The 143205-nt window shown below is 41.4% G+C and overlaps 9 protein-coding genes across 12 annotated transcripts; 3 read left to right on the top strand and 6 right to left on the bottom strand.

Moving 5' to 3' along the window:
• Window positions 1-1329: 1329 nt before the first annotated feature.
• lats2 (large tumor suppressor kinase 2) lies at window positions 1330-26963 on the bottom strand. The gene is made up of 8 exons (XM_033617241.2): window positions 26462-26963; window positions 7730-7862; window positions 6015-7597; window positions 4061-4288; window positions 3602-3956; window positions 3064-3246; window positions 2314-2420; window positions 1330-2020 (listed from the first exon to the last, which is right to left on the bottom strand). The coding sequence occupies exons 1-8, from the start codon at window positions 26825-26827 to the stop codon at window positions 1481-1483; spliced, it is 3495 nt and encodes a 1164-aa protein (XP_033473132.1). The 5' UTR covers window positions 26828-26963; the 3' UTR covers window positions 1330-1480.
• Window positions 26964-48507: 21544 nt separating this feature from the next.
• Window positions 48508-54352, bottom strand: LOC117251163 (uncharacterized). The gene is made up of 2 exons (XM_033617180.2): window positions 54076-54352; window positions 48508-51597 (listed from the first exon to the last, which is right to left on the bottom strand). Exons 1-2 carry the CDS (start codon window positions 54251-54253, stop codon window positions 50246-50248), a joined length of 1530 nt encoding a protein of 509 aa, XP_033473071.1. The 5' UTR covers window positions 54254-54352; the 3' UTR covers window positions 48508-50245.
• Window positions 54353-55137: 785 nt separating this feature from the next.
• ska3 (spindle and kinetochore associated complex subunit 3) lies at window positions 55138-62706 on the bottom strand. Its single transcript, XM_033617126.2, has 11 exons — window positions 62480-62706; window positions 62302-62363; window positions 61130-61301; window positions 60529-60979; window positions 60325-60386; window positions 59022-59221; window positions 58713-58916; window positions 58131-58322; window positions 57828-57907; window positions 57475-57602; window positions 55138-56633 (listed from the first exon to the last, which is right to left on the bottom strand). The coding sequence occupies exons 1-11, from the start codon at window positions 62592-62594 to the stop codon at window positions 56476-56478; spliced, it is 1824 nt and encodes a 607-aa protein (XP_033473017.1). The 5' UTR covers window positions 62595-62706; the 3' UTR covers window positions 55138-56475.
• Window positions 62707-64513: 1807 nt separating this feature from the next.
• LOC144466809 (uncharacterized) lies at window positions 64514-73371 on the top strand. Its single transcript, XM_078174217.1, has 4 exons — window positions 64514-64566; window positions 64658-64847; window positions 68050-68253; window positions 72610-73371. The coding sequence occupies exons 1-4, from the start codon at window positions 64514-64516 to the stop codon at window positions 73369-73371; spliced, it is 1209 nt and encodes a 402-aa protein (XP_078030343.1).
• A 2404-nt stretch (window positions 73372-75775) lies between these two features.
• hcn5 (hyperpolarization activated cyclic nucleotide-gated potassium channel 5) lies at window positions 75776-92995 on the bottom strand. 2 transcript variants are annotated; one of them, XM_033618056.2, is made up of 11 exons: window positions 92775-92995; window positions 91303-91402; window positions 87544-87730; window positions 86801-86905; window positions 84626-84763; window positions 81267-81428; window positions 81008-81101; window positions 80753-80880; window positions 78711-78857; window positions 78353-78590; window positions 75776-76155 (listed from the first exon to the last, which is right to left on the bottom strand). In XM_033618056.2, exons 1-11 carry the CDS (start codon window positions 92878-92880, stop codon window positions 75983-75985), a joined length of 1578 nt encoding a protein of 525 aa, XP_033473947.1. In that variant the 5' UTR covers window positions 92881-92995; the 3' UTR covers window positions 75776-75982. The 2 variants fall into 2 exon arrangements, with proteins under 2 accessions (XP_033473947.1, XP_033473948.1); XM_033618057.2 differs by lacking the exons at window positions 91303-91402; window positions 92775-92995 and adding an exon at window positions 88790-89092.
• Window positions 92996-94770: 1775 nt separating this feature from the next.
• Window positions 94771-96864, top strand: cox17 (cytochrome c oxidase copper chaperone COX17). Its single transcript, XM_033616577.2, has 4 exons — window positions 94771-94881; window positions 95624-95745; window positions 95832-95939; window positions 96678-96864. The coding sequence occupies exons 2-3, from the start codon at window positions 95636-95638 to the stop codon at window positions 95914-95916; spliced, it is 195 nt and encodes a 64-aa protein (XP_033472468.1). The 5' UTR covers window positions 94771-94881; window positions 95624-95635; the 3' UTR covers window positions 95917-95939; window positions 96678-96864.
• Window positions 96865-100363: 3499 nt separating this feature from the next.
• popdc2 (popeye domain cAMP effector 2) lies at window positions 100364-115243 on the top strand. Of its 2 annotated transcripts, none has more exons than XM_033617513.2 (4): window positions 100364-101226; window positions 107862-107970; window positions 109754-110186; window positions 113650-115243. In XM_033617513.2, the coding sequence occupies exons 1-4, from the start codon at window positions 100733-100735 to the stop codon at window positions 113730-113732; spliced, it is 1119 nt and encodes a 372-aa protein (XP_033473404.1). In that variant the 5' UTR covers window positions 100364-100732; the 3' UTR covers window positions 113733-115243. The 2 variants fall into 2 exon arrangements, with proteins under 2 accessions (XP_033473404.1, XP_033473403.1); XM_033617512.2 differs by having other exon boundaries at window positions 109754-110327.
• A 597-nt stretch (window positions 115244-115840) lies between these two features.
• On the bottom strand, window positions 115841-132606 carry pla1a (phospholipase A1 member A). Of its 2 annotated transcripts, none has more exons than XM_033617510.2 (11): window positions 132107-132606; window positions 130741-130966; window positions 129986-130163; window positions 123526-123634; window positions 122244-122345; window positions 122032-122124; window positions 121659-121841; window positions 119692-119781; window positions 119382-119487; window positions 116842-116997; window positions 115841-116321 (listed from the first exon to the last, which is right to left on the bottom strand). In XM_033617510.2, exons 1-11 carry the CDS (start codon window positions 132171-132173, stop codon window positions 116231-116233), a joined length of 1401 nt encoding a protein of 466 aa, XP_033473401.2. In that variant the 5' UTR covers window positions 132174-132606; the 3' UTR covers window positions 115841-116230. The 2 variants fall into 2 exon arrangements, with proteins under 2 accessions (XP_033473401.2, XP_033473402.2); XM_033617511.2 differs by having other exon boundaries at window positions 121659-121823.
• A 1891-nt stretch (window positions 132607-134497) lies between these two features.
• hsd3b1 (hydroxy-delta-5-steroid dehydrogenase, 3 beta- and steroid delta-isomerase 1) lies at window positions 134498-138193 on the bottom strand. The gene is made up of 3 exons (XM_033618051.2): window positions 137709-138193; window positions 136492-136656; window positions 134498-135826 (listed from the first exon to the last, which is right to left on the bottom strand). The coding sequence occupies exons 1-3, from the start codon at window positions 137857-137859 to the stop codon at window positions 135018-135020; spliced, it is 1125 nt and encodes a 374-aa protein (XP_033473942.1). The 5' UTR covers window positions 137860-138193; the 3' UTR covers window positions 134498-135017.
• Between the last annotated feature and the right edge of the window lie 5012 nt (window positions 138194-143205).

The following is a 143205-nucleotide window of genomic DNA, read 5'->3' as shown; positions in this document are numbered from 1 at the left end:
CGTGGCTGTGCTCAGAGTAGAAAGGTGTTGGCTATCGGAGCAGAGAAGAAACCAGCAAAGTTGTCAAATGGTAGTCAATGTGCAGGTTTCAGTCTGTCCATGAGCATAACAAAATTAGCCGTGGTGGCTTATGGGAGAGGAGGAGGCGACTTTATGAAGAGTAAGTTGGAAAAACCTCACAAAAACTCAAGAGTATGAGCAGACAAGAGTCCTTCTTCAAACCAGTCAACGTCAAGTTTCTCGAGACGCAGCTAACGTAGGTCATAATGACAGGACTTACGAGAGGAAACCAAAGATAGCCAGATCAAAAAACAAAAATCTGAACCTTGGTTTGGACTTTCAGGTGTGAAAAGGCCCTCAAACACAATCAGACTGGATCTTTAGAGCCTCATCTTAACTCTGCAGATGTGAGGATGCTTTTGGGAGGTGAGCTTTGAAATGGTCAGTTAGAACAGAGGATCAGTATCATGAACACAAGAATATTTGTAACAGCAACCTCAGAGGGAAGAAGGGTCAGGTCTCCATCTTAGGGACAAAATATCACACTGAATTACAAAATGAGGCAGCTGTGGGTACAAAAAGAAAGATGGAGCAAAAAAGTTTGATCTGCGACAAGTGCAGAAATGTAAAAACTGACGCCCAGAACACGCCTGCTCGACTATTTCTCTGTGTCAGAGGAATCTGGGAGAATTTGTCAATTCTGAGCCAACGTCTTGAAATCTGGACACTGAAATCTACCTGCTTTTCCATCCTTTACGACTGAGCTGTACTGAAAAACTGTGCGTGAGTGTGTGTGTGTGCACGTGCATGCAATGTGTCTTTGTAGCTTATTTTGCAGCAGCTGTGAAAGAGGCGTGTTGCTTGTTCAGTCCCCCCCCCCCCCCACTTCCCCACCTCCCCTGCAATCAAAGAGTAAACTGGTTCCACTCTTCACATTGCCGTGTCTGATATTCGAGTGTAAAGCAGCTCGGGTAGAACAGGAAGCAGCTCCTGCGTCAGAAGATCACCGCGGAGAGGTTTCAGTCGTCCGTAAGACACAAGGGTGGAAGGAATGGGACAAGAAACCGCTGGAAGAACCAGGAGCAGTCCTCGAAATCTTGCATGTGATCCAGACATCCTTACATTCCCAAGAATATTCTTCTTTCAGTCTGCACAGTTTCTGAGTCTCACTCTTCTGACCGCTTCACCCTCCACACATTCAGTCACACACACAATGTTGTCTCTTGGTCCCGGATCAGGGGAGTTTTGTATTTGAAGTCACTGTGGATGGGCTATAGATTCCACAAGGTGGCGATGTTCATCAGTCCTACTCCTGCAACTTTACAATCACACATGTCAGATCTGCATCAACACACAGACACACCCGTGTGGCGTGCACATCTCTACACACATACACAGGAGGAGGGCAGCAGGAGGCAGGAAGGTCATGAGCTGAATGATGAGCGTTAAATCGGCAGTAATAGACACACAGTCTGCAGCTCTACACGTACACCGGCTCACATCCCTCCCCCTGCTCTCCCTCCTCCTCTTCATCTTCCTCTTCCTCCTCCTCCTCTTCCTGCTCGTCCTCCTCCTCTGGGCCCATGCTCAGGGACACATCGCTGGCCTCCAGCGGTTTAGGGTAGCGGAAGGGGCAGCCGTTGTCGTCAAAGAATCTGCGGAAGGTGAACTCATAGAAGGCGTGCTCCGGGTGCTTCCCGTGTGGGGAGCAGAGCGTGTCCAAGGCTCGGGTGCTGTCCCCACTGTCGCTCCATGCCCCGGGGCCGCCCTCCTCCTCCACAGGGTCAAAGTTGGATGTGTCCATCGGGTGGGCGATCTTGGGCCGGTAGGGGGCCAGCTGCTGCCGCAGATTGCTGGAGAAGTCCATCTGGGTGAAGAAGGGGTGAGCCTTGATCTCGCCGGCACCGTTAGCACCCAGACGGTCCTCAGCGGAGCAGCAGAGTCGACCGATGATGTCGACGGCCTCGGGGCTCAGTTTGACCTGGGCGGGCACCTGCAGTGTGCTCTCCCAGTTAATGACCTACAGAGGGAAGAGACACAACACAAGGTCACCACAGCTATAGGAACGTCAGTGGCAGACGGTACACACTCACAGTTTTGATCTCAAAGTTCTTTCTTGAACTCGGAAACAGTGGTTGACTCATACTGTATGATCTTGGCGTTTGGTTCACTCCAAACATGGTACCTAGGAGCTGCCAAGACAGAGGCCTGACCTGCTGCGACTGAACTCACCCAGGGACACCAGGCTGACATTTATTCATTCATTTATTATTCCATACTTTAATTTCTAAATCACAGCTTTTCTTCACTGACCTTAATCTGAGTCTCAGTAGGTGTCGGGGCCAAGAAGGGCGGCTGTCCCACCAGCATCTCAAACAGGATCACTCCCACACTCCACCAGTCACACAGCTGGGTGTAACCTGCACAACAAGATCAGATTCATCTGTAAGTGATACACACAGCACAAATCCAGAGGTATAAGTACTTATACAGACATATTCTCTGTTGTGTTGCCAAAATAAATCCAAACCTATATGACTGGACCATGTGTGAATTTATTTTGAAAGGACAGACACAGGAAGTGTCCACGCTCAGCAGTCAGACAGGAATCAGGTTAATTTCCAGGGCTGGTACCTGCGGTTATTCCACAGGCTAGTTAATAACATGTCGGGCAGGAAATCCAAAGTGTGGGATCATTTTGAGAAGGTGAAGGATGAACCCAAGGTGATATGTAAACTCATCTTCATTGGTCGACTACAAACATGACGTATCATCTGAAACATGGAAGTAGCTACATGCCCATTAGCCCACAGCGTCATTAACAGGCGGCTCGCTCAGTGTGTGACGTGCACTTGTAGATAAAATATAGGCCTATATTAATGAAGGTTCATTAGTACGGTTTTGTATTTCTCTGTAATGTAGCACAGTGTTAACAATGTTATTGATACTATTACCACTAAATCTTTTTCTGACATATAACAGTGTCATAGTATGTGTATTGGAACACACACTTTATTTCTGACACTGTGATCTACAGCACTTCTCCATCATGTTCTCACCCACCTTTGCGCAGCAGCACCTCAGGCGCGATGTAGTTGGGTGTTCCCACCAGGGAGTGAGCCAGGCAGCGCTGGTGCTGCCGGTTGGCGCGCTGCTCCAATGTCATCAGCCGGTCGCCACAGCGACAGTTAGACACGTCGTCCCAGAAGTCACTGGGCTCCATGCTGTCCTGTCTGACGTGGCTCCCTGCAGGCAGAGGAAGGGGAACAGTGCTGTTAGACACACAGTGAGCAGCGATGGAGGAAGATTTCAGATCCTTTACTTCAGTACAAGTGCTAATACCACACTGAAAATACTCCACAACAAGTTTAAGTCTTGCATTCAAAAATGTAGTTAAAGTATGTTGGTGTTATCAGATAACTAGACTTGCATTATGCAACCTGCAAAACAAGTGATTCGGGGTCATTATAGAGTATTTTGTTATATGTAACATATAAGTTGCATGTTTACAAACTCCTCATAGAACCTCTTAAACACTGTGTTAAATTATGTGCATGTTAAGATATTTAGAGCACTAAACCATCCTCACAAACAGCCTCACCTTTCTGGTAGTACTTGGAGTTGTGCGTCCAGCGGAAGCCTGTGCACAGACCGAAGTCCGTCAGCTTGATGTGTCCGTCCAGGTCAATGAGGATGTTGTCGGGCTTGATGTCGCGGTGGATGAAGCCCATCTTGTGGACGCTCTCAATGGCCAGCGTCAGCTCCGCCACGTAGAAGCGTGCCAGAGGTTCGGGGAAGACGCCCATTCGGATGAGCAGGCTCATCATGTCTCCTCCGGGGATGTAGTCCATGACGAAGTAGAGGCTGTCGCGGTCCTGGAAGGAGTAGTAGAGACGCACCACCCACTCATTGTCTGCCTCCGCTAGGATGTCACGCTCTGCTTTCACATGGGCCACCTGAAACAAAGACGGTACAAAGACGTGAATGTCTCTATATTCAACTGGTGCAAATGCACAGACCTCTCAAGATGTCACAGGTGAGTAAGAATGTATGAACTCACCTGGTTGCGGTTGAGGACGTCTTTCTTGCGCAGTGTTTTCATGGCATAAAGTGCACCCGTGTCCACTTTACGTGTGAGACACACTTCTCCAAAAGCACCGATGCCCAGTGTCTTGATTTTAACAAACATGGACTTGTCCATTTTGGCACGGCGTAGCCTGTTGTAGTTGGACTCTTTCTGGTTCAGCATTTTCCTCATCTGCTCCTGCTCCGCTTCCGACAGGCCGGCCTGGAGAAGGACAACAGTGTAAGAAAGATGGCGACAGGAACCCTTGAGGGTAACTAGTGTTTTTCAACCTGGACCCTTGTTAACCCCTGTTTTTGTGTCAAGTATATAGTCCAGTATTAAGGGAGACCACTGCAGCCGGCAGCTGCGAAACAGGCTGCAATGTAACCACTCGGAGAAGTTTAAGTCCACTACAAGCACTTGTTTTGTCACTGACATTATGGCAAGAATCCCAACAGAGAGATGTTTTTATTAGAGTAAGATCGTTTTTGTTTGACCAGAAACAGCCCCCAAATTGCTATCACCAATTCCACCAGACTCCATTTAAATAAACAGTAATTTTAGGGTGAATAGAGCCAGTATATTTTCACATCTAACTGGGTGAACTCAGGGATTATTTCAACCAAACCAGAGTTGGTGATTGTTGGAACATTGGAGACTCAAACCAAGATAGACTGCATTAGTTTTATTTTCTGGTGGCTTTGGAGATCCAATATTTCAGGGCTGTTTCTGGTCAAACAAAAAGGATCTTACTCTTGAAAAAATCCCCGATCTGTAGGGTCCTTTCATTAATGTCAGACATTTAGAATAATAACCTGAGCCTGTCAGTGGCAAAAAACAAACACTTGTAGTGGACGTGCTTTAATGGGTTGAACATGTCCTGAGTGGTTACATTGCAGCCTGTTTCATCACTGTCAGCTGCAACACTCTCGCTCAATACTGGACCAGCTTCAGACATCGTTGAAGACACAGAAGACACACTGAGACACAGAAACATGGGAAAATAGCGTCCAGGCTGAAAAACACTTATGGTTAAAAACAAGTTTTCGTTTAATGATTTAGGAATGTGACATGAGCTGAACCCTGTGCCCTGACCTTTGTCGTCAAATTTAACTAATTCTCTTACCTAACCGTCTGGGTCTGGCTGTGGTATTTTCTCCAAAAATGCCTTTCAATCACTTTAAGAGGAGATCAAAGGGGCAGAGGCCAAAGTCATGACTCAGGACAAGCTCATGCAAACACAAGTGTGAACTCACTGACTTCTCATTCCGAGACAAAGGTCTTGTTGTCTCAAACAAAAGTCCTGAGGGAGAATTCTCTGGATGACAACCTCTTGGACATCATGGCTCCATACAAACGATTATCATTCTCATACGCAGACAGTCAGTGGTTTAATTTGCCTTCAACCCACTATGACAATCAACTTTCAGGGACTCAAAGCTTGTTTGAGACCTGATCATTTTCACAGCGAAGAATTTTGTGGTATTATTTATTCATGTACATTTTCCTCAGATGCCTAACAACCGATGGATGACTTTTTTGCCTTTATTGGAAAGGACAGGTTGAGTATGAAAGGGGGCGACATGCAGCAAGGGCCGCGGGTCGGAATCAAATCCAAAGCCGCTGCGGCAAGGACATAGCCTTTGTACATGGGGCACCTGCTCTACCAGGAGAACTACAGGACGCCTCAGTGCCAAAAGTGCTGTTTGCAGTGGAAACACTAGGGTCTAGGTACCATGTCTGAAGGGTTACTTTTGGTTCCAAAGGTACCATACCGAAAGTGTTTGGTGGAAACGGGGCTCAAGTGGCCTCTGTGCAACGTAATCTGTTATGTATGGGCTGAGGATAAATGAATGAGGCAAAGTGGAACTACTGATTAAAAGCAGCGTTAAACTTCACCGTCAGTTTTACCATGAGGTCGTCTTTCTTGCTGTCTGGCCGGTCTTACCTTGGACATCTCTTGTTCCAGCTGAAGCCTGCGGTTCAGTTTCTGCTGGTGGGTCTTCATCACATTCTCTATGTGCTGCTCCATGTAGAACTTGAAAGCAAAAGGTGAGTAGGTCTTGATGCGCGACTCTCTCTTCTCCTCATCACGTCCGTTCTTCCTCACTGGCACAGGGGACGTCTGGATCTGCTTCTTGTCTTTCACCGTCTTCTCTCCCTTGCCCACCTTCGTCTTCTCCTTGACCTGCTGGCTCTCCTCGCCCTTTCCGCTCCCTCCGCTGCCGCCGTGTTGGCTTCTGGTGGCAGTGCTGCTGAGGTCCTGAGCTCCACACATGACTCCGGCTCCTTCCTCTGCCCCGGACATGAGCAGGTTTTTGGGGTACGGTGGTGGTGGGCAGCGTGGCTCCTGAGCAGGCTCCAGAGAGTAGGTCTCCTCTGGCATGTAGGCCAGCGGCTCTGCTGCATCCTGCCCCTGAGCGGTCATCCAGCTCGGGTGACACGGCCCCACAGCCGTCTTGGGCTCTGGCCTCATCACACGGATACTCTTGACCGGCTGTTGGATGGGTGGTGATGTCACAGCCGTGATGGTGTTTGGAGGGCCGAGGGAGGGGTCCTGTTTGCCAGCTGGAGGGGGTGCAGCCATCGCAGGCCGGACCCCACCGGGCCCCGCAGAGCGGCTGTTGAAGGAGTTGGTTCTGCTGGGGACACGCACCTCCCCCCTGAATGGGCCCTGGGGTTGAGGCTGCCTGGCTTGAGGGGCCCCTTCAGGCCCTGGAGGCCCCGCCCAGTGGTGCTCATACAGGTCCAGATTGAGGCTGGCCCTGGATGGAGTCATCAAGCCCTGGGGCATGTCGGAGAAGTCAGGACCAATGGCTGCCACCGCACCTGGGGAGCGTGACATCATGTGGACCTGATGGGAGGTGGGGCTGGCCTGGCGCGGGTGGGAATGCGCTGGCAGGTACAGGTTTGCAGGATACCCTCCCCCTGCTCCTCCTGGACCGTTCTGGCCCATGGCCCCTTTCCCCTGCATGTTGACATAATTGTCTGGGGGCGCCATTGGGGGCGGTGCCATCTTGTTCTGGAAGGAGGCAGTCCTCTTGACTCCATAGCCTGAGGGCTCCATCATGTGCGGCCTGGTGTGGCCGTAGTCATAGTGTGGGCCTGGGACAGGGCCCCCTGGTGGCTGAGGCTGGAGCTGCAGAGGCTGGCCAGGGACGTTGTAGCTCATCATGGGCCCGTGCTGCTCCATGCTGCCAGGGTAGCCCTTCTGCTGGGCCCCTGGAGGGTACATGGGGTTGGCTGGGTTGCTCTGGGTGGCCATCACTGGTGGATAGGTGCCCATACTGGGAGGTCGTCCCATTGGGTTTCCCATAGCAGGGCCCTGTGCTGCACCAGACGGGGGCATCATGTAGTTCATTACAGGGGGAGCACTCATGTAGGGTCTGGGCATCTCACCCTCAGGACCGTATCCACCTGCCCCCTCATACATGGGAGCCCCCATCTGGTGGTACGGAGGCATGGCACCTGCCTCACCTGGAGCCTCTAGTGCAGGTCGGTGGTCCATTGAGTTTGGCATGCCGGCTTTTCCTGAAAAGACAAGGAACAAAATCACTCGATACATTCAGCATGGTCTTAAATTTTTCTTGCCAGAAGTAATTACAACAATAAGAGCATAAAAATCTACCAACCAAAACCAACTTATTGAGTTTGCATTTGTACCTGGTGAAGTCTGCTTGATGACACGGACGATGAGCTCATTGCGAGGGTCGAGGTAACCCATTTTGCTGATGTACTCTAAGGCCGCTTCAATGTTCCTACTTCCTGTCTGCTTCAGCGCCCGCACTGCCATCTCCTGTGAAGCACAAACACAAACAAAAAGAGATGGTTAGAAACTTTTTAAGACCTTTTTCGAGACTCTTTTCAATAACACCCCTTCTTTCACTTGACAAAAAAGGCTTTATGTTCTCTAAACACAAGTCGCTGTACAAAAACTTGGTCTGAAACTGGTAAAATCCGAAATTACATCAAGAATTGATTGACCAAAGAATAAGTTAACAAAACTACAAATCTGGCCAGACTTCCAGTGCCTGTTTTTCACAGTTACAAACACACAAGAACCGTAAACATGAGCTTTAAATGACAGTTATTGCAGCTGGTATCTGCAATTAATCACACAGGATTACGCGAACAAACACAGGCACGTACATGCCTGCTACACACATGAACTCAAAATGAGGATACTCTGCCTTGAAGGTGTCCCAACACCCAACAAAAATAAAGCAACCCACACATTTAAAAAACATTAGCCCAGTAGGTTCAGGAGCACAGAAGCACCTGCATCCTGGGGTCACATACCAGGGCTTTCCTGCGCCTGTCACAACATCACACAAAAAACATACCATTGAAACGAGGCTGCAGGAAACTGGAAAAATAATTCCTAGAAATGGAAAAGTTCATGACAGGTTTTTTCTTTCTTTTTCTTTTGTGGTGAAACAGACAATTTAACTGTGAAAAATATGGGAAATTAAAAATGATGCGTGAACAGATCCTCAGTCAGCAGTCAAATAAAACTCTGAGCCAAGGCAATGATCATAGCACCTCATGATAATTGGCCCAAATTTCATGTGAATGACTCAGTAGTTGCAGCACGGTGTTTACCTCAGTGGCCCTAACGGACAAGCTTCACTGGAAATGAACAAAGACTTTCCTATAACGGATGATAATGGTGTTTCTGCAGCTTGTATCCCACTTAGAGGAATAGTTCGGATCTTTAGAAGTGGGGTTATATGAGGTAGTGAGTATATTAAATCCAGTAAATGTCAGCTGGCACATCCCCAGTTTGGAGAAGCAGGCAGGAGTACCGACACGGAAGCTAAGCTGAAATGTACAACAGTTTACACTATATTTAGAATATTTTCACTGCTTCACCTTACCATCAGACAGCTATCTCTGACAGGTAACTAAAGCCATTAAATTGCTCTCATCCAAGCCAGACTCCATTGAAAAAAAACAGTAATTTAACATAGCTGAACACAGCAGCTGCTGATCTACCGCTGCCTCCATCAGTTAGTGTGTTTGTTATTGTGTGACTCTGGAGTTTGAAAGTGTTAGTTCAGATTCACCAAAGTCGCACAATAACACAAACTACCTAAGTGATCAGGGCAGCAGTAGATCAGTAACTCACGTGTTCAGCAAGCCAAAGTTTCTGTTTTTGTCAATGGAGTCTGGTGGCTTTGACGATAGTACAGATGGGGAACTTAAGTTAACTGCTTTTACGTAGGAACAGGCTGTCTGACGCTAAGATAAAGTGGTGAAAATACTAGAAATATAGCATACACTTAAACTAATATTTTTTTAGGTGGCCAAAATACCTGCCTGCTTCTCCAAACTGGGGGCGAGCCAACTGACAACTACTGTAGGTAATATATTGATTATGGATAGGTCAATCCATTTCACACTAAACATGCATAAACTCCACATCACTACCAACCATTTCTAAAAGCATATTGTAGGATTAAACATTTTCAAATACAGTGCCCTCCAAAAGTATTGGAACAGTGAGGCCAATTCCTTTATTTTTGTTGTAGACTGAAAATATTTGGGTTTGACATCAAAAGATGAATATGGGACAAGAGATCAACATTTCAGCTTTTATTTCCAGGTATTTACATCTGGATCTGATACACAACTTAGAAGATAGCACCTTTTGTTTGAACCCACCCATTTTTCATGAGAGCAAAAGTATTGGAACATGTGACTGACAGGTGTGTTTTGTTGCCCAGGTGTCTCCCAGTTACATTGATTATTCAAACAATAAATAGCACTGAATGTCTGAGCTCAGTTACAGATTGGGTACGATAGGTTTTGCCTGTGCAGACTGCATTTAGAGGTGGAACCAACATGAAAACCAGAGAGCTGTCTATGGGTGAAAAAGAAGCAATTGTGAATCTGAGAGAAGATGGACAATCAATCAGAGTCATTGCACAAACATTGGCCATAGCCAGTACAACCATTTGGAATGTCCTGAAGAAGAAAGAAACCACTGGTGTACTAAGCAACAGACGTCGAACAGGTAGACCAAGGAAAACATCAGCAGTTGATGACAGAAACATTGTGAGAGCTGTAAAGAAAGACCCTAAAACAACTGTTAGTGACATCAGCAACAACCTCCAGAGGGCAGGAGTGAAGGTATCACAATCTACTGTTCGCAGAAGACTTCATGAACAAAAGTACAGAGGCTACACCAGAAGATGCAAACCACTCATTAGCAAGAAGAATAAGAAGGCCAGGCTGGAATTTGCCAAAAGGTACAGAGATGAGCCTCAAAAATTCCAGGAAAAAGTTTTATGGACTGATGAGACAAAGATTAACTTTTTCCAAAGTGATGGAAAGGCGAAAGTTTGGAGAAAGAAAGGATCTGCTCATGATCCCAAACATACAAGCTCATCTGTGAAGCACAGTGGAGGTAATGTCATGGCTTGGGCTTGCATGGCTTCTTCTGGGACGGGCTCTTTCATCTTCATTGACGATGTAACACATGATGGCAGCAGCAAAATGAACTCAGAAGTCTACAGAAACATTTTGTCTGCTAATTTAAAGAAAGATGCAACCAAACTGATTGGGAGATCCTTCATCATGCAGCAAGATAACGACCCAAAACACACTGCCAAAACAACAAAGGAGTTCATCAGGGGCAAGAAGTGGAAGGTTTTAGACTGGCCAAGTCAGTCTCCAGACTTAAACCCAATAGAGCATGCATTTTACCTGCTGAAGAGGAGACTGAAGGGAGTAACCCCCCAAAACAAACAACAGCTGAAAGAGGCTGCGGTGAAAGCCTGGAAAAGCATCACAAAAGAAGAATGCAAAAGTTTGGTGATGTCAATGGGTCACAGGCTTGATGCAGTTATTGAAAGCAAAGGATTTGCAACTAAATATTAAGTCTCATTCACTTTAATCTATTTTAAGTTTATATGTTCCAATACTTTTGCTCACCTAAAAATTTTGTGTTCCATTACAAATAATGCTATCTTCTACGTTGTGTATCAGATCCAGATGTAAATACCTGGAAATGAAAGCTGAAATGTTGATCTCTTGTCTCATATTCATCTTTTGATGTCAAACCCAAATGTTTTCAGTCTACAACAAAAGTAAATGAATTGGACTCACTGTTCCAATACTTTTGGAGGGCACTGTATACTCTTCATTTCAGGATGGTTTAAGGGTGCTTTCAGACCTAGAGTCGTCTTCTTTGGTCCAAATCAGGGACTAATTTTGTCACAAAGAGTTGGTTCATGTTCTCACAGCAGCATTTACAAGTGGACCAGATCAAACGCCTTGTGTGAGAAAGCTGCTCTTGATTCGTCAGAATTTCCATGTGGGAAAAATCCAGGAAGTAAAGCAAACGTTGAAGAAGAGTACACTTGCAAGATTCATGTGACACTTTCTAATGTCACAATGGAGGGACAACTACGCAGGTTGATTTTAGCGCTGCTCATCGTGGACTATATTGCTGTCATTGTTCATTTTAGTCAAACCATACAGTTTGAAAACGAGGCGCGGCTCCAACTAGAAAACAATGTTTTGATGCATTGGATGTGCTGAATGTGCATATTAAGGCAGTACAGGAGGAGGTGCACATTAATAATCCTCCAGGACTGTAACATGCTCATGTTTAACCCAAACAATGTGTCATGTGACTGCAGTTGCTTCACATCCAGGTCGGAACACCTTCTCACCACAAACCAACCGCACCAGAGTTCCTTTGTAGCCGGACTGAGACCACCTCTTCAAGAAGGTCTCAGTCTGGTTGTTTTGGTGCGCACCTGAGTGTGACTGCTGTGTTCACACCTGCCCAAACGAACCACACTGAGGGGGCAAACAAACTTGAGTTTGATTGAACCGAACCAAACAGGGCAGGTGTGAAAGCACCCTGAGACTCAAGAGACTCAAAATTCTTTTGAGATTGATTGTAGATGGCAGAGAATATCACCTTTATTTCAGTCAGTCATGAGATTCAAAGCACTGACAGATCTATGCCGAAGGGAGAATACCAGTAACAACACACGGATACTGTAAAAAGGATCACTGGAAGCAGCATGCATTAATAAGATTCCTGTTTGGCAGCCAACTCTCATATCTCAGCTATGGGACTTTCCCACCATCAGTAATGCACCACCCAAATTATTAATGCCTAGCGGATTTAGTTTGCATAAGATATTAAATGCATGAGATTGTGTTTTATTCTTCAGTTAACTGTGCAGCCTGGCAGCGTTTACTGAAGATCCACATCTGAAACTGAGTGCATTCTTCCTGTAAAATGGCCTTTTATTTAATTATTTGCCCTCTGGCTCCCTCCTCAATCATACTCAGGGAGCTCATCCCCAGCTCCAACAGGTGGGTCACTGTAAAAGCCCCGAGCTATGTAGGTCACCTATGTGAAAAATGCTGGTTAACCACTCTGGCATTTTCTCTCCATCAGCTGCCGTGTAATTTATGCTTTAGACACAGCAGCAAAAATGTGAAGGAGGAAACACGCAGAGCATTCCTCTTGCGTTTACGGCCTTTTATTAAACAATGCCAATCATTCCTTTGGTCCTCTCCTGTTAATTCAGAGCAGGAGATCTCAGAAAGCTTTTCAGCGAGCGAGAGATTCAAATGAGAAATCCACTCAGCCCCCTCAGACCAAAGATGACTTCACGTGTACTTTAGCTGCGGCGAGACAGAACCAATTGTGGTTCTGGTTTATAGTTTGAAATGTTGAGATTTAGATCAAGATAATAAAAAAGGGACACAAAAGCCAAACTGACAGTTTCATGGACTCGATTCATAACAAAGAGTCTGTTAGCAGCAAGAAAATATTACAGAAAATAGGCCATTGTGGTGAAACAGCAGAGACAATAATCTCCTGAGTATGATGCACACAGATGAGCTGGCTGTATTATTTCTCAGGCTGTCTCTATATGCACCATTTACTGTACATGAAAAGTGAGTTTCTCTTATTACAGTCTACTACGTTTAGTCTTTCGGCATATGGGACGACTGTTGAAGAAAACACTCTGGTATAAGCAATAAAAATGTTGAGATTTTTATTAATTTCAGTTCACATATACAACAGGGCTTCTATATTGTTATCTTTTATTCTATACAAATAAAAGTTGAACAGAACTAGTGTCATACATGAGTCATACAGCAGGTAAAAACATCCGCTTGAGGAGTCGTTCTTCATTAGTTTTAATGGGTTTAAATGCGTTTTGAGGAAACTTCAGATCTTTCTTTTAGATATCATGACTTCAACACATTTGTGAAAAAACCTTGATTTTGATCATGGATAAAAGTGTGATCATTCATGCAATCTAAAAACTTCAAAGTTGTACTGTTAGATAGTTGCCCAAAGTATGTCCATACCAGATTTCAAGACTTTAGCTCGATCAGAGAAAAAATTATAAGGCATTAACACACTTATTCTGTTTCTGGGGTGAAACTTTTTAGCTTCAAACCAGGAACCTCTTGCTATGAGGCTACAGTGCTAACCACCATTTTGTTAACTTCTAAATTTGCCCTGTGCCAGAAAAACATCTCTGTCCCGAACAAGAATTCACAACTTCAATCAATTAAAAAATGTGTTAAAAGCCTTCAACTCTAAAACTCACAGTACATAATGATAACATCAGTGTAAAACTGTACCGCTATAATTATCTTTGTTTAAATATATTTTTCATCAAAATGCTGGCCTTTTAAAGATGAGTCCCAGATTTTTGTTAACTTTTGTTTTCTACAAAAACAGAATTTTATCAGATATAAAAGGGGTTAGCTATATTCCACGGACTCCTGTCTCATTTCCTAGTTTCCAAAAAGTCGGGAATGCTGTTCGAGTACTGGTCCGCTTTTTATTTTTTGATGAATTTTTTGAATAATACTGCTATCAGGTGTGTCTCAACCATACCAGATCAACTTTGCAGCCCTTATAAATCACACCTTAATAAGAATTATAGTTTAAAAATTAGTATTTTGATTAATATTAAGAGAACTTCTAGCAACTTTGAAAAATAAAATGGTTACTCAATACGACTGCTGTGAAATTAATGAATACATAACTTTTTGACATCTGTAAGACGTTATCTCTGTCAGATCTTACCTCTGACATCCATCATATATGCTATTCAAGAAAAAATTCAATCAGTGGGAGGTTGGCCCATTACAAGGAAAAAAATATATTTTCCAGCCTAGTTGAAAAGCAAAAATCAAAACCCCCCAAAATAAGGTTTTGTCCCAAATCTCAAGTATAAGCGACTTAAATTCACCTTATTATTGTCGGACATGAAAACACTGTCCTGTGTATGTTGTGCAGTCGTGTACACATCAACCACACCTGCAAATCAAAATTCCTCCAGGTGGTGTGGTGGGCGAACAAGACGACCATCAACTTCCTGTCTCTTTTTCACAATAGTAAACATGTAAACAAACAGACTGTGAGATAAACACAACAGAAAATCGTCTTCCCCTCTCCGACGCAGCGACCCACACCTACATGAGGAAATCCCCTCAAATGGCATATGACCTCACTGCAAAGACATTTCAGACCTCGGCTCTCACAGAGCCGGCATTCAGCCCCGACACTCAGGCACCCCTGCTGGTCGCACGCAGCAACTGCAGCGACACATTAAACTCTTCAGCAGATGACGGTATCAGGAGGGTTTCATTACTCACAGTCACTTATACGGCCATGAGAGGAGGTCACAGCGACCCTGAGAGTGTTAAATCATTGCTGTACTCACTGAATTACATCACAACAACAATAAACTGGAGCTAACTGAGGGTGCTTTGGATGTAAAACCAACATATGTGCTTATTTATTACTATGATGTCATTAAATGTGTCATTATGAAGCATTAAGTAGCTTCACATTAAGGAAACAGTATGATAATTGTCAAATCCTCAGCATATTACAGTTTTAGTTTCACACCATAAATATAAAAAGGTGCTCTGCAGCTATTATAACATATGCATTATTATTTATGGACGACTGCGACGGTCTCTCCATTGCTCTTCCCAAAAAGACCGTTAAACCACAGCAGCACATTCAGACTGCTGCTGCTGCTGCTGTTGCTGCTGCTGCTGCCAGATTTCTAACAAGAACCAGGAGAACTGAGCACATTGTTCCTACTCTTAAATCTTTACAATGGCTTCAGGATCATTTTAGAAGATTTTAAAGTGCTGCTGCTAGTTTATAAATCACTCAGCAGCCGGGCAGTCGGAGAGAAGTCCCTCGAGTCTGGGAAAAATAATAAAAATGCATTTAGTAACTTGCTGAAGATCTTCAGTGAAAAAAAACTTTTGTCTTCTGCTTTCAATTGGTTTTCACTGATGCACTTCTTTCCTTCAGTACATTTGGGGCAGTTTATTACTGAACTGTCACTGAAACTATTTACACTCACTGACTACATTTACATGCACAAAATATTCTGTTTTTTGTCCTCATTCTGAAAATGTTTCTAGATTTCCTGATGTAAGATTACAGAGGGTTTTTTTTACATCACTGACATTTTACTGTCTCACACTCTTGGTACCGTTTCATCTCATATCTTATGAAGCAGGCTCCTATATTCATGGTTCTGATGATGTCACTCGTCATTAACACCCCCGCCTCTTTCACATGAACCTGCTCATGGCTGGATAGGAAAACCCAGAGTTGACTGACCTAGTTGATAACCAGCTTTGTAGTAGCGGTTATCCAGACGACCAATGTGATGAGTTAGTCAAACCAGATAACGAAAATATATCCTGGGTAAGATGCTGGCTTCGTAGTACAGGTCTCTGTTCAACTGTGCAAACTCAGCCTCCCTCTTTCATTCCTTCCACCGTCTTCTTGAAAATGTGTGTTAGGATATTTGCGCACATCCAAATACCTGCTGATATCCAAGTCTTTCATAATGTTTTAAGGTGGGTGTGTTTCTCCTTTTGACCAGAAGCATGGGCTTTTCTTTTGGCCATGGATCTCTATCCCTGCCTTTCAAACTGTTGGTGAGTTGGTTTGTGTACAACACACAGAGCTGACTGTGAACAGACAAGAGGCCATGTGCCGCAAACTGCAGTAAATCCCCCCCCTGAGATGCGCATCCTGAATGTGCTGTGCTTAAAGAATGCTACTAAAACCCAATTAACACCGGCATATCCCTCATCTTAATCGGAAAACGCGTTATTTTACTATGTTGTTTACATGACCCGTATCAAATTCAGAATACTTTCATATTTAGAATAATAGTGGAATATTGGTGTGCATGTAACTGTAGTCATTGTTGCTTTATTTGGTATGCCAAACAAAAACTAATGTGGTCTAATACAACAGTCCTGCAATAAATCCTGCTACAGTTTGTGATGCTGTTGAACAGTCCTGGTGTTTCTGTTATTTTGTCCACCCCATTCACGTCAATGCAGGACGGCTTTATAACTGAAACACCTCTCTGATATCATCCAACAATAGAAACAACAAAAAAGAAAAGCAAGAGCAGCTGAGGAGAGGAGTTTCATCGCCGTGTGGCCGTTTTGTGTCTCAGTTTCTCAGACACACTGACCAGCTTAATTTGTCGGGAGGAAACTAAATCAAAACCGTTTAACAGAGGGACCACGCAGCAACTGTGGGCACAGTCTGCTCTCAAAGCCAGGAAATGCCAAGGCCACACACTTTCTACGCCTTCTGTAACATCTGTGTGTGTGTGTGTGTGTGTGTGTGTGTGTGTGTGTGTGTGTGTGTGTGTGTCCATCACAGTGCGTCTGTATAGGTGGAAATACACAAGTGCATGCAGCGTGCACACGCCTGCGTTCAGCCCCTCCCATTGCATCCGCATGTTCATACACACATACACTTCTGTGTCCCTGAGCCCGAGACTGACTGACCATCCACACACACACACACCACTGTTTATACTCTGTTTCCTGTGTGTGAGTGTGTGTGTGTTTGTGTCTGTTGCATTCCTGTGTAGCCAGTAGAGAGTGCTGGCTGCCAGAGCCGCCCAGTAATGTCACATTATGTCCTTCTCTCACTCGCTCAGTCCGTCTACCTCGTTTGTTTCACTGCTTTACTCAAATTCTTACTCGCTTTAATGGTGCGATGATAATCAAGTACAGCATAACTGAGTTATTAAGGGTCTACATTGTGTAAGTGAGGCAGATTTAAAGGGGCAGTTAACCACAAAATCAAAGATACATATTTTTCCTCTTACCTGCAGTGCTATTTATTGTCTAGATTGTTTTGGTGCGAGTTGCCGAGTGTTGGAGATATCAGCCGTAGAGATGTCTGCCTTCTCTCTAGTGTAATGAAACTAGATGTCACTTGGCTTGTGGTGCCCAAAGTGCTCACAGCTAGTCCAATGAGATCTCTAAACAAATTTCCCGGGTCAATACTGGTTTGGGTCAATCTTTTCAGACCTGTGACATCCTCTAGTTAGAACTTGTAAAATGTATTTTTAATTTCACTGTCTTTAAATATTTTTTGTTTCAGGTGTCTTCTTTAATGTGAAATCAGGGTTTCCCAAACATTTATTTATTTATTTGTGGCATCGCATCACCATTAAACCATCTGACCCAGGCCTGTTGTTGGCTCAAAGAGTTATTATTCTCTCATGGAAGAAAGTTGGCAGGCTGAGTATGGGTAAATGGATTTCTGAATTATCAACAACTCTGCCCTTGGAAAAGATTACACATGCTGTCAGGGGTAATTAATCAGTCTTTCACAACATCTGGGGTCCCTTCTTGTGTTTTATAGAGAGGACAGACTGAACCCACATGATGGGAGCAGCGGGGGACTGGCTATAAGTGAAGCTCTGCAATATCCAAATCTGTCAGGTTTTTTTCTTTGTTGTTGTCAAAATGTATATGTTGATATAATCTGTACTTGAACTGAAGTGAAGTGTTTTGTATTGCACTAACATGGTCCTTAATCGTAGTTTATGATTTTTTTCCCCCTTTTATTATTATTTCTTTCTTTCATTTATTAATTTTTGTTTTATTCATTTTTTATTCATGTATTTGTTTAGTTTATTCACTTATTTTTGTTTAATTATTTATTTTTTATCTATCTATTTACTTTACTTTTCATTTATACTTTTGGGGTGGATTACGTGTGTTAAATCTTTGGTGGTTGTACTGAGATTTTTTTCGGGTATCTTTTTTTTTTTTTACGTGTTTCTGGATGTATTTATATGCACGTAATGTTATGTGTATGTCTTTGTTTATTGCTGTTAAAATCAATAAAGATACTGTTGTGAAGGAAAAAAAAAAAAGATACCCGAAAAAAATCTCAGTACAACCCCCAAAGATTTAACACACGTAATCCTCTGAATTTAGAGTGGGGACACAGAATGATTCAAAGTGACACACGGGCATTAAAAAATGAAATAAAATAAAGTTGGCTGTCATTGTATGTCTGTGTCCCCGACCTCTTCGCCAGCTAACGTCACACATACACTGTAATTCTTTGTAGTTTAAGCACAACAGAAGATCTCTTTTTCCACTTGAGGGTCAATAAATTTGATCTTGTCTTCTACAGAATAATAAACCAGTATCTGTGATAGGTATAAAATATTTGGTTTAAATATCAAACAGCTCTGAGACAGAGAGTCACATATAAACTGAAAGATATAGTGAACAATCAAAACACAGTCAGAGTCTGCTTTTTATTGTTCGTCGCTTCCTCTCTTGGATCGTGTGTGTCTGTGTGCGCCTGTGTGTGTGTGTGTTGGGTGGAGGCGGGCCTGGTGACCCCGGCTGTCATGGCGACAGATGTTCCTCGCTCACATTCCTCAGCCCAGGAAGCAGGAATTCAAGCTATTTGCATTCTGGATAGTCTTTCTCCCATCTCTCCTCCTCCCTCGTTCTCTTTGTCGAAAATATCCAGGCCACATTTGTACCCTTGTCATAATGGTCACGGGGCCGCAAGCCGCCGAGTTATCCCAAACGCATAATCACCAGCCTACAAACTCTACACACACAAACTGCTCTGACAGACTGACATGACAAGCACACACGCACACACACACTCTTTTTGTTTTGCACGGCGGTGACAGTCTGTTTTATTTTATATATTAGTCGTCTGTTTGACCCAGTTCTGAAACACACTCCAGCATGGGGGGAAATCAAAGCCATATGGAAGACGCTCAGATGGATAGACGTCCATGCATCATTTCCAAACAGAGCGCCATAAAAACCTGCACCATCCTCCCCCCTCCTCTTCCTCATCCATGGCAGCAGCATGTAAGAATCTCAAATGAGGTTACGCCTAAAATTATTACAGCAAGCCGAGAAAAGCCACGTCCTCCACGGCAACATACAAACCATGAACACTAACACATACATTGCTTCCCAGTCACATCCTGTTGGCCTCGTCGTTACATAAACACCGCAGTGTTTGCTCGCTCACACGTCGAAGGCTTTAATACGCTTAGCGTGCGCCGGATTCCTGCCTGGCCGCAGTTTGTCCTGTACGTACAGTAGGAGGCCTGTGAGGACGGCCGTGAAGCTCAGGGAAGGAACACACACCCCTCCTTCCCTTCGTTTCCTTTCTTTCCCCTGTCATCTCGATGCGTGGCATGCTGCCCCCCCTCGCCCTCACTCCCCCTCCAAAACATTTCCTCCTTTAAAAAAAAAGAAAAGTGATTATGTAACGAGCCACATCGCTCTGTAATTTGCAGCTGGAGAAGACGGGAGAGACAAAGAAGGAGGAGGAAGACGAGGCCAGCTGATAAGAGTCGGCCTGAACAAACAGGGTTGCAGAGAAGAAATTAGGTGAGGGGTGTTCAAGGACGCAGCGGCTGACCTGCGACGGCCATAATGGCTCTGGAAGAAGTTTTAAAAAGAAAAACTACGGTTAGGTGGCCTAAAAATGGAGGCTGTCGTCTCTCAAAGAAATCTAGAGCAGCAATATGAATGTGGAATTAATGACACCTGAATATTAACACAATCAAGTGTGTGTGCAGGTGAGAGGAGGAAAGTCAAAATGAGTATGAAGACGAACTGTAGTCTCTATTAAACATGTTGAACTGGCATCAGAGGCAGGTTCTTTTTATTATTTATTACTTACTTCACCTCGATCTTTTGTTTGTTTTTGGTATATATTGTGTACTTTTTGGATTTGCAAGTTATTTGCACTGTATTATTACCTTATACTTTTAATATTTGCATTCTTTCCACTTTGTATTGCAACTGCTGCTCAGCAATTTACCTCAGAAACCTTAGTATATACTTGAATATGTCAAAGTCAGATGCTGGGTGCAATAGGAAACATTTTATACAGATTCACAGCGGTGTGAAAATGCTTGCCTAGTTTGTTTTGCTTGTCTTTAAATTATGTTTTATTTGGATTATGAACTCAGACTTGTGATTTCCTCCTGTGCATCCGTACACCATCTGTGCATGAGGGCTGTCAGCTGGCCATTAGTAGACATTAGCTTTTGATCATTCAACCTCTGCCTGCACTTATTGTTTGAAGTCTGTTTAGAGGGTTGACATCCCATCAAGGGAAAGACATCAAAGCACGTCATGAAGCAACAGAGCCAAGTTTCAAAAACCACTTTAAAAGCTGTCTCAATTGAACCCATTAAGACTAGGACTGCCCCCCTGACTAAGAATTTTCCTAGTCGACCAACAGTCGTCATTTAGGGCCATTAGTCGACTAGTCTCCTCCATGTTTACTATATTATTGTAATGATTAAATGATATATTTTGGTGGTTTGAGTTGAAGGTGTGAGAAAGAATAGTATCAGTAACATTGTTAACACTGTGCTACATTACAGAGAAATACAAAACCGTACTAATGAACCTTCATTAATATAGGCCTATATTTTATCTACAAGTGCACGTCACACACTGAGCGAGCCGCCTGTTAATGACGCTGTGGGCTAATGGGCATGTAGCTACTTCCATGTTTCAGATGATACGTCATGTTTGTAGTCGACCAATGAAGATGAGTTTACATATCACCTTGGGTTCATCCTTCACCTTCTCAAAATGATCCCACACTTTGGATTTCCTGCCCGACATGTTATTAACTAGCCTGTGGAATAACCGCAGGTACCAGCCCTGGAAATTAAGCTGACTCCTGTCTGACTGCTGAGCGTGGACACTTCCTGTGTCTGTCCTTTCAAATTAAATTCACACATGGTCCAGTCATATAGGACTACACGTTCAGTTCTCTGATACATATTGATCACTTCACACATGTGCTTTGAAGGCAAAACAATCTGAATTAAACTAAATACTGGATTACTGATTACCCACATTGCTGTTGTTACATTATTGACTTGACCTCAATTCTGATGACTCATTCATTTCTGTACTTAACATCCATCAACATGTACTTTCCTCGTAAGAATGGAACAGACGCATGTCTACAGAGACACAGAGGGACAAAGACAGAAGACAGAAGAGGAGGAGGAGGAGTGGCGACATGTTGGGTGGCGACTCGATGGCAGCGGGAGGAATTGCTCCACCCTGCTGCCATTGAATGTTCACTTCCTGTTTGTATTGACTCTGCTCTGGTCCATTCACAATGGTGGAAGGCGGCAATGAAGGTCAACCAGTCGCCATCGCAAGCGAGGAAATGGCTCCATTCAGCCGACAAGTTCTTCACAGGTTCTTCTACTATCTCTGAGAGACGTTTGAAATGAACCTTCATTTTTTGTAGTTTTTAAAATCACTTATATTTCTGTATTTTCAGTGTTCAATATTGATGGTTGTGACACACTGCACATACAGACCATGCCAACAATGGCCCTTTGAAAGCTTGCTCCCTATAAAACTCTAAACTTCAGTGTCTCCAGGGTCAGTAAAAGGTAAGAAGACAGGAAAAAACACCCCTTCATGACAGCTGATCTAGTACCAATGAAACCATTTCAGCCCCCTGACCCTCTCATTAATGTAAAGCGAGGTAACAAGACACAAAGCAAAGGCCCCACCATCAGCACACAGCCTCGTATAACTCCGCTGTGTGGCGGACGGGGGAGGATTTCTTCCTTAGTGCTGTGCATGGGCTTGAGCTGAGCATTCTTCACATGCCGAGCTCCATCACAGGGCCCGTCCTCGAGTCCTTTAACCACTGGTGTACCAAATCTGAACTGGATCAGCTGCATTTTATGATGCAAGCCTGCCTCATTCTCTTAAATATATTTTAAAGCAGTTCCCAAAGAGAGGACACTATGGAATCCCTGAAATGAAAAAAGAAATCCTGGGATCCATTTTCTAATTCTGATCTAATGTGTTTTCTCACCTGTTTGCAAAATGTTTTGCCAGGGTAATCTCTTTAATTTACTATCTACTTTTTCATCTGTGAAAAAGAAATGGTAACCTGCACTACAATACAAGGTGCCACCTGCTACTCAGTTTTAAACGCGCTCTCACGCCGATGGACAAACCATCAGGAGCAATTTGGGATTCATTATCTTGCTCAAGGACACTTTGACATGCAGCCAGGGATTGAACTGCTGATCTTCTGATTAGTGGACAACCTGCTCTACCTCTGAGCCACAACCACGAGAGACATGACAGTAAAATTGTGGACCTTGCTAACACACAATATAGGTACTAGGTTCAGGGGAAAAAATCAATACAGCATAATATTGTGATATTCTTGTGTGGCAATATCGTATCGTCACACAGTGCCAAGTATAGATTTTCAGTAACCACTTATCCTGTTAGGGGTCAAAGGGGGGCTGGAGCCTATCCCAGCTGACACTGGGCGAGAGGCAGGGTTCACCCTGGAAAGGTCACCAGACTATCACAGGGCTGACACATAGAGACAGACAACCATTCACGCTCACATTCACACCTATGGACAATTTAGAGTCACCAGTTAACCTGCATGTCTTTGGACTGTGGGAGGAAGCTGGAGCACCTGGAGGAAACCCACACTGACACTGGGAGAACATGCAGACTCAATGCTAACCACTGTGCCACCTTTAAAATTTCAAATTAATTAAATCTAAATGATTAATATGACGGGCAGCACGGTGGTGTGGTGGTTAGCACTGTCGCCTCACAGCAAGAGGGTTGCCGGTTCGATCCCGGGTGGAGGAGCCCTTCTGTGCGGAGTTTGCATGTTCTCCCCGTGTCAGCGTGGGTTTTCTCTGGGTACTCCGGTTTCCTCCCACAGTCCAAAGACATGCAGATTGGGGACTAGGTTAATTGATAACTCTAAATTGTCCGTGTAGATTGACCTGTGATAGTCTGGTGACCCTCAAGAGGATGAAGCGGTTAGAAGATGAATGAATGAATGATTAATATGACATAGACAAATTAAACTTTAGGTAGCACACTAGAATAATATAATCAGTTGCTTTTTCAGTCCACTAGATAATTTTTCTGCAGCAAAAAAATGGCTGAAATGTGATGAACAGACGAACAACTTAATCTTATTGGATAGTTTTCCTTTGGGGACATAATTTACAGTTAAGAAAATGTAATAAATCCTAATATATTAATGCAATAATTAGCATATCGCAACATGTTTAAAATCGCAGTAATATTGTATTGTGGCTTAAGTATTGTGATAATATTGTATCGTGGATCCTCTGGTGATTCCCAACCCTAATAGGTACCTTGCGTTAAAGAGTGCAGGGAGAAATTAAACCTCACCTGGAGGACAACATAAATGCTTCTAGTCCTATTTAGAACAAAGGGTCGTGGTGCATTCATGGTTGAAATGAGTATTACAACAACATGTAGAAAATTATACTGACGGAAATATGTCACCTGACAAATTAAGAAATTAAGAAAGACTATCCTGGCAAAACCTTTTTTTCAGCTGTTCTTACGTCAAAAACGCAGGAGATAGGATTCTACATAAATTGACTGAAGAGCAGAGAAAGGAGTAAAATGCAACATTTAGTGCACGTGAAATGTTAAATGTGACAGTGGAAGACTTCCTCATTCATCTGCTGTGATTCCTACACCAGGATAAATATGTAACTGGAGTCATGACATATAATAACCTCTCAAACTGGACTCCCTGGGTCATATTTTATCTTCCAATAGTACAATATAGCAACAGACCCACGTCAACACGACCCTCCCTGTATTGTTATTGCTATTGTTGGAATGAACATGCGCTTTGTTTCAGCTCCATGTAACATCAGGGTGCAGCATGATGAATGTCTGTCCCCTCACCAGAACTATTGGCCCGTTTCCACTGAAGAAGTTCCTGGTACTATTTGGGGGGCAGGAACTACTACAGGAACGTCCTCTCGCTCGGCCCTCTCAACCGCCGGGTCTCCACTGAGAGAGCGGAGTACGAGGAAGGTTCCTGTAAAGTTACGGGCTCCGGATGTGACGTAATCGTTGCGCGACCATCTTGACTGGGGCGACGTAGGGACGCTGTTAGCTGATAGCGGTGTCTGTAATAACTCACTTAATGGCCCGTGAAAAAAATATTATTTCCAGCGGATGTCTTAGTTACAACATGATTGAGCCAACTGGAGTAGTTTCATGTCGTATCCGACAACGGGAGGCTTTTAACAGATGACGTCCTGATGTTAGCTTTGCTGCTGCTGTTAGCTGTCCCTGTCAGCTGCAGCCACTGATGCTTTCTAGACATCGTCATTTCGCAAAACTGAATAAATATCACACATAGCAACACAAAACTGCTTTGCTAGCTCAATCATGTTGTAACTAAGATATCCGCTGGAAAGAATATTTTTTTCACGGGCCATTTAGTGAGGTTTTTTTTACATGGCGGCGGAAGCTATATGAACGAGCTAACCCTCGTCTGCTGAGTTTTAAAAATGCCGGCTATTTTGTTGCTTTCTGTTGACGTCACATCCCTCCTTGAGTATATCCAATCAGCACCAATTGGATATTTCGGGGCCGTTCTGAGTACCTACCCCGAGGCAGGGACTTGTTTAGCCCCTGTAAAAGTTCCAGAACTCTGTCCTTCAGGGGTGGTTCCTGCGGTGGAGACACGCACCAACGGCCCCGGCCTCGTAAAATTACCCCGAAGTTCCTGCGGTGGAAACGGGCCTTATGTGGGTGCAATGACACTTTAAGAAGTTTTAGATACATTTTAGAAACTGAAAAAAGTTCTAAAAATTTAACTGTAAATATATTAAAATACATAAAATGGCTCTAAAAGTTTGGAAAGTATAATGTCGTGGTTTGATGCTGAGGTCAACTCTCCTCCATCTCAAGGTGAAGTGCAGTGACCCCTGACTGACAGCATCCACATGACGCCTACACTCAGTGACTCAGTGGCTGAAGGCTGCGCGTACAGGAGGCCCTCACTTCCCACAGAGACACTCTCCCTCCTCTTTCTTCTTCTCCAGAGACGTTTGATGGCGCTCTCGCATTCCTCACGCGGGACAGAGGGAGTAAACTCCAAACAGCCCAGTTGGGAAATCCACCTGATATTTCAGCGCTCAGGCCGGCGTTACGTAACAGTGCTGCACACTTGGCAGTAAAGAGTGTATTGTGTTGCATCTATGGCACTCTTGACTGCTTTCATTAAACATTCCTGACTGAAGGAGGCAGAGCGGCTTTGAACGTCTGAGTGGAGAGGCTTTTACAACAGCAGAGCAACACTTGCTGAGATGCACACAACAGTAACATACTCACACTCTGTGTTAATACATGCTACAATTCGTCCTCTGTCTCTCCGCTGTCTCACACATTCACACAGTAGAGGTGCAAAAGCAGTTTTATATTTTATTTCAGGAACTGTCACTGTCAGTTTTCCAAACAAAAAACTTTTATACGATATTAGTGGTAACTGCTGCTTTTTATGATGTCTATTTAAAATATTTTAGCATCTATTTTAGCATCTGGTGCCCACTTAAGACATGCGTTAATTGTTAATATCTTTGCACTTTCATCCCAACAATTTGGTCCACTTTGTCCAAGTGGTGTTGCCGTACCTCAGCAGAAATCGTTGCTCCACTACTGTAGGTACAACAATGTCAAACAGTGTATTGTCTCTATTTCATTACTTACACGTGTCTTAAAATTGTAAAACTAGAATGTAATCAATGTGTTATGTTGGATTTATGACTGATGACTGCTATAGCTTTTGTAAAGTGTTAGCATGTCATAAAAACGTCATAAAAATGTCTTAAGATAAATCAAAAGCTGACTCCCTGAAATGGCCCTCAGTCATCAACACTTTGAGAACTTCTGATGCTGGAGATTGTGGAGAAAGATTTTGACTTTTAAAGCTAACGTAGTTAAACCATTAGTTAATCTAATATTACCATGAAGCAGTCACACTCACTGATTTACAACACCGCCCTGCGAGGCACTGATACAGCTACAGATATCAAAGAGATGGTTAGATCGATATGAACATCAGCATCCAAAGCACATTCTCGTGCCCAGGACAGGACCACACACTCCTACGAGAAACTGTTGAGACATTAACCCATATACACACACACACATGCACGCTCAAACACATCTCCTCCTCTGTCTCTGGCTCACCTGGTCGCAGCCGGCGTTGACCAGCTCCTGCAGCATCTGCCGGTTGACCTCCCCGGCGCCTGCAGGGTGTCCTGACCCAGAAGATGGGCCCGACTCGTTGGCGAAGGGCATGAGGGACTTGCGGATTTCCCGCAAGGCATTCTGGTAGTTGTTGAACTTCTGCGGGGGTCGGAGCTGCTGCTGTCGACTGGCTGTGTCTTTCCCGCTCTTGCAGTCGGCCCCTCTGCCGCCCTCTGTCCGGGAGCTGCCCCCGTGCAGGGCCTGGCTCACCAGCTTGGCCGGCTGCTTCAGACCCTCCTTGATCTCCTGGAGCCGCTGGCGTGTGTTGCCCACATACGGGGCAGCAGGGAAAGTCTTGGGCCTCATGGCCTCAGTGCCCAGGGCAGGCACCTACTCTAAAAGGGAAACACACACACACACACACACACACACACACACACACACGAGCTGGCACACACTCCCCGACACCCTCCAAAAGATCCCTTTCAAGCTGGCTGACCTAAATAGTGCAGAGTCTCCAGGAGCACAGATTGGAGGCACAGATTGTAGAGTCCTCCTCTGTGTCCCTTGTTTTGTTGTGTCTCTCTTTGTGTCTGATTCCTGCAGATGCTGGTGGGCTGGATGACGCTGAGGTGTGGTACTACAGACATTCCATGGTGTGGCTTTCAAGGCTCAGGTTCCAGCTTATTCCAGGAAATGCAGCCGGTCACGAGGGCACCGCGGAGCCAAACCATGATGCTGCCAATCTCCGCCTGTGGAGAAGGGATGGAGTTAGAGCACAGTGGACTGCGGTCATGCATGGTGTTTATGTTTTTCTTATTTTCTAAATTTAAAGCAAACACTGGGCAGTTTACATCTTACGCACAGGAGAGGTTGTGCTTTTAATTAAATAGACCAAATAGACCAACAGCTCATCAAAGAGGACTCATCATACAAACGTCATGAACTTAAAATCCGGACTATCAGGGTATTTTTCAACCTAGACCCTAATTTTCTGTGTTTTTTACGTGAATAATGGAAACAACAATTTTTGAAGTCGGTCCAGTATTAAGCGAGCAGTGTCCAGACTGCAATGGAAACATTCAAGGTTCGTTCACACCATCAATTTACGTCCACCTAAGTGCTTGTTTTTGCCACTGACAGGCTCAAATTGTTAAGAAAGAAAGTGTCAGCTAAGATTATTGAAAGGATCCCAACAGAGCTAGACCTTTTTGTTGGTCTAGAAATGGTCCCAAAGTTACTATCATCAACCCACCAGACCTCATATAAAAAAACAGCAATTTTATCATCATCAAACACTCGTCATTCAAAGCTGACAGAAGCAAAATAAAACTCACAGAAGCCATCTTGGTTCCACTTTGCATTGTTTAACAATCACCAACTCCGGTTTGATTAAAATAAACCCTTAATTCACCCAGTTAGATGTTAAAATATTCTGGCTCTATTCACGCTAAAATCACTGTTTATTTAAATGGAGTCTGGTGGGTTTGGTGATGGTGATTTCAGGGCTGTTTCTGGTTAAACAAAAAGGATCTAACGCTTCATCCAAAAAGTGTTAGATTGTTTAGCTTCTTGGGAAAAAGTCGCGAGCCTCTAAGGACCTGTAGCTCATGATGTTGCCAGTCCCTTTGCAGTAACATTATAAGACATCATCACAGCATAGGCTAATGCCGTTGAGTAGCGTTAGCGCTGCTGTTCCGTCTCGAAACATGCGTAGAATTCACTAAAACATGCTAGTCTTAACAGCTGTAGGGGAAGAGGACTGTTGGCCCTCTTGCCAACTCCACCCTCACCGCACCCCCCAACTATGACCAAACTTTCAGTGTTTCTCAAGGTCAAGGATCCTTCCTTGGTAGAACGGGTCCTTCCTTACTTAACACTTTGCGCTCCATCAGTGCTGTGACTGATTTTTAAAACTTCTATGTTTTATCTAAATCACATATTTTAAAAACTCTAATATTCAGCAGTGGGCACATTGGAAAGTGTACATTATGAGGTTCCTGTCAATATGTTTTTCATGCTTGTGTGATAAAAACTCCTGGAGATATTAATCCAAATAAATGACATATTTATCTAAATCCTGCTGAGCTCCGCTGGTGCAGGTGTCACTGGAGAGGTCCTGCGTTGTTCGCAAAGAATTGTGGGTATTTTATACCCACTGAGGATACACACATGCATCCTTGAAAGTTCTCTGAAGGAAGAACTCAGTCCTCTGTCAAATGTAAAGGATCCTTGACATGGGACAGTCCTTGAAATGCAGCCATTTAAGGATCCTTCCTTGACTTTGAGAAACACCCACTGACTGTATTGCAGTTGGACACTGATAAACAACACCAACATGAAATGTCTGACAGTGTTTAGACTTTACAACATTTCACTATAAGGTTTTATACATGTTTTCTGTAGCATCTCATCAGAGGTGGATGATGTGATCAGCTGTTATCTAGTATTTAAAAGAAGTTCTATCCCAGTCTGATACCAGCCTGACCTTAACACTGGCCTAACAGTCAATGAGTTTTTGAGCGAATTTACTGTGGCAGACAAATTTCCAGTGTCTCAATAAAGTCATGAGTTTCATCTCAGTTGTAGTGCTGCCCAGGCTGTCCTCGTTCTGACTCAGATTTCCAGGTTTTACTGGACTCCGACTGGTTCCATGTGATGTTTGTCACATTTTCTAACCATTACTGGAAATAAAGTCAGTTTGTTTGGATTTCTGGGACATAAACATTCTGCCTACCATACACAACATGACTTTAAAAATACTTTTAACAGACCAGTCACACATTATACGATTTTGCAAGGATTGGGGGTCTTGCAAGGTCACTGTTTGCAAGACTACAGCTAGATTCCTTTTAAGATTATTTACCATCCTGCTCCTGGTGGAAAATATTACACCAAACTCCCTTTAAGAAATATGAAATTCTAACATTTCCTCACATGTCCGCAAAACACATAACTCTAGAAACACAAAATAAAAGGCTTCATATGTCGACAGGATTCTTGTCAATTTGGCAACAATATAATCCTTAAAGATGAACTGTATTTACGTACAAACTTCATATTTTGGATTTTGTCACCATAACTCGCCACAAGCCTCCTATTGTAGTGGGAGGTGACAGTGAGTGTTGACATTGGAACAGTCCTTCGATCGTTGAGTTTAAAGTGTCATAAATCTCAGTCTCAAGTCAGTCTTTTTCTCTTCTTGATGTTCAGACAAAATCAAACAAGTTTAATACTATCTCAAGTCTTTAGTTTTAGCTCATGCAGATACTGACGTTGAGGCGCAAGACCGTGAACAAGTCTTGGTTCAAAAAAGGAGGAGAAACTGGTGGAGCTGTGAAGTGAACAAGAGTCTGTGTTTAACTCAGTGTGTGTCTGATTCACCAACCAGCTCTTATTTTAGTGAGTAATTTTAATTTCTGAATCAGTTCTCCTCTCATTCTCATGGTCTCCTCCGACTAAAATAGGGCAGCAAGCCAACGGAGGCTGGTAGTGGGTTGAGGCATCAGTATCCAAAATGGGATTATATTGATGCAGAATTGACAAAAATACAGTCAACATATGACACCTTTTATTTTGTGTTTGTAGAGTTATGTGTTTTGCAGACACGTAAGGAATTGTTAAATCGTCATATTTCTTAAAGGGAGTTTGGAGTTGTGTTTTCCACCAGGAGCGGGATGGGAAATAACCTCAAAAAGAATCTGGTTGTAATCTTGCAAACAGTGAACCTGCTAGATCCCCAATCTTTGTAAAATCTTATGTGTGATTGATCTAATAAAAGTGTTTTCAGAGTCTTGTAGTGTATGGTAGGCTGAATGTTTATGTCAAAAAAATCAAAACAAAATGACTTAATTTCCAGTAATGGTTATAAAATGTGACAAACATCACATAGAACCAGATTGAGTCCAGTAAAACCTGGAATTCTGGAAGTCTGAGTCAGTACGAGCACAGCCTGAGCAGTACTACCTAATGCATAATTCAGGAATGCTCGAGGTCATAAAACACCACCTGCCCCCCCTCCGCGCCCCATCAATGCATAGCAGCGGTTGCACAAGTCAGCCCGTCACTGCATACTTCTGCGACGTGGTCATCGGTAAACACCCTTGTGAGAGCGCAGCGCTCCGACGTGGGGTCAAAACAAGTCGGCGGCCCTCCCTGCGTCAGCCCCTCTGCCTGCGATGCTCCCCCGAGATCAGACATTTAACACTGTTTGACAGTCTTATCTGGGGGAACATACTCCGCATTCTGCCACAGCAGCGTTACTCCTCCAGGGCAGATGGAATGACGTGTGGAGTAAATGCACATGTTCCTGTCAGGAGCCTCACGTGAGGACTCGCAGGCCAACGTGAAACACTCACATCTCTGGTGACACAATGAGGTGTGAGGTGTTTGGAGGGTTTCTGCTGGATTAAATAGAGGACGAGAGGACAGGGCGCAACGATGGTAACCACAACAGACTGTTGTATTTGGTTCTAAACATGAATCCGAGCTCATAAAAAACGACAAAGATTGAGTGTTCCTCAAGGACTTTACTTCTGACTGGATTTAAAAGTCTCTGTAATAGATTGCAGACCATCCTCGGGACAATAAAACTCTCCAATGACACAATTATCTTCGGGGTAACAGTAGCAGGATGAAAACTATGCTAGTAGCTCTGTGGGGCTAAACTTAGGCACAGCTGTGCTTTGAGCTAAATGCTCCAAATGGTTACATGCTGATGTTTATCAGGTATAATATCAACCATGTTCACCATCTTATTTTAGCCTGTTAGCGTGAAAACATTTGCTAATTAGCAATCCTTAAAAAGCTCCAGTGAATGGGCCCTCGCCAAATTTGCTTGACTCAAGTCAATGCATAGATGTAAACTGACTGAGAGACATGAGGGCTGCATTGTAGAGATGCACGATATTGGATTTTTTGCTGATGTCTGTTATGCCGATAGGTAACAACTCATTTGACCGATACCAATATCGATATATCCTCTTTTTTCCCCTCCTAATTTGAGCGATCATCAAGTCTCTTCTGTAGTGGAATTGAGACTCTGAAGTCGTTGAAATCCGAAACTTGGGCAGTGACTTGCGGCACCAGATGAAAAAGGTCGTCTTTTAACGCTGGCATGATACACGGCCGGTCACCGTCATAGTTTAGCCGCATCAGGACAAATGCGGTGGGACAAAAACAAAAGTGAAGGTGGCGAAAATCCAACTAGGGCGGGCGGGAAGGGTGGTGGATGGGTCCAACAAACACCAAGCGAAAAAGTCAAATGGCTGAAAAAAACTTAAAACACTCGGGGGTTTAAACACAACACAAAACCACTATTACAAATTTTTGCATTTGCATACAAACTATACTATGTATCACCAAACATATCCAGATACTCATATGTATCGTTCTTTTCTTACACCCCTGTAAATAAGTGGACAATAGTAGACCATATCTGATCTTCTAAAAGCTCAAAACCATTTTAAATTAAGCCATCTGACCCCTGTCACTACATGTGACCTGCCCCCAGTCAGCTGTTTATACAGTTATGCAGTATGACCAAAATGGAAATGGATGCTATTTGCATTTGGACCTGAGGAACTTCTGCATAGTTCTAAGAGCCGCCTTTTTGGTTGTGTCCACTGTCAGGACTAGGAACGATCGTAGCTCTTAGAACGCTGTTTTGAGGGACTTTTTAAGCTCCTATTTCAAAGAAGATACTTGCTGTTCCTTAGAAGGCAGGAAATCTCCCAGCACAGGAGGAAGTGTGAATGAGTGACGGAAGTGTACGTGGACTGGTCGAACCAGAGTGTAATACCAACGAAACAATGACAGAAAACACGGACAAATACACCAACAGTAAAGTCCAGGCTTTACTGATTATATGGCGGTAATACAACGTGAGTTTGACCCATCAAAGCGAAAGTGCCGTTACTATACCAACCACTGGCCAACTTACAGCACGTCACTTTAGTGTTCCTGTTGGGGGTGTGAATACAAAACAGTTCAAAACCATGTAGTTCTCGGGGGAACTTCCCGGTGGGCAGAAACGTTCGGTCAAAAACACCTCAAGAGACAAAACCGCGCCTGGCTGAACATCCCAGTTTATCATTGTTCCATTTAAAATGTTCATTCTTTCTTTCAATTTCTAGCCACTAAATGAAAGTCTCACTTCAATAGCCAACCGTCACCTCTTGAGGGAAGACCCTTAAACTGACAGGCTGGTCGGTTTCCTGTCCTACTGAGCGGCTCACATGCTTCAAATATCCTCCTCAGCCACAGAAAGATTTCCGTTTGGCTGGCACTGGAAGTCTCTCTGGTCTCCAGATACAGATCTGGTTTGTTACCTACACGGAAAACTGGCAGACACAATCCGATCCTGGCAAGTTTCGACACAGCTGTGGTTTTAAAATCTTGTCTGCCATTACAACCATTTTGTTGAGCAATCAGCGTTTAATGGATCTGGTTGTGTTTCAGAAAGTCTGATTGGCAGGTAGATTACTCACAGAATTCCACCTGATTATTTAAGCCACAATTATCCTGACACATAAAAAATAATTGATGGGCTGAAGGCGTTTCCTCCACCAATTCCATTCATTTATATATCACGACACCTTTTAGGGCTTATACCGTTCCCACGAACCACTGGCATAAAGACAAGCTGTGTTCAAGCTTTTTAAAAAGTTGTTTGTAGCCAGTTTAACCCTCCGCTGCCTATTTCACCAGTGAGTTAACTTAACTGCTAGCTAATAGCAACTGTAGGAAGTATTGTTGAGAGCATTAACACTTGTGTGGTGGTGTGTCTGCTGCAGTTCCACCACAAAAACACTAGTCGGTGGTGGGGTTTCAGTGAAGTGCTGTTAAGTTTAGTTGATTCAAAACACACATTAAACATAATGTGTGTTAATAGAGACAATTTCAAACAAGTACACAAATCAGCTTCACTATAACTCGCAGCATTCACAGACAAACACTTGTCTTTATCTGGACACATTTTCCCCACAAATACAACATGCTAATGTTATTAGCACAAGCCTATGGCATTTTACATTGTATAAATTAGCCTAGTGGCTAGCTGACTATTCCTCTTCTCATATGAAGCCAGGGACAACAGCAACATTTAACAAAGGTAACTTTACAAGATTCGTCTCCATTACAGCTCACAAAGAACCTTAGTTCCCTCATCTCTAAGTCAATGAGTTTTCTGAACTGATTTTTGGTTAGACACCTGAAATAAGGTCCATCATTAACACCAGTTTTGGGGATTTTACCATTTTATTCTATGACAAAAAATACGACAGTAAATAACCCACTGATGAATTTTGAATCTTTTACCTATCTCTAATAAGGCAGTTGCTAACAAGTGGCTAAATGAGACTACAAAGTAGAGGTGGCCGATATGGCCCTAAAACAATGTCTTGATATTTCAGGGTATCTTTGCAATAATGATATTCTTGACAATATGCAAAATGAGTAAAAAAAAAAAAAATAACAAAAAAACAACAACAAAAAAAAATATATATAATTAATTTAAGAAAATAGAATTGCAACAAAATAAATTAAATAGTTTTCCTTCAAATATTCAATAAAAACTAAAATGATCTCTCATTTCTTCAGTTTGTGAACAACAGTACTGAGATTCAGATTCTGTATACAATATTAATAGTTCAACTAAATAAAATCTACCACAAATTAGCTTCCAAATACAAAAAATGTCCCCTGGGATCTATCTATATAGATCAACAGGTGAAATCCTAAGTGATTGAGTTGTTGTTTTTTTCCCACCTGGACCTTTATGCTCTGCCATTTCTCCTCTAATCATCACGCTGTAACCTGTGACAGGTTGTTATGATACCACAACTATCACACATTCACATATACGGATTTTTTGTCAAACTGCAAGTGGCACATAAGTTTATATTACCAAAGATTTATGACAAAATCACTTGATGACACCGTCTCCCGTGTGCACACGGCGAGAGAGGAGAGAGAGAGACGCTGTGCTGCTGCCAGAGGAGCCGCTGAATGAGTTCCCTCTGAGCGGTAAGTCACTAAAAGAGTCTAAGAAGTCCGGGGCTGTTCATAAAACATTCAGGATGCCACAGTTTATTCCACACTACTGAAGCTGCTCCTCTTTTTGGAACCACCTAGAAGTCAGTAATAATTTCATTTTCAGCCATGCTTGTTGTTGCCGTGGGTAACAGTATGACGCCAATATGTCAACAAGACGAAATATCGTGGATATCCTGATATGAATTTTTCATATCATTAAAAATTACACCAGTATTATTGTGAACAAGATGACACGGCACACCTCTAATACAGAACGTCATCAGGCTGAACCGTTTCATGTGAAGTAGTATGAAGTATTTTTAATTTGCTGCAGCTTTGGATTCGCACCTCTGACTGCCTTCTTTGACTTCAACTGAAGCTCTTAAATATCGCAGTATTTTAGAGCTATCCACCAAATAAAACTGACATAAAAAACATGATTTCTCTTAGCTAAGTTTCGTTGAAAAACTTTAATTTATTGGTCTTAATATAGAGAGGGAAAAATATCACATGATGGCCATGGTTGCCAAACAGTACATTTCAAAGAACATCAAGTTGATCATTTTATGTGTTTTGAGCACATTTCCCAAGGTTTTATATTGTGTATATGGATATAAAAAATATGCCCTTATTAACATTGTGATTATGATCTTAACCACATTGCCAAGAGCTACTTCCCAGTACTGGAATCATGGCGTTCACACCAAAGTAGCCAAACATAAGAAGTCCTTGAACTACACCCCCCCACGCCTCCTCCCTGGCAGACCTCATCCCTTTGGGCCATTTCTGGGAAGGACACAGCCCTCACTGTTTGTACAGATAAAACTTTGTATGGATAAAAACATGTTTTCTTTTTTATATTTGTGGGTGGTGTAGTAGGGCGGAGACAAGGGTGCCAAGCTGCATAGATGTTGCCCCATCTCTGGGATCTCTTGCCTCCATTCTTGTGATGCTTTAGGCGCCATGTCCGACCAGTGAGCATTCCATTCCACAAGTAACTACAAGTAAACTCATACCACTGTTGAATCATGGGACAGTCTGGGACAGTCTACGCTGACCAAAATAAACCAAAAAAAAGAAAGATATGGATGATCCACGTCTGGAAATAGGAGGACGCAGGAGCAGGTCCAAACTTAAAAATTTACCAGGAAAAAATGTGCACTTCTCTTCTGAAAACCGCAGCTCACACACACATCCACAAACACACAACATAACTTCCATACTTAACCCTAACCTTTAACAACACATACCTGAGCCTTATCTCTGCTCTGACCTAATCTCTGACTCTGAAATGGACCACACTCGACAGGAAAGTACGCAAAACACTCAGTCTCACAAAAATGTTGACACTTCATGCTGCAAGAAATGTACACTGACAAAAAAGTATGTAAATTTATAAAAATCATTAAGCCGGTAAAGATAAGTCCACTTATTTCGGGAATTTTCCTAAAACTGTGACATTTTCTAGTAAAACACACAAAAATTACCTCTCAAAAACAAGTTGACTTACAGAGACAAGTGAACTAATGTTGCCATCAACAGATTTTTCACGTTTTTGAAACTTCAATTTTATAATATTAATAATAACAACAACAACAACAACAACAACAACAATAATAATAATAACAACTTTATTAAAAAAAATAATAATAATTTTATGAAATAATTGTATAAAAATATGTAAACTTCAAAATAAATGCAAGCAGGTAATAAATCTATTTTTTTTTTAAACCAATTTTCCTGAAACAAAGACGATTCTTATGATGGTAATAATAATAATAATAATAATAATAGAAAATAATTTTATAAAAATAAAATAGATTTTTTTAAAAATGAATAAAAATATAATATAATCTATAAAAATAAAATACTTATTTTATATTAGTTGTTAGTCAACAAAATTAACTTGATGACTATTATAATAATAATAATAATAATAATAATAATAATAATAATAATAATAATAATTATTATTATTATTATTATTATTATTATTATTATTATTATTATTATCATCATTAGTTATTATATAAAATAATTTTCATTTTTTAATTATCATATTAAACTACTTTAAAACAATTTAAAAATTATGATTATAATTTCATAAAAATATGTTAACTGAAAAAATAAAAATAAAAATCTGCAAGCCGGTAAAAATAAGTCCACTTGTTTTACCAATTTTCCAGAGACAAGCATGTCTTTAAATAAAACATATCATCACAAAAATATCACAAAAAATGTCACTTCAAAACCAAGTTGACTCACCCAGGAGATGAGTGACATAACGTTGCCGTTGACAGATTTTTCACATTTATGGGAAATTAACAACTCAACTGAAAGTCAAAGCCAATGTGAATTACTCCAACCTGCAGTTCCTGTAATGTCCACTAGATGCTGACTCCTTCCTGCTGCACAAAAACCCACCAACACCCACTAACATCTGGCTTATTTCGTTAGTTGGAAAGGTTAAATCTAGCATTCACACCCAGAACAAATGCCTCTGCAGTGGTCACGGATATTTATTGTGGATGTATTATTAGATTTGGAGATGGTGCCTATTCAGTCCAATGAGAACTGCTCACCTGACGCATAACTCAAAAAAGTTTCTAGCTTCTGGGCTTACTTCCGGGGTGTGCAGCCCACTGAATATGAGCAATAGTGTTTCTCCAGCTGCTCCTGCCTGCATGTTCCCACTCGGCCTATAGACTTCACATTGGGATGATGTCACAAAATTTCAAAAAATTTCTTTTATCAGGTCGACGAAAGTCTTGTTGTGTTATTGGGAGCCAGAATAGAAGGAGTCATGGCTCAAAACCAGCCGTCACTGCCCGTCAACAAAAACAAAGACAACTATGGTTTAATGTGATAAGGCCAAAGGACTGGACGGAGGCCATCATCAAAAATGCTCACATGTGCAGCGCACACTTCATATCAGGTTAGGGAGAAAGTATTTTCTGTTGTAGGGATGAATAACGTTATGTGTATTAAGGGTTATCATGTCCACCTCATCAGAAACTGAGGAGGGATTAAGAGGAATATTGGATTTCTCTGGAATGCTAACATCTTAGCACATTAGCTAACGTTAGCTTCCATAGCAAAACAAATAAGTGTGGTCCTCCTTTGTAAGATTGGCTTCCTGTGACATCATCCATCCACTGAGTGAGAGCATACGGGTCGGCCAGTCTGGTCCCGTTGGTCAGTGTTTACTTATTCAAGTAACACTGGCGGTCCCGGAGAGTGAGTGACCTGACATGGTGCGTTGGTAAATTCAGTCTGACGCTCTACACTAAAATGAGAGCCCTGCTGGTCGAAGAAACGGAGCGTTATATTTCTACATGAATTATACAGCAGTTAAACTAATCGCACATTCACTCTGCTCGGCGCTCTGCTGCTCCGAGAGTGCGGCGCTCTGGATAACTGAATTGTAGGTTTGGTTATCAGTCTAGTTTCTGCCGGAGTGCAGTCCGCCATTGGGACTGAATATTTCTGAATGATAGAACTTGCTAGCTAGCACTAGCTAATGTCTGTGAAGAACTGTTTTGCCCCCAGCTAAGCCCCGCCCACCAACTAACATCATACTGTTTACTAACAGTAAAAGGTTCTATTGGTCTGCTATATGTAGGGATGCATCGATCCAACATCTGCATCGAATATCGGCCTTGATATCATCAAAATAGATGGATCAAGTATCGGAAAATGCAACCTATTCCTGAGGTGATCCATTCCCTTTAAATCTGTTGTGACGCGAGCCGTTATCTGCCAATACCGCTGACATGCTGATATTATCGTGCATCCCTGGTCTTCATGGACAGATCTATAAGCCGATCACACTGTGCTGATCGCTTATCAGCACTCATTCCGCTTCATCTCGTCCAAAATGTACTTTAGTTTCTGTTGTTTGTTTTTATCCAAAAAGACCAAACTTGTCCCTTCTGACAATACGCTGGGGTAGAAATTTGAAGAAATATGTTCTGAAATCTTGATAATGTTTGACATATTTCTTAAAATCTGACTCTTCCTGACTGCTGACAGACTTTTTAAGTGCTGCCCAGATAACATCTAACATGTCTGACTGATTTGAGAGGATCTGGACACATCTTCCTAACAACGAAACTTACTGCAGTTGAAAGAGAGTGCATGTGTATGAGACAGAGAAAGATGAGTCTGTCAGAGGAAAACAGAAAGCTAAAGCAGTGAGTAACTCCTCCTGGAAAGAGGATTTCAATATATTTCTGTGATGCAGAAAAGACGGCAAATCCAGTTTCAGTATCCTGAACATGCCCTGGGAAAACTCCAGGTGACGTCACAGACACTACATCTCCAGGAACACACACACACAGACATCAAATTCAACCTAGCACGAGCACCACAGCAGTCTACATCTTGTGAACACCCATGTGTTGTTTTGTTTTCCTGTTTACCTGCTGATGTACAGTAACACACAACACAGAGCTTTAACATCTGCCAGCGTCTGTGGTGATTTCCCACTGCAGTCATCCCTGTGGTTCTTCCCCTGACAGATGCCTCCGCGTGGCCTGACAGAATTAAACCCAGCTGTGGCCCGATACCTGACGACACACTTGTTGCACCAGAGTCCTGATTATTTGAAACAAAAAGGTGACCTCTCTTCTCAGGAGACAGGCTGACGGGAACATAAATAAAACTTGACCATGCTCCTGCAGCCAGGTGAGGTCTGAACAAGTCACCTGAGCGTGATAAGAAATTAAATGAAAAAGGTGTGTCAAAGAGAAAGAGGGACAGTGTGTGTGTGTGTGTGTGTGTGTGTGTGTGTGTGAGCGTAGTAGTAGTAGTAGCACACCTGAATGAAACACATGGTTGCATCAGTGCCAAACTATGCAGGCCTTTAGGCTCGGAGACGAGAGAAAACACCAAACAATAATCTGCACACATCCTTACCAACAAACACAATGTCACACTTTGTTTTAATTGTAAAAAATCTTAAAAAAATATATCAATAATTTTTGGGTTAATTTTGTGATTTTTATGTCTATTTGCAGCCTGTTTAACCACATGTCACAACTGTATAGGTAAAGACTTGTGCATGCGGAATATCCTTTCAAAGTGTGCCAATTTACTTGGACAGCTCCTGGCTGTTTTATACTACAAGTCAGTGGCCCAGCTTGGAGTTTGGGCCCCTTAAATTGGGGGTCTGCAGCCACAACTTCCTGCACTAACTTGACACCAGTGGATATAATGTGTAAAACATAATAATCTGTGTACTGCTTGTGCTCCATGTTTGTGTCAGAGCTTTAAAACCGTTACAAAATGGTGTCTGAGCAGTTTACAGTTTTAGCCTGGGGGCCCCTGGACATGAAAACGGTAGGAAACCCCTGTTTTACCATCCTGTGGCCCTCCCCACTGTAGGTCCCAGGCTGGGGGGGGCAACACCAGAACATTCCTGTGCAGAAACAAACTGAGCTGCTCCTCTTATAAACCCCAAACACACACACACACACACACACACACACACACACACACACAGGGGGAAACTTTCTCTATCTTTTCTTCAACACACCCATGGAGGAACTTCTCCTTCAGCAACAAGTCGTGGAAATAAGTTTACACCACCACTCCCCTCCCCAGAAAAAGTTGAGTCTCAGCTTACCATGTGATAGAAGGAGCAAGAATAACTAAGATTGGAGGTTAATCCCGTCACACCGACACTTGGTAAAGTCCGTTTCTCGGCTGGAGAGCGCGAGGAGGCGAGCGGAGGGTTCAGAGGAGACGGAGAGAGTGGGTAAATATGATGAAATGAGCCTCCATTTTCTCCCCAGACTGCAGGCAGGATCAGAAATGCAGCACAAAGTTGGACACTCGCTGCATTGTTAACATTCCTCAGGTCACGTGACGGACCGACGCACGTCAGCACCGCGTCAGAGATCCTCTGTGAGACAGATGATCCACTCAGTGCAGCTGTTTGGAGTTTACTTTGTAGGAGTTTATCTCACTGAGGGGTCGTGCTTGATTAAGTAAGCTATCAGCAGTGAAAGCAGCACAGTGTGAAAACACTAGTAAAAGTAAACTGCTGCATTCAAAGCAGTGGTGGAATATAAGCAAAATATTTGACATATTCAGCCCAAATTATTGGTTTAAGTTTGATCTTTTCACTGCATTAAAAACAACAACTAATGTATTTCATGTTTTACCTTGTTTATATTTTATATTTCATTAGCAGTAGTTTCATCGGCCTATATTTCGGGTGTTTTATTATATTCTTTTCATGTGTATTCTATAGGTATTTTATCGAAACCTCAGGATTATTCATCCAGGAAGAGTCCGAGAAAAGGTGGTTATCTATGGATATGGATATGGATAACACAAAAATAAAATAAAATAAATGACACAATAAAAAATAATGTGCATTTGAATGTGGGCTACATAAAATAAAACAAAATAAAATAACAAAAAATTAAAGTAAAATAAAATAAAGGACACAATAAAAAAATAATATGCAATTAAATGTGGGCTACCAAAAATAAAACAAAATAAAACAGAATAAAATAAAATAAATGACACAAAAAAAATAATAATATGCAATTAAATGTGGGCTACCAAAAATAAAACAAAACAAAATAACAAAAAATTAAAGTAAAATAAAATAACAGACACAATAAAAAAAATAATATGCAATTAAATGTGGGCTACCAAAAATAAAACAAAATAAAACAGAATAAAATAAAATAAATGACACAAAAAAAAAATAATATGCAATTAAATGTGGGCTACCAAAAAAAAGTAAAATAAATAAAATAAAAGACACAATTAAAAAAATAATATGCAATTGAATGTGGGCTACCAAAAATAAAATAAAATAAAATAAAATAAATGACACAATAAAAATAATATTATTCAATTAAATGTGGGCTACCAAAAATAAAAAACAAAATAAAATAGAATGAAATAAAATAAATGACACAATAAAAAATGCAATTAAATGTGGGCTACCAAATAAATACATAAATAAATAAAATACAAAAAAGACAATAAAAAAATATTCAATTAAAGGAAAAAAAACATGAAATTAAATTATTTAAAAGTGGACTGTAAAAGATAAAATGTGACATAAATGGATTTTCCTGTTTTAACTAGCTTATCTATTTATCTATCTTTATATTTCTTGCCCTAGTTATGTGCTTTTCCTATTTAATTTTCCTTTTTCTATATTTATTTATATTATCTTTTTAATGTATTTATGTGTTGATTTATTTCTGATTATTTTCCCTTTGAATTTCACCCCAATTTATTTCCTCAGACTACTTTATTTCCATATTATTTTCTTAATACATTTGTGAAACGCTTGCTTGCCCTGCTCCCACATCAGCTTAGGTATGTGCAATTGATCTATACACTCTGATGTCAATCAGCCAATGGGCAAAAAGTTGAGTCCATCACACACACTGCATGACAGCCCCCTTATTTGCATGATGAAGAAGAAATGTATTTCAAAAGGGAAAATAATACAGTTATAAATAAGTTTGGAGGAAAAATACAAAGGAAAACAATGAATAAACAAATAAATGCATCTTAAAATAAATAAATACCTCTTAAAACAAATTTAAATTAAATGCAAAAATAAATCTGCTTTTCTGTTTGTGCAAAATAAGACAATTAGTGGAAATCCTGAGGCAGCAGATTGCATTACTGTGTGTCACCACCAGAGGCGTCGCCTGAAGTTTTCAAATTCAACCCACAGTGACTTTTAAAAAAGCATCAGAGTGAGAGGTCTGGCTATTTCCTCCTCTCTGACCGCACATATTCTAGGAGGGGCTTCCTGCAATGCACTTCTCTCTTTGATAAATCAAAAAAAAAATATCAGTACATTACTCAGTCACTCCTCTCTGGCCTTGGAAGGAATCTTTAGCAGTGAGCCAGGAGGCCGTGAATCAGTGTGGACGCAAATAAAAAGTACCTCTATTATCAGTAAAGTTTAACACATGGACACACACACATACTGCTGCATTTCCCAAACTTTAATTTCTCAGTCAAAGAGGAAATAATGACGAACAACTGAACATGAAATTAAACCTGTAGGAGGTTACACACATCGTGGAAGCACATGCACCCGGAACGATTAAGGGCCAAACTGAGAACGTTTCATTCGTGTCAACCCAGAAGGTGATTATTGAGGAGCAGAGGTCCTGGACAGTGGTGACAGGGAAAAGGTTACAGTTAACTATCCTCAGCACCTGATAACAGTCCTCTAGTAAACAGGAAGGTACAAATTTTGCTCCCACTGTCAAATGATCACTCTCAGAGTCTAGCAGCAGCTCTCCCATCTGAACGCTTTCTTCTCCACCTTTTAACCAACAAGCACTCAAGATGCAGAAATCAGAGGTGAGCAAAGACAGGAAGCATATGCACCACCGAAGAAAAGAAAAGAAATTGCTTAAAGAAATTATTTCTAAATGCTTCCATCAGTGTAAGTAGTGCTAATTGCTAATCAGCCCCTCCAGGATGTTCTCATGCCCCAACAATTAACACAAATGCAATCAATCCCTGTGAATTCAGAGCAACCTTTTAATTTTGTCCAATTATCGCAACTTTTCCACAAATTTGACCAATCGTCGCAGTTTGCCATGAACTTCACCAATCATGTGAAGATGCAGACATGCAAGAACATCTTATTTACCAACAAAAATTACTGCTAAAGACTGTGCAATGCAACTGACCCTTCGCTAAGTCCCACCCCTGGACGCAGTCTCAGACCAGGGTCCGCCAACAACACAGCTGTGCTACGTTGACTCTAATGCAGTCATTTCAGATTTCCTTCATTTTCAGGCTGGTTTTGTGGATTTGGAGCTAAATGTTGTGCCTGGGGCACGTCGTGTATTAATGATACTCGTTACCTGGAGAGGTTGGAAAAAGACATACGTTTCTTCCCTGTTCCAAAACCAAAATCAGACCCTGAAAAGTGTACGGTTAGCTAGCTAGCTACTGAAGATATAGCTACTGAGTGTATACACATGCTGCTTCTGCTTTTTAATGATTATAACAGTGAAACAAAGACCGACCCTGCTGTACAGGAACCAGTGAAGGGAAGCAGCGAAACTTTGCTGATATTCAACCAGCTGTGTGGCATCACAGTGTGTGCAGATGAACTTTGTTTGACTTCCCCTGGAGATCCCTGCCCTAACACTGTTCATCTGCACACACTGTGATGCCACACAGCTGGTTCAATATCAGCAAAGTTTCCCTTTATATTCATTGTCTTGTGTGGCGATCAGCAGTGATGTATGCAGTGAAATATGGTAATATATCCTCAGGGAGTGCAGTTAGTTACAGTGTGGGCTCCATGCTTACTGCGACAGCTTGTCGGACCATCACAAAGAGCGGGGCTTAGCAAAGGGTTAATTCCCTGATGTTCTGAATGAAAGCAGGGTAAACTGTTGTGCACCGTGAGCAACGTTGTGATGGAACAGCATTTTCCCCATTTTTTTTTAGAAAAGCTGCCATGAAAACAGGCATTTTAGTTTGCAACTATTTCCCCCAAAAAAGTCCCCAAACTCCTGGAGGGACTTACTAACTTTGTGTTTCTGGTTGGTCTGGATCCACCAGCAGACAGAGTGGGTAGTTAACATTAACAGTGGTGACCAACATGGCTAGATAGAAAAAGAAAACACCACTCACCAACATAAACAACAAAAATAAACCACAGAGTAAACATACAGTCAGTCTGATGTTCTTCAGGAGCCACAAACAGCAAACATTACAAGCATATGTAAAACACGACTGGTCAGGAGACATAGAGCCGTCCATGGGAGGGAACATCCGAGAAGGCACATTCCACTTTGGGCTACCATAGCGTGCCTATCTGAACCACACACTGCTATAGGACTGGAAGAAGCTTCCCAATGACTTGACATCATTTTGAGTTTGTACACTTTAAATGGTAAAAGAGTGACGAGCAGGAAACATAAACATAAACATAAATGGTAACGCTAACTGTACACACATAGTGATTAATAATAAGGGACAGTTGATGCACATTTAGCTTAGTAACAGGAGAAGGATCTAAAGCATATCGTACAATGCAAAAATAAATATTTGTAGAAAACACAGCTAATTTGTATCAGCAGTACCAGCTTTACAAACTAAGGCACCAGCAATGCAGGACAACAAGATGCTTTTCAATAAGCAGGGTCATATTTTACGCAAGTGATTAATGTTTCTGTGACAACATGCGAGCTTAAGTATGAGCTTGATTAGACAAATGATTAACAACGTTAAAAAAGCATTTTCATATCTGGATAACAGCCTCTACCGTCTTACTGTAGCTGACTGAAACACCTCTGTGGTGTGTGCTCATGGTCCAAACTTTAACAGTCAGTTACAACAGAACACAAAGAACAAAGCAGATGAGAATTAAAGCGTCACAAATTAAATGTACATTCTCCAAGAGACATGCGCAGCTGAACAAAGTGTAAATTAAACCTCATTAACACTTCAGTGTCTGTGAAAAAAAATCTTTTATATCTTTCTCAAGCTCGAGTCACATTATTGCCACTGATTCTATGATGTCAACACGCAATTAAATGCACAATTAAACCCCCAAAACCATCCCATTTAAACCATCCTCCCTACCTAGTACGGAGGATGGAAGTTGCCAAAATCAATAATAAATATATAAATTACTTTATAAATTCAAAAAGTAAATATAGGCTTTTAAATGCACTAAGAATTTTGAAAAATAAATTTAGACATAAATTATTAATATGTGACATAAATAGACATTTCTGTTTTAATTTGCCTCTTTATCTAATTACATTTGTTTTCATTTCCCCATACACATTTACTTTCCTATCTAATTTTCCATTACATATTTATTATTATTTTTTGAATAATTAATTTTTTGCATTTATTTTTAAATTTAAAATTTTTCAATTTGTTTATTTATTATTTTTTCTTTGCATCCACCCCTATTTATTTTCCCAAAACTGTTCCCCACTGTTGCAAAACAAGGCAGCAGTCCTCAAATGTATATATATATATAAAAAAAAAATATATATATATATATATATACAGTACAGGCCAAAAGTTTGGACACACCTTCTCATTCAATGCGTTTTCTTCATTTTCATGACTATTTACATTGTAGATTCTCACTGAAGGCATCAAAACTATGAATGAACACATGTGGAGTTATGTACTTAACAAAAAAAGGTGAAATAACTGAAAACATGTTTTATATTCTAGTTTCTTCAAAATAGCCACCCTTTGCTCTGATTACTGCTTTGCACACTCTTGGCATTCTCTCCATGAGCTTCAAGAGGTAGTCACCTGAAATGGTTTTCCAACAGTCTTGAAGGAGTTCCCAGAGGTGTTTAGCACTTGTTGGCCCCTTTGCCTTCACTCTGCGGTCCAGCTCACCCCAAACCATCTCGATTGGGTTCAGGGCCGGTGACTGTGGAGGCCAGGTCATCTGCCGCAGCACTCCATCACTCTCCTTCTTGGTCAAATAGCCCTTACACAGCCTGGAGGTGTGTTTGGGGTCATTGTCCTGTTGAAAAATAAATGATCGTCCAACTAAACGCAAACCGGATGGGATGGCATGTCGCTGCAGGATGCTGTGGTAGCCATGCTGGTTCAGTGTGCCTTCAATTTTGAATAAATCCCCAACAGTGTCACCAGCAAAACACCCCCACACCATCACACCTCCTCCTCCATGCTTCACAGTGGGAACCAGGCATGTGGAATCCATCCGTTCACCTTTTCTGCGTCTCACAAAGACACGGCGCTTGGAACCAAAGATCTCAAATTTGGACTCATCAGACCAAAGCACAGATTGCCACTGGTCTAATGTCCATTCCTTGTGTTTCTTGGCCCAAACAAATCTCTTCTGCTTGTTGCCTCTCCTTAGCAGTGGTTTCCTAGCAGCTATTTGACCATGAAGGCCTGATTCACGCAGTCTCCTCTTAACAGTTGTTCTAGAGATGGGTCTGCTGCTAGAACTCTGTGTGGCATTCATCTGGTCTCTGATCTGAGCTGCTGTTAACTTGCGATTTCTGAGGCTGGTGACTCGGATGAACTTATCCTCAGAAGCAGAGGTGACTCTTGGTCTTCCTTTCCTGGGTCGGTCCTCATGTGTGCCAGTTTCGTTGTAGCGCTTGATGGTTTTTGCGACTCCACTTGGGGACACATTTAAAGTTTTTGCAATTTTCCGGACTGACTGACCTTCATTTCTTAAAGTAATGATGGCCACTCGTTTTTGAATTTTAACAGTTGTCCAATAGGGCTGTCGGCTGTGTATTAACCTGACTTCTGCACAACACAACTGATGGTCCCAACCCCATTGATAAAGCAAGAAATTCCACTAATTAACCCTGATAAGGCACACCTGTGAAGTGGAAACCATTTCAGGTGACTACCTCTTGAAGCTCATGGAGAGAATGCCAAGAGTGTGCAAAGCAGTAATCAGAGCAAAGGGTGGCTATTTTGAAGAAACTAGAATATAAAACATGTTTTCAGTTATTTCACCTTTTTTTGTTAAGTACATAACTCCACATGTGTTCATTCATAGTTTTGATGCCTTCAGTGAGAATCTACAATGTAAATAGTCATGAAAATAAAGAAAACGCATTGAATGAGAAGGTGTGTCCAAACTTTTGGCCTGTACTGTACAAAAATAAATAATTTGGGGGAAATAAAAAGTGGATATCCAAAAGGAAAAATAATCCATAAATAAATAAATGCATTTAAAATTGTATATCAATATCTAAATAAATAAACAGGAAAATTAAATAGGAAAGCAAATACCTCAGGGAATCAATACAATAATAAAAAAGTCACACTGAATAAATTATCTTATATCTACATTAATTTATAATATTATTTTTGGTACATGTAATGGTATATTCATGTATTCATTGAGCCATTTATTTATTTATTATTGATTTGGCATCTTCTGTCCTCCGTATCATACATACCCTCACACTTAGTTGCAGGCTGTGTGAGTGATTGCTTTATAATATGTTGAATCCTGTGCATATGGTGCACATATGGTGGTTAATTTTAGGCGATGTTAAACTAATATATACTCATAGAAAATTACCAGCTGTAATCTTTTCTTCCTCACCAGCATAAAGAATGTTTTTATAGAAATCTCAAGCTCTGTATTAAATAAGTAGCCTTAAATTATACTGGCAGAACATATTGAAACATTTGTGTGGTGAATACTGACATCATTGTTAGTAACACAGTCACTGAATGGACGAGCATCAACCTGGTGTGCCAATCCATGAGTGTTGTACTGTACTCAATCCTGACCTGTGGTAAAAACTGTTCATCTTCTTGGTCAGTTATTTTACCACCCAGCAGTTTATACTGTGAGAAACAGTTATCAGTACCAGCAGAGCCTTCTGGTCTCCCAAGATGTGCAGCCAACCTGGAAGCTATTGTTGGAAAACCCCCGACAATGAGCTGTTTCTGCAGCAGATAAATTAACACCAGACTCCGGCCATATGATGGTGAACTGGTCCATGGGTGGTTTGTTTGTCTGCGCTAACAGGTAGCTAATCATCCCGTAGTGATTGTATTCTATTGTTGTAAAATCTGGCTGGTAGGCAAAAACAAAAAGTGAAAAAAGTAAGCCCTCAAAGCTCATTAGCTATGACATGTTTCTATTGCTGCACAGGGAGCGGGCTGCATTACTGTCCATGCTGCTCGTTATTTCAGCCTGTTTTATAAGCAGGGAGGCAACAAAGCAGCTTGTTTGACCAACTTTCTGCAACACAGCGAGGGATCAATCAGTAAATTCAGCTGCTGTAGTATTTGTCAGGGATGACACAGACTGTTGCATTGCACAGGATTGGATATGACGGAACATTGCCTGCACCACCCAGACATAACTTTACATACCTCATATTTACAAATGGCTATTGAGGATACATTTAAAAGTACTTTTTACTCACACATCTGTCATTCAAAGCCTAAATGAAAATGTAACACCTTTTGCAAGCTTGCCATTCTCTGTCAGTTGAGTTGCATAAGTTAAAGGGATAGTACAGATCTTTTGAAGTGGGGCTGTATGAAGTACTTATCCATAGTTGCTGTATTACATGAAGTAGATCTGTTAGCACGCCACCAAGCTTGGAAAAGCAGGCAGGAGTAGTCCACAGAAGCTGACACGTACTGCTGAGTCTACACTACATTTAGAATATTTTCACTGCTTTAACTCGCCATCACGGCCTAAGTTCCACAGCTCTACTCTTGTCAAAGCCACCAGACTCCACCAACGCATTCTCACTCCGGTCTTGTCACATATCGACATTTGGTCATGGACTTTCAAAGTCTACATAAGACGTGTAAGGTACCCTGGGTGTGTTGGTTGTTGACGTTCTGGGACACCGTGTCAAGTTCTACCAGTTGAATGCGTTGTCTTCTTTCAAAATACACTTCATAGAAATTTGCTGGTTACATGCAGTCTCTTTCAAAATAAAAGCACTGTGTTGGTACAACAGCGTGAATTGATGTTTTTTTTCTTCCAACATCTAACACACCTAGTAAGGTTTAGGAAAAAAGAACAGGATTTGGCTTTATAATCTTACAGAATGCGAACACCACTCTCCTGGGTTAAGGTCAGTGTTTTTTGGACCCGTCCACCACCCCTCCTGCCCGTTGTTACATATTGGCATATTGAATATCGGCAAAAAAATCCAATATCGTGCATCCCTACTATGCAGCCCTCATGTCTCTCAGTCAGTTTACATTTATGCATTGATTTTGATTAAAGCAAATTTGGCGAGGGACCATTCACTGGAGCTTTTCAAGGGCTGCCAATTAGCAAATGTTTTCATGCTAACAGGCTAAAATAAGATGGTGAACATGGTTGATATTATACCTGATAAACATCAGCATGTAACCATTTGGAGCATTTAGCTCAAAGCACAGCTGTGCCCCACAAGTTCAGCCCCACAGAGCTACTAGCATAGTTTTCATCCTGCTACTGTTACCCCGAAGATAACTGTGTCATTGGAGAGTTTTTATGTCCCGAGGATGGTGTGTAATCTCTTTCAGAGACTTTTACATCCAGGCAAAAGCAAAATCCAGTGAGAAACACTCAATTTTTGGACTTTCGCCGCCTTAACATTTGTTCTTGTCACGCTGCATTTCCCCCTGATGCCACCATGCGCTGTTAAACTTTAACAGCAACCAGCTTTTTTCGTCAGTGTCTGACGCCACAAGACACTGCCTGAGCGCCAGATTTCAACGACTTCAGAGTGAGACTGGGTTGACTCTGCTGGCAAAACAGTAACTTTAGTTAGTTTGTGTTATTTTGTGTCTTTGGTGAATCCAAACTAACCACTTAAAACACCAGAGTCACCGACCGAGGCAGCGTTGGACCAGCAACGATTTTTTGGGGTGACTAAAATACTTCCACAGCAGAACATCGCTTAGCTTCTGTGTCCAACTCCAGCCTGCTTCTCCAAACAGGGGGTGTGCCGACTGATATCAATGTTATGTAACACACTGACTGTGGTTAAGTACCTCATACAACCCCACTTCAAAAAATCTGAACTAGCCCTTTAATGACATGACATCCTGGCAACGTGGTTTTTGGATAACAGGGAGTCACATCCACTGAAAGTGTAAACTAAGGTGTATAGTTAGAAATCAGTTGTCTATAGTGAACATGTAGTGTTGACACTGGGATGCAGTGGGGAACGTGGAGTAAGATCCGAAGCAGTAAAGGGAACGTAAGTGACCAGCATTAAGGAGCACTAAGTGTACGAATCACTCTAGTGGAGCAGCAGAGATGCACAGATTGTTTAAGGCACAGGCGACTTGCACAATCTTATCAAAGGTTGAGAGGTTCGACGTGCGCTCAGAGACCGTGGTGAAGGGGCTCTCGACTGGGCCTGTGAGCATGGCGTACCTCTGCTTCACCATGGAGATCACCCTCTCCACATGTCTCTGCACGCTCACTGTCTCAGAGGAAGCATCAGCCGGCGGCAAACACTCTGAGCTCCCCTGCGCCTCTGCTTGGTAGCTGCCAGCGATTTTGAACAGAGCTCCTCTGGCGGCCACAGAATCGGCGATGTCGAGGTCACGACTCGCCAATACGACATCGCCTGGGAGGAGCTTGCACAGAAAGCCGCAGCCCTCAGCCAGGCTTTTGTCACTGACATTTCCCAGCACGCCCCTGGAGACGAAGGTGACGACACCTTGCGGGGCCACACCGATCAGATACTTTAATACATTATGACTTGTCCCCACCCCCTGAGAGCTTGGCACTGCCCTCTGCTGCTGCTGCTGGTTGCCCCGGGAGACCGGCCCCTCAAAAGGCACCATGAAATAGTCTATGATGACAGCGCAGTCGGGGTGGGAGGTGCGCAGAGCTGCCGGCAGGTTTTTCCGCAGCTCGGCTCTAGAAGGCCAGAAGACAGCTGTCGGCACCAGAGTGGAGGACATGATGTTGACCATCTGGTGCACTGTTCTGGTTACCGTGCCAACTTTAACTCCAAAGCGGTAGGCCAGGTCCTGGTTGCGGAGGTCCAGACGGAGACGCATCAGCGTCAGCAGCAGCTGCTGGAACTTGGAGAGCTTCACAGTTTTCATCCCGTCCATGTGCGGCGCCAGCAGCCACATGACCGTCTCCAGGACAAAGTAGTTTGGTAAGCCAGTGTAGAACTTTACCTTCTCTGCATCGTTCCTCAAGGAGTTCTCAGAGAGGGACATTTTGTCCACAGACTCCCGGAGGGTCTGGTTCTCCTTCTTCAAGGCTTTCAGGACGTCCTCAAAGTTAACATCAGACGCCTGAGCGAACTTTCCTCTCTTGCTTTCACTCATAGATCCATCATCATCATCGTCGTCGTCATCCTCATCTGTGCTGGCGGAAGGGGACGCACTTTCCACCACAGCGGCCTCCTGCTCCTGCTCCTCAGGATGCTCTTCCTGGCCCCGCTCCCCCGCCACAGACCTGCCCTGGCCCTGCAGGAACAGCAGGGCATTGGCTGCCTCCACGCGTGCTTCCTGCTTGTCCAGGATCTCCAAGGCACCTGGCTCCTTCATCTCTGGAGATAAGGGAGCTGAGGTGAAGACAGAAGGAACATAATCTGGCGAACGTGGATTCTTCACCTGTTTACCTGCATGTGGAAAAAGAGGATGTAGTAAAAGGGAGGGTGAAAAACCAAGGGTGTCTACAGGTATCAGACACTCATAAGCCCCATTTACACTTCCTGTTCAAGGCAGGAATGTCACGCTTGCTGTGCTGTGCTGTATATAAGGTACGATAGCATAACAGAGGGAACCGAGTGGTCCTGCCTTTAAGCAGCCACGGGAGGTAGTAACAGTGCTGAAATGGTGTCTGTATAAACAGGACCAGGACATGATGGCCGAAACGGGTGTGACATTTTGACGACATGTAAAGTGTCCAACCCACCATGGGAGATTTAAAAAGTAGCTGTTAGCAGTTAGCAGATAACTCAAATGAGAACAACAGTGGCTGTAAATGTCTACAAATTGGGAAAACAATGAGGTCAAGGAGCTCCTTACACTCAGAGCAGAGTATGAGACCAGCCACCATATAACAGGGATGGTAAATAATTGAGATTGAGTTATGGCAATCTATATTTCCCAACAGGTAAGTGCAAGTATAAAGTAAATAGACAGTATTAGGTTCAGTGGTAGGTTTAAAGATTTGTAATATCAGAAATGTGGACTTTTACGCAAAAGAGCTTGACACATTTTAACAAAAAGAAATTTAAGACAGAAAATGAATCTAGATAAAACATTTGTGGCAATTAAGACTGCACATATTAAAATATGAGGCTATTTAATGGCTTTTAAGGCCTGATTTTATACAACTTAAAGACATATTAAGCCTGTTTTAGGATCTGCAAACACCCTGAAACCTGAAATGAATACAGAAAACTAGGAATTGTCTGTTTAGGACACTTTCTCCAATCACAGTCTATTTTAGTCAGTTGAGTTTGAGGACAATTGTCATGGGTAAGCAGCCATGTTTCCCCCCTGCTTGAGCTGGTACAGCAAAGAGAGCAGCTTGATAACAGTTCAAAGAGCAGCAGATTTAGGTTGAGGATTAGGATCTGTCTAATGAGGTTTATTCTGGGTGTGAGTGTTCTGATAGTAAATTAGAGCTCCCGTTACTATACATGAGCATGAATTTACAGAGATAACAAGCAAGTCATATCAAACAGTGGGTTTTGGGGTGCTCTGCCATAAAACTTTGAGCATCAAACACCCAATTTCCTGCACCCTGATGAATATTTCTGCCATCAATTTATGGTGTAAATGTTTTTGTAAAAATAAGTGTTCTGTTACGTAAATGAATTTAGTGGAAGGTACAAATGCAATGTACTAAATATTGAGGGAGCATGTCCGCAGTGCAGCCTCCCTCACAAAATCTACACCTATGACTCTCCTCCACTTCAGAGGCACATATTGTACGTTTTACTCCACTGCACTTAGTTTGACTCTTACAGTTGGCCTCTACTTACTTTTTTCTACATCTATGAATTTTTCTGCATCAATTTTTGCCTTTTCTGAACCAATTTATAGTGTAAGTGTCTTTTATCAAAATAAAAGTCCTCTGCTACTTTAATATAGTTAATAAGAGGGACAAATGCACATGTACTGAATATTGAGGGGGCGTGTCCCTTGTGTATACCTAGACTCCACTACATTTCAGAAGCACACATTGTACGTTTTACTCCACTACTCTTTTTTTTTTTTTGACACTTACAGATGGCCTCTCGTTACCTTTTACATTAAAAGACTTATATGATGATGGGATACATATGAAACACTGGGTTTTGAGGTCCTCTGCCATAAAATTTAACACACCAAACACCTAATTTCCTGCACTGACTTATTTTTCTGCACCAGTTTGTGCCTCTTATGAACCACTTTATGGTGTTTATGTCTTTTATCAAAATAAAAGTCCTCTGCTACTTTGATGTATTTAGTGGGAGGGACACATGCACATGTACTAAATACTGAGGGGGCGTGTCCCCTGAGTCTCACCCCCGAAATCTACACCTATGACTCCACTACATTTCAGAGGCACATGTTGTTCTTTTACTCCACTACACAAATGCAGTATCCTACCTATTGAGGGGGCGTGTCCCCCCTAAATCTACAGCTATGACTCCACATGTGTGCGTTTACCTTCACTACACTATATATACTACTGTAACTTTGCTGATAACACTTAGCCTATGTACTTTTACTTTATGTAATACTTTTGAGTTCAGGACTTTTACTTGTAGTGGAGTATTTTTAGACTATGATCTTCCATCACTGACTACTGACTAATCAAAATCTTGATAGATTAATCGATAATGGCATAGCTTCATAGTTTAGAAAATAATTACATCAGTGCCTACATCAAGTGTGTCACACTGTGATAACGTCAAATATGATTGATACCCACTAAATGTGATAAAAGCAGACATGTTCAGAAACATCAATAATCCGCTGACATGACAAACAGTATTTTGACCCCTCCAGGCTCCCGTGTGTAATTCCTGCAGCCTTAATGTGAGCTGGTAGAAAACAACTCGTGGGATAGTTTGTGTTTCCGTGTTGTGTTGCAGTCATACCTGAGATGAAGTGAGTACTACACAGCCGACTGCCGTCGTTGGGCACCCAGCCCTCTCGGTTCACGGCAGCTATCCAGCGCTGCTTCCTGTCGGGGTCCCGGGGGAAGCGGTAGAAAGATAAGGTGGTGCCCGGTGTCCTTCTGTTCCTACAGCCGGCCACCACACAGGTGTGAACCATAGTAAGGCCACGGGAGAAGCGTGGAGGTGTGCGCTGCTGTTTGTTGTCTGTTTTGACTCCCAAAATGGTGGCCGACCAGAGAGGCTGGGAAAAAAATAAAAAAAACTGTAGCTGCGTCATCAACGGCCGTTTGCATTCGCCGATCTGATTGGCTCGTGTTCGTTTACGTCACTGAAATTCGATCTTTACTCACGCGCTGCTCCAACAAGCTAACGGTCCGGAGTATCATTACTGTGTGTAGCAACGTTTGTGTTGCCACACTTTCCCCTTTTAAATGCCTTAAATATTTATATTAAATTGCTAAAATGAAACACAAATGTCTCCTTTACCACGTAAAGACAGAATAATTCACATTAAAAAAAAATGGCAGTAACTTTACTGAGCTTTTTAGGTACTTGTGTCCAACTTTAGTAAGTCCCCATTGCCAAATCATCAACCTCTGCAAGAACTTTAAGCCATAAAATACTCATTATTCAATTTATTCTTATTCTTTTTAATAAGCCGAAATCAGGACAAATCCAGGATTGAGCTGTTGTAAAGGTATAAAACATGTGCTGCTTCAAAGTCCCTTTTGCATGTTTATGTGATCTCACATATTGTGTCAGGGTACTTCTTTCTGTGTACATGTACTGGTGACTTTTAAAATTGCATGCACCATTTTTTTTACCTGCACCATTTGGTACATTTAGCCCTCGTTATTAACAATTTTGCCACCAAAGTTACAGTAATGTGCAGTAAAACTACTTTAAATTTTATATAGTCATTGGAACATTTTGAGCAGCTTCTAAGCAAACCGAATATGGGTAATAAAAATCATGGTAAGACTTCTTTTCTATTGCATATGAATATTTATTCATATTAATTGTTAATTCATATTACATTATGCATATTTATATTACATGTGTCCATCATATGTAAATGTTATTATTCACACACTTAATTGATTTCAACTGCACTGCAACTTTATTAAACTCCATCTTAAATCATTTGTTTTTGTTTGCACCTCTTATCTGCACTTTTGCAATTTTTAATGATTTCTTTTTAAAATTGTGAATTATTTAGAATTAATTTTACCTTTTATAATTTTTTCCTCTTTATTTCTTCATTTCTCTGAAATGTGCTATACAAAATAAAGATGCCTTGCTTTGCCTTACAGACTCAATATCAACCTCTACACTTCCATTACCAGCTTCCTATGATGACAGCAGCGTTCAGTGATGTTTGTGAACATGAGTGACACTAAATGTAACACTGGAAGTTATTGAAGGAAAAAAGATTAATTTTTTATTGTTAAAATATTTATCAAAAAAAAAAAAAAAACATAGAAAGAGTACTTAAATCCCATATGAGGAGGTGTGTCCTGTGTAGTGAGTTGCTGGGTAAGGCTACATAAACTTGCAGCATGCACTGGTGCATGTAGAGCGGAGAATCACATGCACTGCTCAAATTTCGAGCCCTGTCACTGGACATCAACTGGGACCACAGAGGGGTACTTGGCATATTGTAAATCACAGAACTTCCCTTTAAAAACTGAAATATGCTCTTTCTTATATGCTGCTTCATTAATAGTCTTTAGGGAGCTCATTTCCTTATCATGTGCAGTAACTTTATTATATACAGAGTTTCTATCCAAGACAAAACCACAGAAGTGCAAATTATTGCCTACCCATGCATCAAAACTATTTACAATCTAGACACAAAAGTCACCAAGCCTGCTTTCTCTAGTGTAGTTAAAGTGTATATTGACAGAAGCATAAGAGTCCAGCATCTCCGCCAATTAAAGATGGACGTACAAGCAGGTTCTTGTGAGTTGGGATGAGGTTGGTTTCCTCATTAAGAAAAAAGACAACAGGCAGGGGAGACAAAAGGGGTCGGATTTGAGCATGACAACAGGGACAAAGTGAAAAAGAAATGATGTAACATAAACAGCAAAGAAGACAGAAAAAGCAGCAGACTAAAACATTTCCTAACTGCATGCAGTTCTCGTCTCCGTCCACATGAGGGTGACAAAATCCTATAAACAAACACTACTGTATTTCAACAGGTGGACCTGCAGTGAAACCCAGCAGGTGTCTGATATCCAGAGCAAAATGTGCACATGAAGACACCTACAGCGTGTTATAAACAAAACAGGAAGCAAAGTAGGTTACAGGTTTAAATCCCAGACTTGTGGAGATGCAGAAACCTAGACGGGACAAAGTGTAATATATCCCCGCAGCCCTTCAGTTGTGTGTGTTTAACTTGTACACCGAGGTGTTCCTGGCTCCTCCTGTGTGCGTCAGCCTCTTGAGCTCGGTCAGACAGAGGATGTATACGGGCATCTTGGTTCCCACGCTGCAAATCCTCCTCAGCTCCTCCATCTGAAACTCTGTCTGTTCTCCTGCAGAGGGAAACACAGATCGCAGCGACCGATTAGAAGCATCCAACAGCTGCTGACTCCAAACAGTGCTCTAAGAACCATGTTCTTGTTTTATTTGTACTTCTTGTTTATGTAATCGTTTGCCAGTATACTGCTACAATAAAACCAAAACCAAACCAAATTTCTGATTTGTTTTATGTACTTAAACTGGAGGAATAACTTTGTTTTGTTAACTGTGGTGTCTTGCCAGTACATAGACCGAATCACCATGACGTCACGCTGGCAACAACAATCAGTTTTGGGTAGAAATCTGGCAGTTGATTACAATAACGAAGATATGTAAATCTGGTAACCTTGTTGATTTCTGTTATCATTTTCAGCCCTAACTGTAACATTTAAAGATATATAGTTGAATATGGTGAAAAGGGAGCTGAGCTGGAAGGAGAATCTTTTGATTACTGGTCCATCTACGTCCCAACCCTCACCTATCACCCTCACCACATTGCTGGGGAGAGGGGCGTCTGGGGTGCTTTGCTTGGCCTGCCGCCCCCGCGACCCGGCCCTGGATAAGTTGATGAAAATGGATGGATGGATGGATGGATGGATGGATGCCATCAAAAAATCCTGTGGTTGGTTCTTTTTCTTTCACACCACAAACAAACTGCACCAAAGTCCACTTGTAAGCAGACCGAAGTCTCAGTTTGGTTGTTTGGTCCGCACCAGGGTTCGACTGGCAGCTTACACACCAGCCCAAATGAACTGTACTAACCGCACAAACAGACCTGAGTTTGTTTAAACCAAACTAAACCGGTTAGGTGTGAAAGCACGTTAAGTTTGACCCTTAGTGTAGTGTAGCACTGACCTGGACTCTCTGCCAAGAATTTGTTGATGCTGTTGACCGCCTGGTTGAGGCTCTGTAGAGTCATCTGCCTCAGGTAGCTGGGTAAACTCCTGAACTCGCTCTCCGACACCACAGACAGACTCACAGCTCTGAGAAGAGGACGTGGTACAGTTAAAATATTGATTTAAGAAGAGTAGCATGAATGGTAACAGGAAGGCTTAAAATAAACATCAATCATTATTAGAAACAGACAAAACTAACCATCCTATAAACACGTATAAACACAAACGATACCACTTTTTTTTTCTGCTACTCAGAAGCAGTCTGATCTTGTCTTGTCTGCAACTTTAGATTGAGTAGTTGAGTTACTTCACCTGCTTTTAACATTTTCTGGCCTGACGTTTGGGTGCACGACAGCCATGGCCGTCTTCTTCAGCTGAGCCTGAGACACAAGCTGCAAAATAAAAGAAAAATCATGAGTGAAAAAACAAAGTATGGTCAAATTTGACATAATTTTCTGGATCATATGTCAAACAAATTTAAAGCCAAGTTGTTTTTTTAACCATACAGGTATAAGATAAAACCACAAGTGAATCCTGCACTAAAACCTTAAAGTGCAGAAAGCTGTCAGCACCACAGTATCTGTAGTTAATCAGCTGATCATAAACAGGACTCACTTTACAGATGTCTTGTGTAATGGAGCTGAGGTCTGGCATCTCCGGGGTGCTGGGCTCTTGGTCGTACATCCTCATGCGAGGTGTCCCAAAGCTGAACTCCTGGGTGGGTCCGTCCAGCTCCAGTCGGTTGACAGTGAGCTCCTTGGTCATCTTCTCATGCTCGTTAGCCTTCTTCAGCATTTTGGCACTTCTCTGGAGGTGAATGAGACAAGTTAACGTTAAACAAAGAGACTTAAGTTCATCTTTTCATGTAAACCCTTATTTCCCTGCACAGGAGGAGCCTTTCCCTAAATTTTGCATTTGTTTTAAATTGAGACATTGCTGCGTTTCCAGACAGGACTGCAGTACCAAAGAAAGGGTTGGTAAATTAAATATTGTTTCTGTAAACCACACTGGTGGAACTGGTGGTTCATCAGGCTGTGAGGTAAGAAGTTTCCTCAAACCAATTAGGAGTGAATTCTGGGCTGTGACCAGAAACACTCACCAGCCTTCAATCACACGGCCTCTTCTGTTTGACTGATGTTTTAAAAAAAATATATAGTTTGGTGAATTTCGGGATTCAGCTGTGATGTTTGTTCTTACATTTTGTAAAGAATTTCCCAAAACAGACTCAAGGTTTGGCATCTCTGGCATCTGCTTGTCTTCCACCCCCATGATGGAGATATCCGGCACGTCGTATTCCCAGGTGCGTTTGGAGCCGGTCGCTCCGTTACGAGGTGTTGGAAGCTCAAAGGTGTGGTTGTCATCATCAGCCTGCATGTTGACAAGCTCGGGCTGCACAGCACTCTGTGAACACAAGCAGAAACTCTGAGCTGAAAGGTTTTGTAGATGAGGAAATAAAGAAATGAATTATTATCATTGAAATGTTCCTCACACACTCGTCCTTTGTACCTTTTTGGTGCTGACCAGTCGGTTCACGTATGGGGTTTGAAACGCTGGGACCTCAGGTGTGGTAGGCAGGTTTCCAGGGTGACCGGGGGACTCTGGGTCACCATTGCCTTGGGCAGGTGGGGAGCAGTGACCGTTGGTCTTTCTGATCTTAAACCCCGGTGTGCAAAATACAGGTGGTTCTGGGGACTCCAAGGTCTGTGCTGTAGGCAGTAAGAACAATGAGATATACGGGAACTGCAAAGCATGCTTCATTTCAGAGCTTTATTTTTTTTTTTGCGCACAATGTGATGACACACAGCTGGTTCAATATGAGCTGCTTTCCCTGGTTCCCTTCACTGGTTCCTGTACAGCAGGGTCGGTCTTTGTTTCACTGTTATAAACATTAAAATGCAAAAGCAGCATGTGTATACATTCAGTAGGCTATATCTTCAGTAGCTAGCTAGCTAACCCTACACTTTTCAGGATCTGATTTTGGTTTTGGAACAGGGAAGAAACGTATATCTTTTTCCAACCTCTCTTGTTGTCGGATGTTGGTCTGAGCTGGCCTAATGCTATGCTATGATTGGTCAGTCTGTGTGGTGTCCGGGGGCGGGACTTAACGGAGGGTCAATTGTAGAAAAAAGGTTTAAGTCTGTAGAAAAGTAGGGTATGACGAACGGTGGTGAAAAGATACTGGATAATGAACATTAATATTTTCTTGGTACGGACCAAAATGTGTCAGAATATTGAAATCTGCCAAGTACTGAACGCTGTTATCACATGTTTGATCTCATTTTTAGTCTTGTTTCCTTATTTAATTTAAACTATGCAAAGTTTTTGCAGGACTGTTTTTCTTTTGAATTTGAGAATAATGCCTTCTTCTCCTTATTTTTTCATTAAAAGGAGCTTTGAAGGAAAACATGTTAATATTTCTCAGTAGAGATGCACAATATTGGATTTTCTGCCGTTATCTGACACGCTGATGTATAAACTTATTTGGCCGATAACCAAAACCGATATCGATATATCCACTCCCTGCGCTGGTACTGTGCCAAAAGATGCCTAGGTTTAAGGGAAATAAGAGGTAAGGAGAATCTTAAATCTGAGGATGCTTGATCACAAACAAGATATTAAAAAACAAGGGGGGGAGGACAGACAGTATGAGGACAGAGAAAGAAATGCTGTGATTCCTGACAAATATAAATATGTTTTACATCACCCATTTCACAGGAACAACAGAAGTACAGGTCAGTTAAACATCGTAGTTAAGACTTCAATTTAAGACGCCAGTGAAGGCGAGGGGTGTGCTCTTATAGTTTCTTACCTTTTGTCTGCAAACTCTCCATCAGAGAGTTAACTGGTGGTACGGGTACGTCTTGTGACGGTCTGTTAAAGAGGAGGACAGCCATAAATAAATCAAAACGCAGTAATAATCAGTGACTACAGACTCTTCAAAGATCAGTGCTGCTGCAAATCCTGCCAGTAAAGGTCACACAGTATACATTATATAATGCTCATTATGCTCTACCTCTGGGGCTTCTCAGTGTTCTTCCGGAACAGATCCATTGTAAAGTCGTTGTTCAGACACATGGTGTGCTCTGAAATGCCAAAGTCATGCATCTGAGGTGTCTGTAACTCATCGTCATCCATCCGCAGGGCACATTTGGGGGTTAAAGGCATGGGTGGTGGTGCGGGCGTGTTGAGTGTGGGATGAGGGAGGTTCATCTCGGGCATAGGGGGCACCTCAGAGCACCACTCCGCCCCAGCCAGAGTTCTCTTCAGCTGCATCTCAGAGAGGCCGAAGTCAGAGAGCTGCGGTGTTCGCAGCATGTCAGTGAAGGGCGGCGGCCCCACTTTTGGAGGCGATGAGGAGTGATTACCTTCTGCCTCCTCCACGCTTCCCTCTTCTCCCTCTGCTGACATAGTTTCATTCTTACTTGCTGCGTCATGTTCAGCCTCTGACTCTCGAACTTTGCTCTCTGTGAAACAGAGAGTCACAATGTCAAGAATGGTCGAGACCAATAGAACTTGATAATAACACTTTGCATCACAGCACATCCTCAGTATTATTACAGACTTAATTACTTCCTCAAACAGGTGAACGATGTTTGACTCCCACTGATACTCACTGGTCGGTCTCTGGGTGTCACAGGGAGCTTTGTAACCGTATTTTTCCCAGTGTGCCCTCAGTGACTGGATGTCCTTACTGACCCTCTGCTCCATCACTCGACAGGCGTTAATGAAGCTGCTCACCTCGTTCTCCTGCGCTTTCTGCTGAGCAAGCTGACCCTGGATCTGCCCCTGGATGTATGACGACAGACCAGAGTCAATCAGTGCACTTCTTTTAACAAGGTGATAATATTCTTCACAACACTGACTTGCGCTATAAAGACAGTGTGGTCAGGGACGGTCAATGTTACAAACTTAGCACCACAGAAGATGAACATATTTCCACAATAACATCCGAGTTAAATTATGAATGGTCGTCAGAAGAGGACGAATGAAAGGAAAGAGGGCTGGATACTTCACTGCAAACCTCTGTGTGAGTACTCTTTTTTGCAAGTGAACACAGTGATGTCAGTTCAAAATGAACAGTAAGGAAAATGACAACAATTGGGTGAGTTAAAGATTAATGTGTTTAATGTAAAAACAAAATGTCATCGCTGTCATAAATGCTGTTTATTATTGCAATTCTTTGGTCTGGCCAATGACTGTAAACAGTCACTGGGTCTGTCAGGCTGGAGAGATTTTCGCAGTAATGTGGCAAATCTGAATTTAAGACTTTTTACGGCCTTACACTAAGAAAATTTAAGACTTTTTAAAAGACCTGTTGACACCTTGTTTTTAACTCAACATTTTCTCATGTGTAAGTCATTTACTAAGTTTAAAAAAAAAAACAGACTTACTGACAGAAAGACAAACATAATAGAAACAATTCAATCAAAATAATGATCATACCCTAATTCTATATTTGTTTGTACAACACCATATATGTAAACATGTTTTAATTGGCATAGTGAACGGCACAGTTTTAATTCCTCATCACACCCACTCCACATGTTAGCCCCTTTAACAGATGCGCTAACTGCCATCAACATAATACCAACGGGCGGCCATTAAAGACATTAAAAAACTAAAAACTAATTAAAGTTACTTAAATCAACTCAGTAAATACTGTAGTGTTTGGTGATTCAGACGGCTGCTGGGAATGTGATAAATTAAGTTTAATCATGCCGTTAAACGACGGTACGTTAAATATCAGGTCAATAAACAGAGTTCGGTCTTCAACATGTAACGTTACCTTCAGGGTGCCGACATCACAGTTCAGCTCGTGATATGCTCGCATAGCTTTCGCTGTGGTCTCTGAAATCAGACAGAAACTCATATTATAATTAGCTAAATAATTTACACACGATTACAGTAACCAGGGGCCGAACAAACAGAGAATGGTGTCGGTGTGTCACCTATGTGTCACTCACCGCTGTCACCGTCCTTGTTGCGGTTTTCAAAGACCTGTTGTAGCTTCGCAGTTTCTGACTCCAGAGTCACCGCCATCTTCTTCAGCTTGGTGAAGAACCGTGCTGTCGGGTCCATTTTCTGATAAGAGTGTTAATTATCAAAAATATAAACTAATTATTTCACTTGCACCACCGACAGGACAGTTTGTTTACCTTCACTCCTGACAGGAAAAACTTTTCGATTTTGGCGCCTCTTCCGGTTTCAACCGGAAGCATGTCTTTCTTTCTTTGGTTGGCAAATCAGCTTTCAGTCGCCTTACCGCCACCTAGTGGACTATATATATGGAGCCGTACAATGGCAGAACACAAACAAAACCAAACATTTACTAAAAGCCAAGAACATTTAAGATATAAATAATAATAATAATAATAATAATAATAATAATATAAATTCAGTAAATAATAATAATAATAATAATAATAGGCTAAACATTTAACAAAAATGTACATTCAAAATAATAATAATATAAATTAAGTAAAATAATAGGCTGAATAATATATTTAATAAAATATAAATTCAAAATATAAATCATAATCGTAATAATATAAATTTAGTACAATAATAGGCTAAATAATACATTCAACAAAAATATAAATTTAAAATATAAATAATAATAATAATTTATAATATAATAATTAGTATAATAATAATAATTTAGTATAATAATAGACTTAATAATACATTTAACAAAAACATAAATTTAAAAAATTAATAACAATAATATAATAATAATAATATAAATTTAGTATAATAATAACCTTAATAATACATTGAACAAAATATAAATTTAAAATATAAATAAAAATCATAACATACAATTATTATAGTAATAGACTTAGTAATACATTTAACAAAATATAAATTTAAAATATAAATAACATTAATAATATAAATTAATTATAGTAATAGACTAAATAATACAGTTAATGAAAATATACATTTAAAATATAAACAATAATAATAATAATAATAATAACATAAACTTAGTATAATAATAGACTAAATAATACGTTTAACAAAATATACATTTAAAATATAAATTAATAATAATATCAATTTAGTGTAATAAATAGGTTAAATAATACATTTAATAAAAATATAAATTTTATAAAATTAAATACAAATTCTTTTATACAGTCAGTGGCCCCACAATGTTACCAGGGCACAGTGCTAAATCTGTAGAGTTTTCTTTGAATGATTTTATGGTTACTTTGGCAACTAATAGGCAGTGTGTAGAGAATAGAGGACAGAACATGCAAAAACATTCTGCCCTATTTTTACAGTAAACAAGAAAAATATTTTAGTGCTTTAAGCATGGACAATCAGAGCAGATCTGTACAGCTCACATGAATATAATGTACTGTACATTATGTAACAGTGTACAGTGAGACTGATGACGAGCATGCACATTTTCTGTCCTAAATCTCTACAGATTATACATGGTCATGTGAAGATGTCAGGTCAAGTTAGTTTTATTTATACAACACATTTAAAACAACAGGAGTTGACCCAAGGTGCTTTTCAGCTGAGGCAGATGGGTTAGGATCTAATGCAGCACAGGTTATGTTTACATGATCAACGAAATAGAAGGTACATGAAATACAAAAATGTAATACAATAAAACAATACTAGAGAGAAGGCAAGACCTAAAGCTAACATGATAAAATCAAAGTAAATCGTATACCTCTCAACATTTAGAAGAGTAAACGAGCTATAAACCGACTCCTATCAAACATTCTCCTCTCAAGTTCACAGAGTTCTTATCAGATTAACTGGTCGTTCAGGAGAGTGTATAAATACTGGACAAACTGTGAAGGTCAGTACAGGCGTGCACAAGGAACAACCGAGGTGAGCTGCAAGAAGAACTCAGGTTTGGTCTGGTTATCAGAGCGGCAAACAGATTTACAGCAAATTCAGTCATTTCTAAATAACGTCAAAAAGTTATTTGGCTGACTGTTCACTCTCTCCATTTGTCTGAACACAGCTCTGGAGCCATGGCGATGTTTGGAAAGGTTTTGGAGCCAGTGGGCTACATGCAGACTGTTAGGTGAGTCTAACTCTGAACATGTCAAACAATAAATCATTCAAATACATTTATACTCCCCGTTCTTTAAATTGTATATGTGTGTGGAACTCAGGGTCCTGGTCCAGGGCATCTGCTCCTACCTGGGCGGCAACGCCACAGCAGAGGAGAGTGAGCAGGCCAAGAAGAACCTGGACAACATCGATCAGGAGCTGGGAGCATCGGGTCACGGCCTGCTGGACGACCAGGAGGTCCACCGGCTGGAGGACGACCTGGCGGTGGTGTACTACCAGCTGGGCACAGCGGTGAGGAAACAGACTCTGGATCTCAAACATGCAGTAACACTTAGACTAGTGAAGACAATTAGTTTTCTACTTTTACTTTGAAGGGTAGTCTGATATGAGATAAGTAAGGGAGGAGAAATTTAAAAAATAAAATGGAGGACTGGAGTGAATCTGCCTGTGAAGGTTCGGGGAGCAGCTGCTCGACAGTGCTGCCAAAGTTATTAAATTATACACAGGTATATAATACCATGTGTAATTCTGGTGTTTGCATCAGTGCTAAAGAGATTCATCTATTAGTCCATGGACAGAAAATAATTAAATGAAAATTATGATAAGCAACTAGCCATATTAATTTAGTAAAGACAAACATTTTATTTTCTTCAGTGTGAGAACTTGTTACTTTGCTAATGATCAGCCTCTGGGATTAAAAAGGCATTTGTACTTATTTTCTGACATTTTACAGAACAAAAATAAATCAGTTTCCATCAAGAAAATATAAATAAATGAATAAAATAAAATAAAACAAAATAACACATATAAAATAAGAAAATAATGAATAAAATACAAATAAATAAAGTAAAATAACACAAAATAAAATATAAAATAAAACAAATCAAGTAATTCTGACATAAACCAAAAAATGTTACTGATGTGATTAAATAAAATAAAAATGAGATAAACAGACTATGAGAAATCATTAAACTATTGCTCATAGAATTTACCTAATATTCTTTAATAAAGTTTATGTAATTGCTGTTAATAAATTCTATGTATTTCAAACATGTTGAACGTAATCACAATAATTACATCAACATTATTAAAATAAATTATCTAAATTCTACGAGCTATAGTTACATAAATCTTCATAGTCTGTTCATCTCAGTTTCATTTGATTTAATTACATAAGAGGTATTTTTTTTGGCTTATATTAGAATTACTTCAGCCAGTTGGACTTCAATTTTTATACATAATTGAAATACATAAACCTGACAAAGCAAAGAAAATAACCTGACTCCTGACTCTTCTGAAGGTGAAACCAACCTTTTTCTTACAGTGTGAATGAAAGCATGCATGGTCCCACTGCTAACTTGTATCGGTGCTTAAAAGGAAATGTATGTAATACGTTCTGAGCGTGCAGTCCCTCATGTGACTGGCAGGGATTCAGTGACCTGCTCAAGGACACTTTAGGAGGACAGAACCAATTGAAGGACTTTAATTTTGTTTTACTTGATGACTGATGCGACTTTATTAATTTAAAACAAGTAGTTTAAAAAACACAGATGATTGTATTAACATTTTAAGTACTAGTTTTACTGTAGTTGTCTGATTGTGTCCTTCAAACAGCCTTGAGAGTGACTTTCCTGCTCCCCGATCAGGTTTTAAAATAAGAAACAAAGGGTGAAATATCTGGCAGCAATAAAGCTGAACAGAGCTCTGTGACCTGCTGCTGCTAACAGACAGATCACTGAGAGAAAGAGAACATGCAGCTCATTTAAATTTACTGGTAGTTTCATAAACAGGGTCGAGGCCCTTGAGGCGGAGCTGACCTTGAAGAGAAACACGCGATCGGCCATTTTCCTAAACTGGCGTGTGTGTGTGTGTGTGTGTGGCTGTGGCTGTACTCATCATGCTAAGCGTGTTATATAAATGTAGATATGTGACCAGATGTATGATTGAAGCATCTGTTTGGTTTTATCAGGAAGTATTAACAGGCTTATGCTTTTGATTTTCGGTTTAATTATTTAAAAAAAATTACAAATCTCTTAAATTGGCTGAGTACAGCGGACATTTTTTAACATCTGAATTTGAAAAATAATAATAAAAAACACTTTCCTGGATCAATTTAGCTGAATTAAGTGACCTGCGTTTAGTGTATATGTATTTGGGTAAAGAATAAGTAGTGTCAGTATCAGTGTCATTGTGTTTCTGGAGAGCCAAAATCTCTATGTTCTCCTTATTGTGAAAACATCATCTTAATAGAGCTTGACAAGATCATAACACTTACTATAGTATGATATTGCATAAGATAAGAGGGTATAAATATGGTGAGGAGTAAAAACTATCATCTTTACACATACCCCCATCAAATTCGAGCTCCTAATTTGATCAGTGCATCTGTAGCGAGGTGTTAGAGTAAGTAAAATGTGACCTAACAGAGAGAAGTTGCTGTGATTGGGAGTGTTGCTCACAAAGAGGCACAAAATGAGATGCAAACAAAACATAAATTAACTTAAACAAGCTGCAAGATGACTAAAAAGAGACATAAAACAACCACAATAGACACACATTCTCACTCCGACCTCGTCACACATCGTCGCTGGGTCATGGACTTTCCACGCCCAGATACAACGTGCAAGGTACCCTGGATGTGTTGGTTGCTGACGTTCTGGGACACCGTGTCAAGTTCTGCCTGTTACATACACTGTCTTCTTTCAAAATACACTTCTGTTTTCACAGGAAATTTACTGTTTGAATGCAGTCTCTTTCAAAATAAAAGCACTACGTCGGTGAAGTTTTTTTTTTTTTTCAACAAAAACTCATGGTTAGGTTTAGGAAAAATTAACAGGGTTTGGCTTTGGAATCTTACAGGACGCAAACACCACTCTCTTGGGTGAAAGTTGGTCTTTGCTGGACCCATCCACCATCCCTCCCGCCCATCCCAGTTGGACTTTCACTGCCTTAACTTTCGTCCTTGTCCCGCCACGTTTCCCCCTGATGCTGCCGAGCAGCTCCCGATGATAAAGTCAGCTCATGTACTACGTCACTTTCAAAACATTGATATGATACATATGAAATGTACAAATGTAACATATCTGTGTTTTTGCAGAAACATACAATACCAACATTTTCTTCTGGTGACCGGGCTGGGGTGTCTTGCTCCTGAGTACGAGGGGCGGTTGGCCTTTTACACATCTTGAGTCCAGGGGTCTGTTGTCTCATAGTCTGTCTGTGGCTGTGGACTATTCGGAGTTATAAATAGCAGCTACTTATTCATTTTATTTCACATTAGAGTATCCAGAGTTGTGAATTTGGCATTCATTTATTGCACTGAGTAAATAACATAAACTATTAATAATGTACCGTTTATTATTGACAAAAACCAGGGATTTAAATTAGAGCATTACATTTTGCACTTAGTGTGTCCCATCTTTGAATCTGTCGTCCAGTCTGGTCCCTCCATCTAAGACCTTCTAACCTTCTCTCCTACCTCTGTTTGTTCCAGGTGAGGGCTCAGTCAAACTTCACCAAGAAGGAGACAGACGTGTTCCTGGAGTACGTGAAGGACTACCGGCTGGAACGGCAGCTGACGGCCCTCTACAACCGTCTGATGGGTGTGTCGGCGCTGACTGACCAGCCTACGCTGCTGGAGGAGCTCATCCTGTGTCGCAAGCCCAAACGCTGGGAGCTGAGGGAGTTCTGCGTCAAGGTTGGTGAAGGTGCAGGGGACAATGTGGAGGGGTGGTGGAGGTGGTGTTCAACTCATCTCCCTACAGGGGGTCATTAAAGTTTAATTTAATCTTATTTTTCAAATCATTATACAAGGGCACACACTCCTGCTTAACTACAGCTGCAGGAAGCCCCAGGTGACACGGCAAAACACACACACACACATTTACACACTTCTTTCTAAACTGGAATGAAAGTGCAGCTAATCTGTCATCACTGTATTTTCTTAACTGCATCTGATCCAAGAATTAAAAAGCTTTTTCAGACGCCACTCCATAAAAGAATTATGCAAATATACTGAATCTCCCCGAGGTCGAGTTCATAAGACAAAGACAGGCATTATGCACAGCTGTACAGGATTAAATATTCAGTTTCCAGAATAAAAAGATATATTTGATAGAAAAACAGGAGGTCCTGTGGGGAACGAAGCATGCTGCATCCATCTTCTTGGTATGAAAATAAACTGAATATTTAATTCAGCAGAGCTGTGACCCTCTGTTGTCTTTCTTGTGAGCTGACTTGGCAAATTCCCTTTTGCCTACACTGCTGGTATGGGAACAAACATTTTTCTGTATCCGCTAAAAGGAGCTGCGATGGCTTTAAACTTCAAATTAAAACAGGCCTGAATTCTGTGAAACAGTGTTACGTAACTGTGACTGAGATGTCACAAGTTTGAGACCCACTAAAGTCAGCGTGGGTGCACATAGTTCCCTTTTTGCACAGCATCAAATAGAGCTTCCTCTACTGTTTCTTATATAAAACAAAAACCCCAAATGACTGGATGGTCACCGTCCATTAGTCCATCTGTCCTACTGCCCTTGAGCAAGACGCACATACTGACCATTCACTGTGCGGTTAAATGGACCTTAATAGACACAGCAGCAGTCACAGGCTGGCTTGTTATGTAAAAGCAATTATGTAATTATCTTTTAAACATATTTTTGCAGGCATGACCAGGGTTTGACCAGCATTTATTACCCTCTGTACAATCATTTTAAAGGGACCCCACCTCAAAAAAAAAAAAAAATTCAACAGCAGCATCTCTTTCCAGACATATGGACCCAGTTATTCAAGATAATCCACAGACCTTGTTGTGAGCAGTTCCATGTAGAAACTATTTTCTTTTAACCAAACCACACTGTAACACCAACCCGGTCTCACTCTGAAGTCCTCGAAATCCAGCGTTTGGACAGTGACTTGCGGCGTCAGACACTGACGAAAAAAGCTGTCCTTTAGCGTCAGCATGATACGAGCTTGGTCGCCATTATACATGACTTCAACAGAACTACAACAGACTACAACGGGACGCGCGCCGGTGACGTCATAGGTGATAGAAACATGGGATTTTGACTGGCGGCAGAGCTCTTCACACACATAACGTGTAAATAAAAACAAATCAGTTGAGTCTTTCCCCTTCGGATGAAATGGCCAGTCAGGCTACATGTTATGGAGAGAGTTTAAGAGGTCCTGATCGCCTTCGGTACGACGAGAAAGTGAAAATGATAGGAGGTGTGTGCCTTTTTCAGCTGCCAGCCTGTGTGTGGATGAATTCATTTATTCAATTCATGTCCTGTCATTTCATTACTTAACATTCATTAGAATTAACTTCTTGGCTTTGAATATCTCATGTTATTGTTGAGATCAACTGACTTTAGCTAGCTAGCTAACGTTAGCCAACTAACCTGTGATAAAGTGCCTGCCACAGACATAGGTGTAGTGACTGGCTGGATCCCACAGCTTTCCGTCTTTACCCTGCCGTTTGATGGCTGTGAGCCACAGATTTCTTCTTTCCCCATTCTTCACTCTATCCGGGAGCAAAGAAGATCGCAATTCTGTTTTTTTTTATTGTTTGCTGTGCAGTGAACAACGCAGCAACTTTTCAGCATTATGAACTCCGAGCCGCGAGTTCAAAACTTTCACCTAAAAGGGGGCGTGGCCATTGTGATGGCAGTGAGTGACGTTGCGTTGAAGTCATGTATAGTTTAAAGGCACTTGGTGGCCTCAGGGGGAAATGCAGCGGGAGAAGAACGAAAGTTAAGGTGGGGAATGTCCAACTGTGGCTCTCACCTGGGAGGGCGATGTCCACATCCCGTAAGATTATAAAGACAAACCCTTTTCTTTTTCTTTTTCCTAAACCTAACCACGTGTGTTGGTTGTTGAGGGAAAAAAAGCATCAATTCGTGGTGTTGTACTGAAGTAGCGCTTTTATTTTGAAACAGATTGTATGTAAATGTTAAATTTCCTGTGAAAACAGAAGTGTATTCTGAAAGAAGACAATGCATGTAACAGGCAGAACTTGACACAGTGTCGACCAACACAACCAGGGTACCTTACACGTCATATCTGGACGTGGAAAGTCCACGACCAAACGTCAATACGTGATGTTGGAGTGAGAATGCGTTGGTATCACTGAGCAGAAGGAAGCGTGCATCTGCTGCTAGTTCACGTAGCACCACTAATAAGTCAGTCCCTCTAGGACGTTGCGATGTTGGAATTGCAGTCATTGTAGAGCTGCACACAACATTTAAATTAATCTCTCGGTGTTTATCATGAGACTGCTGCTGTGGGAGTGTGAGCTCTGTGTTTGGGACAAAGCCACATGAATCCAAAAAACAGCCCGCAAAATCCTGGAGCAACACATTCTCACTCCAACCTTGTCACATACTGATGTTTGTTTTTCCTCAAACAACAAACATACATGGTTGGGTTTAGGCACCAAAAACACGTGGTTAGATTTATGAAAAAAGAACAGGGTTTGGCACGGGATGCAAACTTTTGCCGCCTTAACTTTCATTCTTGGCCCGCCACATCACTGCCCAAGCGCCAGATTTCAACAACTTCAGAGTGAGACCGGGCTGTCTGAAGGGACTGGCTAGCTAACCTAACAGTTCAGCCAAGTAGGACTCCATTTACATTGGGTGCTGTGAGGAGCACAAGCCTCTCGTCCATGAGTAGATGCACACTTCCTTCTGCGTGGTGATACAGTTGGCGGGTGTAGTTCAGTAGAAAGAAAATAGTTCCTACATGAAACTGCTCATAACAAGGTCTGTGGATTATCTTCAGTAACCAGGTCATGATTTTTGGAAAGAAACATTGCTGTTGAGTTTTTTAAATTTATTTTTTCTTTGGCACTTTGAGCACCACAAGCAGAGTGTCATCTAGTTTTATTATATTGGAGAGCTGATATCTCTAACACTGCAACTCACACCAAAACAATCTAGCCTGATATATAGATCTACAGATAAGAGCTAGAATGATGACTGATTTGGGGGTTACTGTCCTTCTAATGAAATTGTAAAGAACTCATTAAACACAGCTCCTGTTGATTTTACAGCTGTAAAGACAGTTTTCATCCTAGAAACTCAAATCAGAATCCAGAGTATACTTATCAAGGGGCTTTAGGGTGTGAGGGAGCCAGCCTCAGTGGATTATCCTTAATGCTGAAGCAATTTCTGCGTGAAATTGGTGCCAAATGAGTGATTTGTTTGTGTCAAGCTCCTTTCAAAGACTTGTTTGCATAAACAAGTAGTTATAAAGCTCAGTGCTTTCACTGAGGCGCAAAAAAATACTAAATGTGTCCTCACTGTCCAGTCATAGTGAAATTATCCAATAAACAATTAGATAACCAAACTTTATTCTGTGTAATGAGTTGAGAAATCTACACAGCCGTGGGTTTTACTTTGGGAAAAGGGCAGCAACATGTCGAACTGACTACTAATCAAAGTCACTGCTGTAGACCTAACCTTGTTGAGCAAAGGAACAGCAGCTTTGTCGCTTTAACCTTGAAGAACTTATCATGTATAAACACGTAGTGGTTGATAAGCTGGGTCAAGAACAAAGGCAATGTCTTTTTTTTTTGTAAAACAAAATCCAAGTGACAAAAAAAAGTGTACATACATTGATTTTCATACCTGAAATCTTCTGTGATGTTACCAGAGGATCTGCAGACAGTGACTCTGTTAAAAAGCCTTACACAGCTCTGGAGTTTGTGACATCTGTGTGGTTTATTTTGGGGAAAATGACGAGCTCGGACAGTCTCACAGGGCCAATTGTTCACTTCAGTTTAAGATGAGCCAAAAGAGTCAGAACCAGCCTCTGTTCTGCTGTAACGGTGAGAGTGGGGAAACACATTAAAGTTGCAAAACCCATGTTTGATATCACACAACACTACTTAAAGAGCCAGGGTTCCTACACATTTTCCATTTTAAAATACTTTCCGAGACTACATAGGAACCCTGAATAGCATTCTTGTGCTAAAACAACCCACCTGATACTCCCTGCAGGACTAAACACATGTTCTCATGCTCTCTCCTTTTCCTTCTATTACTCTCAACAGATAAACTTTGTCCTGGGTACTGGCCTGCTTTGCCTCTTCACGCAGGCCTCTCTGACAGGCAGAGACCAGACTCTGCTGATGAAGACCTGGTCCGACCGCATGGGCGCCCTCTACAGGAAGATGAAGATGACAGGAGGCCGCTGCTTAGGCTACTTCCTGGAGCAGGCGGAGGTGGACATACGGCAGCAGATCCAAGAGGCCGTGCAAAACCGTGCACCCCCTGAGGACGCGGCTGGAAGCATCCTGAAGACCCTGGAGAAGAACTACGACTGGCTGCGCTGGGCGGTGATGCTCCACCCTGCTGTGGGACCCCTGGAGGACGAGAAGGAGGAGAAGACCGAGGAGGCGCAGGAAGAAAAGGAAACCAAGGAAGCAAAGGAAGCTGCGCCGCCAGAACAGCAGTTCAACAATTTCCTTAATGTGGCATCAGAAGCACCAATCCCTCACGTGGTGGCATGCTACCGTGACACACCCACTTCACTGGACAAGAGCCGCATCCACCAGCTCATCCAGGACCTGGAGTGGAAGATCCCCAACCCGCCACCTGAGGTGTACGCCTCCATCGAGGAAGATCCAGGCAGGGCAAGGCGCTACCTGGCCTCACGCATGCTGACAAAGCTGCAGGAGGGGCTGGGATCCGGTGTGGCCGTCCACGTGGTGCCGGGTAGGATGGAGATGAAGTGCAACTTCCCTCCAGCCTCGTACTACCTCTACGAGTACAAACACCGGCTGGCCTCGGGCACCGTGTGTGTGTTTGGATGAAAGAGTAAAGGGAGGGAAACAACCTGTTCTCACACAGATGTTTCATAATCATATTACAGCATCGGCTTTATTTTTGTTGCTTTCACAGTGGCATTAACATGTCTCATGTAATATTACTTCCAAATAAATGTCATTTTAGAGAAAAAAAATGACACAAGTTGTTTTTTAAGCTTATTTCTTCTCTCCAGTTTATTACAACTTGGGTTTTATCTGAGTCATCCTTTTGGTTCGGACTGAAATATCTCAACAAATATCGGATGGATTCTAAAAAAATTTGTACAGTCATGGTCCCCAGGCAATGGATCCTTATGACTTTGGTGATCCCCTGACTTTTTATCTAGTGCCATTATGAGGGCAAAATTTCCCTTTGCTTATACTTTGGTTTATGACTTAATACCCGTAAAACTTAATACTGTAAAAACGAGATCACTTCTGCGTCAAATGAAAGCTGTACCCTACACTGTAGCACCTCCCCTGAAATGTAACTATACGTCGCGGTGAGACAGACCTCCTGTCTGTTTCTGTAAGCTGAAACCATTTCCCTCAGTGAAAACGAAGCTTTTATTTCCTTTGTAACGTGACCTTTGTTAAATGTTGCTGTAGTCCCTGGCTTCATATGAGTAGACGTAATCTCCGCTCGTCGCTAGGCTAATTTATACAATGTAAAATGCCATAGGCTTGTGCTGAAAACATTAGCATGTTGTATTTGTGGGGAAAATGTGTCCAGATTAACACAAGTGTTTGTCTATGAATGCTGCGAGTTATAGTGAAGCTGATTTGTGTTTGAAATTGTCTCTATTAAGCCATGTTTAATGTGTGTTTAATGTGTGCTTTGAATCAACTAAACTTTACAGCACTTTGCAGAAACCCTGATGCCGACTAGTGTTTTGGAGGTGTAACTGCAGTGACACAGACACACTTCTGCACAAGTATAAATGCTCACAACGGCATAGACTACGTGTTCAGGCAACAGCGTAGGCTCTGCATAGAGCTGATGCACAAGTATAAATCCCACTTTAATTAGCAGATGTTAGCATGATAACAAGATGGTGACTATTTATGCAGTTTGCATAAAAACATGATTTTATGCAAACTGGCATTTGTCATTATGACATGTTCTGGCAAAATGAAAAAGTATCCTACATAGGGCTGTCAACGAATATTCTAAATTCGAATTTAAATTCGAATTTGAAAAAAAAAATGGACCTTCGAATGTGAAAATTGATATTCGATTGTGGAGAAAAAAAAACACCACCGCAGCTATCCTCTTTGCGAGTGGGAGGTGGGAGCAGCCATGGAGCTGCGCGGCGCAGTGTGGATGACACAATCGGTTAACATGGGCGCTGAAAGGAAACTGGCTTCGCTTCTCGGCACTTCGAGGCTATTTGCAGCGCTTCCGCGGGCGGTGTGGCCTGACGGGTCAGAGAGGGGGGGCGAGCGAGAGGTCCGCGGTCGTTTATAACGTAATGTTATAGATAATTGTTTTTTGTGTTTTAATGTGTAGGTATGTAAATGTTTTCAAAGACGTTTATGGTGAAATAAAAATACTTACAAGTAGTTATGTTTCCTTGTATTAATACATACAGAAGTATATTTCCTTGTATTAGTTTGCCCTCTTGTGGACATAATGTGAAAAAAAAAAATTCGAATGGTTCGAACCTATGAGTTATTTTTAGAACGAATATTCGAACGTCATTTTTGAGCAATTTTGACAGCCCTAATCATACATCAGCAATCTGTGCCGACAGCGTCACAGCACTAAATCCAGCTTGTATTGCATTAGTAATAAGCAACATGACAATATGATTAACATAATATTATGTTACTAAAGGAGCCACTAGTGTCTGAAAAGCCAGAAACCGAGCACGGCAACATGAAGGAGATTAAATTTCAGTAGACGTTTGAGAGGGGCAGAGTGGCACATGTTGTGTTTGTTTATCAAAACGTTAATGTATTTGCTTTCATGACGAGATGAGACATGGTAAAGTTAAAGCCTTTGCACACAAATTTTCGCACCGTATAGAACAATAAAATGCATTGGAATCAGTGTGCAAGGTTTCTGTACTTAGGTTTTTTCAGATGGCAGATAAAAAAAAAATGCATCAGAAAAAAACAGACTCCGTGTGCAAAGGCCTTTAGTTGAAGGTCTTACTTTCGTTTTAGCAATGCTGCCATGCTCCCAGAGCATAGCAATTTACCTAGAGAGAACAGCGTTGTTTTTATTGACAGGAATGATGGCTAAAACAATGAAAACAAAACCTAAGTTGCATGAAACAAGAATTTCCCTTTAAGGCTTATGTATCCTCTCTCGTTTAGTCACTACAGTGTGCACTGACTTTCCAAACCTCAATGCTATATTGCAACATAATCAAGGAAGCAGAGATTACACGTTTGACCCGTCTTTAGTGTTGAGGTCTTTGTTTATTGCTGAATAATTATTCCCTCGAAATGCTCTAAAACTGTCCATCTCATCAGTGAGTAAGAGTCCAACTCGTGTCCACACGAGTCACAGTCTCATTGTCCATCACATCATCACATTAAACATCCTGGATATATTTCCATCGCTTGTCCTTTTCGTACAGTAAAAAAGTCCCATGTACTGTTTTTGGTCTTACACAAGTCCACCGTCTGAGTTGAGCTGAACCATTTTTTCTAAGTCCTTCTTGACATCTGGGAAGCCCTCCAGCGTCTCCTGAAAGTCGTCCCAGGAGAGAGAGAAGCACTGGCAGTCGGTCAGCGCCCTCACTGTGGCCAGATGTTTGCCTTTGGTCAGCACGCATGTCTCTGTTGTACACACACAGAGGGAGCCACAGGAGCGTGGTTAATGAGCGAGTAAACCCTAATGACAGGGATGAGATCTGACAATTAATCCTAAATTAAATAACCAGACTCAGCTGAGTTGTTTCGGGAAGCCTGCTTAGCTCTAAACGCTGCAGAGGTTGGCTACCAAAAAGATTAGGACCTGTTCCCACTTAAAGCCTGAGAATTAAATAAATCCCCCAAATTGGAAAAGATAGATTTATTTGCTCCGGTTTGACAGTGATGTTTTTAAAGAATGTGTCATGCACACCTTTGCAAATAAATCTACAGAAGGGTCCAGTATTAGTGTGAAAGAATGGATCAGTTACCTCCATTTCACAGGCGTAAAATTGTCATTAATCAAAAAGTACATTTTATGTGAATAAATTAACACACTAAACACCCTCTTGATGGTTGTTTAAGCTTTATATTTTCCCTGTTTAACCATTTACAGCCTCTTATATACACAAACCGCAAAAATGAAATCACCTACTGTACCTCTTGTGGTATCTAGTCATGCATATAATTTGGGTTTTTTTGTCCAGGTTTTTAATCTATTATCTGTCTCAGCATCAAACAAAATGACAACAGCAACATCTTTTCCTGGAAACATTATCCCTGTTACTGTAGGTAATCCAGAGAACAAGCTGTCAGCTGTTTCACAGGAACAGTTTCTGAGGTCGAAAGTAGTTCCAGTGAAAACTACCACAGTGAAAAACCAGGATTATCCAGAGTACAACTGTTTTGTGAGACACAGAAGCAGCAGATTTTGACACAATTTCCTTAAGGGCTGTGAGACATCACACACAAGGTCGACCATCGGTCAGTGTCGGGCCGTTGGTGAGCGTCCGTCACCCTAGTTTTTATAGTGTGTCGATCCTCGTCGGCTTTCTTTCAGCATGTTGAATTAAAGGCGGAACCCATTCTTAAGAGAAATCACTCTGATTGGCAATTCAATTCAGCAGGCTGTTCTCACAAATTTTCCGTCTGTTTTCCTATGAAAAGCAAAAAGCAGTACATATGCCATGTATTTTGAAAGGCTACAATCACATGACCAATGCACTGATGGCAGTAAACAAAGAAGCAGCCTCGAGTGCTTGTAAGCAGGCAGGTTGGGGTGCTGGATGGGTCACAAAAAACAGACTTTCACCTGGGATTTTCCCCTGGAGTCACGTGTTCAGATCTGTGTGAACTTTGAGTGAACTTTAAGTCATTTTAAGCTTCGTCCTCACCATGTTTTTTTTTTCCTAAACCTGACCTCCATAACTTTACGTCAATTACGTAACTGTACATTAAGGACATAACGTCATTCGTGGGGCACAAATTTGTAGGATATCATACAAACTGTTGTGGGTGCATATTTCATTTTATTAGGTTATTATACGAAGCGTTCTATGAGAATATATTGAGCTAAGTGCACAAGAAGAAAAACAGAAGTGAGGAAAGTAAACAAACAACTAAAATTGAGAGGGAGTGAGATCAAAACAAACCTTTTATATTAGGTAAGGTTGTTTTTTGGCCATTGACCTCTTTAGCACCATAAATATCCTTTATTCTTTCAACATCAGGTTGTGTTGTTGATGCTAACTGGCTACCTAGCAACCTGAATCCATCCCGTCGGTCTTTCATTTACCTTTTTGAAAGATAATTTTAGACAACTGCCACCTGCTGCTGTGGAGAGTTATTATCTCTCTCGTAGGCACAGGGCATATGTGCTAGTTGGCCATTGGCTGTAGTGTTTGTGGTGTGTTCAAGTTCAACATTTTGGCCCAGACACAGGCGACGTGAGGTGACACAACAGTCGGCCTTCGGTTTGTTGTGTCTGGTCCTTAACAGAGACAACAGCATATAAAGCTCTCCAATACAGCAGCTTTTGTTGACACCTCTCTGACAACAATTTTGCAACTTGGATCAAGGATTTTTAAGCAGCTACTCATGGAACCATTTTCATCCAAAAATAATTTTTATGAAAATATGAAAATATGATATTTTGTGAATTAAAGGGACAATAATTCTGTTGCTGCTCAGTTTTGTAGAAGTAATTTTTCAATGCTTCAATGTTCTTTAACTGGTACTGATGTTCTGTCACTTCTTCTCCTCTCCCACTTCAAGTTACTTGTCTGGAAATCCCTTCTCACATCACTAGATGATGTTTCAAATAATCAGAATAATTACAACTCACCTCCAAAAAAGTCTCCGTCACAAAGCTCCCTCTCGTAGGAGTCGGTCTCCATGAGGACCTGGCCGTGGTCAATAAAGAACATGCGGTCACCCGGGACGTTCTGTCGGACGATGGCGTCTCCCTCCAGGAAAACCTCATACTCCAGTTTGAGGAGGACGGCGTTGATGAAGTTTTCGTCTCTGCTCTGAAACATTGGCACTTTTCTCAGCAGCCGGCTGCACATCACCATCAGGATTTGCTGAAAAATACACAATAATATTAAGATGATTAAATATAACATTATTATCAAAATAAGGTGAACAAAAACCCAAAGCAATTGTATATCTTTAAGTTCCTAAGAAACAAACCACAGCTGTACCTCTTTGAGCGCAGAGGACACCGTGTCCATGACGTCCTTCTCATGAAACCACTTCCCTCCATAGCGAGCCTGGTAGTAATTATTGATGCGAAGCTGTAGTTCTGGTGGGAGCTTCATGAAGGCCATGTAGTGCTCCAAACGGCTCATCTGTATAAAGTCACAAAGCCTTGTTTTCACTATGCAATTTTATATGATCTCCACATTTCATGACAAAAGATTTGTCAGGTTTCACCCTGGAAATGAAGACATAAGCCTAAAATGAAAAGTTTCAACACGTCCTTTCTCCAACATTTCTTAATTCACAAAGCAAGTTTCAACTCTACTGGGTTCCCACACATTTCAAGGACTTTCCAGGCTCACTTCCCTCAAATTCAAGGACACAACATGGCATAGTTTGAAACACTGATCACGGTCAGTTCCTGTTACAACACAGAACTCTTAAAATGAGAACTAGCAGGCTTTACAGAAGCTCACAGACAACAATTACAAAGAATGAAAACTGAATGTGTGAAAACTTTGTTACAGTGATGGCAGAGTATGAGCTCTGTTGCCTTCTCTAACACAGAGCAGCAAAACAATATATCAGGTACGAAGGCGAGCTAGAGACAGAGAATTTCTATTCTTGCACAAAATATATAAATTTAAGCACTTGTAATGACCCAAGTCTATCCGTCTATTTAAAAAAAAAACTTTCTAAAAATTCACAAACTTTCAAGGGTTTTAAGGACCCATGGGATTCTAGGTGTCCTACTCCAGGGGTCTCATTTATAAAACAGTGCAGAGCATCCAAACTAAAAACATACGCACGGACAAAAGCCAAGAATAGCATGCGCCAAAAAATATTACACAATTTCTACAATCAGGCTTCTACCTCACCATCTGCATCGCCAAATTTCCCATCTCCAAAATGTTCGTAAGCATGGGTCAATGTTTCTCCCATCAAGTCTGCTTTTATACATCACAACTTTTGCGTGGGAAGTGGCGTACGCCGCTTTCAGGCCTCGTTTTGTGCGTATGCAATGTTTATAAATGAGACCCCCATAGGTCTTTCTTTTGTTGATTTTTGATGATAGCTGTGGTGTTTTGTGGGGGTTATGTTATTCATTTTTGATGACTGTTTTCCAAGAGCACAGAATAATCTAACTAATCGACTAATCATGACAAGTCCTAATGCCAACAAGTTATTAACAGGGTTCCCACACAATTTCCTGGACAAAATATCCAACCTTTTCCACGACTTTTTAAGGACCCACAAAAAATTCTTTCAAGACCATTCACAACATCCATCCATCCATTTTCTAACCGCTTATCCTCGCGGGGGGCTGGAGCCTATCCCAGCTGACACTGGGTGAGAGGCAGGGTTCACCCTGGACAGGTCACCAGACTATCACAGGGCTGACACATAGAGACAGACAACCATTCACACTCACATTCACACCTACGGACAATTTAGAGTCACCAGTTAACCTATCCCCAATCTGCATGTCTTTGGACTGTCGGAGGAAGCTGGAGTACCCAGAGAAAACCCACGCTGACATGGGGAGAACATGCAAACTCCACACAGAAGGGCTCCCACACCCGGGATCGAACCAGGAACCCTCTTGCTGTGAGGCAACAGTGCTAAGCACCACACCACCGTGCTGCGCCCCCATTCACAACATATAAAACAAATTGAACTGTATAGTATATTTTATTCCACATGCTAATTATTGAATGAAATATTTATCAACCTTTTGCAATTTCTGATAGTTGGAAAAGGTACTTCAAACTACTGGCACAGTCACACAAACACTTAAAGTATATCAGTCTGGCTCTGGCTTTCTTAATGCATTTGATTATAAACTAATTTCCGCATCCAAGTGTAAAAAACAATGTGGCAACATAAGAATGTAGGCATACGCTTTTAAAGCATTGTAAGTTCATTACGCACAACAAAAAGCCTTGACTTTTGTGTGAAGCACGTTGTGTTAGGGTTGTATGATAAGTGCTACATAAATAAAGTTTGATTGATTGATTGATACCACCGAGAGGTATTGTCTTACCTTGCTCTTGTACTCCTTGGCCGCTGGATCAATGTTGGCGATCATGGTTGTAGCGTTAGCCACGAGGACAGTGTACATCAGACAGCCGGACACCATGCTGACCATGACGATCCACATTTCAACATAATCTGAGGAACAAGACAGCGACACTCGAGCTCGTTTGCTGTGGAAATGGTGGGTATTTATATCTGAGGGAGAATGTGACACCTGTGCCTTTTTTTAGCAGCATATGAAGAAAATCTATAAAGTTCTCACTTGTTGGTGCGTCCATGGAGCCATAGGAGAGGGCGATCATCTGTGACAGCGCTCGGAATACTCCCCAGGAGTACTTCACGATCACAGTGGCATTCTGGGAGAACATTTTGTGTAGTGTAGATGTAGTGGAGTAGAAATATAACGTATCATAAAATGGAAAATACCTGCTTGAGTAAATGTACTTAGTTACCTTCCACCACTGTCAACAACCATCATCACTCACACTCTGTCTATTTAAGTTTTGTTAAAGTAGTTTTACCATCAGGTTTTCTTTGCGGACCCAGCAGTCGGAGGGGAACTCCTCCAGCATGGGGACAAAATACTGGATGCAGCCATTCCAGTGACACAGAAGGAAGATCATCATGAACAGAGACAAGATGCGGAAGAAGAGGCGGACCACCTCCAGGTTTGCATTTGACACCTGTCAAGGAGAGATGAGGAGAAAACATGTGACTTGAAGGCATTTGGGACAGAAATCATACACACTGCAGGGCGTCCCAGACATGTGTGTGATATTACAGCAGCATATTGGGTTTAAGCCTGATCGAGGATGTACCATGTCCTCTCATAAGCCTGATCTGTACAGTATATAATCCGTACATATGCATTCACTCACTGGCACACTGATGGCTCAACATAAAAATATCTCATGTTAATGCAAGTGTATGTGTTGTTTTCTTACTTGCTAAGCTATAGTAACTTATGATTTGTTAAAAATTCAACTCCCTACAGAGAACTGAAAACAACAACAACGTTAAAAATCATGGTGACACAGTTTCATTTATTGAGCAGACCTGAGGTCCATGTTTATGTCGCCAGAAGAAAATGCTGATATTGTATGTGTCTGCAAACTACAGAAATGTTACATTTGCACGTTTCATACGTATCAAGTCAACGTTTCTAAAATGGTGTAGTATATGAGCTGACTTAGTCAACAGGAAGTGGAGGGCATTGTGGATGGTGTGTCACCTTGGTCAGACGCCTGCCAAGCTGCAGATCCCTGTACGAATCCTACAAACAACAAAACTGGTTGTGTTGTAGTGAGTCATCACTGTGTTTCCAGCTGCTTTTCAAGCCACCAAACAGGGATGTTTTTAAGCGACCCATTGCTGTGTTTCCAGCCGGGATAGTGCCACAAAAAGCAGGTATTTCAAGCCAAAACATCATCTTTTCCTGACCGCAATCAAACCACTCATTTACTGTACTGCTGTTGAAACGCAAAATTTAAACGTATCCCCTACATCAGTGGTTTCCAACTGGTGGGTTGCGGTCCAAAAGTGATTCGCAAACATGTCAAGTTTGTAAAAAACACACTTAATTTTTATGTACAGTGAATTTCAGGCACAGAGCTTTTATTCTGAAGTGCTGTTTCCTGCTACAGAGTGACTGACTAACAGACAGCTACTTCACAGAGACAGCAAACTAGCTCAACGACATGGCCAAGCACAGGTATGATGCTGAATGTATTAAACTGTGTGTACTTGAACTAATGACTGAGGAGAAATCTGGATGCCGAGGCTGGACCAGTTGGGAACCACTACATGATAACATACAAATGTAACATATCCGTGGTCAACCACAACATTTTTTTCTGATGATTGCGTTGCCTAGTTACCAAAGAATATCAATGTACGTTTTTGCAGTTTATATCTCCAGTAACAGCAACTGCGAACAGGGGAAACAACAGAAGTAACTGTGAAAATTGTTGGGCTCTCTAACAGTGGTGCCAACAATACTATCGCTTGAAAACAGTTCGGGGAGTTGAAAGCTGTCTGTTTCCAATTCAAAACAATCTTCCTGAGCTAACATTACCTAACAGCTGATTGAATAAAAACAACAGTAACCAACTTGGTCTCACTCCCAACTTGTAAAGTACAGATGCTTGGTCAATGGCCCGTTGGCATCAATATACAGGGGCACCCTTTGGTGGCGATATGATACGATTAGGGAGGCAGCGATACACGAGTTTTAAGGTTTGCTGTGATGTAAAAGTTTACGATTATCTTACTGTGTACATTTGCTTATCTACAATATTGAAAAGAAAATGCAACTGGATGGAGAATGTCCCTTTAATTTTACTTATTTTTTAAGGGGAGACTTTTTCCACATACTTCCATTCACAAAATGGTTTCAAGTTTCAATTATAGTCATAAAACGTTTGTTCAACCAACAATAACCATCTCGTCTTCATTCCTTAAACAGTTGTTCTGACTGATAATAATAAAGATCTGTAATACCATGATACCATGAAACTACGATACTTTCGGAGACAGTTATTGTATCGTGAAAATCTCATACTGTTGCAACCCTAGACACGACCCAGTCATTTGTTGACGCTCCAGACAACTATGAAGTTCTGTACTTACACTCTAAGTTTAGTTTGAGAAAGACCGTATGCATTTAACAAGCAAAAACTGTACATTTCCTGTGAAAACAGAAGTTAATTTTAAAAGAGACAATGCATGTAACAAGTGTAAATTGACATGCTGTCCATGAACGTTCAAAATTGACACAGGAGGGGTACCTAGTGCATCACATTTTGACGTGATGGTCCATTGACCAAGTGTCAGTATTTGACAAGTTCAGAGTGAGAATGTGTTGCAGTGACAGATTTAATGCACCCACAACAAACAAGAAAAGAAAGAAAAGCTTGAAATATTTGCAGCAAACAAGTCACAATCATCAACACCTTCAGTGATGTGACTTGGTGGAGAATTTCAGGACAGCAGGACACAAAAGGACATCAATGCAAGATTAAAGAATACCCTAAGGTGCGTTTCTAAACTCCACAACCTCTGGAGGTCAAAGCAATATAGCTTAAACACAAGGGGACCATCTACTGTGTATCATAGCAATGTCAAGTCAACCTTGATGTACCGCTCCAGGTTGTAATAAACCACAATAGATGCCTGTGAAGGTCATGTTGCATCCTCTGGCCTGACAAGACCACAACCTTGGAATTATACAGAACAACCAAAGCAAGAACATCACTACTGTAATAAAGCTGAGGCAACTGATGGCTGGACAGTGTCAAGGCAAAATAAAACCTGGAAGACTAAAAACGACCTGGCAGAGAAATGTGTTGGACGAGCTAGCCAAGATTAACTTCACTTGGGGGAGGCTCAACATGCCGAAATCTCACTGTGGATTAGTTAAGTAAACCGATTTATCCGCGTAATATCAATAAATCAGATTCAAAACACTTATTCCCAAAGCAGCAGGTTCCAGTTTCTGCCACTACACCAAAACATACACCAGAAACCGTTTATTTCAGCAGCCAGAAGCTGATTAAAGGTTTGGAGTTACAAATTCCAGACAACATACATTATGCAACATGCAAGATTTGTTCCAAGACATATTGTGTTTCATTATGACATCAAGGTTAAATTTTGTTATCCAATGTTTGGATAATTAGAAAAACACAAGTTCTGTTTATGCAAAACACAGGTTGAGCGTGAAGCAGCGTGTCAGCTCTTGTTTTACAAACGACATGGAAAGTGTTCAAAGTCAGATTTGTCATCGGATGCCAGGTCTAGTAAGGTATCTGCAGGTAGGACATTAAGGTTGATTGAATTTCAAAGGTGAGCTTTGAAGACTTTTTCTGGTATTTGAACTTACTTTCTCCACCTCATTGAAGAACCTGACCAGTCTGGACACTCGAGCCAGCCGGATCAAGCTGAGGATCCGGACGAACATCAGTATCCTCATCATCTTGTTGGTCTTGGAGGGGTTGTCGTCGTTGTGGTATTGTAAGTCCTGGGAAAAAAGAATACAGAGGATCAGTTATCAGCAGCATATTTCTCATTTAATCTATTTTATTTAACTTCTTAAATACAACTTGCTACTCCACTAAACTTGTGTTAAATGTATACTCTGTCTATTTTACAAACGTTAGCGGTGCTTTTTGTGGTTGCTGATGGACGGTGGTGGCCTGTGGCTGCGGGTCGCTCAATGGGATGAGGAAATCAACTCAACAGTCTGTGAACTCTCCTCTCCTCTTTTGGTTGAGCAACCATTCAGTCATTTTGTTGAGGCCAAGATATATATATATATATATATATATATATATATATATATATATATGTATATATAAAATAATATGACACATGCCCCAAGTGACGCAATAGACAGAGCCAATCAGACTCTGGAGCGTGTTCCATAACAGCACTGTCGACACCACCGAAGACATCAATGAATTAAATGAGTCTGTGGTAGAGCTGCCCCCTTATAGTTGACCAAGTATCAGTCGACCAGAAAGGTCATTAGTTGGCAAGATTTCATTGGTTGCTTAGAAAAAAACAAACAAATTAATGTGAAACTCTATTAGGAGCTGCACCTTGTCAAAATAAATCAAAACCTATATGACTGGACCATGTGGGACTTTAATTTGAAAGGACAGACACAGGAAGTGTCCACACTCAGCAGTCAGACAGGAGTCAGGTTAATTTCCAGGGTTGGTACCTGCAGTTATTCCACAGGCTAGTTAACAACATGTTGGGCAGGAAATCCAAAGTGTGGGATCATTTTGAGAAGGTGAAGGACGAACCCAAGGTGATATGTAAACTCATCTTCATTGGGCGACTACAAACATGACGTATCATCTGAAACATGGAAGTAGCTACATGCCCATTAGCCCACAGCGTCATTAACAGGCGGCTCGCTCAGTGTGTGACGTGCACTTGTAGATAAAATATAGGCCTATATTAATGAAGGTTCATTAGTACGGTTTTGTATTTCTCTGTAATGTAGCACAGTGTTAACAATATTACTGATACTATTCTTTCTCACACCTTCAACTCAAACCACCAAAATATATCAATTAATAATTAAATTAATATCGTAAACATGCAGGAGACTAGTCGACTAATGGCCCTAAATGATGACTATTGGTCGACTAGGAAAATTCTTAGTCTGTGGTGGATTTAATTTGTAAAACAACAGAAGCGACTGCACCCAAAACTACACTTAAATCATTCCACAACCAGAAACCATCCAGAAATAGGACTAAATTATAATGCACAAGTTAAAGGAGCTGACAGGATCACATTTCACTGGAATTGTACCTTGTATGATGTGACAAATAATGATTTATACTGTTATTACTGTATATTAACACCTTAAACCCTTACTGTTTATTATATTTATTACCTCAATACATATGTACATTATGTATTATGTTCGATTTCCTGTGCAATGACATTAAAGTTAAATATACTCTCATCATCGAATTCTCATTAAATCTACCTTGTAAAATCATCTTATGTGTTTTTGTTTTGGTGCCTTTTCCTCAGTAGTTATTGTCTGTAAAACACTGTCTTGCTGCTCTGAGTGTTACATAAGTTTCTAATTATAAACCATGAACAAATAATGTAAAACTAAGTGCATAATTGTTTTGTGAACTGACAAATAAAGCAACATACTGCCGGCTGTTTTCTGCTTCAACAGTTTGTTCGGTATGACGAATGAAAATGTGCCCTATTATTTTAAGTGGACCTAGAAGTTGTAATTTAAAATTATTATTAAAATTATTAAAATGCAAAACCAAAATCATTAATCATAGTTAAATGAAATACATAAAATAAGGCAAACTTTACAAACAAAAGAAGCTTTTGCTGAGATTAAAAGAAAATCATTTACTTTTATTCTCCAATTATGCCAATATGGAAACACTTTTTAATTTACATATAATGTACCTGGATCATTAATGTCTAACTCCATTAATGAAAACTGTTTTGATAAATACTGCAGCACACTGTTTGCTGTTTTCAGCTCCAACAGTTTGTTCATTATTACCGCAAACAACAGAATGTAGCCGATGGGGAAAGCAGCTATGATGTCCGGTATGAACCACGTCCTCAGGTAACTGACTCGGATCTGCTTGATATCCAGAATAGCTTCCTGTGAAAGAGAACAGAGCAGCAGATTGAGCAGATGGATGAAGATGCTGCGCAGCGCATGACACGATCAGATGTATAATTTAACACTTGAACTGAACCAATATTTTGGGAGTTTGTCCAAGATTAAGGGAGACAGTGGTGTCGGATGAGATCAGCAGCGTGCTCGGAGAAAATCAGCACATACATGAAGCACATACATGAATATTTGAAACAAGGCAGAAACCAGCTGAGGATAAATCTGGCAAAACCAGATGTTTGTGCCATCCAGAGTAAATACCACGGCCGGGAAAAAAACACCACAGATGTGCCATTTGTGATTGGCAAGACAGAGGTCACAAGGTATGAGCTGATGAAAACAAACAGGATATAGTCTGCATAATACTTAATTGGAAATGTTATACTTCTCATTTATCCAATACATCATAATCCCTGTTATAAAATCAAACAGCAGGTGCCAAACTTGCCCATGTCCAGGAGCAGAGGGGGGGCAGGATGGGATGGGGTGGGGGGGGTTGTTAATCTAGCCTTTCGTGTATTGAGTAGATTACAGATGGGGCAGAGATGGATTGTATGTGCTTGTCTGCGCAGGGATTATGGTCCTCCAGATTGTGTCTGAAAATAGAGTACAGCCACTCTCACCTCGCCGTCCTCTGCTATGATGCCCATACGGAAATTCAGAGCCACATCTATCAGGAACAGCGTGTCTGAAAACACGTTAAACCCTTCCCATGCCAGCCCGCTGTTCCCATCCAGAAACGCTATCTCCATGGGAATCCCAATCAGGTTCAGAAACGTGATGGCCATCATGCACATGATGTAGTAACTCCTGCAGGAACACATCACACACAAAAAAAACATATGTGTGACTTCAGAGTGAGCTTTAGATGTTGTTTTCCATGTAGGATTGTGGCGGAAAGTCTCAGTTCATTTGCCAAAAGGACTCATTAGACAGTCAAGCTGCAAGCCGGTAAGGCAAGCTGATTTATGCACACGAAATACTCTGATACTGTAACTGCACTTCTCCTCAGCCGGGGTTCGATTGCCAGGCTCAAATAACTTTGCTCTGTGATCTCCAATTGTTTCATTCCCTCTCTGTTTTCACTCCATCTGATCACCTTACAAAGTGATAATAACAATACTGCATGGATGACGCAAAACCAAACCTGATCCACCGGTTTTTGTCCTTCAAATCCTCCAGTATCATCCTAAAATTCCTGGAACAAATCTAGAATTTCAAGAGTGGTGATCACTTTCAACTCTCCTTTTCTAATCATCAACTTTTAATTGCTCTTTTGGGACACTGCTTACTTGCCCTCTACATTTTATAGTAATTATACCGCATCTATTTGTCTTTTTTTGAGGTGCAACACAAATCATAGTCACTTACTGCATTGTCGACTGATGCTTAATGCTAATTAGTACATGCATGTAACATGGAGCAGGGATGCAACCAAATCTGGTGATTATTTTCTCAATTAATTGTTTAAAATGTCACAAATACAGAAAAAATGGCCAAAACAATTTCTTAACAAACTCAACTGTCATCATCAACATGCTTGTTTTTTCTTCATGCCTAAAAATATTCCGTTTACTGCAGAAAAAGACAAATAAAAACAGCAAATCTGTCAAATTAAGAAGCCGAAACTAGACAAAGTGTGCCATTTTTCATCATCCAAATAGTTGCAGATATTTTTCTACTCATCAACTAATCAGTATATTCACCAATCAGCTCTAATATGGAGCAAAATAGGGAAGATACTCTATTAATCCCTGGAGCAAAATGAAGCACCTGCAGAAACTTACAGAACCTGCACAACTTTTAAAGAGACTAGAGGCGGAGCTCTGAGCGCAGGACTGGCCTGAATCTATCAGATACATGAAATACCTCATGAGGCTGAACGGGTGGATGACAAAGACTCCGCTCTGCAGCTGCCTCATGCACTCCTGCTCCACGGCCATCTCGCTGCCGTACACGTACAGGGACTGGCGGTTCAGCTGCGGGAGAAGCAGAGCTCTCCATCCACAGGTGGCTGTGCTGCATCCCGCAGCGGGACCCTTTAGTTTCTCCATGACCCGACTCTGGTCCCCTCTGATGTGATCAGCCGAACGCACAGGCCATCCTCCCTCTGCTGCTGCTGCTGCTGCTTCTTCTCAGGACAAGTGGAGTCTGACTCTACCAGTCCTGACCTCCCCTCGTGGTCACAAGGTAATTTTCCATCAAGGCTCACAACCTCAGGGCTTATTGGAGCTGTGTGGAGCGATGTGAGTGGATACCCGCCTTTCTGCTCCCTCCCACCCTCCCTCTCTGTCTGCCTCTCTCTATTTCTGCCCCCACCCCACCCCTCCACTTCTTTTCTTTTTCTACCAGCTCATCAACTATTCAGTATCTGTGTCTCATCCCCACATGAATCAAGCCATGTCAAGAGGGTAAGGTCCAGCTCACATTAATATTGAAGACAATGGCATGTGCGTGTGTGTGCGTGCGTGTGTGAGAGGGGATCACAATAATTGTCATGTGAACGAGACATCTGGCAGCGTGTGCAGGGACAAGTTCAGTGAGGGCCATCTCTACCAGGGATGTAATTAAACACTGTACCGTGTTACCTGATGCTAGACATATGCTCGCAGCTCGGAGCCAGCTCCTCCTCTGTTGTTTGTCACATCAGTCACAAAACAAAACTAAACAGTAGCTGAAATATTTAATTTCAAGGATTACGAAGTGGACGATTGCGATTTAATTCAGGTGGATCTTTTTCTCCATGTTCTTGGAAGGTTTAGTAAGACCGCAGCAACGTTTGAAAAATGAAAAATAGATATGATATTACAGGATGTAGCAGCATGGTGGGATTAACTGAGAGATCACGGCAGTGGATGAGGTGAATTACTGGCAGCTTAGTGCAAGAGATGTGTCTAATAATGTGAGGGACATTTTATGGGATTACTGCTTTTTTCATATCTTTGGACTATTTTCCTGTGAAAGATCCTTTGCAATAGAGAAGTACAGTAAATCTTTCCCCGCTTACATATAAGCTATATTTACGAATATCACAGGCAGGATCAGGACAAGGCTTTTGATCTGGTCCGCTTGTAAATGCTGCCGTGAGAACATGAACCAACTCGAGGCAATTACATAACTTTGTGACAAAATCAGACCAAGGGAGAAAACTCTAGGTCTGAAAGCACCCTAAGTTTTAATTAATTGATAATGTTTGTTCTGAAATAGGCTTCAGCTCCTTGTGACCCTCAACAGGACAAAGCTGTTTGGAAAAATATTGGACGTCATATCCGTAGCAGTTTTCTTCGAGTAACTCGTCAGCGTGGTCTCACAGCCCTTGCATCAAAATCTGCCATTTGAGCAGCGTCCCTGGCGTCATTATAGTGACGCCTTTGTGTGAGATGCACCAGGCTTTCCATGAACTCCAATGTAAACCCAAGCGCATCATCATTAGATGCTCAGAGCAATGGATGTACTTTAAAGTGCAACAAAGTCAGTTGGTGGGAGGTGGAGGGATCCAGCAAACACTGGACTTTGACTCTGGAGAGCAGTGTTCAAGACCAACTAGCTACAACATCAGTTGTGGAATTTGTGGCATTCCTTTCCAGCCCTGTTTGTGCCACTTAAAGCCGTATTTTGTAGTGACATCAGTGCTCTTTTTCTAACCATAACCAAGTAGTTTCATTGCCTAAACGTAACCAGCGACCTTTCTGCCGTCTGCGTCAAGAAACAATGTGAAAGGCCGCCCCCAGCAACTACTACAATCTGGTTAAGTACAGGCAACAACAATATTTGGTTAAGTTACCCATATTTACTGTTGCAAACCATTGTCTGGGGTCAGACACTCTTAACACCAAACCACCCATCCTGACCTCCTCTCTCAGAGGTTTTGTAGGGATATATAAAGAGTTGGATGGTCAGTTTTTCTAGAAAGTACATTTTGTTTCAATGATTTTGAGCCTGTTTTTGCCAGCAAAAATTCGCTTTATCACAGTTATAGCTGTAAATACACCCTGCTAACCAAGCTAGCAGCTCATGTTAGGGTTATCTCCACCCTCGAGGTTTCAAAACTGGAGTTCACAAACCAACAGGTGACATCACGGCTGTTATGGCCATTATTTTATACAGCCTATGGTCTGAATAAATGGGTGCTCATGTCTGTAAGGTACACTAAACAGTTGCTGCTCAGGGAAAGTAGATTATAACTAAAATAACAGACCTGTCTGTGTGGCTGTGGGTCTGATCACAATCCAGCTTTTTCTGGAGTGTTGCCTTCTATTGTTTTATGTGTTGGCAAGTGAGAAGTTTTCTGCTCCAACAAAGGACACAGTTTTGGAAAATAAAGTAGTGCATGGGGGAATATTAATTTGCTAAAAAGCTCATAGCGATCAAAGAGTACTTACACTTCTGCTTTCCTCCACGCTGCTTTGTGCAGAGAGGATGAGGAGGTGCAGACAGTCAGGGCTGTGGCTCTACACCTCTCCTCCTTCAGGGGGCAGATTTCTACAGGGAACATCAAAACAGACAGACTGTATATAAACTGGGAGTGAATTATAAAGTATTTCAGTGCCACTTCTTTATGTTGCATTGCTTGCCTTTGTGTCACACTGTATGGATTCTAATCTCATGTAACGCACAAAGACTGCAGTGAAGTGTGTTTCAAACAGAGGTGTACATCTACAGAGCAAAAGAATAATATGCTTACTTGCTCATTTATCTAGCACACAGCTGGCCCTCAAACTAGAATAAGTGACTCAGTGTTACTGCTTACGCACTGCTTTGCTGTGCTGACGCACCTCAGACCCAGTAGACATGTGAAAACACATATCTTCAGTACTGTAGGACAGAAAATGAACATTTTTCATATTAAAAAAAATCCCAAGTCACCTAAATGTATACTCTTCCCACCAGCAACTATATTTTACAGCACAGAATGTGATGTCTGCCGAAGGAGCTGAGGGTGTTGGAAAACAACAGTTGAAGTTAATTTCTTTATTTTCTAATTATCAGTACAACGTATGAACACTTGTACACCTTGGTGCCAGAGTTCATTAAAAAGCATCAAAATAGAGCTTGTTAATCAAAAGAAAAAAAAAGCCAGGGTAGGACCCCCTGGACGACCCAACATTGGTCGAGGCTAAGCCCTAAATGTCCTTAAATCCTTTTGACGCCCCTGCCCAGGTCAATTGCTACATCTAAAAATATGCAGGACAATCTAAAAGTTGTGGGGCGTAGGTGTGGAAACTTTGGGATTCACAACCCTACATGTTAAATTACACTGTCACATTATTTTACTTGCCCCACTTGTCTGGAGTTATTCAAACATATCACATTCAAACTCTAGTCAAATATAATTCCAGCTAACTGACATACGCTGAGAGCGAGACACACATTATGTCAGCAGCTACAAAAAATAAATTTGCCGTTGTGTTACATTACGTGGACGGTTATCCACTAAAGATTGTTGTAACTTCATTATACACAAAAAAATTACATATGTTTCAAAAAACTTTCAAAGATTTTGCAAAGTCCATGACTTTTCTAGGTTTTCCATGATCATGGAAACCATGTCAATATAACTGAACTTAGGCTCACTATAAAAAGAAGTTAGCAATGTGAAAAATATTGTGCTTTTGTTGTTAGATTCATGGCTTATGACATACTGACACATCATACTGGGGCAGGTAATGCAGGTGAACAGGCAGGGGAGCATACGGTGATTCATACGGTGATTCGACACAGGAGAAACGGTGAGTGGCAGAGCACAACAACACAGCAACTATAACTTCACAAGCACAGGCACAAGAGTGAACTTGAGAGTGAGGCTGAAATGACAGTCTGGTGATGAGTGTGTGAAGAGCTGGGGATGACATACTGAAGAGATGATGATGGATGGCAGGTGTATGAGCTGAGGGAAGTGATGAGCTGATCGCAGGCAGGTGTGTTGTGTTGGAAGGACCTGGAGCCAGGAGAGGAGCCATGCCCACGCCCACACACCAGACACCAAGCTCATTTGAGATGAACTGCGTCAAGCGGACATGATCAGGCAGCAACAGCAGGGGGCGGTGAAAAAATCAAGTCGGACAGCTCCCAGCAGCCTTTAAAGAATATACAGGAAGTCATAGAAATGTTCTCATCCTATCAGATCCATCTGTAAGCCACCTGTAGTTCAGAGACCACATTACAACCTTTAATATTATCATGATCAACCAAACAAGATGTTTGTTAACAGAACTAAAACATAATTGTAAAACTAATAGCTTACAGTCCAGCATTCAATATTACAATTACACAAAAAATCAGGATTTTCTACATGGTGTTTGTGGTCAAAACTAAGAGCCAATAAGTAATTCCCATCATGACTGAGTCTTGCAGACAGTGGAGAAAAACTGCAGCGCAGGACTTGACACAGCTAAATACTGTTTCTAAAATATAAAAAAAAGTACTAACCTACATGGCTATTATTAGCTAGCTTCCATCAATTTGCAGCTCTGAGGATGAACCTTTTACCTGAAATCATATTACTCTTGTGTACATTGCAACATTTACAACAAAAACCACACCTCAAAATAAAAAAAAATTACTCACCTTTTGGTAGCACCGAATTTCACAGAGTGCCAGACAAGAGGTATCCAATATGGTGGATAAGGCCAATGAAACCCCTTCAAAAATACCCGAGAAGACCCCGTTGTAACAGATTTGATGATGTGAGCATGCACATATTAGCTAACCACCTGACTGACTAAAATATTTGAATCTTGCTGATAATCAAATTATAGTATGCCCAATTTAAAAATAATAATAATAATTTAATGAAGTTGAAAATACCACTTAATAATATATGTGCGGTTCAAACAAAAATCTAATTAAGGTCAACAATTTTAAGTTTAAGTCATTAATACAGTAATTCACTTTCACTGAAAAGTAGAGACATATTTATGAGAGTCTGCTACCCATATTTTTTTCACTACATGTCATTCACCTTTATATATTTTTGCAATTTAAAAAAAAAATATTTTCTGTACATTGTCAGTTTTTGTATTTTTATGGCTAAATTTTACATTTAGAAAACATAAAATCTCTAAATCCTATCATGGTTTGCTTTCTTTTCGCTCTTGAAGCTACACATAATGAACTCATGTAACCCCGAAATATAAGTTTTTCATGATATTAGTAAATTTTTAACATGTCTTTGTATTGATTTATATATTTTTCAAATTAATTTTAAAAGTGTGTCTTTTAAACTTTATTTTGTCTCAACAATGCAGTTATTTTGTGGCAAACATCAAGCGTCTGTTAAAAGAATTATACTTGTTACTGTGTGTTAACTTTTATAACTTACAACCACTTACAGATTTATTTTTAAAGTTTTGCTGATCTAGTTTTGTTTGATAAATACAGTGTTCATCAATTTAATAAGTGATGTAAAACCAATTTGGAAATGTGTTTTTGTTCGTTAGTAACAAAATGGTGTAATATCTTTTCTGTTTGCCATTAACAGAAATAGGGAAATAGAAAAGAATGATATTTATCTATAGAGAGAGTATAATCTGACAAGAGAGTTTGAGAAAATTACCATAACGTTAGCTTACAAGCTAACAGCTAACCTAAGTTTTAGCTAAATGGACATTGAGTTGAGATTTGTTGCTTGTTCTCAAAGTCAAAAATAATACTTTATATTCAACAGGAAAACACAATTTGTCCTTAAAAATATATCACAATATGAATTCAACAAACTTACCGTACATTTAGAGATGCTCTGGTCTCTATTTGTCGAGCTAACTACTTTATTGTTTAATTGCTTCTTGCTTGATCCGTCTCTTCCCGCTTTTGCACCAAAGCACTACATTACCCAGAAGCCTCCGCTGGCTCTTCTAATCACGTGAGCGCGTATAAAACGGCAACGTGAGCCTGTACTAACCGTGTTGGTTCCCTTTTGAAGGTGAAGCGTTCACTAGCGTGTACCACCGACCTCCATTCAAGTAAGTTACATAACATAGCTTAGTCGCAGCATTACTCAGCCCTTCTTTTAAACTGGTAACGTTTTGTTTGGTGTTACTTTAACCTTGTCATATGTCCGCCATGGCACGTTAGATAACGATCTAACGTTAATGTCATCAGTTAGCCACTGTTAGCTAACTTATGTTAGCCGGCGTAAGTGTTATGCAAGGTGTCATAACTGCTAGCTAAAGCTGCTAAAGCATAACAAAACAAAGCACATGGTGGTTATGCATTTGTTCCCATCACTTTCTCGTGTATTATCGTATAAATTAAAATACACTTAATGTGTTGCACGGTCCGTGTGTGTGCGCCAAAGAGTTAATGCTGTCATCTTAGCTAGTGTTACATCAGTCCAGCCTCCATCACTGTCAGTGTGGGTGGTAAAAGTGCGGCAACAACTGCCATGCTTGATTTTGTTTTTAGCGTTCCCACATCAGTTTTGTTGCACCATACTCCCTTTGCTCTGCATTATTATACCACTTGTGCTTTTCCTGGAAAACGTCAATTAGTCTTGTCGGCACACAGGCCTTCAGCTCATCCTACCTTCCATGTGGGAAGTGGGCTGATCAGCTGGGATAATGTGAAACACCTGTGACTAGACTGTGACCCATCTTGAATTCCTAAATCGGCTGTAAAATTAGAATAAGCATAGGTTTTTAGAGATTGTGCCACTCTTAATCCCACATCTGCTCCAGTGAATTAAAGCATTTCCTCTTTCTGTAGTTCAGCCTGAAGATGTCGACCGTGTCTGCTGCTGGCCCGGAGTCTGTGACTGAGGCCCCTGAGCAGAAGCCACTGAAACCATGTTGTGCTTGTCCAGAGACAAAGAAAGTCAGGGACGCCTGGTGAGTACCTGTCCAGAGAGACTTCAGCTTTCCTTGCTGCAAGTGAAACCATTTATTAATGTCCTGTTTTTTTATTTTTCCACCAGCATCATTGAGAAGGGAGAGGAAAGCTGCACAGACCTGATCGAGGCGCACAAAGATTGCATGCGGGCGCTTGGATTCAAGATTTAAATACTCCATTTTGTGTGTGAGTGGTAAGTGTCACATTTTATTTGTATTTTCACATCAGCTGGTTTGCAAGTATAACATCTGTGTGCAGGGTCGTTTGTATCCCTCAGCTGTTACTGATTCATCTAGCTGGACTACCAGACCAGAACACCAGTGCACCTCTGTTTTTTAATTAAGTAAAATCAGAGCAATGTAAAACTGCATTTTAATTTTGGTGCTGGTTTCCGGTCTTTTCCAGCAAACAGGCGAAATGCACAATATAAATTAAAATTTGCTCCTTGATGCACACAGATGCATGGGTTGGTAAATTAAAAAATGCAGTTGGTTCACCAGAAGTGTTTGTTCAGTCTTGTATTTGGCTTTAGGTGTGACCTCTCCTAAACTTTAAATAAAACAGAAGTTGAACGCTCGGTTTGTGTGCCTGTACAGGCAGCACACTGTTGCCAAATGTATTCTGACAAACCTGGCACAAGTATCCTGTGCTCACGTGAAACATGCCTGCAGCTGTGAGGCTCGGGTCATGTTTCAGCGGCTCAGTTAACTGCCTGGCATTGCCTCAGTGTTCACTTGCACTTGTAAAGGAGAAATGTTTAGGCAGTTCACTGGAGGGAATGTGACTGTATACTGTGACGCAGTAGGTTGATAAAACATGTACTGAATATACAACTAGGCCAAACTTTTGTTCTGATGTCTGATTAATTGGCATTACAGATTTGTAAACACTTGCAGGTTATGCTCTCATACTCGTGTTTTTTCTCTTGCAGTGTGTTGCTGTGCAAGATGCCCCTAGTGTTCCTCTCCCCCTCCTTTGTACCTCCACTTGAAGGGAAATGTGACTAAGCACTTCGGCTCTGATGGGTTGATTGACTTTCTGTGAAATTGTTTTTTAAAACTTTTTGAGAAATGTGTGAATATCTAAACTGCTGTCTGAATAAAAGTCCTATGCAATAAGTCATTGTCTGTTATATTTAGTTAAATGTATTAAAGAATTCATGTAAGGCTTCTGTTTTGGACGTCCATTCTCTCAGTGAACGGGTGCTCGCCGCAGTTGCTGTCCCTGGTATGCACTTAGGCTTAAAAATAACTTCTGCCCCAGCAAAGTCAATACTTGGCGTATCTGCATTCTTACTCTGTAGTGTGTCACTGGTACTGGTGTGGCTGATAGTGGGTATCTGGTTTCACACATTCATAAAACCTGCAAGTCTGCAGTAGTGTGCAGGTTGTTTACGAAGGCATGGTCTGGCTGCTAACGTTGTTCCCATTAATGACTGCACATCCAAAATCTTAACACACAAGTTCATTGTGACCTTCATTCCTCAACAAGCTCTTGAAACACTCCTGTTAATTTGGAGGCAAGTGTGAACATGTCACAATTAAGCAGTAACTTGACAGTTACACACTTAAATGTCAGTTATTTTTGGCTACATTTAACCTCTTCGTCACCACTTACTGAGTTAAATGGTTGCAGAAGCAGAATCTGTGCTTTAAGTGTAGGAGTATCAGATTATGGTTATAAAATGAATCAGTTTATGAATGTTAACTGAAATGCAGCTGGATTGATTCCCGTCTGTAGCACCTGGCATTGCTTCAGTTCTAAACTTTTTGTTAATGTTCACATTTTGTCATCTGCTGAACAACTGGCAGTTTTCATGGCACTTCTTGTAACAACCTGCAAAAACTCTTGACCCTTAAGTCAAATGTGCAAGACTCAACGCTGTTACTGTCACTCATAAAAACAAGTTCATTATTCCCCCAATGTGTGCACTTATGCATCGCCTAGTTTGACACGTTGGACCTAGTGTTGAATGCAAGATGGCAGCAAGGTGGAATGATGTAATCAGGCACATCTACTCTTTACGTTATGGGGCAGAATTTACACTTAATTGTGTTATGCATACATTAGCCGGTCAGCATGGGTTTGTAAATCACCTCACATGTCAGATCCATAATAAAATGCAAACACTGTTTTCAAAAGAAACAAACTTACTAGATTACGTAACTTGTATATTTTTAGACTGTCAATTAAAAAAATCCATAAATAAAGCATGTTTGATTGTGTCGTGTGTCTATAGGTGACCTAGATGATATGATTCATACACTCTATTAGACTTGGTGAGAATATTGCTTTTCCTGGGAATTATTCCTTTAATGCACATGTAATGTGTGTATGGAAACATATGTGAATGTACAGTGTAAAGTAAATACTTGATCTAATATTAAAATGATGAAGCATCATCAGGTAATTAGAGCAAGGTTTAGTCCCAAACTGGCGGCTACTTAACAAATGAAGTCATGAAAAAGCATATATCTTAATTATTGTATCACCAGGAGCTGTCTTGTTTGTCTGTGTCAATGTTTTAGTCTAACCCTGTTGTAAGTGTTACATTTGAGTTGTTTTTGTGCACTGTCACAAATGTAAAGTTTTGGATTTCAGGAAGAAAAGCTGCTGCAGTGCAGTCGCTAATGGGGATCCTAATTAACTAAACTAAACTAAACTAACCAAAAATACGAAATAAAAAGTTAATTTTTCCGTCTTTTGCTTTGGAGACAAATGAACCTCTTTATCATCCGTACACCAGGATACGTCATGATTTTGATGGAGCCAGATCATTAAATTAATAAGTTAATGAGTGCTTACAATACAAACAAAATGACAGAAGAAAATGTGTCCAGTATCACACGCCTCATTAAATCTATTCTTGAATGTTCTTGAATCTGATCACTACAGTCATTTCAGGAAGATTACCAGTTTTTACATGTGTAAAGACAGGCTCTTTGGCTTCTTGATGGGACCATAATTTTTTCTTAAGACACATTTACTATTACATCTACTATTACTATTACTGTTTAGTGTTGTGCTCTCATAAAAAAAGAAAAATAAAGCAGAGAAAATACATTGCTGAGCAGCCCAGTCGCCAGAGGAAAATGTTTGCATTGTACATCTCTGTAAACCACGGAAATGTGACATTTATGTTCCATATCATATCAGTGTTTCTAGAGTGAGCTAGTTTATTAGCTGAGTTTGTCATTGGGAGGTAGAGTGGATGATGTGGCACGTAGGTGAGACTCCTGCAGACTCCTCCTGGAGTTACGCTACATCTCCAACCGGAATAGTGCCCTGGGAAGCTATAGGATTTTTTTAAGGGGCCACTGTGTTTCCTGCAAGGATAGTGCTACAAAAAGAAATTGTTTTTTACAGATAAAGCAGCTGTTTTTTTTTACTGAGATATCCCTGCATTTTCAGGAATGACAGTGCTACAAAAAGCGGTTGTTTTTCACAGATAAAGCAATTCTATAAACAGAGAAACCACTATGTTTCCAGCTAAAATAGTGCCACAGAGAGCCATCAATTTTAATTTAATAATAACTGTGTTTCCTGCCAGGACAGCGACACAAAAAGAAGTTGTTTTATTTAAAGATAAAGTAGCTGTTTTTTACGGAGACATCCCTGTTTTTCCAGCAGGGATAGTGCCACAAAAAGAGGTTATTTTTCACTGATAAAGCAATTTTTTTAACAGAGAAACCACTGCGTTTCCAGCCAAAATTCCTGCTAAGACGGTGCCAAAAAAATAAGTTTTTCTACCAATAAAGAGGTTGTTTTTTACTGTAAGAGTTCCTGCGTTTCCAGTAGGGATGGTGCCACCAAAAGCGGGTATTTTAAGCCGAAACATGATCTTTTTTAAGCCATAACCAAGTGGTGTTTGTACCTAAACCTAACCACACATTAACCAAAGCAGTGATGATACGTAAGGTTTCAATGTAGCTGCTACATAATAATGTAAAAACATATCCATGGTTTGCAGAAACGTACAATGCCAACTTTTATTCTGGCGATCGGATTGAACTGAGATGGACCCTGTCAGCGGTGATTCCTCCTGGCTGAGAGGAGAGCTGGTTATGTGAGGCGGTGGCGGTGGTGGCAGTGGGTGTTTATACCTGAAATCTGACCTGTGCTGTCATCCTACTTATTTCAGTGTCTTTAAATATGCACTGACTGAGAGACCATCCTGAGAGGAAACTGGTCTCACAAAGTTTGGGTGAAGGAAGAACTCCTCAGCTGCTCTTCTTTGAGTTTTATATATTCTTCCTCATTAAAGGTGTTTTTGGGGAGTCTATCTGGAGTGAGGGTGTGAGGACAGAGGGTGTTGTTGCTGTATAGATTGTAAAGCCCCTTGAGGCAAATTTGTGATATTGGGCTACATAAATAAAACTGACATTTTTTAATGTGTGTGACACTGTGAGACACTCTCAGATATTTGTCATAGTCCCTGTCCTCCCTCCCGTTTCCTGCCTCCGTCTCTCCCTTTCTGTTATGTTAAGTAGCAGGCCTGCTTTCTGTCCACCACTCTTTCCTCCTTGGGTTTCAATTCCAAACATGGTTATCCTTCTAGGGCTCTATCAACGCCCACCCTCCCTTATCCCTTCTCTTCCAGCTGTTGGCTCCACAGTGCAGGCCAGTGGGTGAGAGACACAGGCAGAGGGGCTACAGTCAGAGAGACGACAGGAAGAAGAGAGGAAGGGACACATAATGAGAGAAGAAGAAGAAACCCATTCCAGCTGTGTTTCTGCACCAAAGAGAGTCGTGAGAACTTCTTCACATTGAAGAATTTTCCAGTGCACGCCAAGGGAACAAACATTTACTTCTGACATTCTCCTGTCAGTATCAGCTGTTTATTTTTGAGCAAACAAAACATCTAGTTGTACATGTTGACGAGACAGAAATAGCTCCAGGGTTTCATTGGATAAGAAGTCTTTTTTTGGCTCTTTGTTTGTTTTGTGCATAAGAAGCCTCTCCTCAGCTTGTCATTTCAAGACAAACATGAGCACGGACAACTCGACTCTGCTGGACAACTTGTTCCTTCCCCCCATCTGCGATGGCTGGAGCAACAACACAGAAGGAGCCATCTACCATTTGGGAAACACCATGCTCTTCCTGGGCTACATGGGAGGCAGCGGGGCCTATGGGTGCCTCTTTATCTTCGGCTTCCTGGCCCCCGCCTTCGTGTGCCTGACCCTGTGGGGCTGGCTGACCATGTGCGGCCTGGACGTCTTCACCTGGAACCTGCTTCTGCTGCTGGCCTGCTTTGTGCAGATTTGCCACCTGCTGTACCGGCTGCACCAGGAGGGCATACGCAGTGAGGAGCTGACCTCCCTCTACCAGGCGGTATACCTGCCGCTGGGTGTGCCCATCCAGGTGTTCAAGGAGATCGCAGGCGCCTTTGAGCACAAGGTGGTGGAGCTGAAGGCAGGAGAGACGTACGCTGTGGAGGGCAAGACGCCCATCGATCGTCTCTCCTTTCTGCTGTCTGGGAGGTGGGCGTGTGTGTGTTTGTGTGCAACTACACACCTGTACTACATAATGCAAACCACAACAGACGTGTCTCCACAAATTACAGCCAACACATTCAACTGAAAGTAGCAATATCACAATGCAAAAATAATACAGTTCACACAGTTACTTTGCCATTTGGCAGCAATGGAAACAAGCTGTAAAAACAACACCTCAAATACACTATCATCATATTTGTAGTTGATATAGCGGACGTATTAGCAAACAGTTGCTTATTTACACATCAAGCAAACACATAAGCACACATATGGAGTCCTATTTATGGCCAGTAGATAAATGTTAGTCCAATAACCACACGTTTTTAGCTTGGTTTTTGGTCTCTACCAACTTCAAGGGCTTCTTTTGTGTTCTCTTATATTTCACTTTGACAAGATGCTACGCTTTGTATTTTGACCGTTGCAACTATTCATATGGACTTCACTGTTGGTTCATTTGTCGAGCTTGATCTCACTCCGAAGTCCTCAAAATCTGGCGCTTGGGTATTGACTCGCGGCGTCAGAAACCAACAAAAAGGCAGTACTTTAACATCGGCATGACATGCGGCCAGTTGCCATTATAGTTTAACAGTGCTTGGCAACATCAGGGGGAAACGCGGCAGGACAAGGATGAAAGTTAAGGCGGCTAAAGTCCAGAAAGCCCACCTGGGGCGGATGGGAGTGGTGGTGGATGGGTCCAACAAACACCAACTTTCAACTGAGAGAGAGGTGTTTGTGTCCCGTAAGATTCTTAAGCCAGACCCTGTTCTACTTTCCTTAACCTAACCACGTGTTTTTGCTGTTTTGAAAGAGACTGTATGTATTTTGAAAGAAGACAATACATGTAACGGGCAGAACTTGACCAAGTCCCAGAACATCAACAACCAACGCACCCAGGGTACCTTGTACGTCGTATGTGGACGTGGAGAGTCCATGACCAAATGTCAATATATGATGAGGTCTGTTGTTTACACCTACGTGTACGTCACTCACAGTTCCTGAGAATACCTACTCTGAAATAGGAGCTAAAAAAGTCCCTCAAAATGGCGTCTAAGAACTATGATTGTTCCTAGTTCTTGTGGTGTGGACACAATAAAAGGGGGGTTCTTAGTTAGAACTGTTAAAAATGTTCCTCGTGTCTCTTTGCCGTTTGGTGCTGAGCAGGTAGTGCACAGTGGCTTTTTAGCAACCCAATTGCTAGAATATATCTTGACATTGTACGTTCCTGCAAACCATGAAACTTTAGCGTTAGGTTTAGGCAATAAACCACTTAGTAAGAATGGTTACAGTTAAGAACAGAATACTCACTTTTCATGACACTTTTCCAGAAGGAATCATCTTCAGTCATCACTCTGAGTAACTCCTTTCATATTGCACACAGTCATTTGATCCATTGGTAATGTTAAAATATCACGCCTGCCTTATGTCAAAATACAACACCCTACAGTGATGTCACAACATAGTGACACAACCCTTGCTACATCACTAATGCTTTGTGACAAGTTAAACCATCGGAGGTCAGCAAAACCCCTTTTTACTGCTCATCAAATTTACCAAATGGACAAGTTTTAGAGTGTTTTGAAATTGTATAAATAGATTATTATGAATTTGTAAGATGGTCAAGGTGAAGGATATTTTACATTTTTCTTCAAGCGTCCTATTAAAAAGATCATCTTATGTTTTGTATGTTAAGTCCTGATCCAACTATAGCTGTCGGATAAATGCAGTTAAGCAAAAAGTATATTATTTCCCTCCAAAATGTTGTGGTGGTAATACTAAACCTAGGTACAAGTACCTCAAAATTTCATTTACAATTACTCACCAACACTTTTTTGAGACACTCTCAACCAAAACTGACTCCTAAAATCTTCCCAGAGTGGAACATATTATAGTTGTTTGCATTGTTGGATGCACCTTTTATGAGTTATGGGAGTTTTGTGACCAAGATGTTTAAAGGTAGTCCTTTTATGCTTTTTCATATACAGTATATGAAAATTAATTAGTGGAATAGCATGTTGTTAAAGGTTTTAGTGTCACAGAAGCTAAAACAAAAGATGCCCACTCACTTGTACCACAGATATATACTGTTGAACTTACTGGTTTAAATTCCTCCCCTCAGCCATTGTTTTAAAGAAAGTTAATCCAAGAACTGGATTCCTGTTTCGGACTCTTTCATGCTGCTGGCAGCATGTAACCGTAACAGGAAACGTATCCTCTTCATCCAAACATCCTCAGAGTAGAGGTACATTAGATTTCACAGTGCTGGAGCCTTCACAAGAGAAATGTTGTAAACAGAGTATTTTTGTCTGTGACTCACCCGTGTGCCGTCCCTCCGCAGTCTGCCAGCTGGTTAAATGATACCTTTGTACTTTGGGACAGTGGACGCGACTGCTCCTCATAAATTCATCATCATCTTAAATTAAATGTTTGGCCACGCAGCTGACAGCTCAGCATATGAAACAAATTTGAAACAACACACAAACAAAAGGCTAAAAATGATTTTTTTATATATGTTGCTTAATATTTTCATTAATCAACCACCTCCTGTCTGGTATGACTGCAAAGTATGTGGACACATGAACATGTGATTGTTTGGACACCTCTTTCCAAAATCATGAGCATTAATCTGCTCCTCTAGACTTTTTACAAGATGTTTGAACCTGGCTGCAGTGATTTGGTCGCATTCAGCCACATGAGCATTAGTGAGGTCCAACACTGATGTTGGGTTATAAGGTCTGACATTCCAGTTCATTCAAGGTCAGATTCTTTGACACCAAACCCAGAAAACAATTTCTCTATGGACCTGGCTCTGTGCATGAGGGCATTGTCATGTTGCAACAAGGAAGGGTCTTCCTCAAACTGTTACCACAAATTCTGGAAGCACACTATTGTCTAAAATATCATTGTGTGTTGTAGAATTAAAGGGACAGCTCACCAGAAAATCAAAAATGCACTTTTTTTCCTGCTCAGTGGTGCACAAAGCCAAAAAAGTTTGACTTCTTGAGTGTAAAATTATCCATCTCTTCTGCATCATTGGGCCCACAGGGCAAACGCACTAAAGACTTTACTGGCTGAGCTGCTAACTTCCGGTTTAATGCCACGCTAACCTGAATTGGGATCAGATGATTCAATCGCGCTGCTTCTCTCGACTTTGGAAATGTTATTACATAGAATGGATTAAATCCCGAAAGTGAAACGATCGTTTTGCCAGCGAGGTCTCATTCCAAAGACGTCAAAATCCAGCGCTGCGTCAGAAACCAACGAAAAAAGCCGTCCTTTACATCAGCATGATACGCGGCCGATTGCTGTTATAGTTTGACGGCGCACGGCGATGTCGGGGAAATGCAGCGGGACAAGGATGAAAAGTTAAGGCAGCTAAAGTTGGTTGTAAATCCCTGGTTTGGTCACTATGTCAAATTGGATTCAAAGTCTTGTGCGCTTCGTGGGGGCTGGGTGAGCTGTCAGTACAGACCTAAGATGCATGCTTCCTTCTATGCCACTCCCGCCCACCTAGCAAGGGCTTCTTCAACATTTGGACATTACACTGACTTTGTTTCTTCTTATGCTACATCACGTCACTTCCTCTTCTGCTTCTTTAAGAATTACTGAAGCCACAAGAGGGCACTGCCTCACAATAAACCTTAAATTTCGGTGGTAAAACGCTGCTTGCACACTTGACCTATATTGTTGTATTTTTGGTGAGAGCAGGCTGAACATTAGCTAGCTCAGTGGTGCTAGGTAAGCTAGCAGTAGATGCATGTTTCCCTCTGTGTTAGCATCTAATGCTAGCTCACCTAGCACCACTGAGTTAGCAAACGTTCAGCCGAGGGGGGCGCCATTAATGTTTACATGCCGCACTGTGATGAGCACAAGCCTCTAGCGCATGAAGAGATGCACACTTCCTTCTGCGCGGTGATACGGTTGGTGGGTGTAGTTCTGTAGAAAGAAAATAGTTCCTACGTGAAACTGCTCACAAAAAGGTCTGTGGGTTATCTTTAGTAACCGGGTCACCATCTCTGGAAAGACAGTTTTTTCAGAGAGTTTATCAAATGTATTTTTTGTATTTTTTTAACAAACTTTTTCAACACTCTTTACATTTTTACATTTGGCATCTCTCCTGACCCAGATTGCAGCACTCCCACTGCTTCATTTCTCCGTATTTTTTGGCACGTTGAGCACCACAAGCATCTCCATGGTCAATATCTCCAGCACTCTGCAACTCACACCAGTCAGTCTAGATTGATAAATAACAACACAGGTAAGACGACCAATGTGAATTTTTGATTTAGGGGTTAATTGTCCCTTTAAGATTTCCCTTAAATGGATCTAAGAGCCAGTAAAGCAGCTCCAAACCAAAAGTCAGATGTGTCCACATACTTTTGGCCATATCGACTTACAAAGAACAGTACCAGCAGTACTAGGACAATTTTAGCATGGGGCTCCCCAGTGGAAATCCTTAACCCTGGCAGTGTGAAGTGCCATATGGGGTAATTAATACTGCAATACAAAATAGCTGCTAATTAACACCTATTGTTGGGAAGAGTCTAAATAAAGATTCTGCCACAAAGATGTGCTCCATATAGCGAACAAACACTCTATAAAGCATTCATCTGAATACAGGATACCAGTGTAAGCCTATTTCTGATTGATTAAGGCAGAGTATTTCTACACTGTGGTATTGCTACTTAAAGTTAAATGAACGATCTGAGTACTTCTTCAAACACATGAATTGTATTTGTACTTTTAATTAAATTAGACTGTTTTATCCTTTTGCAAGTCTCCCACTTTACATTTAGCATCTGTCCTGTATAACAGAGGAAGAAAAGAGTTGTTGTAAGGAATAATTTCCTGAGGGGGACTTCCATTTCTCTCGGTAGATGTCAGGTGATTGACATGAAGCAGATCATTTGCAGCGCTGATATGAGGACGTTCACCTCTCATTGAAATGAGAATAAAACAGAGGCTTTTGACGTAATCCAATGACGGTTTAATGTTCAGTGTGCTGGGTTATCTCACTCTGCAGAAGTTCATCTTTTTTTAAAATAAAGCTTCCTTCTGAGGGAGGAATCTCCTGACATCTTTAAATATGATTTCTGAAGGAATCCTGGCAGAAGAAACTCGGTATTATCAGTTTATCTGAAAGATGTTTTACATGTGTACAGAACATTATTCTGTTTTTATCAAGAACGAATACATGTATGGGCATTTTAGTGTTGTGGTTTGTCAATGTAAGGCCAGTTTTAGTTACTTTGTGTGGGTAGACAGTGATATAGTACTGCATCATACCATTATTCGGGAAAGCATAGTGCCCATTCTCTGGTTTCCCCCTGGTTAGCAGTGTTAGCTCTTTCAGCACCGTTGCTGTAGTTTTAGCACTGATATAGATATATAGATATAGAGTTAGCATCATTAGCTGCTGGCTGCTGGCTCAGTGAAAAGTGAAATTCAGAGCGAGTGAGTTGTCTGCACAAGGTTCTCAACGTGGAGTTAGTTGAGTGGCGGCTAGCAGCTAACAGCGCTAACTCCAGAAACAGCACTATAAAATGGAAACAGCGCTGACAGAGCTTACAGTGTTAACCAAGGGGGAACTAGGGGGTGTGTGCTATGCTTCCACAACGACAATCAGCAGTAACCACCTCATGGGTGTAGTAGCATGTGGAGGTAACGAGTTAGGGCTCATTTATGCTCCCTTTACGTACGAAAATGTATACGTCCGTTTCAAACGATGTTACCGTCAATGCCTACATACTTCCATGCGCCCTTTACGTTGGCATGGATGTTAACCAATATATCCACCAGGAGGCAGCCCAACGTCAAAAGCTTATGACAACAACAAACTCATAAACAAACATGGCGACTGTGGAGGAGATATTGATAATGTACCTCTTGCATAAAAGACAAAAACAGAGGCAGCGTTGTAGGAGGCGGTGGTCGGTGAGGCCGTTAAATACATCACGACTGGAGGATGGAGAATTCTTTTCTCTAGTACTGCCGATGAGAGAAATTGAATTGTTATTTCTTCTTCGTGTCTCACTAGAGCTACGTATCGGGTAGTGACAGCAACACTGCCCCCACGGTTCCCGGTGGTACTGCTCCGTTTGGCCCATATCAATAAGCTTTATGGAAACGTGCAGAAATATGGACGAAATGAACGCGGAGCACAGACAGAAGGCTCCGTCCGTATCCGGATCCGTATTTAACATTGAGCATAAATGAGCCCTTAGCCGGTGGAATACACATGCACATGTGGCCAGACTGGCTCACTACAACAAATCACAGAGAAGCAAAGATTACAACACACACACAGATAGTGGGGTTAGGGTAAAGCAGCCAGGTCACAGATTCTGATGGCTCACAGAGTTAGATGCAACACCGCTCAGGATGCCATTACTCCACTTTATCTTTACATAACAAATTGTGGTTTGCCGCCATATGAAGGCCCTAAGCATCACATGCAGAACCTTTAAGAAACTCTATAGTCTTCAGTCTGTCCATAGATATGTCTGTCAGAGATATTCACGCCAACATTTACTTGCAAAGTGACCTCCAGCTCTGTCCCTCTGCTCTCATTATCACTTCTTAATCCCTGTCTCTCTTTTTAACCCTTGTGTCTTCTCCTTTAGGATCAACGTGTCTTTAGAGGGACAGTTTCTGCATTACATCCACCGACACCAGTTCCTGGACTCTCCAGAGTGGGAGTCTCTCAGACCAAACGAGGAGGGAAAGTTCCAGGTACATGCAGATAATTTGTTGAGGCTTGAAGTGTGGCAGAACATCGACTTGAAGAGTAAAAAGTAACTTGAAGCACTGCCATTGAAGGTTTTGGAACAAGAAACCAAGACATGGATATTAAGTTGTCTCTTATTTTGCTCTTTTTGAGTATCTGATTGATCAGCTGAACAAAGAGGTGTCCTCTTGTCTTTCACATATCCTGTGGCTTTATGATTGGTCAGTTAAAGTAGAAACAAGGCCTGGGGGGTTTAACAGAGTTTAAAAAGTGGAATGCTGTGCTGGGTACTTTGATTTATGAAGAGCACGAACAGAAAGACAGCCTGCAACCAACAATTATTTCCATTATCAATCAATCAGCTGTTTACTTTTTGGTTTAACTTATTACTGTTTTGTCTATAAACTGTCAGAAAATAGCAAAAAACAGCATATTGATGTATGATTATGTGTTTAAATATTATATTTTTTATCAGACCAACAGCCTTAAACCCAAAGATTTTTATATTACTATAATAAATTACAAATAGAGCATCAAATCCTCACATTTGAGATGCTGTAATTTGGGTGTGTTTGGCATTTTTGTAGCTCTCAAATAGAGGAATTTATTAATGGGGAAAGTAAATTAAAATGTGGCCTATTTGTTAAGTACAAAGCAACAGCCATTAGGTTAGCTTAGCATAAAAACTCACAGCATGTTGACAGATTTTTAAAAGAAGCTCTTTCCCCCTGCTTTCAGTCTCTGTGCTAAGCTAAGCTAGCCATCTGCTGGCTCCAGCTTTGAACTCAAATGACAGATGAGTTGAATCAATCTTTACATCTGGCAAGAAAGCAAATGTATTTCCCAAAATATAGGGATTGGTAATCGCGGAGCATTCTGAGGCAGTGCCACCATCTTGAAAGGATGAGCATCCGTAGCTACGATAGCTGCCAGTCTAATCATCTGTCAAGTGTTCATCAACAGAAATGCATTTTAGTCAGGGAACTCTTTAGTCCAATAAAAATGAATTTCCATTTGCAGTATTGTATTTGGTAGTATGGCTCTGTTCTGGGGCCTCTCTGATTTTCCTTGGGCCTACCGAGAAAGGCTCTTCCACATGCCTATATGGAATGCCTTAAGGCGGAGAGAGCACACCTCTTTGCCCTTCCACACGCCTATGTGGAAAGCTTGAGGTGGAGAGAGCAAACCTCTCTGCCCTTCCATGCGCCTACGTGGAAAGCCTTAAGGCAAGGAGAGCAGCAGCAAAGACGCCTTGGAAAACAGAACAGAGCAGGATCAATGACAAACAGAAATAACACTGATAAGTCAGACACAGCATGAAAAGGAGGGGCTGGGGTGGAGGCAGGTTGCAACAATAGGCAGGCCAGAGCAGTTTTGTTTGAGATCCGCTGATGTAGCTGGGATGTGAGCTGAGCTTGACATCGTGTCCTGCCTGAACCAACGCTATGCTCAATAAGTACATCCACAAGACAAATGCCCTTATAAAGAGAAGCTCTCGACAGAGATAAGAGAGCGAATTAAATATCATAAACGCATTTTTTGCAGCGATCCAAAATTCGGTGGAATAATCCCATGTAGGCTTTTTGACAAGGGAAGCAGGGTGAAGCTAACTTCTGTGTTGGCCAGTGGAAAAATGTCATTCCTAAAGTACTTTATTCCTCATGTGTTCACCAGATACAATCAAAATTGCCATCCCAAAACATTGCTTTTTACTGGTACAAGTCGTCAAAAACTCCACAGGCTGTCTTGAACACATTGACATCCAGGTATTTTATTCATACTCCCCAGGTGACCATGACAGCAGAGGAAGACTCCCGCTACATCTCATGGCGTCGCCGCCGCCTCTACTTGGTGATGTCAAAGGACCGTTACATCGCCCGCATCTTCTCCGTCATGCTGGGCTACGACATCGCTGAGAAGCTCTACAACCTCAACAACAAGCTCTACATTAAGAGCGGCGTGCTGCTGGACATCCGCCTGCCCAGCCTCTACCACGTGCTGGCCCCCTCCTCGCAAGGCAGCGGCAGCGGCAGTGAAGGTGGCAGCGGTAAGGAGCAACACCATGGTGAAGACGTGGCACCGGCCTACCAAATGTCAGATCCAACCCATCCTCAGCCCCCCCACCTGCAGGGACCAAGGAACACCACCCTGGATGAACCCCACGCCCCCCAGCATGGCCGTTATCAGCACCCCTGGACGTCAGACCCCGAGCTGCCCATTGGTGAGGACTCCACCAGCCTGGTCCTGGAGGACTTTGCTGATGTGGCGGGCTCCTTAAAGGATTATGGCAGTGAGAGGGATTATTTGAGGTAGAGGGGCAGGGTGCTGGAGCTAACACACGGGGTCACCACTTAAGCTACATGTAAGTACCTCACCTGGGCGGAGGGCGTGGGGTGGTGGAGGTGTGTGTGTTTGTGCATGGGTGGCTTGCAGTGCACAATTCTTACTAACCCAGGTTTATAGTGAGACACAGTGTAGGGCTGGGCGTTGATTATAGTGTAAACATGAATATATTCCTGACAATATGGAAAATAAAATGGTGTAAAGTCACCAAATACATTTATTAAAATACAGTTTTGATTTCAGTCCATTTTGAGTATTTTCATTTCTGCAACATCTCAGATGTAATTAATGTATTTTACAGTTATATCAATTTGCAGATTATATATATGACAGTTACAAAACACATAAACTGAGAAGCGTACACATAAACTGATGTCAAATTTTATTTCAGGTGGGTAAAATATGTTTTACATTGCTCCAAGCTGCTTCTTCAAACTGGGAGCGCAACCTGTTCTCACTCTTAAGTCGTCAAAATCTGGCGCTTGGGCGGCGACTTGTGGCTTCAGACACTGACGAAAAAAGCTGTCCTTTAACATCAGCATGATACACGTCCGGTTGGCAGTGTCAGGGGGAAACGAAGCAGGACGAGAATGAACGTTAAAGCAGAACTTTAAAGCAGCGACAGGCTCGTTAGGGCGGATGGGAGGTGTGTTGTATGGGTCCAACTTACATCGACTTTTACCCCAGAGAAAACGGAAGTGTATTTGAAGAGAAGACAATGCATGTAACGTGCAGACTTTGACACAGCGTCCCAGAACGTCAGCAACCAACACACCCAGGGTACCTTTCACGACATACCTGGACGCGCAGGTCCATGACCACACATCGATATGTGACAAGGTCGGAGTAGGAATGTGTTGGGCGTGTTGACTGACATAGATCAGCAGTACTTGAAAAGATCCAAACTATCGCTTTAAGTAAAAGTACTATTATTGTCAAACAAAAACCTCTGTTACTCATTTTAAATCATAATTTGTTTGGAGCTAATACTTTGGACAACATAATTTCATAAAATGATGACATGATATGATCAGTTCACAATAATACTTAATCAATGTCCAGCCTCAGCTGTCATGTTCTCAGATTAATACATTAATTTAGTTAGTTTTCAGGCTATTTTGCACTTATTTATTTCATCTTGTGAGGATCTGATGCTTTGGCTGCTTTGTCTTTTGCATTTTTAAAGTGAAGACACAAATTGTTATTTAGAAAATAGTTTTCAGTAGTTTTTATTTAATGGTTTTTAGGGAACTGCCGAATTTATTTGTAGCTGTAGAATGGTGGCCAGAGTTCACTGCAGCTGGCCTCCTCATATTTGGGGATTTACCTGGATTATTATCCTATTTTCAAACAACACTTTAAGATTAAAGCTGACTCCCAGCCAGCTGCTCTACATTACTGTTTGCTCTGGCTGAGCTTTGTCTTGGTACAGTAGCACAGTTAAATTTATTCACTCAGATAAAAGAGATCCGCTCAGTGAGGTGGGCACAGAGTGGGATCATTGTGGTGTCAGACAGTTGATCAGATCCTGTGTGTAGCTGTACTTTGTGTGTGTGTGTGTGCATGTAAGGGTTCAGTACTGTAGCTTGAGGTTGGCCAGGCAGCAGCTGTGTTCTGTGTTCTTGGAAATTTAGGGGGTGTCCAAAAAAATGCAGTACCACGGTATTAATCCAGCGTGCCCACACTGGGGACACTGGCTGTCAGTTTATCTGTTCACCCCTCCACCCCTCACCCACAGCCTGCCTTCCCACCATCCCAAAAGCAGCCCTCACCCAATCACAGGTGGAGGATCACGTTTCATAGCTGGATGGTGGGGTCAGAGTCGGGTTTGGGTTGCAGGGCGGCTGTAAAGCAATAGGTCAAATCTATCACAGTCAGTAGTAACACAGCTTCAGTTCAGACGTGAAGGAAGAAGAACTTATATCTCATAACTTATAAACGTGGCCAAAGTTTCAAATGAGGTAAACAAATGTGAAATGAATCCCTTGAGCAATAGCCTCAGGCTTCAGACCATTCTGGATACTCTGTTCCTAACATTTTTTCTACTTTGGCTACAAGCTGACATTAACTCGTGACAGATTTCTTTTTGGTCATGTGCTTCAGGGACGAAGGTGTTGACATCAGGTAGCCGACACTGCTCCATGAAGCTACATGCTAACGTCAGGAAAACATGTGATCTTGGTTGCTGATGTTGTAAATGTTTCCATGACTTTGGATCATATTCCTTCTGAAGCATGTCCAGTTGTGTTTAGAAACTTTTATTGAGGATTTTTCAAGATAGACCAACCCAGTCTGACTCTGAAGTCCGACTGAAGACGAAGAAGATGCAACCGGTCGTCGTTATAGTTCAATGGCGCTTGGCTACATCAGAGGGAAACCTGGCAGGACAAGAACGAAGAAGTTAAGATGGTGAAAGTCTGAGTAGGCGGGCGGGAGTTGTGGTGAATGGGTCCAACAAAAACTGACTTTCACCCAGGAGGGTGGTGTCCACGTCCCGTAAGATTATAAAGCTAAACCCTGCTCTTTTTTCCTAACCCTAACCACGTGCTTTTGTTGTCTAAGGAAGAAAAATCTGTCTATTTACTGAATTTTACTGATGTAGTGCTTTTATTGTGAAAGAGACTGTATGTAAACGGTAAATGTCCTGTGAAAACAAAGGTGTATTTTAAAAGAAGACAATGCATGTAACAGGCAGAACTGGACACACCTATATGTGACACGGCTGGGTAGACAGTGCAGCAACTCTCAGTTAAAGTCATTCTCAGGCTGGTTTACTGTATGAATGATAGTACAGAGACATATAGAGACAAAAAGCTGACCAATCAGAGCAAACTGGGCTTAAAGAGAGAGGTGCTAAAGTGGAGCATCTCAGAGAGTGAAAACAGATGTTCCAGCAAGTGTTGTTCCAGACAGTCTGATGAAAATAAAGTGTTTTATGAACATTGAAGCATCCAATCATGTTCCAAACACAAAATACAAGCATGAACCTAAAAATGAGCATGACAGGTCCCCTTTAAATGTATTACCAGAATGTGTGGATGGAGGTCTCAGATGGGGCCCACAGCTCATTTATGTCCCGGGGCCTGCTTGCTGGTTATCCTGACCCTGACTCCCAAGAGTTAGAGCCTGCAGGTGAATGATGGTGTTGTTGGGACTGATAAACATTTTGGAACAAGCTGTTTTGTGTTCAGTTCTTGCTCACGCTGTGTGGTTAAAGTACAGTTTGTTCATTCTGCTACTCTCGATGTGACACAGCATGTACGTCACGTTATCAGGATGTCAGTAGAGTTTACTGTGTGCTTATGAGATTCCTAATTGAAGCTTCCATGTTGGTTCTGCAGGAGGTGATAGTGACGGGAGTCTACCGCCTCGATTCCAGAGGGGCAGAGCGCCGCTGGCTCCCACCGACACTCCCAAACTGTGAGAACAGTCTCTCCTGGAAACACTCGTATTATCTACAGTATAGCAGTATGAATGTGTCACATGTCACTTGTTCCAACACTGTCTCCTCCTCGCTCTCTGTTCTCACCTCAGCTAACACCATGAGTCCTGAACACCAAGAAGCTTTTTCTTCGCTCTATTTAAATTACAGTTTCAGTGATAAAGCAGCTAATATCAATATTTGGGGGCTGATATTTATAACCATAATAATTTAAATTGATTTATTGCCTACAAAATGCAAATCTTTTGTGCTTGCAGTTTTCTTATCAAGATTTGAAGCATCATGAAACTCTGAAATCTGCTTTAAAATCTTAAAGCACCATATTTATTCAATTTAAATTAAACTTGTAGATATTTTAGAATTTTAATGACGATGGCATCTAAGATTTAAATCAACAATTCATACAAACAGCTGAGTGATTCAATAAAAAACCCAATCACCAGAAAAAAATGTTGGCATTGCACGTTTTAGCAAACAATGGAGGTGTTACATTTACACGTTATTATGTTGCAGAGACTTTGAACAATGCTGTGGTGAAAGTGCATTTAGGTTTCGGCACAAAAACCACTTGGTGATGGTGGGAAAAGATCGTGTTTGGGCTGTAAATATCCGCTTTTGGGGGCACAATCCTGACAGGAAAAGCACTGATGTTTTGGTAAAACATAACATGTTCTGGTTCTATCCCATGGTGGAAAGACAGCGACAGGTTACTGCAAAACACCCATGTTTGGAGCCTAAAAAGCTGCTGGAAGCACATCAATTACTTGCTAAAAAATAACAGCTTTTGTTGTTTGTTGGTGAAACATAAAGTGGTCTGCAGCTTGACAGGCCTCTCACCTAGGTGTCACACCACCCACCATCCCCCCTCACCCCCTGATGACAGAGTCAGCTCATATACTCAGTTTAGAAACATTGATAGGATTCGTATGAAACGTGCAAATGTAATTTATCAGCAGTTTGTAGATACATATAATGGCAACTTTTTTTTTCTGGTAAATGGGCTGCAATAAAATGCTCAAGGAACATTTATACTGTGTGTTTCTTTAGCTGCTATCAGAGAGAAACATCTGTCCAATTAAATATGTTGACTTGCAGATTGCCACATTTAATAAACTACCATTTAAATCCACGATTATTTATTTAAGTGTCACTGGAACTGAGGACAGAAGGACAGCTTTCACCAGCATATTAAATGTCTGTTATTTCATGTAATAAAAATGGATACTGAGATACTGAAACGGATGAATTTGGTTTTCATCTCACATATATTTGATGTTAAAACTATGACTGTCTGATTTGAATGTCACATGATTTGATGTTAGATTTGACTTTTGATGTGTTTTTTCCCCCACAACTCTAACTCAGTGTTAAGAAAGAATATTGATTTAAATTAGTGAGGTTACCACACATTTTCTGGATCGAACTGACTGAACAACTGCTTGAAAATCAGCAGGCCAGTATAATACTCAATTCTTTATCCTTTCGAGAGCTGTTATTTTTTAGCATTAGTTTTGTATATTTCTCTAGAACTTTCCACACATGTACGAACACTTAACCTGCAGCTTGGCCTGTTTAGATTTTTCTCCATTTCACTTTCATGTTTCATTGGTCTGAATGCACCCTTAATAATGTCAAATTCTTCTGTAGGAGAACCTCTTTGTTCTTCTTTGGCGATATATTGGATGCCTGTACATCATGTTTTTTTTTTTGTTTTTTTTTTAATTTTGTAACTAATTAAATATTTAATACACGTGTAAACTGTGAACTGCATTATTTGTCTTGTTATTGACTTCCAAAATACAGAGATGGGACTAAAATGAAGATGTCTGTGTTTTGTTCATGGGGCCATGATTTCTTCATAAAGCTCTTTGTGTGCAGTGAAGATGTAGTTTGTTTTCTGTGACTGTCTACTTCCTGTCATATCTGTGAGAAGGTCACTTAAAGGCCCAGCGTGTACAGGATTTAGGGGGTTTATCAGCAGAAAAGAAATGAAATATAACAAGTATGTCTTTATCAGTGTAACTGAATTGGTGTCCACCAATGTCAAACATCAATATTTAACTTTCAAACATCTACAGAGAAAAGCAGAGCACAGTCACCAGTTTATTACAAGACAAACTGAATTCAGCACCATTAAAACTACAAGTTAGAAAATATGTAAGAAACCTGGAACATCCTAAAACCAGAATACAGAAGAATAGGGAGCTGCAGGGGGAGAACGGAAAGGCAAACCTGAATAACAACAAAGTCATGATGTTGGAGGATCAGTGGATTAGCCAAATAACCAAATAATAAAGTACAACTAGGCTGCTTGTTATCAGTAGCAGAGTGATCGTCTCTCTAATGGTAACTTCCTCTCCAGGATAAAATGCAGTCTTTGGCTCTGATCATTATGGTCAACAGTGAAACAGTGAAAGTACGGTGACTTCACTGTAGATGTGTTTCCCCCCTCAGTGTCTTTCTGAGTAGATCTCACTTCCTTAGTAGAAGCCACACACCTGCACCAAGTCATGTGACCACGGAGCTCCTCGTCTGACGTGGAAGTTGTTCACACACAGTGGCTCCTCTCGCCTGAAACGAGCACACTTCAATGTCATTTAAATGTTCTGTTTCTTTCTTTCTTTATTTGCTGAAACTGTCTTTACATCCACAGAGTAGTATATGACACAGATAGTGTGTGGGGAAAAAAATCACGTTTTATTGCCGTCTCATAGTGCCTCTTATGGCATTTGCAAGAATCCACCACATGTGATGGAAAACAACCAATCAGAGCTGAGGAGCCTCTAACGCAGAATGTACTGTTTAAATAAAAAAAACATTTTACTGCCATTTCTTGCTCATTGGCCAACATAAACACAACTCATTACAGTGGAAACCCATCAGTGTCACTGAGTACAGAACTTAAGTAACTGTAAATCAAGTCAGATATACAGCCCTGACTACTTGTATACTTTATCTCCGTATGTGGCCGCTCAACAGAAACAGGCCTGGAAGCTGTTGTTGATTTACAGGACAAAATCTAGCAAGAGGAGGCGTGGGAGCTCCAACAGAACAATATGTGTGTGCACGTCATGTGACAGGTATACTGCACCTGAGAGAGGGGAACTCTGTGAGGCACACAGACTTGACGTGGACGTCTCCCTGTCTGTAGAAACGAGCTCCGGTGTTCTTCAGCTTGATGGTGTGGATCTCACACAGAGCGACGGGGTGAGACAACACCGTCCTGTACACCGTCGTATCTGTCCGACTGCAATACACACACATAAACACACATTGTGCGTGTAAATAATGTTGTCATAACCACACAAGACCAGACACACACTCAGATAATCAACGTTCATCACACAGGACAGTTGTTTCCTTCTGTGTTTATGACTTGGACAGACTGACTGCTACGTCTCACGCTGCTTTTCTTGACTGTTACATTTTCGTTTTTAATACAAAAATATAAACCAGTGGTGGAAGAAGTACCCTGATCCTTATCTTTAGTAAAACTAGAAATACCACAATCTAAAAATACTTCATTACAAGTAAACATCATGAAGTATGGAAGCATTATATGCAAAATATACTTTAAGTATGACAAGTAAAAGCACTCATTATGCAGAATGGCTCCTGTTTTTGTTTTTATCACTTACAAATACATGTGAGAGTATTTTATAGTTTGGTCATAATTCCTGTAAGAATTTTTGAGTTATGGCCAACAACATGTTTTGTGAGGTCACACTGACCTTTGACCTTCAACCACCAAATTCCGATCAGTTTATTCTTCAGTCCAAGTGGATGTTTGTGCCAAATTTAAAGAAATTTCCTTGAGGTGTTCTCAAGATATCACGTTCAAGAGAATGAGACAGATTCAAGGTCACACTGACCTTCACCTTCGGCCACCAAAATCTAATCAGTTCATTGCTGAGTCTAAGTGAATGTTTGTGCCAAACATCAAAAAATTCCCTAAAGGTGTTCTTGAGACATCTCGTTCACGAGAATAAGACAGATTCACGGTCACATTGTATTTGACCTTTGGCCTCCAAAATATAATCAGTTGCTGAGTCCAAGTGAATGTTTGTGCCAAATCTGAAGCACTCTACAGTCAATCAGAACTGAGTATCAACCAGACCATGGTATAATGTAATATGATATAGTATAATATAAAAGCTGTGTCTCAATTCAGGGGCCGCAGCCTTTGAAGGACACATCCCTCGCGGTCTACGTCAGCCACGTCCTTTGAAGGCCGCATCAGCCAAACTGAACAGATTTCCTGGTTGCATCACCAGTTGTTCTCGCCCCGAACTGTTGGTGTTCTTGTTACCTATAGCAACCAGCTGCGCTTGATGAAAGAAGGAGTAAGCTAGTAAGTTAGTGAGCCCTAAATCATGGACCCAGAGACTGTTATTATGTATATATATTTTTCATTCAATACTTGAGGAGATGATTCACCGCCAGGGACACCACCATTTGATATATTTCAGGCTGATGATGGACCGTGTTCAGATAAACTAGCTAATAGTAATTTTAACAACAGTTAACCGTTAGCTAGTTAACAACTGTTAGTTAACTCAATATATAATTGTCAACGGCTTGCAATGCATCTTGGGATAGGTTGGGCCATGAAGGATTCATCCATTGCATCCTCCAGATTCTGGGAAAGAAGGCTGCATTTCTCGGCCACATTTGAAGCCTTGGTAGCACCGGTGTGATGCAATCGGTCTTCAAATGAAGCCTTCAAAGGCTGCAGCACCTGAACTGAGACACAGCTAATATAACATTATATAATATAACAGCCTGGCCACAGAGACTGGCAGACACAGGCAGGCCTGGCTGCAGAGAGAAGACAGGCTGTGTCAGCTCTGTCCTCAGAGACAGGTCGAGACAAAGCACTATTTCCTGCTACACTGAAGCATAGATGACATCAAAATCAAGTTCTTTACAAAAATAAAATGTAAACTCCGAGATTTTGATTCACTCTCTGACCAGACTAAAATGCAACATCTGCTTGGAGAAAATAGTGTCAGCGCTATAGATGCAGCAAGATATGTCAGTGAATGTCACAGCCTAAGAGACAACAGACACAACAATATATAGTTCATGTCATCACATATAATATATCTAGAACTGTAAGAATGTTAGTATGCACAATGTGAGCAGCTGAAGTCCTCCTGAACTCAGGTGAATCTGTACACATATCTCTGCACCTGGCCAGGCCTGTTTACAGTGAAACATACAATACATCTCTTCTATAAACAGAAGCTGCCTGCTCAGCTTTTCTGGGAAAACAAAAAAAAAAAGACATTACAGTACAAGTTCTGGGATGAGCGCTGCTGCATCGGAATCTGTCAAACAGACCAGCTGTCACACTGAATCTGCTCCACTTAAACTTCTGGTCTGATATCAGAGTTTAGATTCTGTAACAAGGATCATGGATGATGTAACTGGACCTCTTGTTGGTGTGCACGACAACAATATAAACAATAACACCCTCTTTTTTTTATCACTATCTCACCAACACAACACTGAACCACAGCATTTTGTTCTGCATGTACAAAACAACATCTATGTGTAGAGAGGACTTTCAACAGCTAAAATTTCTGGAAAACTGAATAAAAACTGTGACGTTACAGATGTGGTACCTACAGCCTGAGCCGCCGCTGTGTTCCCTGGTTCTCGGTCGTCAGTGTCACCTCCAACTCAGCGCTCTTATCCAGAGGAGAAACCTCCAGCTGCAGCAGGATGTGATGAGCTGAGCAGAGCGGGAAACATAGATTTAATACTGAACTACGACATAAAAACTTTTGTTTGATTGCTGGAATGAAAGAAGGGCACTATATAAAACATTCAAATAATTAGCCATCTTGAAAGCTCAACTGGTAAGACTGCAAATTCTTAGAGAATCCAAATATCAGTGTGTTTGAATAATCAAGTTCAAGGACAGTCGGACACTCACAGCAAAAAGGTGGTGAAGACGTAGTGAGCAGGAACAGCTTCTGCTCTCTGGGGAGTGGAGACGTGGTTATCCCATTGTTTTCTGATAAACCTGAAAAAAAACACACACACACACCCTTGTAAGTGGAGTCATGGTGTCAAGCAGCTGCCCATACGTCACACAAATCAAACAGGCTCCATGTATGTTAACTGTGTCACTGTATCAGCGCCTGTTGGAGTATCAGAGGGTTGAAATGATAAGAAAGTGCCAAAAGCCGCAGTGTGACGAGACCGGAGCTGCTGCCTGAGTGCAGCCTGATGTCATATCTGCTGGTGATACTGAGACTTCACAGATACCCAGTTTATATTCTTTCAGTGGTTTGATGTTACCCCACCTTCCTGTCCCTCCACACCCTGATGGAAACACCTGTGACTGTCTGTCTTTTACACACTGTGAAAATACTCCACTGCAAGTAAATTCAAAACAATTATCAAGATATGAGACGATATATATCTTGTTAGATTTTGGATGTCCTTGTATCGTGATGTATCGTGGTGTTTTCCCCCATTTAAAAGGCTGCATTGCAATAAAGTGATATAAATCTATCAACTTACCAGACTTTTATATTGGTTTTAATGCTTGTCTTAACCTTCTTAATTGGTACATTTACAGTACTGATGATTATTAATCTATGCAGACTCTACGCCATAGCCTACGCACGTAGCCTACGCACGTGGCCTACGCACGTGGCCTACGCCATTGTGAGCATTTATACTTGTGTTTTCGTGTCTGCTGCAGTTACACCTCCAAAAACTCTAGTCAGCGACAGGGTTTCTGTGAAGTGCCGTCAAGTTTAGTTTATTCAAAACACACCCAAAATCCACTTTAATCACGACTTAATAGAGACAGTTTCAAACACAAGTACACAAATCAGCTTCACTATAACTCGCAGCATTCACAGACGAACACTTGTCTTTATTTGGACACATTTTCCCCACAAATACAACATTCTAACATTATTAGCACAAGCCTATGGCATTTTATATTGTATAAATTAGCCTAGCAGCTAGCAGACTTTTCCTCTACTCATATAAAGCCAAGGACAACAACAACATTTAACAAAGGTCATGTTACAAATTCGGCTCCATTACAACTCATAAGGTTCACTGACAAAACAACTGTCTTATACTAAACATGTTTTCCAAGCAAATATAACATGCTAATGTAATTAGCACAAGGTTATGGCATTTTACATTCTATAAATTAGCCTAGTGACAAGCAAAGATTTTTGTGGAGGCTTTATTGTCTTCACAATTTATTGTTTCTTATCTGTGAAAGTAAAGTAACGTAAAGTAAATAAAAGCTTCGTTTCCACTGAGGGAAACAATTTCAGCTTCCAGAAATAGACAGGAGGTCTGTGTCGCCGCGACGTGTGGTTACATTTCTGGGGAGGTGCACGTCAGGCTACAGTGTAGGGTATGGCGTCGATTCAAAGCAGAAGTATAAATCCATCATTAAAGACATCCCCCTGGCCACCCCTTTGGTGCACCACTGAGATACATGATTTTCACTGGACAGGAAGGGGTAAAAACCTGTATTCTGAAAAGTGACTAAAGCTGTCAGATGCATCTAGTGGACTAAAAAGTCAATCAATCAATTGATAAAAAGTACATAATTTGCCTCTGAGTTGTAGTGGAGTAGAAGCACAAAGTGGCAAGAAATATAAATACTCAAGAACAAGTCCCTCAAAGTTGAAGAACAGTATTTGAGTAAATGTAGTTTGTATCAGAGGCCTTAACAGTACTTCTCCAGTGAGTCTATTTATATGGTCAGATATTTGTAATATATTTTTTGTAGCATGACATAAACAACTCAGTCCCCAACATCATGTTGAAGGAGTGACTTCAGGTAATATTAAATAAGCATGCAGAAAATAACCATCTTTATTTTTCACGTAACTCATTTAAATACGGCTTGTGTTCTCTCACCTATAGTTGGACACCTGCCCTTGAAGATATCACAGTCCAAACAGCGTCCCTTCAGGAAGTCCTCATAGCTGTGGCACGGGATCCCCACTATCGGGCACGAGCCGTTGAGTGCGCTCATGTAGACATGCAGCGCCCTCATGTGGTCACATATCACATAACCATACACTGGGAAGTAGATGAGAACTGACAGAACACACAGAGAACACTGACGGAGCCAGGTGTCTACAGAAAATTATACTTATTTAAAATTTTAAATGTGTCAAGAGAGTAAAGTGGACAGTCTGAGCTATATTTAGAGGACACATTTATAAACAACAGACTCTCTAAGGTTGTTTATTCTCAGCTTTTAGGTTTCAGTGAGTGCTGAACTTACTTGAGTTGAACCTGGAGCGAGCACATCCAGTCTGGTCCTTTCCTCCGTTCAGAAAGAAGTCCACATGACCGACAGGGATGGAAATACCAAAATCTGATGCAGAAATCAAACCTCATTAATGCTGCAGTGGTGCCTTTAGTACTTAAGTGATAATGGAAAAGAAAACAGCGTAATTGTAAGGCTTTATGGTATTCAATGTAGAGTTTTCTCACAGTCAGAGTCTGTGTGGATGGCGTCGACAAACTGAGCATCAGACGGGTCCAGACGGTCATATGTGTCGGCTCCTTTAAACATGGGACCAGCTGGGTCAACACCTGGGTCACAAGAAGAAGAACATATGTTTAGGAATAAAAGGACAGCATGAAATTCACTTCATTGGAAATAATGATTCAGGAGGATTTTTTTCCTTGAGTGCTCTGAAAATGTTTTCCCATAGCATGAGAACTGTGATGAGCCTGGTTTTTCTTGGTTATGTGTTGTAAATAAAGTATCCATGGCTGATAGTTGTTGACAGTCACAAACCATTGGGGTTAAGTTTTACATGATCACTTTGTGAGAATAAAAGCAGCTTTTGTCATGATCCTGGGTTTTTATCAATATTATGTTATTTTGTGGACTTCTGTGTTTGTGTTGCTTGTTTTTTGTTATTCAGTCATGTTTAATCTGCTTCCTGTTTTATTTTGTAGATTCTCTCCTCTTGTGTAATGTCTGGTTTTACTCCCTGTCTTTGTTCGCCTGTTTCCTGTCACACCTGTCTTCTACGAGTCTCGTTAGTCCTGAGCTTTTATTCCTAATGAAAAGAGAATTGACGCGTTGAAAGCAAACACAAATGCACTTAGGGATGTTACTTTAGATGTCCCCAAACTTTCTGGTACTGAAAAAGAGCTTTACTGACCTCTACCCACAGCTGACTTTTGAAAGCTTGCGATGGTTTGAACGTATTGATTTCTTAAAGCTGTTATTTTTCCATTTTTCAAATTTGATGACCAGACTCCAGTCAGCAACTGCGTATCCTCTGACTTGCACTTCAAACTCGCTCCAGCTTCCCCACTCAGACAAAAAGACCTGATATAAACAAGCGAACAGTGGCGCATTGTGTCGGCTGGTGTTTTCTGGGAACAGACGTCAGCTTCAGAGAGGCTCTCTTATCAAAGTGCTGTTGTCCTTTGAAGAGCGAGGCTAATCTTTCAAGGTCACACTAAAAGCACATTCAGAGTGAGAGGCTCTGTGAGAGACTTCATTGTCTGGCCTGTTGTTCTGCAGCAGAATAACAGTAGCCGGCACCTTTTATTTTTCCAACCAACAACAGTATTACAGAAGTTCTCCCTCATGGTTTTGTTATTTATTTAGTAGAGGAGGGTGATTCTTCAAATTGAAGTGAAGCACAGGTGAAGCAAAACTTGCATCAAAGTATTTTCTTCACACAATATACAAGTGAAAGAAGAAAAACCTGCATTTAGACAATAGTGAAGTGTTTCCAATTCATGGACTCACCTGTGATTCTTCCTATCTTCCCCTCAAACAGAGTCCCCACAAAACCAGCGACGTGCGCCCCAAGACTGATCCCGATGAAGTGGAAGGACTCTAGTTTGCATCCATGTTTCTGTTGCACAAGACAGATGCAATCTTTAGTCATTTTATTTTCACCTGAAACAGTTTCTGCAGTGGTTCTGTGGTAACTCTGAGTTTACTGGGTGCTAAACTGTGTCTCTGTTTTATTCAAATAGCAAAATCAGGACTGTGCATCACTCCTGAACAGCAACATACTTGAAACTAATTTGCTGTAGAATTTCTATCAGCACTTTCAGACGTAGTGGTGAGGCATGGCTGGCTGACCTGAAGGGAGGCAAAAAATGAGTTGTATTGTATGAATGACCACACATTTTTCCCATTCTCTGTAGATTAGCGTACACCAGAATCTGGGCTTTGTTTGTTGCCCCAGAGGTCCACCAGTACTCCTACCCTGGAATGCCACAACTTCAACTTCAATTTTATTTTGTCCCTGGAGGGCAATGAGTTGCACAGCAAGTAAAAACATACATAAAAAGGCACAAGTGAACACATAAGAATATAGATACTCAAAATAACCAAATAAATAAAAATTCAGAGCAAATTGTATGGCTAGCAGCAGCTGAGAACAAGGGTAAGTAAGTAAAGTGCATCGTGACCCTACAAGATGGATAATATCGACTGTAAGATCAACATCTGTCAGTCATGATGCTGTTTTCAACATCAAACCATCTAGGCATCTATAGACATCTAAAAAAAAACATGGTTATCAACAACAAGCATCAGTATTAACATCATCTTAACCACCACCATCACTCATCATGTAATCATCCATGGTTCAAGGTGTTAAGTATTCAAATATTTTGTCAAAAACTACCCTGGATAACGCAAAAAAACCCAAACAAACACAAAAGAGGAAAGGCCCTATCTAGAGCCAGTGCTTGGTTTGACCTTCTGGGCTACTGTAGGACAACACGGTGGACTCCATGTAAGAGGACCTGCTCCCTATGTAGATATAAACAGCTCATTCTGAGGTAACAAAAACACAACAATTCTTAGATTCAGGTGATTATAAACTAATGAAAACATAGGTACATAATATTCTATTTCTGCCAATAGATGGCCCTAAATCCTACACACTGGACCTTTAAAACATCCATTAATTTAAAACAGCAAAAACAAAATCCCTTTGACAAATATGGAGGATGAGCTTTCCTTTTCCTCATAAATCCTTTTATTTAATTAAACACATTTTGTCAAACAACACAGGCTCAATCTCTAAATCTTCTCTCATTCCTTTCATATTTAAAAAATATTATACTGACTACACTCATAAAATGCCATGTGTAATTCACACAATTCCACCCACCAGTGACATGTCAATATGAAAACTCATGGTTTGAGTTTAAATGAGAAGAGCTAGCTGGTTCCATTACAAGCAATGTTTATTTTAAGCTAACATGTAGTTATGACTCCCTAAAGCTGGCACTATCTAATACATGTTTTAGCCCATTGCTAGCAAAACTAAATTATCACACTTTTTATCTGTTTAATGTGCATGAAGTCTTAAATGGTATATAACTACCTAACTTTGAGTTAAAACATAACTAACTTATAATTTGTATTTAAACAACTTTGTTTGCTAACATTCTAAGCTAGCTAACATTGGTTAGCATCTGACCTTGAAGCAAATGAAGGGGTTTATTGATCTTTGATAGATTCAGCTGTGAGTGAGGTCTTCCACACTGTTTTATCCATATTCAACATTTCTCCTCTTTAATATTTGGCTTTCGAAAAGTGAAAAATTCGACTCCTTATGCTGAACATAGAGGATATTTCCAGGTTCTCTGAGAGCCCGAATAGCCTCCTGCATAGTTGAGATTGCTAAAGTAGGATTGAAGGCGGCCATTTTAGGGAGGGGCTTAGCGACATAGACATATATACATAGACGCCGCATTGACTGCCGCTGCCTATCAGAGCTGACGTCCTCGCCGGCCACCATCTTAGATGGGTCTCGCTTCGCCTCCACAGTGCATTCACTTCTATTGAGGAAGGATCTGTATGCACAAGTAAAATAGAATAACTCACTGAATTTTCAACTGATTTTCACGCGGTTTGGTTTGTTACAAACAGCACACGTAGTTATGATACAGGATGCTTTCGTACATTAAAAATGCGGGATTTCATGCTTTAATACTTTCTGCAGATAGCAACAGCATGTTATTTAGGTCACAACACAGTTATTTTCTTCACCTCAACCCCAGAGTGGGATATATACAGTACAGGCCAAAAGTTTGGACACACCTTCTCATTCAGTGCGTTTTCTTTATTTTCATGACTATTTACATTGTAGATTCTCACTGAAGGCATCAAAACTATGAATGAACACATGTGGAGTTATGTACTTAACAAAAAAAGGTGAAATAACTGAAAACATGTTTTATATTCTAGTTTCTTCAAAATAGCCACCCTTTGCTCTGATTACTGCTTTGCACACTCTTGGCATTCTCTCGATGAGCTTCAAGAGGTAGTCACCTAAAATGGTTTTCCAACAGTCTTGAAGGAGTTCCCAGAGGTGTTTAGCACTTGTTGGCCCCTTTGCCTTCACTCTGCGGTCCAGCTCACCCCAAACCATCTCGATTGGGTTCAGGTCCGGTGACTGTGGAGGCCAGGTCATCTGCTGCAGCACTCCATCACTCTCCTTCTTGGTCAAATAGCCCTTACACAGCCTGGAGGTGTGTTTGGGGTCATTGTCCTGTTGAAAAATAAATGATCGTCCAACTAAACGCAAACCGGATGGGATGGCATGTCGCTGCAGGATGCTGTGGTAGCCATGCTGGTTCAGTGTGCCTTCAATTTTGAATAAATCCCCAACAGTGTCACCAGCAAAACACCCCCACACCATCACACCTCCTCCTCCATGCTTCACAGTGGGAACCAGGCATGTGGAATCCATCCGTTCACCTTTTCTGCGTCTCACAAAGACACGGCGCTTGGAACCAAAGATCTCAAATTTGGACTCATCAGACCAAAGCACAGATTTCCACTGGTCTAATGTCCATTCCTTGTGTTTCTTGGCCCAAACAAATCTCTTCTGCTTGTTGCCTCTCCTTAGCAGTGGTTTCCTAGCAGCTATTTGACCATGAAGGCCTGATTGGCGCAGTCTCCTCTTAACAGTTGTTCTAGAGATGGGTCTGCTGCTAGAACTCTGTGTGGCATTCATCTGGTCTCTGATCTGAGCTGCTGTTAACTTGCCATTTCTGAGGCTGGTGACTCGGATGAACTTATCCTCAGAAGCAGAGGTGACTCTTGGTCTTCCTTTCCTGGGTCGGTCCTCATGTGTGCCAGTTTCGTTATAGCGCTTGATGGTTTTTGCGACTCCACTTGGGGACACATTTAAAGTTTTTGCAATTTTCCGGACTGACTGACCTTCATTTCTTAAAGTAATGATGGCCACTCGTTTTTCTTTAGTTAGCTGATTGGTTCTTGCCATAATATGAATTTTAACAGTTGTCCAATAGGGCTGTCGGCTGTGTATTAACCTGACTTCTGCGCAACACAACTGATGGTCCCAACCCCATTGATAAAGCAAGAAATTCCACTAATTAACCCTGATAAGGCACACCTGTGAAGTGGAAACCATTTCAGGTGACTACCTCTTGAAGCTCATGGAGAGAATGCCAAGAGTGTGCAAAGCAGTAATCAGAGCAAAGGGTGGCTATTTTGAAGAAACTAGAATATAAAACATGTTTTCAGTTATTTCACCTTTTTTTGTTAAGTACATAACTCCACATGTGTTTATTCATAGTTTTGATGCCTTCAGTGAGTATCTACAATGTAAATAGTCATGAAAATAAAGAAAACGCATTGAATGAGAAGGTGTGTCCAAACTTTTGGCCTGTACTGTATATATATATATATATATATATATATATATATATACAGTATTTATATACTGTATAAACACAATATACACAATACAAAACACAGTATAGCATATTATGTATAGCACACCTTTGTGCACATATTCACTTTTCCACCAGCTGTGCTGCAAATATCCCCTGCTGCTCATCCTTCTGTATCTTTTTTCAAATTATCTTGACCACAGTCCCATTTTCATAGTTATAATACCAATACAAAAATTAATGTCAGTGTTTATGTAAATACTGAAAATGTTTTTTTCTACTTTTGAGGGATCACAGCAGTCACTGTAATAAGAATAAGAAGAACTTTATTAATCCCCAAAGAAAATTTCAAAGAAGTCTGTAAGATCATCTATTTAACAAAGAATTATTAAGTCTGATGGCTGTGGGTATAAAAGAGAGTGTGTGTGAGAAATAAACTCAATCAACAATCAAGCTTTTTCTTTATTAAAATATATTAATACATTTATTAATATGCTATACTATGTTTTGTATTGTGTATATTGTGTTTATACAGTACAGTATAGCCTATATATATATGTGTGTGTATATCAATCAGTTCAATCAATTTTATTTATAAAGCCCAATATCACAATTCACAATTTGCCTCACAGGGCTTTACAGCATACAACATCCTTCTGTCCTTTGGACCCTCACAGCGGATAAGGAAAAACTCCCCCAAAAAAACCCTTTAATGGGGGAAAAAAACGGTAGAAATCTCAGGAAGAGCAACTGAGGAGGGATCCCTCTTCCAGGACGGACAGACGTGCAATAGATGTCGTACAGAACAGATCAGCATAATAAATTAACAGTAATCCGTATGACACAATGAGACAGAGAGAGAGAGACAGAGAGAGAGAGAGAGAGAGAGATGCAGGTAATGACAGTAGCTTACAACAACATTAATGAAAGTAATAATATTATAGTTATAGTTCTGGCTACTGTGGTACAATATGTTGAAAGTATGTATTAATATCTGGCAGTATACATGTGTGACAATAGTCATATGTGTATAATAACAGTAGAAGTATGACTAATGACTAATGATGGCAGCAGCAGGAGGCATCTGGCAGGACCACGGCAGCAGCACAGTATATGTGTGTGTATATCTATATCTATCTATATATATGTATATATATATAGATAGATATAGATCTCTCTCTCTCTCTCTCTCTCTCTCTCTATATATATATATATATATACATATATATATATATATATTCCACTCTGGGGTTGAGGTGAAGAAAATAACTGTGTTGTGACCTAAATAACATGCTGTTGCTATCTGCAGAAAGTATTAAAGCATGAAATCCCGCATTTTTTATGTACAAAAGCATCCTGTATCATAACTACATATGTGCCGTTTGTAACAAACCAAACCTCGTGAAAATCAGTTGAAAATTCAGTGAGTTATTCTATTTTACTTGTGCATACAGATCCTTCCTCAATAGAAGTGAATGCACTGTGGAGGCGAAGCGAGACCCACCCAAGATGGCGGCCGGCGAGGACGCTCTCAGGCAGTCGATGCGGCGTCTATGTATATATGTCTATGGCTTAGCGACTTCATGTAGGCTATGGTGTGTTCTTGTTTACCAGGTCAAAGTGAAATCATGATCCTAATAAGAGTACTTAGTAAGCTTATTTACTTGGACCTTAGTTATCTATATTGAATTGTTATCATATGATAATAATCTTTATTTGTAAAGCGCTTTTCAAAGAAGAGTTACAAAGTGCTTCACGTGTCAATAGTTAAACAGACGACATGAAAACGACAACTAAAAGAACTGACTGAAACTTAAATAAATAAAAGACAGTTTAAATGAGCTTAGAACTCAAGTAACATCAGGAAAGGCTCACCAATAAAAGTATGTTTAAAGAAGGAACTTAAAAGAGATCACTGACTGGTCCCGACCAGATTTCCTCAAGCAGTCTGTTCGGCCTCGGGGCGCTGTCAGCAAACACTCTGTCCCTTTTTCTTTTCAGCTGGGTCTCTGGTACAAACTAAAGACCTCACCCTGAGAACCTCAAAGTATGTAATTTTTCATAGTTTACCACAAGTACACTGTGAAAAATGATTCATGGGGTTGGTGGATACCGTTTGGAATAAAGAAAGTTTTCAGCATAAAACAACATTAAATGTTTTAGTCAATTGACAGCTTATTTTAAGGAGTTTGTCAAAATCCAAAAACATTTTTGACATTTTTGGGTAGGATAGAATTGAAAATATAACCTGACCACTAAACATCACCATATCTTTGGATAAATATTAGGTTGGTTCAACTTAATTTTCGAGGTCAAAACAAATCATGTTGGTTGCACTACATTTATTGGGTTTGTCAGATTATAAAAGACTAAATATAATTGAATATAAATTGTTACCTAATTTGTTTAAGTTGAACCAATGGATTTTTTAGAGTTTGTCAACAATAGAAATTTAAGCAATTTCAGGCTAGAATTAAATCACCTCCTAAACTTCTGAGAAAGAAGTGAATTACGAATGTTGGGTAACGTCTATCGTTTACCTGCATCTGGTTGATGAGGACAGAGATCTGCAGAGCCACCTCCTTGTAATTCTCCACCACCAGGTTATAGGCGAAGGAAGCACCATAGACCCAGTCCACTACCACAACGTTCGCATCCTGCGCCCTCAGCAGGGCCCGCGCCAGCTCCTTCACCCAGGACGGCTTTCTGCCCAGGGCCCTGCGAGGGGTAAAGGCGAGAGTAGGGTCGGGTCAGGGAGGGTGGGATTAAGCAACGTGGGAGGATGTTGGAAAGGACAGATGGAGGAAGTGACTTGTACTCTATAAACTAGTGATAAACTTTGTCTAAAACAAACAAATAAACAAAGCTGGTCCCCCCAGATTTACATTTTCTTAGCTTAGGGGAAGCCTCACAATGATTTCACTTTGTACGAATTCCCAAAAATGACTCATAGGACAGTTTTTGTTTGTTTAGGTCATGGTCTTGGGGTTAGAGTGGTTATAAAGTCAGTTTTTATTTACTCAGCTGACCTGCTTTGTCAGGACTGTGTGAGAGTGGTTTGATCGGACCAAATAAACCTTTAACCTTCATCACATTCTCACCCAGATCTCGCTAAATCCTGACTGGTGCGTAGAAATCATCATGATGACATGATCATTTTTTATGCAACTTTTTCTACTTCAAAGCAGTACGAAGAGCACAAACAAGCACACAAATAAAAAATCTATCAAGAGAAATAACCAAAACTATTGCGGCTCATAAAGGGAAAAAGTGTTTTTAAGGGTCCTCTGCTCACCTGTACCCGTGGATGATGACCTTGGTGGGCCGGGAGATGTTGAAGTAGGACAGCTGCTGCTGTGATTCACCGAGAGAGTCCTGGTCAAACTTTTGTGCACAGTCCATGTTTGCTCTGGTCATCAGCAGGTACTCGACCTGCAGCTTGATTCTCCGCTGCCGGTACTCCTGCCAGGTGGTGTTGTTGAGGTCAGCGCACTCATCATATTTCCCCCTTTCCTCTAAACCTGCTCAGTTAGAAGGACATAATGTTGTATTAATTGGGCCTGGATGTTGAGTGTTGGTCTTTATGCATCACACAACAGCAAATGCTGAAATGATGAATTCAGACAATAAAACATGACATATTGTTTATTTGACACCAGATGACGGCCAAATAAAGCTCTTTCTCCTTTCTCTAATACAGTTTTTCTTACTTGCTTAGACACAATTTCGGGAACAACTAAATATTTTGGCAAACCTTAGCACACAATTAAAAAAAAATCATACAAATGAATCACAGATTAATTGAGAAACTGCTTTATTCAGTGTTTTTACCAATTTTATTCACCTGCTCTTTTGTTGTGGAGAGGAGGAGACCTCTGCGTATAATTAAGCTCCCGGTAAAAACATTCGGATCATAAAAACGGTGAGCACAGATTAGCAGGTACTGGGCAAGCAGCGCGTCTACGATGTGCCCAACAGCGTAGGAGAAACACTGATTTGTAACGTGAACGTTCATTTTTGTGTTTTTACTTGTTTTAATCACCTAGTCCCATTGCTTTAAAGAGGAGAAAACCTCTGCAGATAATTCAGCTCCTGGTAAAAAACTCCTGAACAATGAACACTGAATGAATCTTAACCAGGAGAAGTTGTGTCTGGTTGCAATGTGCAATCCTCACCACTAGATGCCACCAAATCCCCCTAAATCTTACAAAGTAGACCTTTAAGGTTACATTACATTACATTACAGTCAAATTGTTTTTGAGAGAGGAAACAAGAGATGGTGATACTTTATCTAATAACACTGTGTATCAATGTTTAACCTTAAATACTGTGCAATTTTGAACACAGAGACAGTCTTATTATTTTAGTATTTATATGATGTCATGCTAATATTTGTATTAAAAACATAAAGTTTTGCACTTAATGCACTCAATGTCCAGCTGAAACTACAAAGGTAATCCTGTTGTGCAGTCAAGAATCATATTTTCTAATGTTTTATATGATGCTGTATTCCAGTAAAGTACTCATGCAGTGTTACGTTTCACAAAGTTCAGCCCCCTTTTTCCTGTTTCACTTGAGCATCTTAAACTAAAACAAGAAAACCTAAAAACTCATGCAGAAGTAAAAAAAAAAATAAAAAAAATACCGGCTTCTTCACTTACCCAACACCAGTGCTGTGATGCAGGCTGTCAACACACAGAGGAGGACTGGTTTGTGTTTCCAAGGCATTTCTGTTGAAGCACAGAAGTAACACAGAGTAGCTGCCTGGTAGCTGTAGTTAGTGCTTAACAGCGTTCAGCTGCTCAGTCCAGCTCCAAATTGGTCAACCTTTGCTTGAGAAAATCCCGGCTCTGTGCAGTGTTGTAATTCTGAAGCGGCTGCTCAGCATTTAACTAGCACTCAGCTGGCACGACAGCGAGGCAGGAATCTATATAAAGCAGTCCAAGAGACTCCAAAAAGGAATGTTTCTAATTACACTAAGTTTCTTTTTCTTGTAAAGCTTCACAACAAACGTTCCCCTGTCCTTTTACTCAGTCATCACATTTGTCAGTGGGCGATTTTTTTCTCTCCCCCCAGACTGGGTTTTTACTGGGCTGACAAGCGGTTGAAGCTCTTTGCCTGGCGGTGAAGCCATGACCTCATTGGTGTTCAATGGCTGTTTGTTTGAAGTGCTGGACTCTGGCCTGGCTGCCCGCTGGTTTGTGTGTGGGTAGATGTGTGTGTCTTTGTGTGTTTGTGTGTATGTGAGGAGGGGTCACCCTGTTGTGTCTGAAGGAAATCAATAATTAGCTGACTGATTGTTCCACTTTCAATACTCTTACGTAATCAACACTCTCTCTAAATAAGCTGTAAACCACTCTGGGGAATTCCACCGCTTTAATTAACCAGTTGCATCACTGTTGGCTGTCACTGAATTATCTTTGTGGATCTTGAAACGGTTGTTATGAATACAGAGCAGGCTTGTCTGGATCTTGCCTCTGGTTTTAAAATAATTACAGACAAAAAGTGTAATCCTTTCCAAGAAAAATAGGTCAAGGGTAGGTTCTGCAGTTGGCAGTCATTTTGTGTTTATCACATGGTGATTTAGAGCTGAATTATAATTAAGGGCTCAAAACAAAAGTATTAATAGAAACATTAAAGGGACAGTTCACCTCATAATCAAATATACATATTTTTCCTCTGACCTGTAGCACTGTTTATCAAGGTAGATTGTTTTGGTGTGAGCTGCAGAGTGTTGGAGATATCAGCTGCAGAGATGTCTGCCTTCTCTCCACCATAATGGAACTAGATGGCACTCAGCTTGTGGTGCTACTGCTCACAGCGCTAAAAAATGCATTTGAAAAACTCAACTGTCTCTTTCCAGAAATCATGACCTGGTTGCTCAAGATAATCCACAGACCTTGTTGTGAGCAGTTTCACATAGGAACTATTTTCTTTTGACCAAACTGTACCTTCTAACTGTATCATTGCGCAGAAGGAAGCGTGCATCTATTCATGGACAAGAGGCTTGTGACAGTGCGACATGTAAACGTTAATGCCATCCCCCTCGGCTGAGCTGTAACGTTAGCTAACTCAGTGGTGCTAGGTGAGTTGGCAGTAGATGCTAGCACAGAAGGAAACATGCATCTACTGCTAGTTCACCTAGCACCACTGAGTTAGCTAATGTTCAGCCTGCTCTCACCAAAAAAACGCCCACATAGGTCAAGTGTGCAAGCAGCTCTCTATGACCCAAACTCAAGTTTATTGTAAGGTGGTGCCCTCCGGTGGCCTCAGTAATTGTTACAGGAGCAGATGAGGAAGTTATGTGACGTTACATAAAAAGTGACAAAGTCAGTGTAACGTTGTCCAAATATTGAAGACGCCCATTCAAACAAATCAAACAAACATGGGACTTTCACCCAGGAGACCTGTGTTCGCATCCTTATGTTGTGTTCACACCAAATTTACATTGCATTACTTGCACGAGTTTGAACGCTTGATTATTTTGTGTTGACTCGTTTCATACGTGCGAATAACTTCACTTCACTTCACTGAATCTATGAATGAACCACCAATCTGTCCTGGGTGTCATACATCCCCAGAGGATCTCAGTGCTGATTGGCTATTGCAGCACAAATTGGTTGCTGGAGTTAAGATTTTTCAACTCTCGCGAAAAGCGTATGGCGCGAAATTGTGCTATTTGCTTCATTTGCACCACCTAATTTGCATCACTGGCATTATGTCCATTGCATCCATCACACCGCTTTGAGGGAATTTGCATCTAATTGTGTCTTTACATTGACTTTACATGTAAATCACTTGCGCACATTGTTTTGGAGGAGGACCCCGAGGCGTTCCCCGGCCAGATGAGATATGTAATTCCTCCAGCGTGTTCTGGGTCTGTCCCGGGGCCTCCTACCAGTGGAACATGCCTGAAACACCTCTAACAGGAGGCGCCCAGGAGGATCCTGATCAGATGCTCGTATCACTCCAACTGACCCCTTTAGACGAGCTCCCTCCGGATGTAATATAAGTAAATGAACATGTACAATGCATAAGTTTTTTTTTCTCCCCACAAGCTTTAATAGTGCACATAACAGGAACAACAGGTGATACTGAACACTCATTAATTGAAGCTACAAGATCTAAACCTCTGTTTTAATGCTGTGTACTGTAGCGTCTACCTCAAAACATCTCTCCTTAGGTTGAGGTAATTATCTGTAAATCCAAAATTAAGGAAGAAAAAAAGAGCAGATACAGCTTATCTACAATTAAATCCAGTATGTGTAGGAATGTGTAACTTTGTTGACTTCCAGTGGTTATATCAGAAACAAAAAAACAAACGAAAAACCTACAATATATTAAAGATATTAGAATAATTAGGCAGAAAATTACAGCATAATAAAATCCACAAATAAGGCCTTTAGAGAAACATCCCGTTTTTTAATGGGTGCTTCATATTTATTTCCACTAAACTTTAGTTTTGACTGTTGCTACAGAAAAATTATATTATTCATGCATAAAAACACAAGCAGACATAAACTGATAATGTATAAACATACTTAGAGTAAAGGACCATAAACTTTTCACTAGTTATTTAGCTCTTATTCTCTCACGCTCCTTCGGCAGCTCTGACGCGAGCCATTCAGTGGTGCGCCTGCGAGCTTCCTCCCAGGTGTATCTGGGGGTGTACCCCAGATCCCTCTTCGCCTTCTGATAGGAGAAGCTGAACGGCGTGTTCAACATGGTGATGAGCTGCCGGTTCAGCGGCGGGACGATGCGTACGATAGGTTGGAGCACCATGCAGACCATCTCCATTAAGAAGCAGAACATGTAGAAGAGCCACAGCGGGTACATGAGCTTTTCTTGAATGCTGAAGCCCAGAGGTGACATCACGACGTGGTTGAAGTCTGAATAACTCACGGGAGGCGTGTCGTCAGCAATGAAGTAAACCTTTCCTCCGATGACGTTTCTTTTTTGTGGATCACTGAGGCTGCGGGCTGCTTGGAGGTGAGCCACCGCCACGTTGCCCACATACACAGGATTCACTTTGGCCTCTGGTAGAGACATGCGATATAAAACATCCTTGTTTTGTATCCCGTCGCCCATGTGGCCCAGCAGGAAGCGGCACCCTTCACCATAGATGTACATGGGTCTGAGGGCGCAAGTGGCCAGGCGGCCTCCATTTTGGAGCACCTCGCTGTGGGCCTGCAGGGTTCTCTGCTCTGCCTCTTTTTTGGTCTTGCTGTAGGCGAACTTCAGAGTGCAGTCGTAAACCGTGTCCTCGCTGCCTTTGATTATGGGTTCACGTTTAGAGTTCGGTCCCATCACCTCGATGGTGCTGGTGTAGATGAAGGACACCACGTTCTCTTGAATACACGCCTCCAGAAGCAGCTGTGTTCCTGCAACACAAAGATGCTTCTGAGTTCATACAAGGTAAAGAGATCTTAATCAGCTTTCGTACTTTTGTAACACCAACAACAAAGTAAGCAGATTATAGTAGGAAAGCTGCAGCTTAACTTTTTCTTTTTAAGAGGGGCTGAAGTTGAAACTCTGAAGAAAGAAAGACAAAGTTTAGTTCTGCTCTCTCTTTATTTGTAATGTCTTGATATTTAAGTCAAGAAATTTAATAAATTCCAATCTTTAAGAGGAAAGAGTGAAGTTGAAGCACTGAAAGAAGGTGAAGTGGCTGTTAGAGTTAAAGTGTTGATGAATTCACATTTCAGTTGAAGTATGAATTCTGAATAAAGTTGGACTGTAAGTTGAAATGGAAATTAAAATTGCAGCACCGAAAGGAAGGAATTGAAGTGTCAGATCAAGTCGAACTGCTCAAAGGAACTGAATTGAAAGCATGAAGTGTAAACACAGGCAGATGTAGCAGTGTACCATATCCAGGAGTGGTACTCTGATTCAGTCCACTTGAAAAGGGGGTCTGGAGCAGTGTTGACATATGTGTGATGACATATGATTTCTTGATAATTGAGTCAAGAAATTAAAATCATCTAATAAAATCCAATCTGAAAGTGTGAAGTTTCCTCATATAAATGCATTGAAGCGACGGCCTTACCTCTGACATTGACCCCGTATAGCTCGCTGTACTCCACTGCGTCAAAAATGTCAATGATGGATGCGATGTGGAAGACGATCGATGCGCCTCGACAGCTTTTTCTCAGGAAATCAGCGTCTCTGATGTCGCCCTCGAAAACGGTCAGCTTTGTGTCGCCTCTACAGTCTGATGCACAGGAAATCAAAAAGAATCTCTAATTAATTAACACAACACAAGGTTTAGTTACTTTATATAGTGCCAACATTTTATTGTGTCTTTTATTCTTAAATAGAATTATTGCTGCTGTCACACAAAAAGCTGGGAGTAGTCAGCGATAATATAAAACAGCCTTACAGTGGACTTCAGCTGTTTTAAAGTTGATCTAAGGGCTTGAACAATTACATAAAACTACTGGTTTCAGAATATTAGTAGTTAGTAGCCTATTAGTTTAGTTTAGGGTAAGATTGGAGCACCAAAATCAATCTTGTATTTTTAATTATTAGTCTGTAAATGCTGCGTAATTTGGCTCTTGACAAAGAGATTTTAAAGGAATACTTCACCCCCAAAATGATCATTTCTGTATCAGTTACTCACTCTACGGTCAACGAGGGCACCAAAAACTGAGAAAATTCAGGATAAATTGAAGTCATTGGGGGCCACGTTTAACAACTATATCAAAACATTCATTTACAAATTCTCACGCAACTTGTGCAGTAAAATTCAACTCTCATTTATCCAGCTTTAAGCTCAGTACGTCCGAAACATGTGCAGTTTCATTAAAACCTTATGATTAAAAACACACAAGTACAATTAGCCTCAGGTATGGACGAGTAGCACAATGGCGGTGTTTATGTGAAAGTGTTTTAAATACTAATGCTTGTGTTTGGGAAGCACTGTGCACACAACTGGATTAATGAGACTTGGATTTTACAAGAGACAAATGTCCAACTGATCACTGGGAGCTGAAGTATTCCTTTAAATCTCAGTGACGCTTCCCTGATAAAAATAAGTTTAAGATAAAACTGAAACAGATCTAATATTACAAAGTGTTCCCCTGATATCAGTGTTGTTTCACTGCAGCTATAATAACAAGAGTAAATACTGCTACATTCAGATCTAGACTTAACTATTAGTTTTTTTTCCTGCGAAATGCAGCACACTATGGAGACAAACTTCACCCTGTACTGTTTATATATTTCATCTGAAGAGTTTAATAAAAAAAAACAGACAGCTTTTACCCTCCAGACTCTGTAAAAGCTGCAGCTGTATGTGTTTGTCCAGCAGTCGAATCTCAGCCATTCTCTCCTCCTCCAGCAGCAGCCTCACCAGCCTCTTTCCCAGGAATCCACTGGCTCCCGTCACCACACACACTTCACCTCTCAGAGACATCGCAGGTCAATTCTCTTGTAGTGTGAGAACAAAAAAACTTCTCTTCCAGTGGAGCTTTTGAAGAGGCTTCTTAAAAGAAAAAGTTCAAAGTGGAAAACAAGAATACACCTTTTGTGTTGCTGGATGTTTTGGGCTCTGAGCAACAGCACCTTGTGCCTCCCAGCTGCAGCCCTTTCACTTTTTGTAAAGCCAGAAACTTTACCAGAAAAAAATGATTTGTTCCAAGGCAGTGTGAAAAAAGGGGACGAGCTCTGCTACTTCACGGTGGAATGTAATGCTCTGTGGAGCGAGACAAAATAAGGGGCTGTTACATTTTATAAGCCAAGGACAGATGCTGTTGGAGGCTGTGATGTGTTATTGGAAATAGCACTCTGTTACAGAGAGAGAACACATGGCTGATATCTGGAGGTTAAGGGATTTTCTTTGTGAAGATGTCCTCTACTATGATGAAGTAACTGGTATGTGGTGGAAGAAGTACTGACGTCTTTTATCTAGCTAAGTAAAAGCAACAATACCACAATGAAAGAAAATTGTGTACATTAGTGACATTTCAATGTTGTCATGGTACAGCCAGTTTTAACAACTTTATATACTGTTGGGTAGTTCAACATACACAACTCATCCATCCATTTTCTACCGCTTATCTGAGGCCAGGTCACGGGGACAGCAAGTTGAGCATGTATTCTAGACGTCCCTCTCCCCAGCAACGCTTTCCAGCTCCTCCTTGAGGACCCCAAGGTGTTCCCAGGCCAGATGAGATATGTAATCCCTCCAGCGTGTTCTGGGTCTGCCCCAGGGCCTCCTACCAGTGGGACGTGCCCAGAACACCTCTGACAGGAGGCGCTCAGGAGGATCCTGATCAGATGCCTGAACCTCTTCAACCAACCCCTTTCAGTGTGAAGGAGCAGCGACTCTACTCTGAGCCCAGCCATCCTCCGGAGGAAACCAATTTCAGCCCCTCTCAACCGCAACCTCATTCTTTCGGTCATTACCCATAGGTCATGACAATAGGTGAGGGTTGGGACGTAGATTATTCATATGTCATAAATTTATCATGTTTTATGTATAAAAGCTTAAACTACTTACTCCAGCTGTAAGATAAAAAGCACAGTACTTCTGTCGTGCAGTACAAGTATAAAGAAGCAGAAAATGGAAATACAGAACAAGTTAAGTCCTCAAGTATCTCAAAGTGCCTCAGTTCTGTACATAAAGGTGCAATGTGTAAGATATGGACGTCTATCTTGTGAGGCAGAGCAACCTGGTCTCAAAGACAAGCCGTCAAAAAACATAGCTCCAGCAGCAGCTGTTGGCGTCAGATACAGACGAACAATGCACCCCTAAGGGTCTGTATGAGATGCACCAGTCTTTCACCCACTATGGCGTTCTCATCCCACCTCATCCAATATTGCTGCTTTGTCAGTGGACCTTCACGTCTAAAAATGACGTGCTAGGTAACCTGCAGATTCTGTTGTTGACATTCCACAATCCAATTTAGGCTCATTACTTGAATTGTGCTTTTTAAAATACACTTCTGTTTGCACAGCTGACTTAAAATGTTGGTGGAACATTTTTTACGACTATTTCCTTGTGCAACAAAAGCACTCGGTTAAGCATAGAAAAAAACATCATGGTTTAGCTCAACATCCACACAGGAAGTGAACTGCAAGCTTTTGGGTAAAAGTCAGGGGTCTGGTGGACCCATCCACCTCTGCACCTGCCCGCCCTATAGGGACTTTCCAGCTCTTTGTATTATGTAGTTGCTGGCAGCGTTACAAACATATCAATGCTTTGTCATGGACTTTCCTCGTCCACATACGGCGTGAAAGGTAGCCTGGGTGTGTGTTGGTTGTTGGCGTTCTGAGACGTCGTGTCAAGTTCTGCCTGTTACATGCATTGTCTTCTTTCAAAATACACTTGATTGATGTTTTTCTAACACTCGTGGTTGGGTTTGAGAAAAAAGAACAGGGTTTGGCTTCATAATTTTATGGGATGTGAACACAGCTCTCCCAGGTGAAAGTCGGTGTTTGCTGGACCTCCTGCCCACCCTACATGGATTTTCACCAGCTTAACAGCGACCAGCAGCATATCATGCCGACATTAAAGGACGGCTTTTTTCGTAAGTGTCTGACACCGCAAGTCACTGCCTAACCCAAGACAGCTTCTGTTCCAGTTGGCTGATATTTAACACTTAACTTCCACTTAAAGAAGATTATCTCCAAGTGTTTATGCCGACACACTGTGGAGTGTTTGAGCAAAACTCAGCTTTAACATTGCTGATTTCCTTAATGAACACTTTGTTTATTTTAAACCTCCGAACCTCCAACAAAAGAGACAAAAGGAGACATTTATTTATACAGGCACAGACCCTTTTTACAGCTTTGTTTGGAAACTCAGAGGAATAGTTTAATGAGGTTCATCTCAAAGGGAAGATGAGTAGATCAGATCTCCAGTACATTAACTAAATTAAATTCCACTCCTTACAATGGTACAAGGCCAGATCAGCCAAATAAAACAGATTTCACGTTTCAAGGTGACATCTGTCAGCCAGATGGTCGAACATGTTTTCTCTTACAGTGATGAATTATAGTTGACCATGCTTGCGTGATGCTCTGCTTAGCAAGTGGTGCGCTGGGTCATGAGTGTGTTGGAAACTCCAAGTGCTGCAGGGACTTACCCACTCTTATCAGCATCACCATGTTTATGAAAATCCATTTTCTCCACTTCAGTTCTTAAACAGGACCCTAAAACATTCATTCTCTTATGTTGAGCTTCTTTTGAGGCACTTTCCTATGTAGATGATTTGTTTTGTTGTCCTTAGTGTAGCAGTCGATATCACAGCTGTCTGTTGTCTTATCCGGAAGGTGAAGGATGAGATCTCACATCGGTAACATCATTCTCTTGCATCAGATGTACCAAAGAGTCTCAGTTTCGTCATGTGTGTTAATGTGCTTTTAGACTTGTAGCTGTTGAACTTGAAGGTTTTCTTGTTACTGACGGCTGGTATTGTTGTCATTGTTGTGAGTGCTGTGTGTGTCATCATGGAAAATCTTAATGCTGGTGGCACCTGTTGCAGTGGGAACCACCACAGACACCACAGAAGCTGTTTTGAGTATTCTGCCATGTCTCTCTGTCTGTGGATGGATTCCATCAGCAGGATAACATCACAACTGTGCAGGATGCAGTATCAAAACTATAAAGGTGTGTATTTGAGGTTAAAATAAAGGCCAAGTTTGGGGCATTGTTTCAGCTCTGGGGCCAGAAACTGGGGCATAGGCATTTGTGCTATATTTAGGCTGTTATTTTGCAAGTGTTAGTGGAGCTTTCTGTGGTTGGTTTTGAATGGTGGTGGCTGCCAGTCATTCATCAACATGAGAAAATCAACTCACCAGGCTGTAAACTCTCCTCCTGCCAACTTCTAGCCACTTAGCAACTAGCTGGCCAGGTTGAGGTTTTCAAATGTAAACATCAGTAAACATCAAGGAAGATGGAGAAGAAATGGACACCAGCTGAAATAGCCATTGTACAGGCACTGGAAATAAACTGGACACCTCTATGCCACATCACTTTCCAATGGAATAACATGAACTGTAATATCCTTTGATTCACTAAAACTTGGGCAAAATGGACAGCTGGACAGCTCCATTCAACCAGGAGGGTCTTTTTCTATAGGCTGATCTGACAGAGCAGAGGACTCTGGTGAGAAGAGGAGAGGAGCCGAATAAGGACTGGGGTGACATTGGAAAGTGAGGTGCTGTCCAGTTCCTGCCGTGGATCACTGCTAACGGTTCAGGAGGAGCAACCCTGCAGCTGTCTTGTTGAGGTCCAGATGTGCGGACAGTCAAAATATTCCACAGCCAGAAGCCATGTATTACCAGAACACAAATTACAGAGCGATAAGTCAAAGGAGCTGATGGGATCACATTTCACTGGAGTTTAGCGTCGTATAATTCCATGTGACAAATAAACAAATAAATGATTGATTGATTACACACTTATGAAAACATAGTCATGAATATAATGTATAATTTCTGCCTATATATGCCTATAAATCATACACACTGGACCTTTTAAAAAACTGCATATACAAAACATAACAAGTTAAACGTTTGTTCGTCCATTTTTATTCTCATCAGCGACATCACTCAGTTTTATTTGAAAAATTGAGTTTCATGTGATAGTTTCAAGCCTAAATTAGAAAATGAATTTCCAGTTCAAGTTGAAAATCATTGAGTCATGCTGTCTAGCTTACATCTTATGACTCAGTGTCACATACCTCGGGTATCATTGAAAGCCCATATAAGCCACATTGTGAGTTTGACACTTGGCTACGATACGGAGAATTCAGCTGATTTATCTCAGCTTGTGCATCATCATGATTACAACGGTTACACGCGCAGTTAAGTGTTAGCAGGATAAAGTCATTGTTGTTTTTGGTCTATTTCTGACGTGCATGCACAGTGTGAAAGACTCCAAGGCCTCTATAAATATTAAAGCATGACCACTACTACAGATTAATCTGAGCAAATGAATGATTTGTGCACTGTACGATTACCGCCGCGACTGGCCCCAGCGGCCTTGCGGCCACAGCTCGCAACTGCCGCTTCGACAATGGCAGAGTGGAACAAGGCCCATTCGGACTCAATGTCCCCCTCTGCCCTCGGGACGCGGTCGAAGCTCTCCCGGAGGTGGGAGTTGAAGATCATCTGGACAGGTTCTTCCGCCAGGCGTTCCCAGCAGACCCTCACTGTTCGTTTGGGCCTGCCAGGTCTGCGCGGCGTCTTTCCCCACCATCTGATCCAACTCACCACCAGGTGGTGATCAGTTGACAGCTCTGCTTCTCTCTTCACCCGAGTGTCCAGAACATATGGCCGCAGGTCAAATGATACGACTACAAAGTCGATCATTGACCTGCGACCTAGGCTGTCCTGGTGCCACGTGCACCGATGGACATCCTTATGTTTGAACATGGTGTTAGTTATGGCCAAACTGCGACCCGCACAGAAGTCCAATAACTGAACACCACTCGGGCTCAGATCGGGCAGGCCGTTCCTCCCAATCACGCCCCTCCAGGTCCCGCTGTCATTGCCCACGTGAGCGTTGAAGTCCCCCAGCAGAACAATGGAGTCCCCGGTCGGGGCACTGTCCAGCACCCGTCCCAGGGACTCCAAAAAGGGTGGGTACTCTGAACTGTTGTTCGGTGCATAAGCACAGACAACAGTCAGGACCCGTTCCCCGACCCGAAGGCGCAGGGAAGCAACCCTTTCGTCTACTGGGGTAAACCCCAACGTACAGGCAGAGAGTCTGGGGGCTATCAGAAAGCCCACCCTGGCCCTCCGCCTCTCACCC

The sequence above is a fragment of the Epinephelus lanceolatus genome, chromosome 14, assembly GCF_041903045.1.
Source record: "Epinephelus lanceolatus isolate andai-2023 chromosome 14, ASM4190304v1, whole genome shotgun sequence".
NCBI classification, from domain to species: Eukaryota; Metazoa; Chordata; class Actinopteri; order Perciformes; family Serranidae; genus Epinephelus; species Epinephelus lanceolatus.
The sequence above is the reverse complement of the archived record's forward strand: the minus strand, read 5'-3'. Positions and strand labels throughout refer to the sequence as shown.

Bases quoted from the DNA above. Each gene is read 5' to 3' on its own strand.
- LOC144466809 (XM_078174217.1), top strand. From the start codon at position 64,514: ATGGCGATGTTTGGAAAGGTTTTGGAGCCAGTGGGCTACATGCAGACT. The intron at 64,567-64,657 runs GTGAGTCTAACT...TGTGGAACTCAG, and splicing joins GGCTACATGCAGACTGTTAG to GGTCCTGGTCCAGGGCATCT. The intron at 64,848-68,049 runs GTGAGGAAACAG...TGTTTGTTCCAG, and splicing joins ACTACCAGCTGGGCACAGCG to GTGAGGGCTCAGTCAAACTT.
- LOC117251163 (XM_033617180.2), bottom strand. From the start codon at position 54,253: ATGGTTCACACCTGTGTGGTGGCCGGCTGTAGGAACAGAAGGACACCG. The intron at 51,598-54,075 runs GTATGACTGCAA...TTCCACATGCAG, and splicing joins TAGTACTCACTTCATCTCAG to GTAAACAGGTGAAGAATCCA.
- ska3 (XM_033617126.2), bottom strand. From the start codon at position 62,594: ATGGACCCGACAGCACGGTTCTTCACCAAGCTGAAGAAGATGGCGGTG. The intron at 60,387-60,528 runs GTAGAGCATAAT...CCTCTTTAACAG, and splicing joins AACACTGAGAAGCCCCAGAG to ACCGTCACAAGACGTACCCG. The intron at 58,323-58,712 runs GTAAGAACAAAC...ATTCACCTCCAG, and splicing joins TGGGAAATTCTTTACAAAAT to AGAAGTGCCAAAATGCTGAA.
- pla1a (XM_033617510.2), bottom strand. From the start codon at position 132,173: ATGCCTTGGAAACACAAACCAGTCCTCCTCTGTGTGTTGACAGCCTGC. The intron at 130,967-132,106 runs GTAAGTGAAGAA...CTAACTGAGCAG, and splicing joins CATCACAGCACTGGTGTTGG to GTTTAGAGGAAAGGGGGAAA. The intron at 122,346-123,525 runs GTGAGTCCATGA...CTTGTGACCCAG, and splicing joins GAAGATAGGAAGAATCACAG to GTGTTGACCCAGCTGGTCCC.
- cox17 (XM_033616577.2), top strand. From the start codon at position 95,636: ATGTCGACCGTGTCTGCTGCTGGCCCGGAGTCTGTGACTGAGGCCCCT. The intron at 95,746-95,831 runs GTGAGTACCTGT...TTTTTCCACCAG, and splicing joins AAGAAAGTCAGGGACGCCTG to CATCATTGAGAAGGGAGAGG.
- lats2 (XM_033617241.2), bottom strand. From the start codon at position 26,827: ATGAGGCCCAAGACTTTCCCTGCTGCCCCGTATGTGGGCAACACACGC. The intron at 4,289-6,014 runs GTAAGACCGGCC...GTCCTTCTCCAG, and splicing joins TGGAACAAGAGATGTCCAAG to GCCGGCCTGTCGGAAGCGGA. The intron at 3,957-4,060 runs GTGAGTTCATAC...TCTTTGTTTCAG, and splicing joins ACGTCCTCAACCGCAACCAG to GTGGCCCATGTGAAAGCAGA.
- hsd3b1 (XM_033618051.2), bottom strand. From the start codon at position 137,859: ATGTCTCTGAGAGGTGAAGTGTGTGTGGTGACGGGAGCCAGTGGATTC. The intron at 136,657-137,708 runs GTAAAAGCTGTC...CCTGTGCATCAG, and splicing joins GCTTTTACAGAGTCTGGAGG to ACTGTAGAGGCGACACAAAG. The intron at 135,827-136,491 runs GTAAGGCCGTCG...TTTGTGTTGCAG, and splicing joins ATACGGGGTCAATGTCAGAG to GAACACAGCTGCTTCTGGAG.
- hcn5 (XM_033618056.2), bottom strand. From the start codon at position 92,880: ATGGCTCCTCTCCTGGCTCCAGGTCCTTCCAACACAACACACCTGCCT. The intron at 84,764-86,800 runs GTAATAATGAAC...CTTTTTTCCCAG, and splicing joins GCTACATTCTGTTGTTTGCG to GACTTACAATACCACAACGA. The intron at 76,156-78,352 runs GTGAGTTGTAAT...TGTGTACAACAG, and splicing joins TGACGGAGACTTTTTTGGAG to AGACATGCGTGCTGACCAAA.
- popdc2 (XM_033617512.2), top strand. From the start codon at position 100,733: ATGAGCACGGACAACTCGACTCTGCTGGACAACTTGTTCCTTCCCCCC. The intron at 101,227-107,861 runs GTGGGCGTGTGT...CTTCTCCTTTAG, and splicing joins TCCTTTCTGCTGTCTGGGAG to GATCAACGTGTCTTTAGAGG. The intron at 107,971-109,753 runs GTACATGCAGAT...CATACTCCCCAG, and splicing joins ACGAGGAGGGAAAGTTCCAG to GTGACCATGACAGCAGAGGA.